Consider the following 121,896-nt stretch of genomic DNA (forward strand, 5'->3'; position numbering starts at 1 on the left):
TGCATTATTCGACCATACGAACAGCCTACACTATGTTATTTCTCGGGTGTATTTTTTTTTTTTATTTTGTAGCACAGTGTAATTAATGGTATTTCGTGCGATTTCAATCACATGAAAATTTACTGCTTTCTAAGGATTTATTATATGTTCAACTAGTTTTTGTTAAAAATTTATTTATTTCCGTTCTAAAAATGTATGTATTTCTTTATTATTCTGACCCAATCAAAATCTTTTAATGGTTTCCTATCGATTTAGTAAGAGTTTTTTTTTTTTTTTTTTTGACTGAAATTGCATGCCTATGTTAATTTATCTAACAAAATTTTCTGATCAGTTTCTTTGCTCTCCTAGATAAGTCCATTGCAAACTGTTAACGATTAGAAGCTCCAGATGTCGAAAATTAGAAAAGTTTTCGTAATTTTTGTATGTTTGTTTTTTTTATTTTACACTGGACACTGGATTAAATTTTAGCTTAAACTAGATTAAACTTTCCAATTGAAATTCGTTTGCAATGCTAAAGAAATAAATAATGTAGTCAATTCAGCAATATGAAATCAGTCATGGTATTTTGCAGCGACCATTTCTTTCAAAGAAAGTTGGACTGATTGATTAACTATTTGAACGAATAATTTTATAGTTAAAAACAATTCATAAAATTGTTTTACTTAAACGTAACAATTTTTGAACGGACCTATCAAATCATCTTAGCAATCGCTTTTATTTTTTCACTGAAACGTTATTTTTGTCCATAAAATGAAGGTGCTTCTGTTAAACAAAAGTTAAAAAATAAAAATTTTCTTCTTTTTGACGACAAGAAAATTTAAATTTTGCTTAGCATCTCAAATCAACAATATTCCCAAAAAATCTTATTTCCCGCACATTTCAAAAACAAATTTTTAAAGTACACAACAGTCGAAAATTAGTTTTTCACCTTTTCACATGCAAATAGTTAAATGATGTAAATGTATTGGTTGTATTAAAATGCAAAATATTTTTTATATACAAAAAAATAGAAGATGTAGATTTTCTCGAAAAAAAAGGGCGATACCATACCTCCGTTATACGAATTAAATAAATATTATTCAAACTAATGAACTCATTCGATGTGAAACTGGACGCACAGGTTTATTGATGAAGCACAAAATCATTGATCGGTGCACAATGGAACGAATATATGAGAAAAAACAGCATTTTACTGCAGCAAGCGAAATTGGAATTGCTTAAACAAAAGAGCTGAGAAGCGAACTTCATTTTATTTTTATTTTATTTATTTATTTTTTTTTAATTCTTTTAACTTTTCACTTTAAAATATTTGTTCAGTGAGTTCAAAAGTATGATTATTGAAAATGTCAAATAAAAATGTTATAATCTGCAAAATAAATTAACAGGTAGGTATCTCCATCAAATAAAGTAAAAAACAAGGGACAATTAATTGTATGCAATTTTTTATACAATTCTATGAAGTGGTCTTCAAACACAATTTTCACTGTACTGTCGTATCTACATCGTATCTATTGCTCAACATGTAATGAAAATTAGTCATACCTTACTCAAAAGAATTTTTGGTCAGAAAAATTACTCCATTCTCAATGAATAAATTAGACTGAGAAATTACTGTTGAAATAAACCGACATCCTAACACCACCTGGTCATCCATTGTCAACCTGTCATTCGTTCAAAATGCGACGTGTGTCCATTTTGACACACCACAGCTCACATTCACAACTCACAAGCTCATATCAAACTCTTACAACACATACATATTTATATCACAAAACGACATCCTGACCTTCTTTGTTCTTTGCCGTCCGTCATACGTCAGTCATCCTAATGGACACAAAATGTTAGAAATAAAAACACACATATAACCGTAAGTAGGAATAGGAAAGTATTACACCATTATGGATAAGGAAAGGAGTTTGGTTGCGTGGTCAAGCGTATGTAATATGCCTGCATGACATTTTTGTCCAATGCCCATGTCCAGTGTTGGAAACATATTTACTACATAAAAATACCTAATGAACACAGCAAGTGGCCATCACGACCCTTTTGAAGTAAATGATTTATTAATGACGTTATTTTTACGAGTTAAAACAAAAAAAAAATGGCCGAAAGTTATAAAACAAAAAAACAACCCTTTGAGTTGCCTCGAAATTGGCCTTTTTACCGCTTAATTGAATCGAAGAACCTTAGACCAACCCATTTCAACACAAACGCAAATGGGATTTCACTTAAAGTCTAATCTCAAGTTCAGAATACGAACGTTTCGTTTAAGCTAAACTGCTAACTGGGCCATTAAACAAGCCATAATGCTGGAATCAGGGATCCCCCTTTTTTTGTGATGGGTATGTTGAAGGTGGGTGGCGGTGGTTAAGGCGCCCAGGTGGATTGTCTATAGTGTAAATTAAAAGACCACCCTTTTCTCGTCGTATCAGAGAACAGAGATCTCTCAAAGGGTTGCGTAAACATTTAAGTAAACTTGGGTTCTTCTCATTAAAAATCCTTAATAAAAATTTATTTTACGATGCAGAAACATACCCATCAGCAAGATGTAGAAGCAGAGGGTTTTCTGGAATGAGAGATGATGTCCTGGAAATAAAGCTCTGACCTAATTGAGATTTATTTGCCTATTTCTCAGGTTACATTTTTTTGAAATCCTCAATTACTCATGGTCTTTTCCAGGGGCGGATCCAGGATTTTTTTCTGGGGGGGGGGGGGGGGGCACAAGGGACGGATTGGCAAAAAAAAAACAGCAATAACAGTTAGAAATAAAGTGAAGTACCATACGACTGACTAACAAGCAGAAAATTTTAACGACCCACAGTGGTCTAAAACCTGGCCAAAAACATTTAGGCACATTTCCCACATCAAATAGGTACCAAATGACCAAAAAGTTATTCGGAAGGAAAAATTTTCATTTTCTTGTTACAGTAAAAGCCACTTAAGTGCTAACATTCTTACTCTTGGATTAGCCGGAAGAAAAAAAATATAAAAAATCAGAAAATGCACATACAATTCTGTGCTATATTAAAGTTAGTAATCTATTTTTTATTTAATTTTTTGACTTAAGTTGTTTCACCAAATAGTTTTTGAGAAATTATGTTTTAAAGATGAAATTTTGAAAAAAAAAAATGTTTACGTTTTTTAATTGATTTTGTATAAAATTTTGCAATATTATGGACATAATTATACCATTAGTTAATGACCTAGTAGTTTTTAGTCAAATACTAAAGACTTCATTCTAATAAATATTAAAGTTCCTAAGAATAACAAACAAAACTGAATCATACTTTTTTGCCGGGAAACCCAGTTTTGTTTTTTTTTATTTGCGCATTAACCTTTTGTAACCCAAGGTCGTAAATTTAAAAATTAATAAGTCAATCGATTGGCCTTTATCTTTAATAAAACACGTATTTTTTAAAAATTCAATAAAGTCATTATTTACTTAGTTATTTCGATATTTTGGGAGCAAAAAAAAAAAAGTTTAAATAATTTATTTTTATATAAAAATGCAAAAATTCAAGCAAAAAATTATCTAATATTAATTTTTAGGCACTTTCCTAAAATCCAAAAATAAAACCCCGTGGGGTTTACTAACAAAAACTATTTTTTTTTCTGAATTTCGTAGTTTTTACACAAATTTGCTTATTTTCAAAAAAAGCCCAACTTTCAACATTAACTGTTGGTGCTATTTATTAGAAATTTGAAGTACTATTTCGATAAAGCAATACTTAAAGATTATAATATTAGAAGCTTCAAAAGGAAAAAAAAAATAGTTTGTAGAGCTTTTATGCAATCTTTTTCGGTTTGTTACAGAAATGTCACATGGGGCTACAAGGGGTTAAATTGTTTTATACCTCAAGAATATTGTGTTCAAATTGTAGGTCTCTTGGAGCCAAATTGACCAAGTTATGAGTATTTTAATACTTCCCTTAGGAACGTTTTAGTCTTTTAGTCCAGAGTTCAAAACTTTAAATCGTTTTCCCCACAACTAATGTTTTCAACGCCGGTGCTCCTCATAACTTCAAAACTACTGCACCGATTCTTTTGAAATTTGGAACACTATTTTTTTTACATATTTTTAGAGAGAAATTTTCTCAATAAAATAATATTTATAAAAATCTATAAGTAAGGGTCGCTTTTGAGGAGTTTTTTTTTCAATTGGTCTTTATTTTCGGGGTGCAAACTTGGGCAAACTTCTGAAATGCAAGTTTGTTCTACATATCCAGCAGTTCTATAATATATAGTTTATGCAATTTTGTGACGTGTTCCGCTATTTTAAAAACACTAATGTTAAAAAAAAAAACAACGAAAAAAGTGCAAATTTTTTAACCCCTCTGTATAAAAAAATAGAGTTGCATATACAATTTATTTTTTTTATATCATTCAATGTCATTCGATGTCCATATCAAAATTTTTCACCAAAATCACTTTGAAAATTCACTTTTTTTTAAATCGAAAAAAAAAAAATTCGTGTGTACCCAACAAATAGCCGTTTATTTATTTGTGAGGTGGAGCTTTTCATGGGAAAGGGATGCAACAATCAACAAAATTCGCATTTTCAGCCAGAAATAGACAAGAGTTTCACTCAAGTTCTTTCTGTTATTATTCATATATTTTTAAAACTCATATAGTTTGATTTCCTTTAAATATGAACTTTAAGTTCTGGGGGGGGGGGGGGCACGTGCCCCCGTGCCCCCCCCTGGATCCGCCTATGGTCTTTTCGGTCCGAAAGGTGGCGTGGGTAGGAACTCGGAATGCTACCAATGTTGGCTCAATCAGTCAAAGTCTTTAAATAAACACAAATGGCTGCTAGCGAGTCCATCGCTCTGCATGCAGGGAGACAGGTCGTCGTCCTTATACACACGTTGGAGAAGTAATTATTATATTGCCTTCGAGTGGCTTCCGCACACATGCAAATAGATCAGGTTACAATTACCCAATGATTAAGTATCTCCTTCGAAAACACATATTCATGCCACCACTATTGCCACCAGACGAGGACATACATAGAATGTCCTGTATGTCCTTATTGCGCAGCCAACATTGGTAAAATGTGAATAAAACAAAGTCGACATGAGTAGAACAACCTGTTCGTGTGCTTCTACATTCCCGCTTCCGTGTCCCGCCCGCACGTTGTCGTTCGTCCTGTTGTTGAGGGTGACTACGCCCCCTTTTTGACTAAATCACACATAAGTCAAACACTTCAAAGTCAATGCGAAGAGACACATTCGTAGATACGTGACGAACTCTATAGTCCTTTCCCAGAGGATGGTTGTGTTTACATAAACACAACAGGACCACGACCAAGAGCAAGCTTGTGGGTGATGTGGGTGGGTTGCAGGGAAAGGGAAGAAAATCAAATAGAAACCGGAAGCACACTGCAAATATTAGATGGGCTTAGGAGAGTTTGCTGTACTGGGGGGACTGAAGTATAGGAATAAAACCTATAGAAAACAGATAGATTTTCCCAATGCCCATTAAATGTATCGTTTATTGATATCTGTAAGAGCAAAAGCTGGACGACTGGCTGCTGCGTGGCGTTCGTCGTCCTTACCGACCCCTGAGGTTTATCCTGGAAGTAATAACAGCAGGAATGAAGAGTCTGGCTGTTTCATCGCTAAAGACCAACTCGAGAAGCTCTCCACAGAGACGTCAGCAAAAAAAAGAAATAACTTCAATATATGTACAGATTTTTTTGTTTTAACAGGGTGAATTTTGTCAGGAGTTTAATAAGAACGTAAAATTATCTTTTATATTGTGATTGTAAGTTTGACACCAGTTTCTAACACCTAGATGAAATTTGAAGATAAACAGTTGTTTCTAATAACAACACAAGTAAATAACTGTAATTTCTACCGTCACGTACACACAATTATGTCGTAAAGTACAGGCATTGTTGGTAAGGCAAAAACATTATTGTTTGGTGGTTAGGAATTTGGGTTTAAGTTTAGTTTATAAAAGTAGTTATTGTCAAAAACTTCGAAGAAATATCAAAAATACTCACAAAAGTAGAAAGTATTCGGGTTTTATCTTGAACAATATAGGAATAAAATAACTAGCACCTGAAAAGTGGATATTCAAACATTGAAGTGCAATTTAAAAAAAATCGATATTTTAAAGAAAATTTTTGACAAAAAAAATTTCTTACCGAAATAAAAATTCAAAGTCTATAGAATACTCGCACTTTAAAATTTTGTGTGTGTAGTTCACTATCTAGCAAAGATAACAATAAACTTTTCTTCAAAATCTATGGATAAGTTTAAAAGATATGGTCATTTTTATAACGATCAAAATTTTCGATTTTTTTTGTTACTTTCCGTGTTTTCGCCTATAAGTTAAAAAGCAAGCCGAAATTGAAAATTTTCATTAAGTAACTTTTTGTAGATAATTAAATTTTCTAATTTTTATCCATATGGATCCCTTTCAGAATTTTTAAAATTAAAGTTGTTTACAAAACATAAGAAAAACTATCAAAATAAAATGCACGACTGGGGTCGCACGTACTTGCTCTTATGGTAAAAGTAACTCTTATGTTAAAACTTTTTACCAAAACAAATAACAAAAAATCTAAAATTTGTTATTTTTAAGGAATTTCATAAGGACCTAGTGCATAAAAATAAAATCTGTTTTTATACTTCATTAAACAACGATTTAAAGGAACTTTAACACAAACCAAATATGCAGTTTGATTTCTTGCATAAAAAGGAATTTTTAGAAAAAAAAATTTCGAAAATCGTTAGAGCCGGTTTTTAAAAAAATATTTATTTTAAGGTATATAGAAATTTTTAGGAAAATATTATTCAACGCATAAAAACAAAAATTCGATGAAATTCATCAACCCGTTTTCAAAAAAAAATTTAGAAATATTTTTTAAAAATTCAAAAATGAGTTTTTTGAAAATTTTTTAAAGTTTTAAAATAACGTTTGTTTTAACGTTTTTGCATAAAAATTTTGGTTGTGGTTTACGAGATATTCATAAATCAAAAAAAAAACTTTCTATGACAGGTACCGTTCATTTTGGTCCTAAAAAAAATTTCAATTTGTCCTGTAGGAAATCACCCAAAACTATTAACTACCAAGTTTAAAGAAAATCGCTTCAGTAGTTTAGGCTGTAGCTCGAGGTTCTTACAGACAGACAGACAGACAGAATTGCCGGACCCACTTTTTTGGTATTCTCCATCTCCAAAAAATCGAACTCGAGATAACAATTTTACATGCCATTACGATCATGTAAAATTGTTATCTCGAGTTCGATTTTTTTACTAATCCTAAACGTACCTATGTCGCAAGTAAAAAGAAAAGAAACGAGATTTTTTATGTTTTTACTAATAAGTCTATTTTTATGCTTTGAAAAACAAAAATTGAATACCTACGGCTCAAATTAGAAAAAATATGGATTTTCAAAATCTATAATGTTTTTCTGGTCTTTTTGAACCATTTTTCTTTGTTCAGATTGGTCAGTTATTACTCAAGATATAGACCGATTTTTAAGTAACCTTGGAAAAACGACGACAGATGCTTTGAAAAAATCATATCTCGAAAACGTATCCATTGTAATTTTTTAAATGTAATTTCCGAGTCCCTGAGGTCAAAGAACATACGAAACAAAATAATGGTTTTGAGTGTCCATTTTGGCTGTAAACCATTGTAATTTATCAAAAATTTTCTTATTACCCTTACAGAAATACGAAAAAACACATTTATTGAGTTTGATTGTTTACCTTGTTTACTCCCGATTACTTGAAGTTGTTGCATGTTGTTTTTCTCCTGAACTTAGTTTTTTTTTTTAAATCATGAATGAAGCCATACTGGTGAAATTCCTATAAATTCAATTCTGTATTATGATATGATGTCCTTTAGCACAGAGAAGCAATCACAAATCGCGCGACGTATGTTTCAATATTCGTTCAAAAGGATCGACCACCACTACAGATCATCGTCCTTTTTAGATTGAATCTCTTCTGTTTACACATGTCCGAGTCCCCATTGGGTTTCGAATATCGTTACTATTGCTGCTATATTGAAAGTGGTGTCCAGATAAGTGTATATATGGTGGAGACAAGGCGAGATGTGATACAAGAGAAAAAAAGCAGTCAGTTTATAAGTTAAAAAATACAACAAAAAAAGAACTTCCAACGAGAATGACTCCCTGTGTCCCTGGCCTGTGAGCTTGGGTAAACAAGGGATTCTTGCAAAACACAATAGATACACCACTGGCAACTAAAGGATAAATCATTTTTGTTGCTCATTTCGGATGAGAGCCGCACTTAGGGGATGCTGTATGCTTTTTTTTCATTCGTTTTTTGTCGATTGGAATCTTCTTCAGATAGGAAAAGTGATTTTAATGGCGATTTTAATGTTAGGATTGTGCGGTCACATCGTTTTTTATGTTTTTCGTCTTCTCTCCCAGCCCCCGGATATATTCTTGTATTTATATGAGAATTGAGGTTCGTCCTGTTTTGGATTGCCAAAGGGATATTATCTTATGGCCTGTATTTTTTTTTTCTTCTATTTTGTTTGCCTTTTTTATGTTTGGGGCGCGTACGTAACGTATAGAGTTGTGTTTTGTTTGGTTATTTATTTTAAGAATGGGATATTGGTTGAAGGCTGACACATAGAAAAAAGAATAAAATAAACGGAATATGAATTCAAATTACATAAACGAGAAGACGTGTAACGGATTTAAAGGAACATGAATTTGATTTGTAGTCTTTCTTAAAGGTATATTATTTCTTGATTTAATGTGTGCTCTTCTTCCTTAAGGCATTGTGATGCCATTTAATTTATGAACTGTCGGTTCTATGTTGAAAAAGAATGTTTTATATTTATAATGGGATTTTGAATTTAAAGGACAAAAACATCCTTGATATATTATTCATACAAATGAAATTATAAAAGGATACAAAAAATGGTTGAAAATAATGTAAAATCTAATAGAGATACTGTTTTATGGTAAAAAGGAGTTACGCTTTCAATTTTTTGTTAAAGGGAAAACGAATTGACTCGGTTTTTATAAAATTTGGATAGGGTAAAGTCGGGTGATATGGCACCACGGGTGATATGGCACCCTTTCAATATCTCCCACTTAATGGCTTCTTTTCAAAGCAAAAAGAGCAAAATAGAATTCAGTCTGACGTAAACTTTCAGTGGATGCATTCGGATCCGCAGTAACCATTGCCACTTAAATTTAAAAAATGGACAAACAAAAAAGTGAGCTTAATTTGAGCGAAAAGTTTTTTTGTGTAAAATTGTTGTACGGGTGGTTCCAAAAGTATTTGACGCCGAGCGTTCATTTTAACACAAAACGAACGGTAACGGTTGTATTTTTATGTTTCCTCATTGCAATAACTAAGCAAACGTGATTATTCGTGTCATTTGAAGAAAACAGAAGTGTAGTCAAATGGGGGATATGGCACCCAAAAACTTCGGGATATATGGCACCGGTGCCATTTCCCCCGCATCTACTTTTCAACCTATTTATTTTTGAACTGACAATTGTATTTACAAAAAACTTCAGCAAACCAGGCCAAGTGGGCTAAAACCCAGCTCACAGCATTTTGCGATTTCCCTCACACTTAACTACATTAAAAATTCTTCTTAAATGACCAGAACCTAAAAGTTTGCCAAATAGCTTTCAGATTGGCTGAAAAGTGCGGAATAAGGCAGTAATCATAATGTCACTTTTGGTCTCATGATTCGAGTACGTCTTTCAACAACACATGCAACAAGTGTCACAAAAAATATCAAGAAGACATAGGGTGCCATATCACCCTCCATTTTTTCAATCATGTTTTTTTTAATGTTTTTTATTTTTGCAAAAAATAACAAGAAATTATCTTTCAATTAAACTTATGTAACTATTTTGTATTTAAGAAATAGTTTTAAAATAAATCTGCTTTTGTTTGAAATAGAAATCTTCTTTATTTCTCAAGTAATAACGAAAAACGAAAATGGGTGCCATATCCCCCGACTTTACCCTAAGTCATTTCCTAGACTTTTTTTTTTAATTTTTAACATGCTTCTCGTGCTGAGCTTAAGGTAAAGCTTCAAATTCGGTACATAACTGCAAGAATCCCGAGCGGTTTTGATAACGTCCGATTTGTTTTTGCTCGACTGCTTAACCAAATTCTAAAAACGAATCGACCCGTTTTGTATAAAGTTACAGATTGTTGTATTGACTCGTTCATTCCGTACTACCTTCAACTACTTTTACCTTGCCGGATTTTTTCCGGGTTCACACGTTGATTTTGCCAGGTTTGCCCGTTGACATGCTATGTTCATCTATTCAACTGTCGGGTTTGCCCGTTGATTTGCAAGATTTATTTTTTTATACACCGCATTAGTTTTGCTGATTTACCGAGTTGAACTGTTTATGTATGTACCAGGTCGGCTGTTTAATTTCCTAATTCTTCTTTTGATATCCGGAATTCAACTACTAGTTGAAGGATTTGCAACTTGATTTTCCAAAGTTCCCTGTTAATTTGATATGTTGACATGTTGATTTGCCGGGATCCACTGATTAATTTTACAATGTCATCCGTTCAATTGCTAAGTTTATCTATTGATGTGACAGAATGGTTCGTTGATTTGGACTTTGGACTTGGCGAGTTGGACTTGCAGATCAGAGTGACGTCAGAGTGATATATAGATTAAGAGGCCATGTGTTGATCCTTAGGCAACTCCAACTCTTATGCACTTTATTGTAAATTTGATTTATTTAATCCGTTAATTGTTTAACGTTAGAACTTAAAACTAATTACAAATGTACATACAATTTTAATAATGAAATTTTACCTAAAAAATATATAATAACTATGACATGTTAAAAAAGTTTTCTTTAAATGTTTTGCTTTTGACATTGTCGTTTACAGATGAGATCAAAAAGTAATATTTTTTGAAGACTGAACTCAATTGATTTAATGGGCTATTCATACCATAGTTTTTTCTGCTGAAAATCGGACATAAGGGACATAAAGGCAATTGTCTTCTTATGCTAGTTTGACTATAGCTGAAATATAGACGACACAGAGTTGATGGACATATTATTGAACCATTTATTTTTTTCTAGTAGAAGTTCCGAGAAAAAATAAAATAAAAAATTGTTCTAATTAATGCTAAGGAAATGCCTAGTTAATAAAGTTTATGAATAAGAGCTTCTATCCATACTCTATTGAATGATTTCTTAATACTGTAACGCTGCCCTTTTACACCGGAATTTCGAGATTCGAGAATGTCTTCGGAGGTTCTCGTCTTTGCTTCTCGAAACATCCTTTCCAGGAGGGGGCGCTTCATACTTCCAGTCTAGTGGTATATTTTGGGATGTGTTCAGAGGGTAGGTAGTTTCTTAATTATTAAAGATGAGTTCACATTTCTACCTTTGGTGTAGTGGGTAGTGTGTTCAGACATTTATCTTAAAAGTACCTAGTTCAGTATAATTCATCGTTACAATACCTTGATGGTAACTTTATGATTTTTTAAAGCTGAGCTGATTTCTTGATGAAACTTCATCAGCGAATGCATTGTGAACTCCTTCTCCCAAAAGCCGCATGTCTGAATGTCTGGTAGAATTTTAAGGCGATAACATGATGATTGATTGATTTGACTCATCATAGCTCTAAGAAAGTTTTAGTATAGTAGGTAATTGAACGAGAGGCATTCACACCTCGTCTTTTTAATCATTTAAGCAGCAAGTTGAACAAACTCTGTCAATACTGAGACTATATCTGTCTCAATTTTGACTCACAATCAAAACATGCCGCATGTTTCAAGTAATCTTTCTTAATAATGAAAGTAGACATGGGCATGCACATCTGAATTTTTGTATAATTGTTTCCACAATAGCAGTCATGTTGAATATATGTTTTCAATTAACTGGATGGAGAAAAAACACCACCTAAAAACAAGCGGATTCCGTTTTAAACTAATCGGATTTCTGCATGTTTTTTGCCATCTTAAATTAAGCGGACAAATCTTCTTAATTTCTTGAATGTGCAAATTAAAAAGAAATGCACTTAATTCAAGCGGAAAATCATCTTATTTTAATGTCGATCTTACAACTGTTGGGTCACTAGGCGAGTACCTAGTATCTCACTGTTAGAAATGAAGTTTGACGATCATTTTTAAATTTTAATATTTTTTTTCGGTTTTTTAAGATGCAAATTCATATTAAAATGAAATGAAATTCACCTTAAATTTAACAGAGTAGAATTTAAGTATATTCCACTTATTTTGAGTTTTATGAGGTTGGGTTTTTATGGTGGGCATCATCTTATTTAAAAGTGCCTTATTTTTTCCGTGTGGGCTTTTTGTCTTGATGAAGCTAATATGTAAAAGATTTCGTTAAATTCATTTCGAACGAGTCCAAGGAATTTTCAAAAAGACAATCTTAAGTTTTTTCTGCGTTGTAATTTCTGATTGATACCTGCAGAATTTGATTACAAAACAGAAACAAATAACTATAAAACTATGGTTATATTTCTTGATATACAAATCCCCAATACTCAATTTATTTATTTATTATGTTAACTTAAGTGAATAATTTCACTTTTCAATTACAAGTTTATCAACCTCTTCCACTCTAAATAATTATTTATCAATGAATTGCTTTTATATCAAGATAAACTTCTTCCTGAGGCCTTCCGTTCATAATTTTCAATCAGAAATCTTTCAAAAGAAAAGGGATGAGTGGAACCCGCTGACTTGAATCGTGTGGCTATCATTAAAATTGCTGACGGAATCAATAAATAACCAATTAAGGGCAAAAGCATGTGTTCCCGGAGGCACCACTGTTTTTTTTTTTTTTTTTCTTGTCTATCAAGAATAAAGATCTTTGTCGGGGTCGGCATCGACAGTTTGCTTCCACTCTTTGTTTTTCGTAGAATATGGTGTGAAAAAATGTCACCTGAAGGAGTTTTTTTTTTCTTTCTTAACACGCAGGCGTGTATAGTGGCGGCAGCAGTGGCAGTGGTCACCGTGGGTAAACGTTAACGCAGATATTTGGAGCTGTAAGGGCTAATTTTCAGTTTATTTTTTTTTTTTCTCAAAGCCAGATGTTTCTTAGGCCTCTGTTATGGATGATACAAGAAGGATATTGGGATAATACAACGAAATTCGTGTTAAGTCCTGGTAAAGAATGGCGAAAGAATTCACTAATGGTGATAAGGTGCAGACTAACAAACGATGGTGCAATATTAAACTAATTGGCAAAGCGATAAATCTATCAAATATTTCTTTTGTCTTAGTGTTGTTACGGGTGCAGGTGAAATTTTTGTTTTTGCTTACTTTTGGGTAAAGAATGCTTATTATGGTAGCACGCACTAAATAAAATTTAAGTGCATGCTAACAGTAAATTACTTTTGGTTAGATCAAAAAAGATAGTTGTTAGGATAGGCACTTTAGTAATTTGTTTTGTGAATAACTGAAAATCATTAATTAATTACTTCAACAATGTTATGGTCTTTTCAAATCATTCAATTATACTTTTCTAATCAAAATCCATTTACCGAACAAGTTTTATATTTTGACAAAATGTGGAACGCAACCATGTTTTCTTTTTTGTTTTATTTCATAAATCAATTTTTTGATAAACAGAAATTAGAATTTTCGTTTAGCTCATTAACAAAATCCGTACTTCTACACATAACTCATTCAATTCATTAGCTATCCTGTTATATCCTGTAACCGAAGTGACACCCCAGTAATAATCAAACACACGCACAAATTCATAAATTTAGATTTTGCATTAAAAGATTATTAAGAATTATAATTTTTTTGTTGTTGTAGAAAAAAAAATCTCATCGCTCACTTCTCATAATGGTGCTTCGAAGGAAGCGAATGCCAACGATTCATTACGCTAATACCGCCACGTGTCATCTTGATAAATTGAGAAGTTTGATTAAAAACTTGGGCGTTATGCATCCAACACTGGATCTGGTTTTAAAATAAAATTTTCTTTAAAAAAAAGGATAACAACTAAGGGTGTGTTTAGGTAAGGGAGGATGTTTCAAGTTCCATAACGTCGCGTTTCATTATTTCCGGGGTTGGTAATTTTCTTTTACACTTCTTTTAATTTTTGAAAAAAAAAATCAAGTTAAACAATGTTAACAGCTTTGGTGCTATATTTCGCACCCCCAGCTTCTTCGCACTTTATGAGGAGAAGTTCATATTACTTTTATGTTTCTTTAATCAACAAGTTTAGCTTTAATGTAAAGTAACCAAATGACGGGTGATTACTCATATTAATGTGTTTGGTCCTTGAGTTTTGATGAATGGTATTTTTTTTTTTGTAGGTATGTTATTTTGTCAGATGATAAACAGAAAAAAAATCTTGTTTTGCCGGAAGTCTAATTAGAATTATGTTTGTCATAAAGAAATTCGTTTCAGTATTAACGAAGGAATGTTTCCATTGTTGGTAATGATGAATTGTTCATTTTTGTAGAAATATGTGTACATAATATCGATACCTTCTCGTAAGAATGTATTAAGCGACATTTTTTTCGAAAATGGCTTTTTGATGTGGAAATATACTATAAGTTGAGCGTTACGTTTTGCTACCATTTTGGTTGTTCTATCATGTATACAAATGAAACTAGAGAGAAAATAAAATTGTGCAGCCCATACATTTCCTCAGAGAATAATTTTGTTTTTTGCGTTTCCTGAGCAATTTTAGAAATGTCGCTTAATACATTCTTACGGGAAGGTATTTATAATAACATTTCTAAAAGCATGCATTAGAGATGAGTCCTTATAGATTAAAACTGTGAAAATTGTTAATAGAAATTTTAATATAGGTATCCACGCCTGCAGTTTAACTATACATACATATGCAGATAATAAAACAAATAAATTTTTGGTATTGGCACAACAATCCATGAAGGCGCAAAGAGCCTTGTGACTTACATCTGCCATTCCATTCTTGTAGTTTATTTGCAAGAATGAAAGGGAACTACAATTTACTGCCGAGTCCAACTGGCTAAGCAGAGATGAACTTTTTCATGACAATGGTATACCAAATAAAAGTCATTTCATTATTTTTTTTTTTCTGTATCGTTCCGAGAGGGTTAGAAAATGAATTTATGAATATTTGTAATTGGTGAAATTTTACTCTCCAATAACAGGTCTTAAATACCCAACAAAAATCCACTCTACACTGATTTTACTTGTGATATTGGTGATATTGGATTCGTAAAAAACCGAACTCGAGATAACAAGCGACAAAAATGAGCCCAACAATTCTATCTATTTTGAACTAAGTATAAATCACTTCACACTTAATAATAACACTGGTCCGCAAAAAACAAAAAATAAGTCATGAGTAAGAACCATGTAAGGTGATTTTTAAAAGTGTGCTGAATTTAAGACTGTTTACAGATTATTTATTCCAACACGTCAAGTTTTTCAGCTATGCTCATCACTATTTTCGCTATAAACTCCCAAAAACTAATTTTGAATGAAATGTTTTTTGACGTTTGATCTAAAATATATATTTTTCCGTAATATTTTGCGTTTTTTTTCCAAATCAATAGTCGAAAACTGTAATTTACTTCAAATCTGTTTAAAAAAAACCATATGTTACCTTAACCACCAGGATTTTGAGATATCACACACTTCTATATCAAATATCTTTTAGAAAAAAATAATTAAAAAAAAAAATTAACATATTTAAAAGGATAAAATATGGCTTTTGGAGATTGCATATAGATGTAGATAGTAGTTTTGCAAACAAAATTTAACGGTGATTAAATTAAACGCCAAAAGCAGTACCTATGTACATTTAAAAAAAAAATATGTGTAGGTGCTTTCGCAGATAAGATTATACAGGGTGTCCCAAAAGTAATGGATCAAACGAAGTATGCTGATAGGCCAACTTTAGGCCTCTCAGAATTTGGTAGCTTGTTTATCCCAAATCTTTACGGTTTTCGATTTAATGCAAGTTTTGTGAAATAGCGATAAATCCCGACTTTGCAACAGTATTTTGCTTCCTCCGCTCATAATTGATTTTGGTCTTTTACAATTCTTTCACTAAAACATTGCCTAATAATAAGGAATAAATAATTAATCAAAATATTTTTTATTTCATTCGCCATTTTGCTGCAAATTATTTAACAGTACCATGATTTATAAAAACTCAATTTCTCACTTTTATTTCAGAGCAACACCCTGAACAAAATTTTTATGGTGTGACCCTGGTTTATTATTTTGAAAACTTGCAGTGTTATTGCAGTTTTCAAAAATGTTTAAAAGTTTCCAAAGATGAAATTAGAACGAAAGATATTACAATTTGAATGCAAAAAAACAGAAGTTTTCAGAGCAAAATAACAAACAAAAATCGAGGCTTTTATTCAAAAGGAAATAAACAAACAACCGTCGAGAAAATTTGTTTATTTTCCTTTGTTATTTTTCTCTGAAAGACCCTGTTTTGTTGCTTTTAAATTGTAATATCTTTAGTTCTAACTTCAACTTTTTAATCTTTTATACATTTTTGAAAACTGCAATAACACGGCAAGTTTTCAAAATAATAAACCAGGATCACACCATAAAAATTTTGTTCAGGGTGTTGCTCTGAAATAAAAGTGAGAAATTGAGTTTTTATAAATCATGGAACTGTTAAATAATTTGCAGCAAAATGGCGAATGAAATAAAAAATATTTTGATTAATTATTTATTCCTTATTTTAAGGCAATGTTTTAGTGAAAGAATTGTAAAAGACCAAAATCAATTATGAGCGGAGGAAGCAAAATACTGTTGCAAAGTCGGGATTTATCGCTATTTCACAAAACTTGCATTAAATCGAAAACCGTAAAGATTTGGGATAAACAAGCTACCAAATTCTGAGAGGCCTAAAGTTGGCCTATCAGCATACTTCGTTTGATCCATTACTTTTGGGACACCCTGTATACTTTAAAATAAAAAATATTTTTGAGCCATGATGAGGATGTACTGACCTACTGGCAAGTAGGTTACAGTAGAACAGTTTTCTTGATTTCTGATTTTTTTCGTAAATGATTCAAATGATTTGAATCAAAATTTTTATACGAAAGGGTTTGAGTATAGATTGCATATTTCTGGATTTAAAATAACTTTATATCCATGCTCATTTCATCCAAATGAGATGAATTTAACTGATTTTAAACTTTAAAACCGTTTGGGTAACTACTTAACTATGCCATTTGGCTTTTCGAAACTGGTTATAAGTTAAGTTTATCTATTTTAGTTGTTCTTTTTTCTGAAGTTTTGAAACTCCTTTTTTTTATTTTCTAAATTCAGCGCTACACGGTACTCATCTGCATTCAAAACAAAAAGTAATTAAAATATTCGGTCAGTTTTCTAGCAAGTTAACATTCTTCTGTTGAGGTGAGTCTCTCTCTCTATGCCAACATATTGTGAGAGAAAATGTAAGAATGAGTTGTTTGAATATCGGCTATCAAATTACAATTTCAGTTGAGAATAGATTCTTTTAATAGCGTGATTTCATAAAATTCAGGTTAGTGTCATTACTTTTTCATCATAGCTTAAAAAACAAATAAATTGACTCATTTCTACTAAAGACTTATTTTTTTTAATGCAATATGAAGAAGTTAAGAATGCACAAGAAACAACAATTTTTTTAATCAGAAAAAGCATTTTTCCAGTTTTTAGCACCAGATGACCAAAAAAATCTTATCTTTACTACATATTGAAAATTTCACATACAATAAATAACTACACCCATATGTACAAGCATTATGTTAGATTAAATTAAAACACAAATAAAAATAAGCATTTCAGCTCTGTTTTCTTTTATTAACTTTGTGTGTATAAGCAAAGTTATCTATTGATCAACTAATTAAATTCATTTTATCTCGGCTAAACAATTAATTTAATCAAAACATTCTTCACGAGTGGCAATGTATGTATCTTTTGTGTATTGAAACAAAAACAAATGAATCATTTTCTTCTTTCCAATCCCATCAGCCAGCGCCCCACCAGAGTAATATAAATACAGAAAGGATAACTAAATGAAATTGCGTTCGGAAACTCTGTCATATATAACTTATATGATTACATATGTTTGTATGTGTATTATTGTACCAGAACTTTGGTGTTGCTGGAACGCTGATAGATACCCGTCAATTAAATAACAAACCCCGTCTGTCTCCAAGCTCTTGCTGAACTCACAATATAATTGTATTTGGATCGATAATACATAAATCAACAGATCTGATAAAACAAATCGTAAAAATCCCCCATTAAAAAGAATGATAGTATAACTAAATTAAGGCCTGGTCCCCATTCTATACTATATGATATTGCCGTCGTCGTCGGTCGTTGCAATACCGGAAATCGAAGTCAATATAATACTTTGAATCCATATGAGTCTCCTTGGCTCTTCCCTGCCCTGCCCATCCCCAATCACACTCGAACCAATTATTACATTATCCTTGTTTATAGATAAGCGCTTAATGAAAGCTGCTATAAGCGTTAAACTATGTGCGGAGCTAATTAACAAGTGTGTGTACACAATGAGCGAAAATTCATGTAGATATACATTGCAGATATCTGACTGACGGATGTGTACATTAAACGCTTACGCTTCAGGCTTTGTTCAAAGAAGAGCTGTTGCAGTGTAAACAAGACCTCAAAATCGAAATTTATGTGTGACGGATTTATGTTGGGAGCTTTGACTGGGCCTAATTGTTTTGATGATGGCAACAACAGAAAGCGTAATATGGTTATGCTGTTTATAAACAATTCAATGCGATAATTACGAGATAAGGCATGACAGTTGTTATAATATTGTTTTCTGAATATGATCTTATTTGTTTTAGCTACATACTTTTTTTAATGTTTGAACAAAATTAAAACATAAAACACGATGGTGATATTATCCTTGAGCTAGAAATCTCTATTTGTTTGATACTTGTCGAAATTATAAAAATAATTTAAAAAAATTAAATCTAGGTCAGAAATTATACTTTTATAGAAAATGAGAAAGAAGATTGAGTAATTCATAGATATCGAAGACTTTTTGAGAATTGACCTATTTACTTTTACGATGAGTAGGGAATGCTCCAGCTCATCTGTCGAAATTGGTCTAAAGAAAGCAAACCCACAGAATGGAACTTTAATATTGCCCCAAGAGTAATGTCATTAGTCTTATTATTCTTTTGTATTTTTGTGAAAAGTGGGCATTGTAGGTAATAAGTTTTTTTTTTCTTGGCACATTTCTTTTTAAGGAAGAAACCAACAACTAGCTTTTCGAAAAACCAGTTTGTTTGTGAACAATTTCAAACATTTTTATTTTTAAAATAAACATACATATCGACGGTTAAACTTCATAACCTCGTAAGTCGTTTTTGCAAGTTTTTCAGAAATCAAAAAACAATATGTTGTGTTTCTTGTTTTTGTATGGGATATATCAATACGAGCTTTTGAATTTCGTCATTCCTGAAAAATGTTCAAAACAACATTGTTGAACTGAATATACCAAAAGATAGCTCTGAATTTTCTGAATTGTTTGCATTAATAATATTTTTTTCGAATTTTTCGACCTACGAAGTTATGAAGTTTAACCGTCGATTTGTAAATAGAAAGAAAACGATTTATAATTAAACAAAAAACAACTTTAAAAAGCATTTTATTTTCACTCATGTCGTTTTCGATTGGCTCTCCGGAAGCGTCCCGAATCATTCAGAAGCCTTCTGAAAGCGTTTTATTCGCACGAATATGACAAGCAGAACGCTTCTCAGAAGAGAAATTCTCTTCTCGATTTAAAATCGGAATTCACTCGAGAAGCACTAATACACGAATATTTAAAAGTCAAATTAATCACTCAATCAATATATTTTTTATTTTTTGAAATAAATTAATTTTTTTCCGAAACAACATTTTTAATTCATTTTCAAACTTACTAAAAATATTTTGGAAACCAAATTCCCTATTAATTTCTTGAACATTTAGTACAGGAAAGTTAGTAAAAAAACAGGCATATTGTGGAACGAAATATAGGACGGCTGAATTTTTCAAATCTGAAAGAGGGGTATTAGAAAAGCTTAAGTCCTGGTTTTCGGGACGCCACCCCCCTGGCGAAATCCGCCATTTTGGAAAACGCGAATCGCTCTATATCTCCAAAACTATTTGTTCTAGAGAAATGGTTATCAGACCAAAATTCTTGGAAATTTAATTATCTTTTTCTTTGTAATACATTATTATTCTGAGCGGGCAATAGTTTTGAGGTTATGTTGTTTTAATTTTTTTTTTTCCGTTTTTTTAAGATTTTATCATTTACGAGAATAGTAACATAATTTTTTAAACAGTACAAGTTATAGACCATCAAATTTCCAATAATTTGGTATATTTTTGAAAGTCATGCGATGTATGAGTCGAAAGTTATTGATCATAAAACTATAGTCTAAGTACAGGAAAGTTAGTAAATAAAAAAGGCATTTTGTGAAACGAAATATAGGGAGGCTTATTTTTTAAAATCTGAAATAAAGGTATTAGAAAAGCTTAAGTCCTGGTTCTCGGGACGCCAATCCCATGGCGAAATCCGCCATTTTGAAAAACGCGAATTGGTCTATATCTACTAAACTATTGGCTTGACTAAATAAGTTACTCAACCAAAGTTGTAGGTAATATAAATATCTTTTCTTGTGCATTCACTGTTTTTCAAGGAGGACAACACTTTTGAGGTTATGTTGTTTTATTTTTTCGGTTTTTTAGCTTGAATAAAGTTGTAGAACATCAAATTTATATTAATTTAGTACAATCTTGAAGATTATATGACTTTTCAAACGAAAGATACGGAATTTTAAGAGCAATCCCTTTCAATATTTTCAAAAAATATACTAATATGTTTTTGCATAAGATATGAAAAAAAGGCCAAATCTTTTGTAAATGTAAAAACAAGAAACATATGATATGAGAGGGAGTTATTTAGGTGGGTAATGGTAAACTTAGAATATTGTGGTACACATATTTTGCTTTAAGTCAAACATCCAACTTTTATGATGCTAAACATTATGTTTCTATCTTAGAGTCTAAGAAAAATTAAAAACCGAAAAAATAAAAAATAAAACAACATAACCTCAAAAGTGTTGTCCTCGCTGAAAAACAGTGCATGTACAAGAAAAGATATTTATATTGCCTGCAAATTTGGTTGAGTAACTTATTCGGTCAAGTCAATAGTTTAGCAGATATAGACCAATTCACATTTTTCAAAATGGCGGATTTTGCCATGGGATTGGCGTCCCGAGAACCAGGAATTAAGCTTTTCTAATACCCTTCTTTCAGATTTGAAAAAAATCAGCCTCCCAATATTTCGTTCCACAAAATGCCTGTTTTTTTTACTAACTTTCCTGTACTTAGACTATAGTTTTATGATCAATAACTTTCGACACATACATCGCATGATTTTCAAAAATATACCAAATTATTGGAAATTTGATGGTCTATAACTTTAACTGTTTAAAAAACTATGTAGCTAATACCGGGAATGTTTAAATCTTAAAAAAACCGAAAAAAAATAAATTAAAACAACATAACCTCAAAACTATTGCTCGCTCAGAATAATATTGTATTAGTTTCAGTTTCAGTTTCAGTTTATTTAAAATATCTAGAGCTGTACATTAAGAACTTAATCTTTTATAGTACAAATATTTACATGTGTTTACATTTTAATGATAATATAAAAAAACTATAACAATAACAAAAAAAAGAGTGTGTGTACATGTACACGCGACTGAAGTTATACTTCTCATTCAGTATATATAAATGAATTTCATTTGATATTTTTAATTTCTATTATTAAATTAATTAATCCACACTTCGTTTTTTACATTTTTATCAAGTGAACAATAAATTAATTCTTTCATCCTCCTTGCGTCCATGTAGTTTTCAATATAATCTGTGAAATTTACTCATGTTGTGCGGTTCAGAACGTACGGTATATGCTTAACGAAAGTAAACAAATTGCGCATAAAATATGCTATATGGTAATTTTATGAGGATTGTGTGTGCTTCAGCACTAGTAGTAGCAATATGCAACTTGCAGGGTTGCTAAAAAGCTCAAAAGTGAGCTCAGCTCAGCTCGCAGCTCAGCTCAAATTTTGAGCTAGCTCACTTTTGAGCTATGTACCATAGCTCAGCTCATTTGAGCTAAGCTGAAAGTGAGCTGAGCTGATGGTTGAGCTGAGCTGTTGGGTGAGCTGAGCTGTTGGGTGAGCTAAGGTAAAGTGAGCTGAGCTGTGATGGGTGATAGGATACATTGCTTTTTATTTGGAAAGTATAATGAAATATGAAGATATTTTAAACTTTTATAAAACACCATAGCTTAAGATGTTTGGTTCTAGTTATTAATGGAATTATTTTAACACATAGATATTTTTATAAATAAGACAGATAATTTTTCGTGATCTTTTCTCTTGGTGTTTTTGATAGTAAATATATTTCTATTTTTTTAGTAAAATATTTCTATTTTTATCATAAAAAAAAAAATTCCGGTACAATCCGGTTTTTCGACTTTTTTCAAAATTCCGAGAAAATCGGTTTTGAAAGTTGGGGTAAATTTTTTTTTTCGAAAAATCCCCGAATCTTTAAACGCTCCTAGAAGCTAAACCGCTTGAGAGCAATTTTTGGGAGTGATGCCAAATGATAGCTTGTGTCATGGGCCTACGCTTTGCACATTGTCAGATTTTTAAAAAATCGCCTTCCATGTTAAACCGCCACATCATGCCTATTTTTTCAGAATCGTGCCTATTTTTTTTTTTACTTTTAAGTTCTCCCGGTTTGAGAACGCGTGGACCTACAGGGATGGGAATTGTACCCAAATGTAGGTTAAAGTCCCCGCTACCTTTTCTCATCAAAAAATTTTATTTTCATTTTCTTCAAAATTCCGCTATATAGGCGTTGGAACGCTTTGATCTAGAGACAGGGCAGTGGTACCATATGAAAGCTTATATTCTCAGCTAGCCGATAGTGGTATAATCCGGTTTTTCGATTTTTTTCAAAATTCCGAGAAAATCGCCTTTGAAAGTTGGGGCAAAATTTTTTTTCGAAAAATCCCCGAATCTTTGAACGCTCCTAGAAGCTAAACCGCTTGAGAGTAATTTTTAGGAGTGATGCCAAATGATAGCTTGTGTCATGGGCCTACGCTTTGCACATTATCAGATTTTTAAAAAATCGCCTTCCATGTTAAACCGCCACATCATGTCTATTTTTTCAGAATCGTGCCTATTTTTTTTTTTTACTTTTAAGTTCTCCCGGTTTGAGAACGCGTGGACCTACAGGGATGGGAATTGTACCCAAATGTAGGTTAAAGTTACCGCTACCTTTTCTCATCAAAAAATTTTATTTTCATTTTCTTCAAAATTCCGCTATATAGGCGTTGGAAGGCTTTGATCTAGAGACAGGGGAGTGGTACCATATGAAAGCTTATATTCTCAGCTAGCCGATAGTGGTATAATCCGGTTTTTCGATTTTTTTCAAAATTCCGAGAAAATCGCCTTTGAAAGTTGGGGCAAAATTTTTTTTCGAAAAATCCCCGAATCTTTGAACGCTCCTAGAAGCTAAACCGCTTGAGAGTAATTTTTAGGAGTGATGCCAAATGATAGCTTGTGTCATGGGCCTACGCTTTGCACATTATCAGATTTTTAAAAAATCGTCTTCCATGTTAAACCGCCACATCATGCCTATTTTATCAGAATCGTGCCTAATTTTTTTTTTACTTTTAAGTTCTCCCGGTTTGAGAACGCGTGAACCTACAGGGATGAGAGTTGTACCCAAATGTAGGTTAGAGTCCCCGCTACCTTTTGGCATCAAAAAAATTTTTTTCATTTTCTTCAAAATTCCGAGATATAGGCGTTGGAAGTTGGGGCGCTCATTTTCAGCTCAGCTCACTTTCAGCTCAGCTCAAATGAGTTAAGCTAGCTCAAATTTGAGCTGAGCTGTCAGCTGAGCTGAAATGTGAGCTTTTTGCAACCCTGGCAACTCACCACATAGAAATTACCACATGCAACTTGCCACATGCAACTTGCCACATGTAACTTGCCACATGCAACTTCCCACACGCAACTTGCCACATGCAACTTGCCACACGCAACTTGCCGCATGCAACTTGCCACATACAACTTGCCACATGCAACTTGCCACATGAACTTGCCGTACTGCGGCGTACTGCATTTTTAAATACTAAAGTACTGCCTACTCTAAAGGTGAAACGACAGCCCTGCTACCCAGGGTGATCGCGTCATAATCCCTTTGACATTCTTGTCAAAAAGTAAATTTTCATACCCACCCTCCCATAAGAAGTATAACTTCAAAAAATTATTTTGAGCTCAACAATAATAGTTATAACCAAGATAAGTTAAAAATTAATGTATATAATTCAAATTAATGTAATTCAAAAAGAAAATTTTAAAATAAAAATGCAAAAAGAAAAATCATATTTTATATTAATGCTGCGTAGAAAAGTGTTTCATTATTTCTTTTCGAAAATTTTCAATATTTATTAGTTTTCTAATTGCAATGGGTAAACTATTCCATAGTTTAACAGCATGAATGAAAAACAATCGGGAAGAAATTAAATATCTGAACTTAGGCAGAAGAAGGCTTTGAGATCTTAATGATCGCGGGAAATTCAAATTATTGTATAGATAAAAAGGTGATCTGGTTTGCATAATGGAATGGAGAAATATACAGTTTCGAGCCTTGGAATAATTTGACAATGAGCATCCGATAATGTTACTAGTGTATGCTGATATATGTTCATGTCGTCGGATTCCATACACGTAACGCACTGCATCATTAAAAGCAACTTCAAGTTTGTGACTCGATAATGAGTCGAGTTTACTATATACAACTTCTGAATATGTGATGATAGGTAAAATTAAAGTTTTAACTAACATTCGCCGTGTATCAACAGGAGTAAAGCTTGCAGCTACCCAAAGCTTTCTTAAGCAACCATATATTTTGCCAATAACAGAATTTATGTGGTTGCTACAAGACAATTTTTCATTTATATGAATTCCTAGACTCTTCACTGAATCAACAAAAGAAAGTTTAGTACTAGACAGCATTATATCATCTAACACATTTTTGTTGAAGTTTTTGTGTGAAATTGCAATGACTTGTGACTTTTTAGCATTTAAAAGAAGACCATTTCTGACTGACCATTCATGAATTCTATTTATATCTTCATTTAAAAGAGAAACTAGTTCAGTTTGGGATGTAAAAGGTCGTGCAATATGTAGCTGCACGTCATCAGCATACATATGAACAAAGGAATGCAAGCATTCTTTTTGTAGGTCAGCCTCCCAATATTTCGTTCCACAAAATGCCTGTTTTTTTACTTACTTTCCTGTACTTAGACTATAGTTTTCAGATCAATAACTTTCGACTCATACATCGCATGACTTTCAAAAATATACCAAATTATTGGAAATTTGATGGTCCATAACTTAATTTAATTTTTAAAAAACTATGTAACTAACACGGGGAATGATATAATCTTAAAAAAACTGAAAAAAAATAAATTAAAACAACATAACCTCAAAACTATTGCCCGCTGAGAAAAATAATGTATCACAAAGAAAAAGATAATTAAATTTTCAAGAACTTTGGTCTGACAACTATTTCTATAGGACCCATAGTTTTGGAGATATAGAGCGATTCGCGTTTTTCAAAATGGGGGGTGGCGCACAGTGCAGCACTCCTTGGACAAAAAGAAAAAAAAAATATGTGCGATGTTTACAAAAGTAACGGTTACATTATATAGTCTAATAACCAAACCATTGTAAAACAAAACTTTTTTCTCATTGGGCAGAATAGTTTTTCGGCAAAGTCTGTTGCAACTATGCATTGGCAACAAGAAAAATTTATTTTAGTCAGTCTGGTTTGGTAAGTCCGAACGATTATTTTTCTTAATAAGTACGGTTAACAGTTAAACAAAAATTTTTTTTTTGGGTTATCAAGAAGGTATAATGTTTTATTATATAAAAAATTTTGGAAATCAATTGGAGGTTTTAAAATTTTTTTTTTTAATTTTGAAAATAATCATTTAATTTCCTTTTTTTGGAAAAGTTCAGAAACTTTGAATAGACGTAAAAAATTAGCGGCTCAAAATATCCTCTAATTTGTACAGAAACTCATACACTATATGTTTGGCTATGTGCTACTGTATAAATTTACTGCTACAAACTGCTACACTATTTTTAATGATTTTTTAAAAGCGTAGATCAAACCATAAAAAACATTTTTGTGTAAATAAAAGTTTTTTAAATTTTTGTTTTATTTTAATTTTTGGACATCTGTCCCGTATAAGATAAGAACAATTTAAGGAGTGATTCTTGGGTTTATTCTAAGAAAAAAATTGTTTTACAGTAACGCTCTATCTGCAAAGTTGCTACCACGTTACGATGATTAAAGAAAACGATTACTTTTATATACCTTTACTCATATTAATGATGATTTCTCTGTTAAAACAATTGGTATAAGCAAAGTTAACATTTTTAGAAAATATGTTATTTATTTTAACTGCGTTTAAGAAATTTTGATATCTTTTTTGATTGCTCGGATATTAATTTTTAAAGTCTGTTCATTTTTTCTTGCCCATGATAATTTTTGACTGAGGCCAATATTCTTCGAGAAATGTGTTTTTAACAAAGCGTTTGATTTATTTATTTTTATGTAGGAAGCAATAATAAACAAAAATGTTATACACAAGTTTACCAAAAAACTTATATGTACATTTTATGATACTTAGGAAAACCTGCACCAGGAAAAATCTTATTTTTTTATTTAGTCTTAAAATGTTAAGAAAAAAATGTTTTTTTGTTGTTTGAGATAATTTTTATTTAAAGTGCAGTTACAAAAAATATTTAAAGTCCCTTCCTTGATTTGGTAAAAGTTAGGTCAAAGCATTGCATTTGAATCGTTTATTTCAGAAACAGCATAAGTCCATTTTTTTGGAGATTTATCATTTATGTATAGTTATTCATCTTCTGGAAAAAAATTAAGTATGTCAGACCCCCCCAAATACGAAAACTGAAATAAAAGGGTTCAAAATATGTGGAAATATTTCACCGGTGACAACATTTTTGACTGCTAAATACATGACTTTTTACCAGTTTTAAGTTATTTTAGCAGCAATCTTTTGTTTAACATCTATAAAAAGGTAATGAAATACTCTATCTATATCTATAAAATTCATTAAAATTGAACTCAGGGTTCAAAAGTTATAGCCAGATTTCTCGCGGTGGTAGCGTTTTTAATATATATAACATTTTATCAGTTTTTAATTATTTTGGCAGTAATCATGACACGCAAGCTTAAAAATTATACATCAATGAAGTACAATCTATCTACTGCTATTATATTCATTAAAATCAGAAGCATGGTTCAAAAGCTATAGCTATATAAAAAAAAAAAAGTTTTACCAACAAAAATTCGTTTATTTCAGAAACAACATAAGTCCAGCTACTTTAAAGGCTTAAAAACCCGCTAAGACTTGAAAAAAGGTTTATATTTTTAAGAATTTTAAATGCGTGTTTAGCTAGATTATAACTTGGCATACTCTAAATTTGAAGTGTTGTGGAGTTTTAACATAAAAAAAAAGTTTTTTGTTGCTCCTGAAAAGTTAGTGCTCATGGACTTATGCTGTTTCTGAAATAAACGATTCATTTATAAGTTTCCATGAGAGTTTTCAAATTCTGAGAGCCTTATTTATAACTACTCTTTGAACATAATACTTCAGGGTAAAAGCATAGACTATATAACCACATGAGTTTTGCGGTAAATATGCAGCATTATGTTATTCTATATTGCAAAAACTTGAGTCAGTATAAATTTTTAAAGATATTCAATAAAGCAAGGAACATGATTTTTTTGCCGCATCCCTTGTACAAAAGTAGCGGCCTTTTTGCTCTAGCAATCAAACCAAAAAAGAAAAAAAAAAAAACTTTTTAGCAAACGGTACGGGCACAAAATCAACTGCAACTGCATAAGCCAAACATAAGGAAAATAATAACTTAGATTATCCCTCATCAGAGAAGAATTTCCGTATTTTAAAAATATTTATGAAATCAAAATTTGTGTTTTATCTTAAGAAATTCTATGTTAAGCTAATTTTGTACAAATAAATAGTGAAATGTACCTATAAATTGAAGAAAATGATTTTTGTCCAATTTTTCTTCAAAAGGCCGCACTGTGTGGCGTCCCGAAAACCAGGACTTAAGCTTTTCTAATACCCCTCTTTCAGATTTGAAAAATTCAGCCGTCCTATATCTCGTTCCACGAAAAAGTCTATCTTTCCTGTACTAATTACCAATTTTTAAAAAATTTAAAACATTTCATTTGAAAGAAAAATAAATTAATATAAATATTTGACATTTGAAATTTAAAAGAAAAACACACAAACACAAAAAAAAAACAGAATTGAGTGGAAGCGATTTGACCTGTTCCATTCGATTTTAAAATGAGTGAATCCTTGAGTGAAACCAATCGAAAACGACATTAGGTACATTCATTATGTCGTTTTCGATTGGTTTCACTCAAGGATTCACTCATTCTGAAATTCTATAAAACAGTCTGAATAGTCAATAGTTTCCACTCAATTCTTAAATTTTATATCTGTGTTGGTGAATTATCAAATACAAAATTTTTGCTTTTCTACTAGGAAATATGGTTTGACGTTTAATTATTTATGTCGTTTTCGATTGGTTTCACTCAAGGATTCACTCATTCTGAAATCGAATGGAACAGATCAAATGTCTTCCACTCAATTCTGTTTTTTTTTTTGTGTGTTTGTGTGTTTTTCTTTTAAATTTCAAATGTCAAATATTTATATTAATTTATTTTTCTTTCAAATGAAATGTTTTAAATTTTTTAAAAACTGGTAATGTTGAAGAAATTAATAGGGAAGTTGGTTTCCAAAATATTTTAGGTAAGTTTGAAAATTAATTAAAAAATTTATTTTGGAAAAAAAATTAATTTATTTCAAAAAATAAAAAAAATATTGATTGAGTGATTAATTTGACTTTTAAATATTCGTGTATTAGTGCTTTTCGAGTTGATTCCGATTTTAAATCGAGAAGAGAATTTCTCTTTTGAGAAGCGTTCTGCCTGTCATATTCGTGCAAATAAAAAGCTTTCAGGAGGCTTCTGAATGATTCTGGACGCTTACGGAGAGCCAATCGAAAACGACATTAAATATTAGTGATTTTGTTCTGTTTTGAAATCAAGAAGAGAATTTGTATTCTCAGAAGCGTTCTGTCTGCTTCCGGACGCTTCTGGACGTCGAATCGAAAACGACATTAAAAACCTCAAACGTTTTTCTCAAACGAGATCCACAATTTTGACAGAGATATTTGTACATACAAAACCTCTCCGAACATTAGAGTCAATATGGTTTGTCTTAAAAAAAATTGTATCTTGAGTTTTATTAATCGGATTCTAAAAATTCAAAGGTTGATGGAAAATTCGCATTTTTACACAAAGGATTTTAAGACCCACATTACTTAGCTTAGCTATGTTACATCTATTGTTTATCAAAAGTCAGTGATGATTTTTTGTCACTAGATTTTTTGTCACTAGGTAAAAGACAGTTAATTTTCAAAAGAAGTCAATTTATTTAGTCAGTTATTAAATTAGAGAATTTATGGGGTCACTGGGGTGTATGTGTATTTTTTTCTTATTGACAAATCTTCATTGAAACTACTCTTTTCTTGAGTAGGTATTCAGAATTTGTTGAAATTCAACGGTTTGCAAATGAGATGCAGAACTAAAAGAGTACTCTAGAGTTTAGAGTTCATAAAAAAGTTTCATTTTTATTAAGAAAAACGATACCTATCTGCGATTGATCTAGATTATTTTTTTTTCGTTTTTGACGGTTATGTGTTTGCGGGTGTAAGTTTGGTATTTTTTTTAAAATAGAAATATGTTTTTAGGTAGCTTAAAAAAAAGAATTTCAGAAAAACTGTTATCTAACCTCAGAATTGGAATACTGCCTACCTACTCTTAACGACAAAAACCTATTTTGAATTGATGACAACTTTTTAAAGTGTCTCCAGCAAATTTCAATAAATTTCTTGCACTTTGTTCGTTTTATTTATTAATAGTCGATAACTTTAACAATTCGGATTCAAAAATTTGATACTTAAAAAAAAGAGTATTATTTTAAGATTTGGCAGGGGCACTTATAATCGTGAAGAAGTCGAAAAAAGAGTCGAAAAAAAATGTCGGCTCTTGCTAAAGTAAACGAGAATGTATTTGTCTACTTTTTCCTCAAAAAATTTTGGTTTTGTTTGTTTGTTTTTGGTTATGTTTTTTTAAATAATTTTATTTGACGTTTTTTTTTGTCAATTAAGCATTTTAATCAGTCTTTTTTTTACTTTTAAGGATCTGTTCTACTTCAGTGAATTTATAAGCAGACCAATTTGTTAATAATCTTTCTCTCTTCTTTAAAATATTGATAAAGTATTCACTGGTCGTTCAAAAATATTAAACAATATTTTTTTTTCTCTTTTGTTCTTGATAAGAACAGAAAAATAATCTAAATTTGCTACTAACCGCATTAAAATAAGTAATTTACCTACCTAACCTACCTATCAACCTATACAAAACATAAAAATACTTATGCATTGAAATGTATTTCCCATCCGCATTAACCTTGGGCTAAAACATGTTCCATTCTATGTTCATGGCTGGTGTTTATTTTAATGAAGCAACAAAATCATGCAAACAAACGCAAAATTACATAGTCCTTGCCTCAGGGGGATGCGTCGAACAAATTCATGAACAAACTTAACAAACATGCATATAACATCATCATCACAGGCGAATACATCTACCGCCATGCCACCTCACCAATATGGTCGAGCATGTCATTTATATTAAAACAAAAACCATTACAATACAAAGTTGATACACCATCACCATTCACCACCCATAAACTGGCACTGATGCCACTTCTACAACAATCCTCATCATCAAGTTATTGAGTTTTGCACGCACCGTATAGGTACACCTATTGTAACGCTTCCGGCCATCCAGCAAAACTACACAGGATACACACACAGGATCCTCTCTGATTCTGTGTTTTCCGGTCGCAGCTGAGTACACATAGCGGCGACGGTGGCCGGCGGTGGCAGCGGTAGAGGTGGTAGACTGAAAGCATTATAGATAGTTGTTGCCGTGCGTCGGCATTGCCAATCTAGATGGGTGGCGACTGGCGATGCTGCAAAAACATCATGTTACATCTATTTATCATGTTCCAGTCCCATAATTGTTGAATTTATAATTAAAATTTCATTGAGGTCCTTTCAGCCTACCATAGCGATAACATATCACTATCACAACAACCACCAACCGCATCCAACTATACTTTGATAGAAAACTACATAATTATCTTGTCGTCTCGCCTCGGCTCGACTCGCTTGGTGTTGTGTGCGTAGAGGCGTGAAATCAACTGTGGTCCTGGGTCCTGGCTTTAGTGAGTGGCCACCTAAAAAAAAGGAAGCGTTGAAGTGGTATTAAAATTGTGTTTGCCTATGGGAGTGTTAATGGTGTTAACATTGCTTAAATATGTATCTTTTTTATTCTTTGGTTATTATACCAACGTTGCGAATAGTTTTTTGGGGCGTTTAAAAGATGGTCAACGTCAGATTTAAATTTTTAAAAAATTAAAATGATTAGCCCCATGCATTAGAGTGCCACCACTAGCCCACGCAGACAAAGACTTTGAGTATTTGAAATCATCAAATCTTTTTGATTCTATAAGATTTTTACTTTTCTTTTGAGTTTCTCATTTAATTTAATTTGTATTTTTAAAAAAATTATATCTTTGTTCTGTTTAAATATTTATGTTTATATTTGAGGTCAATTTGTGAAATTATTGCTGGGAAATAGCCCATCACTGTCTTTTCATTGAATTATTTGAACAATGTTTTGATGTCATTCAATTTACGAATTTTAAACAAATTTAAAAAATAGTATTTTTGTTCATAAAAATCTTAGTTAACATTTATTTGATTTTATATTAAAAATCAATGCGGAAACAGTGGCAATTCGTAACCCGTAAAGGTCAGTGTATTTTAAACCCATATTCCAAACTAATTTGCTTTAATTACTCTACTAGGACTTTTTTTTACCAAAATTTAAATTAAAATTTTCCGTTTTCTGATCCTTTTTTAAATATTTATTAATATTTTCGTTCAAATAAAAAAAATTTCAATATTTAAAAAAAATGTGTGTTATAATTTTTTTTAGCATTTGTTTGTATTAAAGTTTAAAGTGCAACAAAATTGGTTACTTTAAAAAAAGTTATGACGGTTTTACCTTTTATAATTGTTTAAACACAGTAATAAATCATAACTAACTTGTGTAAACATCGAACTTCCGGTTTTTATATAACTGAAAAAAAAAATTCAGGAATGCGATTTTACATATAATAATTTTAAAACCATCTCTTGGAATATCATTTGAAACATCGAAAAGAAAAAAAACATAAATCGATTGTTTCGATTTATTGGCCAGCGATTAAAATATTAAAAAGTATATTTCAGTTTTTCCATACAAAAAAATAGTACGCATACACCACAGTGTCCCATTTGAAAATAAATAGATCTGACTTAGATAACTTTTAATAGCTTATACAACATATACAAATACAATTATTAATCAATATAATTTATTCCAATTACATACATAGACATAATAAGGGTTATCCTTAACATAAAATCAATGAAGACATCCGCTCAATCGTCTCCAAATAAATAAAAAAAAAAAAAATAAAAAAAAAAACAATTTAAATTTATAAGGCAATTAAAATACTTACATATGAAAAATTTTAGTATTCAACATTATTTAAACATTGCATATAAAGTGTTGACAAAATTTGCAATAAATTGGTTAAAACGTCAAAATAACAACACAATATTTTGTCAGGCTCAATTCTCAACAGTTAAAATATCGTTAGTGAGTTACTCTCATGGAATAAAGACTTACAGCCTTATTGCGATTTGCAACTATCAATCGATAGTTGATCAAAATTAAATTTCGATATCTTATTACTGAATTCAGAATAGTTTTGAAAGCAGAGAATTGTCCTAACCGTTATTTAATGAAATCTAATTACAAAATTCCATTGAAAAGTTGAACAGTTTTCCTATAAATTAGGTTTAAAAATCCCAAATTTCAGTATTTATCAACTATCGATTGATAGTTCTTTGGCGCCGGGTACAAAGGGGTTAAGTCAGCAAAGGTAGTTTTGAGAAAAATGAAATTGAAGTTTCAATTTTTGTTTGTAAATCTGAATATTATTATTTAGAAAAAGTAATGATGCAGAAACATCATCTATAAGATCTTTTTTAAATTCCATATATGCTGTTGACCAGAAAATGAACGTTCTTAAAAAAAAAATGTGTTGACTTAACACTTTAGAGCCATTTAGTCATCAAAAATTAACTTGATACAAAAGAGTTAAGTCAAGAAAAATCTTTGTTTACATTGATAACAAAGTTTAATTTGTAAAAGAAAGTTGGAAATATCAATGTGATTATTTACCAAATTTGAGAATTCTTTTTGAGCTAATATAATACTGTACAAAAATGAGTTTTTGTTTTCTGTATTCTCCCAATTAGGCCTTAGGACCAATTTTTACCTGCGATATAGGTACTATAGGGCAAGTTTAGGATTCGTAAAAAAAATCGAACTCGAGATAACAATTTTACATGACATTACGATGATGGAGAATGCCAAAAAAGTGGGTCCGGCAATTCTGTCTGTCTGTCTGTCTGTCTGTCTGTCTGTCTGTCTGTGTGTCTGTCTCTATCTGGAGCTGCAGCCTAAACGAGTGAAGTGATTTTCTTCAAACTTGGTAGTTAGCAGTTTTTGGTGATTCCCTAGAGGGGAAATTGAATTTTTTTTTTATGACCAAAACTAACGGAAATAGAAAAGTTAATTTTTTTCAAAAACGGCTCTAACGATTTTGTTTAAAATTTTTGTGTGTAGTACTACACATAAGGGCCAACTTTTTAAATAAAAAAAATATTTTTTGTACCGTTATTAACAGTACCTGTCATAGAACGGTTTTTTTCGTTTCTGAATATCTCGTACAAAATTAACCCGATTTAAATGAAAATTTTTATACAAACGTGTGTAAGTGTAAGATAATATTAAAAATTTAGAAAATTTTCAAAAAACGCATTTTTGGATTTTTAAAAAATATTTCAAAATTTTTTTTTGAAAAATCAATTTTTTGAAAACGGATCAATGAAAAATTTTGAAATTTAGTTTTTATGTGTAAATTAATTATTTCTTCAAAATGGCATACCAACTTTTTTTTTGAAAAATGTTAAAAAATTTTTATACATAAAAAATTATTTTTTTAAAAAACGGCTCCTACAATTTTCGAAAATTTTTTTCTAAAAATACCTTTTTATACAAGAAATAAAATGGCATATTTGTTTTTTTTTTTTTAAGATAATTTAAAACGGAGTTTAATTAATTATAAAAACAGATTTAATTTTTTTATACTACTTATGAAATTTAATAACGAAGAAAAAAAAAATAACAAAAATAATAAAAATTATTTAAATTACTTCTATTTTAAGTGGAGCGATTGAATATAATTCAATTTTAAAGTTCAAGTGACCTCAACTCCAAATTTATAAAGCGTTTCGCCCAGGTACGACAGTGGGCTCATCAGTTAGATCTGTCGTACCCTTACTAAGACGCCTTATTTTGGTCGATGTTTACCGACACTATATAAAACTCACAGCATGAATATACTGTGAATTCTAATATTCAAAGGGAATTTGTTTAAATTCAGACCTTAGAAAAATGTATGCCCGTGGTCAGGCTGATGAGCCCACTGTCGTACCTGGGCGAAACGCTTTATAAATTTGGAGTTGAGGTCACTTGAACTTTAAAATTGACTTATGAAATTTCTTCAAAATATCAAATTTTAAATTTCTTGAATAAAAAGCTTTAACATTATAGTTACTTTAAGCATAAGAGCAAGTACGTGCGACCCCAGTCGTGCAATTTATTTTATTTTAAAATTAAAAATTAATGCAAAAACAAAGGAGTTAAGTCAACTTACGCCCTTAGTACCAAAAATTTTTAAAATTTTTTTACTTAAACCCTTTGTACCGAATCATTTCTAAAGGAAGGAGGTACACTAGAGCTATGGCGATAGGACCAAACGAAAGAGAAAACAAAACTGACTAAAGTCCAATAAAAATCCGAAAATCGATTTTTTTGACTTAACCCCTTTGTACCCGGCAGCAAAGAGTTGTAAATCACATTAAGGCTGTTAGTTATTTTTTCGCAATTCTTTTTTGATGTAACTGCAAATATTTCTTATGAATTTTAATTCTTGGCATACCCTCCGTCCGTCTGTGCGTCCATCTGTACACATTTCCACAGCCTAAACGAGCAGACAGATTTTCTTCAAATTTGGTACAGAAGATTGTGATAAAATTCTGAAAGTTGTTTTTTTTTTGTTTTTTTTTTATATCTTTCCCAACATCAACAAAATTTCTTTAAAATTTATACAGAGACAGCTCTTAAAATCTACAAGTAATAAAAGTGGTTTAAACTGCAAGAGCAAGTACGTGCGACCTAGTCGTGCATTTTATTTTTTTTTCGCTAAGGACCACCCTTTAGACCAGTGCCAATAATTTTTGAAAATAAAAAAATTATTAGCAGCATATGGGTGGTGGGAAAATTTAGGATAAATGGTATATGAAAGGGGAAAAATAAATTGCCCACAAAAAAATTGGGGGAAAGGGGGTGGGTGGGCGAAAAAGTGGGGTGGGTGTCAAAAATCACGGTTTTTTACGATTTCTGTCAAAACTAGACGTCCTAGCGAAAAAAGTCAAATGCAAAAGTTGTAGGTAGTATAAATGTCTACAACTTTTACTCGAACAATTTTTTTCTATAACCTCAAAAATATTGGAAAAAATTCAAAAATACGATTTTTTTATTTTTTATTTTTATCTTTTACAAAAATGGTTGGATTTTAACAAAATTTGATTAAAAATTACTTTGTTATGTTTTCAATCTATTAAAAATGTTTTTTGAGCAAAAAGTGAATTTTTGGATTTTTGACGAATTTAATTTGAAAAAATAGCCTATTTTTCATTCAAAAAAGTTACCGAAAAAATTTTTGATTTTTGAAAAGTTTGAAATGAAATTATTTAGATAAAACCCTATTATTCAAGATTGTGTGGAAAAACTATACTTTTGTTTTAGAAAATATTGAGAAAAATTGAAAAAAAACAAAAAAAAAACGATTTTTAAGCTCGATTTTTCCGGAAATGACAGTAATATTGGCGAGAAATAATTTTCCATAGAAACTAAATTATACTTTTTTAATAGCCCTCTGACCTTCTTAATTTGAATCTAGCATTAGAATAGCTCTAACGTGAAAAGTTTTTGAGATATTGAATTTTGAACGTCTAAAACACTATTTTTTTGAAGTTTTGCATGGTAATATCTCAAAAACGTGATGTGATAGAATTTTTCTGACTTCGGATTCGAGCTCAGCGCATAAAAAACCATTAGAAAAATATACTTTGATTTCTATAAAAAAAACTTTTTGACTAGTGAATTCGAACAAGGCATTCGATTTTTTCTTCCCTGTTCGAATTCACTAGTCAAAAAGTTTTTTTTATAGAAATCAAAGTATATTTTTCTAATGGTTTTTTGTGCGCTGAGCTTGAATCTGAAGTCAAGAAAATTCTATCGCATCACGTTTTTGACATATTACCTTGCCAAAAATTAGAAAAATAGTGTTTGGGACGTTCAAAATTCAATATCTCACAAACTTTTTACGTTAGAGCTATTCTAATGCTAGATTCAAATTAAGAAGGTCAGAGGGCAATTAGAAAAGTATAATTTAGTTTCTATAGAAAATTATTTCTCGCCAATATTACTGCCATTTACGGAAAAATCGATCTTAAAAATCTTTTTTTTGTTTTTTTCAATTTTTCTCAATATTTTCTAAAACAAAAGTATAGTTTTTCCACACAATCTTAAATAATAGGTTTTAATCTAAATAATTTCATTTCAAACTTTTCAAAAATCAAAAATTTTTTCGGTAACTTTTTTGATTAAAAAATAGGCTATTTTTTCAAATTAAATTCGTCAAAAATCCAAAAATTCACTTTTTGCTCAAAAAACATTTTTAATAGATTGAAAACATAACAAAGTAGTTTTTAATCAAATTTTGTTAAAATCCAACCATTTTTGTAAAAGATAAAAATAAAAAATAAAAAAATCATATTTTTGCATTTTTTCCAATACTTTTGAGGTTATAGAAAAAAATTGTTTGAGTAAAAGTTGTAGACATTTATACTACCTACAACTTTTGCATTTGACTTTTTTCGCTAGGACGTCTAGTTTTGACAGAAATCGTAAAAAACCATGATTTTTGACACCCACCCAACTTTTTCGCCCACCCACCCCCTTTCCCCCAATTTTTTTGTGGGCAATTTATTTTTCCCCTTTCATACACCATTTATCCTAAATTTTCCCACCACCCTTATGCTGCTAATAATTTGTTCAACTTTTGCCCTCTGAAAACCGGATTGGCACTGGTCTACTTACAAACATTATTATCTAAAAGGAAGTTTCCAACATTTTGAAAGTTTTTTTTTTCCGTGATATAAACCAAAAGTTGTATTAAATTAGGAAGTAGAAAAGAAACCGAACTTATTAAATAATAAAAAAAAAAAAACTCTGTAGATTCAATTCATTAGTATCTCCACTAAATAAATGAAAAAGGACATATTCAAGAGGCTAATGATTTTTGTATATTTATTTCAAATTAGATGTTTGAGTTGCTTAAGGACATCAATTATAATTATATACAAAACATTGAATTCTTTTTTCAACCCTTTTAATGTAGGTAAACCTTTTTTTTTGGCAAATGATGAAAAATCTCCATTAATTAGCTACAAAATGCCCGTTTTCTATTTAATATAATTAGTTACATAGATCGTTTTGAGAACAGTGAAAGCTGTCAATCAATTAATTTCTCTTTTTGACCCTAAAGTGCCTTCAATGGTTTTGAGGTACTTTAGAAAGAAATTAATGAAATTATGCCTGCAAGAAATTTCTTTTCGATTTTCATTATTTTATCTCTTGCATAAGCATGGCATTCTCACATGGGCAGCCCGAAATTGACATAAAACTATCGAAATGGATGGCAATCACGCAATGAGGCTGAGAGAGTTTCCTATATATTTATCTTAAATATATATATTCAAGGTATATTCAATTTGAAAGCTTTTAATCTAAAATCTATGTTGGCTGTCATGTTGTTCGACACATCAAGGATTATTGCTTCCAAAATGACTGCACTTAATTAGTGTTATGTGGTGGATGTGGTCACTTAACTATCTACATATACTCGTATATGTGTGCTGTGGATGTGGATAATCCTAAGGATTTGTCCATCATTTGCTGCCCTCACACGAAAATTGGTAAATCAACTTCTAATTATACCTACTTTGATTGCATACTCAAGTGCTGTTGGCATGTTGACAGATTCTTAATAAATAGTAATTAAATCACTTGGGGGTCTTAATAAATAGTTCTAAGAAATAAATGTATTTTACAAAATATGCATTTAAGTACATAGCTTTAAAAATTAATTAGATCTAACGGAAAATGAATCAAACTTCCGATTTAAACTTGGTCTTTTATTAATTTAATGATAATTGTGTATTTTTGTAGGAATTTAAAACCTAGACATTGAAGAAAAATGCCTTAAATTTAAGATTCAACTGTATAATTCCTTAAATTACAAAAAAACCTTTCCAAAATAGATACTACCTATTTGTTCGGTATCGGTATAAATTTGTGTGGCCTTTGTCATTGTGAATTTCATAATTCGGATTGGGACCAAAATTCTGTTGAAATCAAAATTCTTTTCTCAAAATTCTGCTTCCAAAATTCTGTTTTTCAAAATTCTGCTTTTCAAAATTCTGCTTTCAAAATTCTGCTTTTCAAAATTCTGCTTTTCGAAATTCTGCTTTTCATAATTCTGTTTTACAAAATTCTGCAAAAAATTAAAAAATGGTATGGAAAATTTTAGAAAGCGCTTGGTGAAATCATCTTCTCGCAACATTTGCTGCGTAATTAATAACTTACTTACTTTGTCAATTATTTTAATATTATTAATTTTTTTTTTTTGATTAATCAATAAGTTTGAAAATACTAAGAAAAGGTTTTTAACCCTAGAAAGCTAACCTTCGTCGATTTGACGAACACCAATTTTATTTTTTCTGTTTTTTCGGAAAAAGGGGCTTCCGATTGCATTCTCAATTCGTGTAACCCGTGTTTAAAAAAATAATTTTTTTGCTTTTTCTTTTAAAAAAATAACTACTTAACATGAATTATTTAACTTCACAGAAATTAGTTAATAACTTTTTCTTAACAGCGCAGTTAAAAATCACTTCGTCGTTTCGACGAATGGTTAGCTTAAACGTACTACAAAATAAGGTTAGCTTTTTAGGGTTAATGTTAATTTAAAAAAAAATAATACATTAAGTGCCTTTTGCTGAATCGAAACTTAAGCATTTAAGTTCTACATAAATCCTTATGTGACAGTTCACGCAGAGGAAAAGTAGGGAATAAGAGTTTATGTTCAACATAAATTATTGAAGTTTCGATTCAGCAAATGGCCCTAATAAAGTTTTTTAAATAAAAATTATAAATTTATAAAAACTTATTATTTTTAAATAAAAATCTATTTCAAAAAAATTGAATAAATAAGGTCTATTTGGAATGACGCAACATCGTTTCTAATTAGTGAATACAGTGGATAGATGTGAGTTGTAAGAAAATTAGTCTATGCATTTTGAAAAATGGTGAGAATTTTTGAAAGGCAGAATCTTAAAAATCAGAATTTTGAAAGACAGAAAAAAAATCAGAATTTTGAAATACCTACAAAATTTTCTTTAAAAAATCAGAATTTTGAAATACCTACAAAATTTTCTTTAAAAATTAGAATTTTGACGCGCTTCCTTTTTTAAGCCTCATTATATAAACTACTAAACCTTATACATAAAATAGTTTTTTTAACTTAAGGTATCTAATATCTGTGAGCGTCTGAGCGACGTCGCTCAGCCGCTCAGGTCTGTTCTATTTTTTTTTAATCCTGATCGGCGAACTACATTATATTCTAAATTAAAACGAATATTTTAGTTTGTGGCCTAAATTATGGTTTGTTGTGAAGAAAAATTTTCAAGATTCTGTAAAAAGTCAAACTGAAAACTCGCGACTCTTTTTCTTCTTATTTAACTTCTTCTTGGTAAAATGGGAATTGAGTTAACATTCAGAGGGAATGAAAACCACACGTTTTTTTCCGGAATTAGATTCCCACCTAGCATTGGAACTTACTCCACTTTACTAAAGTGGGTTTCGTTCCCACTGAGTGGGAACTAACTACCTCAAAGGACTTAGTTCACGTGGAATTAGTTCCCCGCACCGCACAGAGGAGTATTCGACCTCAAAATCCGGTCAAAAATATTTGTAATGTTTTTCTTATTAGAATTGGCCTAAAGTATTGTTTTATATCTTATAATGTATTAAAAAGTCACACTGAAAAAAATTTTCGGGTTAATTAAAAAAAAAAATTTAATTAAGTAATTTTTTTTTTTCAATTTTATTTAATTCATATTATTAATTTTTACATGAAATTTTTAAATATTGTTAATATTTCAGGTTAAAGAAAACAAAAATTTGAAAATAAGTAGTTTTTTTAAGCAACAAAAGCCAATTTTACTAAAAATACCTCGAGACTTAAAAAACGCCATTAAAAAAAAGGTGGAAATATGTGGAAATTTTTTTTATGTGCATGAGATGACAAAGATGTACAAACAATTATATAAGACAAATTTTTGCTCGATCGTACCCGAGACTACAACAAAAACACTTTTTTTTTCTACCGAAAATTTCATTAATTTTCACGTTTTTCTATGCACTCTTGTCATCTCGATTTTTAATATATTTTCAATGAAATATATGGAAATTTCTGTATTAACATAAAGTATATACCTTGACCTTGGACATACATATGAAAAATTTCACAATTATCACAAATCACAATAAAAAAATCAGACTGAAGTTTTAATGATTAGAAAATAAAATAAGCTTTTGTGACGTGAGCTTATAAAATCGACTAGATTTAGACTAAGATCTTGGGAATTAGGGGGTCAACAGTTATTATTTGAAACCGGTTTTAGTTAGCATGGGTATTGAGGAATGCGAAAAGCAAAAAATAACGGGTCGAATGCGATTTTTATTTTTTTCACTTATGACCGGATTTTGGGGTCGAATACTCCTCTGTGCACCGGTTGTAACTACAAGTTTTCAAGTATAGCGCTTATAGTTATATGAAATAGGCCTTAGGATTTAAAACGAGAAAGTACGCTTTTCGAAAAATTGAAGTGCACCTTGTTACCAGAGCAAACGCATAAGTAATCAATAACCATTTGTAGCAACTTTGATTGAAGGAAAATCAAACATAAAAGAGATTAAGGAAGCTATAAGAACTCATATGGTTTGTCTGCAAAACTCTTCAAAACTATTCATAGTATTTATCGACTTCTAATCTTCGATTTCGTGGCTTCTCTCATCGATGCAACCTACGGGTCTTTTACAGCTTATATCTTGCAATGATAAACATAGGTTAAACCATCATTTCGAGCAAACATATTATGCTAAATCACGGGGCCATACAAAAATTGAATAAAATATTGCCCAATAGAATTACCAGCAAAGCCAATGGTCTATGGCTCGAAATAATGTAACTTAAATGAAATCCCTTCGATATCTTGGTATCACAATGCATATATTTGGTTTTTTTTTCGAATGACAATAAATGTCATTTACAATCCATTTAAAAGTTATTAAGTAGAAACCGTTTTTAATCTTATCCTCAGCTTAGATGGTTAGATCCTTTAATTATACCTACACTTTGCACGAAAAATATAACAAAATCGTTTTTTTCCAAATTAATTTTATTCTTCTTCTATCAACATGGAAGCTATAACACGCTGCATTCTGACATTTATAATAAGAACAAAGCCTCTATCTTTCTAAAATAATAATAAATGACAAACTAGACAGTAACAACTTTTAACCTTTGCCATAACTATACAGCTCCCTTATTCTTATTCGCAAAAACCTAGGGAAAATCTCAACAAAAACCTTTAACATTCAACCAACACATGTAACTAGAATCCTTTTAGACTTTGGAGGATCAAAATTCATCTAACAATAGGTACTGTGCATCTTCTGTGGGCAAAAGATATCTATACAACAACTCGAAGATCGTGTAGTCAGCGCACAGTAGCTAATAATCATATCCATTGAATGCGCCAATATGCCACCCACGTCAATATAAGACCATCCTTGCTTAGCCCGCTACTCGATCCGCTACAGAACTGGCACACTCAGAGCTTCCATACTCTATGCACTCTCAGCTATTATTGCTTTATTGTTATGGATGATGCTCAATTGTATCGCACAATGTCAGATAGCGCTGCTTCCGCTCTTGAGGAAGAACCCAACAGAATGAGATATCCTACCTACCTACCCTTCATCCGCACTCCCTCACCCCCATCCCCACTCTTTGCCAAATGTCAGGCCCGATAATGCGATTTTACATAATCCCGTACGTGCTCGCACGACTTCATTGTTCGGAAATTTGTTTTTTCTCGATCGAAATGGATTTGGTTTTGTGTTTTTTTTGTGTTGTACGATGCTCAAAAATACTGTTGTAAAGACACACAGGCTATTGTGAATTGTGATCGCTGGTCCAGCTCCCAGCACCCAGTGTACACAGAGACTACAGCTACCACCGGAATCGTTACACGAGTACACCATAGTACACCGCTTAATGCCACCCATTACGACGACCGACGACGGCGATAGACGTAGATTGAATTGTGCACCAGGGTCGTTGCAAGCTCCCTCCGCTCCAAGTGGCTGGGATGCTGGAGTTGGAGTCTCTCATGGCAACAACTAATGACCATTGCCATTTGTTTGGCGGATATAGACGCCGAACACTGCGCGCGTATTATTCCGCCTTGAGATTTTGACGATAGTACAGAATATGATACTTTATTGTGATTTCGTGTGCACTGGGCCTGAGTGAATGGATTCTAGTGCTGGTGCTAGTGTGCTGATGCTGAGGCTGGACCAGGTCGTCCACACAGAGTTGATGCCTTTTCATATTTTTCTCAAATGCAATTCATTTTACTGCCCCAAGTACACACACTCGAATTGACTGGAGTCGACTCGACTAAACTCGACTCGGATAATGCGCCGACAAATGTTTTAATAAACCAGCGACCACCCACAATGTCACAATTCGTTCGCTTAAACGTTCGGAAATCGTATCCAATATTTCTTCCTTGTTTGGTTGCATTTGGATTGTGAATTGTGGTGTTGTGGACCAGGGCGTCGCGGTCGCAGTCGCGATTGCTGCCACAGTGGAACCGAAAGACGAATGCAATCATCTAACGAGGTGTTTAGCAAGAAATGATATGATAATAATTCTAGTCGCGATTTCGTCGTTTTTGTTTGTTGTTGCACCGACCGACAGACCTCCAGCGGAGAATATTGTGTAGACGTTGGTTGTCGTAGAATATGAGTGGCCCAAGAACTGCCTCTTGCTGCACGCCTCACCTCGCTTCCACTTCTATCTGAGTGCTCAGCACTTGTTGGTGTGATTTTAAGTTTATCAATGGGGAAAGCCATAGTGCAGCCAGCAGAAAAAAGGATCGTGGTAATTCAAGGACTGGACTTTGGTCGTGGAGCACATGGCTCATTGATTAATTCGTAAACCTAGCACGGTAGTGGCGCGGTGTCTTATTTTGCCACCACACTGCCGCCGCCGCCACAGGAAGTGGCAAGAATAGTTGAAATTGTTAGCCGCGTTGATTGATTGGCATCGCGATTGGTTTATAATAATCGCGTCGTCGAGTGTTGAAATTGGAGTAAGCTATTTATAATATTCGACCATAAGAAGTTTCTTTTTTTATTATTTTTGTTTTGTTTTTGAAATAATTTATTGATTTATGGATGTCGCGTAGGGCGCAACCATTTGATATGACTGTCACGTTAATTCCCGATAAATGCATTTTAATTGCCGCACCTGGACGATTAGTGATGGGTGCTTGATTAGCGAGTAGAGTGTGGTTGCATTATTATGGTATACATCATGATGCAAATTGCGTTATTTTGAGTGTAGGACGATGCAGCAATTGCTGATTTGGACATTGGACATATCCGATTTATTCATTGGTGGTCGGTTTATAATTAAAATAGATGCGTGAGCAGTTTTATATGGCTTTTTGTAATTTTTGTTTTTTTATTATTTATATGAAAGATTGATATCATTTACTTGGAAATAGATGAGAGAGGGTATTGCAAATTATAACTCATAACAAAGGATATTTACAATTATGTGGGGAAAATAGTGTATAGTGTTGTCTGGAGAATTAATTTTGTATTATTGTGTTTTTTTTACCCAACGACAATGAGTAGAGTATTGATTAAATTTTCTGATTAAAAATGTTCCATCAGTTTTTATATTGAAAAATAATTTCTTCTTCTTGAGCAATTGCATCGCTGGGTATAACACGCATCTATTTGTTAGGCCCAAAATCTGGATTTGAGGCAAAAACATTGAGCCAATGCAAAAATTATGCCATAGTATTTCGATTTTTACAGGATTTTACTTTTTGTACTTATTTATTTTAATTTATTTTTTAGCCAAGCATAGTGATGTATTTCTTTGGATTTGGACATTAGTACATTTATTTTTAAAATATTAAAAATAAGATGTTTTAGTTCATGTATGTCCCTAAGTACACATTTAAAAAAGAATCAAAATTTGTAGTTCCTCGTTCCCCTATATTCAACAAGCCTTGCAAAACGTATTTACTAGGTTCAGTGAAAAGTATTATATTCCTTGTAAAAAAAACTCAGTAGGTATAATAAGAGTTAAGGAATTCCAAATCTTTCGTACAGTAAACAAAAACGTTGAATTGTGGCCTGTTACACTGAACCAAATCCTTACGTAAATACAACGAACAAATTCGTTGAGCCAACGAAAATTTAATTAATTTTCAGCTGGTGAAAAATTTAATTGGCTCAACGAAATGGCTTTCATACGTTAATGAAGAATTTCATCAACTAACGAAAACGGTCGTATTTTAATGAAATTCTTTCATAAAAATTTTTGATCGAGAATTAATGAATTTTTACATCACTTTACGAAACTTTTTCATCAATTAACGTAAAATTTTATTAAACACGGTGATATTTTTCGTTGGTCAATGAAATTTTTGATTAATTTATGCAAGGAACTTTCGTAAGCTAACGAATTTTTTCGTAAATTTAATGAATATTTTAATAAAATAACGAAAAAATATTCATTAGCTAACGAAACTTTTTGTTGTATTAATTATTCTTTAGTAGATTATACTTACTTTATTTTCGTAAGCCTTCGAATTTTTTCGTAAGCCTACGAAATTTTTCGTCCATTTTTCTTCCCTAAAATTTGAAATAAAAACCTGAAATTCAAAAAAAGTAGAGCGGAGCGAAAATTTTTGACCATTAAAAACAAAAACATTTGTTATTTTTGAACTTGAATTTTTGAATTTTTAATCATGAAATAAAAAATTAAATTAAATACACAGACAAATTTGAATAATATATATACAATATACATATCTTCTTCTTCGAAGAATTCCTTTATTGTCCTTTGGGTCGGTATTAAGTACCCATCCATAAGGTACATTAGGATGACATCTTTAAAATATGAAAGGAAACAGAAATAGAAAAACAAAACAAAAAATTTAGAATATTAAAAAAAAAAAATATGTTTTATAGGAATCAATTAAATCGAGTTTTACTTACTTTCCTATAACTCATCGTTCATCAACTCCTCCAAGATTTAAATTTGCTCGTGGTCGGACTTTGAAGAGATATTGAAGAATGTCGGTTTTCAAAATTCAATAACTGGCCTTTTTCGATATAAATTCCGCTTTTCAGGTGAAGGTGTTCCTTTTCCATAATTTTGAGAACACCTTTTGTTCCTTTTGAAAAGATGAAACATAATCAAAATTATTGCGAGCTAGTTTACAATAATTATAATAATTATTATTATTGTAAATAATTTATTTACAATAATAATATTATCTTACCTTTCCTATTTAGGTACTTTAAAATTTTTCAGCACACAATTTTTTTTATTTATTTCGCACGATGGGTCTTCTTACTTTCGGAGTTGAATTATCTATGAGAAGTGACCTCGACTACCAGAAATGCGCACAAGAAACGAAAATAAAGCATGGTCTGTATGCATTTTTTCGTAAAACAACGATTTATTTTCGTTAACTGATGTATTTTTTCATAAGCCGATGTAAAATTTCATTAGTCTATGAAGAATTTTCATAAGCCAATTATTTATATTCATAAACTGATGAAGATTTTCGTAAGTTAATGTTGAACTTCATAAGTTGATGAATTTTTTCGTTACTCAATTAAAATTGTGATCAAGTAAGGATCGAATTCATTTTTGTATTCTCTAAAATGAGTATGAAATTTTTCGTTAAATGATGAATATTTTCATTAAAATGGATTTTTCGACTCTAAAAGGGGAGAAAAAGTGTATGAAACGTTTTCATTAATTGATGAAGGTTTTCATATTACGAACAATTACATATTTTCGTTGAGCCAACGAAAGTTTCGTTGGGCCAACGAAAATGTAGTGTATGAAACGATTTTCGTAATTTTACGAAATTTATTATTATCAGTGTATCAAGATGTTTAGTTTAATATGAAAATACCTTGCGTTTTTTCTCAAATTGTTACATGAAACGAAAGTTTTTATTAAATTTCAGTAGAATGTATACTTACAAAGTATAATTTGCTTAAGCCTTCATCTTTGCAACATCTTTGTTTTGAACATGAAAGAAAAAATGTCCATCGTCATCATGGCCCCGTGAGTACAAAATCGAGTTCGTGAAATATTTTCAAAATTATTTAAGGGAAAGTCGAGATATTTGAGGTTAAAGTTGCTGATCTCAAAATCAAGATATCAACTGTTTTGTTAAAGGTTGAAATTACTGATCTTAAAATCAAGTAGATACCTACCTAGTTAAAGCATTCTTTCAGCTTTTTTCAAACAAATGATCGTAGTAAAAAACGTTCCAAAATAAGATTGGCATCAAATGAAAGGTACTTTCTTTGTCTAAAAAAGTGTTTGAAACATATTTTTTATGGTGAACCAAATTAAAGATATTAGATCATTCTCAAATGGTGATATGTGATATGAAAAAAAAAGTACTTTTCATTCGATACCAATATGATTTTTGTACGATATTTAGTACGCATTCTACGATCGGTTATTTGAGAAAAAAGCTGAAATCTTGATTTTGAGATTAGCAACTTCAACCTTAAATATCTTGACTTTTATATGCATGATTTTGAAAAAATTTCACTTCGACACACATTTTTTACAATCTAACATATGCCCATTAGTAAAATTTGTGGATAGTAACCATTTTGTTTATTCTTACATACTCACTTGTTCTAATGGCAAAAAAAAAAAAATTAAATTAAAAAAATATACCTTTAAACGGGATATTTCAATGTGCAATTGCAGACATGAATAGACTGTCGTAGATTTCTTTATGCATCCGGTTGAGTGAGATGATACTGTACCAATGCAGATTTTCAAAAAGGAATTCCTGCACACAAATTAATTAAATAATGAATCGGAAGACTTGTCATGCGTTACGATAATTACCCTCAATTAAAATAAAAGAAGAATAATAAAGCATTCTTCTGCCACAACGTTATGCTTTTCCTTCTTAAATCATTTCAATCCTTGACATTTTCCTTACAAACGAGAAAAAAATGCATACTTTTGTTTATGTTTTCACGGAATTCTTCTTCTTTATTAAAAAAAAAAAAAAAAGAAAAGCCATGCCTGTTTAGAAAAACATAAGTTGAATCTTGAATGTATTTAGGAGTAAATGGACTGCTGTAGTAAGATTAACCTACATTCCTACATATATCTATAGGTACACCGAAAAAAAAATTTGATAATAACAGCTATCAAATTAACATTTTTCAGTGACAAAAGTCGTCCAACAATTAAAATATCAATTTTGATATTTTATCATATCATTTTGACATTTTTTAATTTCAGGTGGGACAGTGAAAATTTCACTTTGACAATTAAAATATCATTTTGACATTTTTTTAAATTTAAGTGGATAGGCAAAATTTCACTTTGACAATTAAAATATTAATTTTGACTAGATTTTACGTTTTAGTTTGTTATAATTAAACCTATTTCTTTTCTTTTTTATTATTTTTATTATTTTAAGAATTTTCTTTCTTTTTTCAAAACATTACTGAAAGGGAATATTCTTTACAAAATAGTGGTGATATTATTTTTTCTATTATAGGTGATATACCTAATTGTTTTGTTATTTTCTCCCAAACTATGTGAAGTAAAATCTTAGTGCCGATCAAATTTTCTCAGTAAATCATACATTTTACTTCGAAAAAACACAAAGCGCCCTTAAATTAGTACACATTAAGAATTTTTTATTTAATATTTTTCAATAATTTGGAATGAGAAATTGATATGAAAAAATGATAATAAAATATCAAAAAAAAATTCCAAAATGTGACATTTAAATATCATCCTGATAATTAAAATGTTGTTTTAACATTTTAAATATCATAAAACACATTTTATAAAGCATTTTTGGCTGATATTTAAGAAATGTTAATTTGATATTCAAAAAATGTTAAATTGATATTGGTTTTTTTTTCGGTGTAATAATAATAAAACACAGGATGCGGTAAACCGTAATATAATTTTTTTTATTCGAAAACCTCTTTCAATTGTAATAATGCTTAATTTTAAAACATTCAAATTTTACTCTTGAAATTATAATTTTAACATCTTTTAATTAATACGTGAAAGAGTAGAAGGAAAATATGCCCAATTGGATGCCAGGTAGATAATTGCTTGGATTGTTAAATTTTTTGTTTATTTTACAATACAATACAAACAAATGTTTAAAGTGAAGAGGACCTTCAAATATTAAGATGCCCTCCTTAAATCCCACATTCTTAAAACAATACGATATCCGCTTAAAATAAGTGGAATCCACTTTAATTTTAAAGTGAACTTCATTTCATAGATACTTATTTCCAACAGTTAGGCTAAGTGACCAAACAGTTGTTGGTTCGATCCTCATGAGTGGCAGGCAGTTTATTTTTTTTTATTAAAACGTTTCAACATAAACATATGATAATTTCCCGTTTAAATTAAGCAGATATCTTTTAAATTTGCTCATCTTGGCAAAAAAAAAAAACTATGCAGATATCCACTTAATTTAATGTAAAATCCGCTTGTTTTTAGGAGGTCTTTTTTCTCGGTGAAATAATATATTTATCATTTTCAATACAAAACGCTTTTGACGATTTCAAAGTTGCTGGTTTTCGAATATCCTTTCTATTATTTACTTAAGACAAATGTTCACAACAAATTCTTTAAAACTTATATGAAAATATTTGCGTACGTAAGAACTAGAAAATGTTTTCCATTTTTGAGAAAAAACTTCTTACAAAAACAAAACGAAGCACACCTCCTATAAAGGGGTTAGGCAGTCTACAACAACGACACGTCTAAAATCAAAGCCAAAAAAACTTTGTCATGTGTGTTGTCGTCAGTTTTTCATTGTTCTAAGCCAACACCAAAAATTCACAGCAACTCTCGGAGTAGCGGAAGCATCAGCGGAGAATAACAACACCAACGACGATGACGACGACACATATCGCCCATGCCATTGTTCACAATACAATCTACGAACTCCAGAATTCCTTTCTTCCATGAAACAAATAAGGTGCCTAATTGTGTGGTATATACATTGTTCCCGAGTTATTTCTTTCAGTTCGCATTTCCCAACCCCAGCTTCCCATGTTGTTGAGATTTTAAACATTTGAAATTATTATCAAACTTCTGCATACACACACATTCGTTTGAGTTTTGTCTTGGATTATAGACATGAGCTGAGCACAGTCGCGTCCTCGTACGCTGCTGGTAATGTATTCGGGGTTGGGAATAGTCCTGTATCGTCAATAGCCCAGTCGGGATGTACAAAAAATTAAGCTGAAATGGAAATAATTAGATCGTGCAATTTTTTTTCATAGGACGGTAGAGGGGATCACTGAGAGCTTAAAACCAGTTTTTCGGGAAAATCGACCTTGTGCTTAAGCCGCCATCTTGGATTAAAGGTAAAACACGTTTTAGTGAATAACTCGGCCATTTTTGATTTTTGACAAAAACTATATTTGTAAAACTTGTAGAAAATTTTATTTTCTATAACTTTTGTCTTAATAAATTTTTCTATATGACCCATATTTTTCGAGTTAATTTGAAAAAACTATACCCCTACTCAGCTTAAACTTTATACCCGCTTTGATTATAGATTTTAAGATCAACGCAATATGGGAGTGTTTTTATATGTTTTTGGGGATGATAAATCTAGCTGCAATGTTAGTTTTTGCAAATTCATGAAATTTTATAAACAAAAGGAACTATCTCAAAATCGGTAAGTGTCGTTTTAAACAAAATTAGTAAATATTATAATTGATGTCTAACAAGACAAGCAAGTCTTTGAATTTTTCAAATCGGTTCATTAATGCCTGAGATATGACCAATTGTTTATAACTCACTCTCTTCTTTTAAGCTTTTATTATAAACAATTGGTCATATCTCAGGCATTAATGAACCGATTTGAAAAATTCAAAGACTTGCTTGTCTTGTTAGACATCAATTATAATATTTACTAATTTTGTTTAAAACGACACTTACCGATTTTGAGATAGTTCCTTTTGTTTATAAAATTTCATGAATTTGCAAAAACTAACATTGCAGCTAGATTTATCATCCCCAAAAACATATAAAAACACTCCCATATTGCGTTGATCTTAAAATCTATAATCAAAGCGGGTATAAAGTTTAAGCTGAGTAGGGGTATAGTTTTTTCAAATTAACTCGAAAAATATGGGTCATATAGAAAAATTTATTAAGACAAAAGTTATAGAAAATAAAATTTTCTACAAGTTTTACATATATAGTTTTTGTCAAAAATCAAAAATGGCCGAGTTATTCACTAAAACGTGTTTTACCTTTAATCCAAGATGGCGGCTTAAGCACAAGGTCGATTTTCCCGAAAAACTGGTTTTAAGCTCTCAGTGATCCCCTCTACCGTCCTATGAAAAAAAATTGCACGATCTAATTTTTTCCATTTGAAATGTTTAATTCTCCTGGGCTACAAGGCCGTATACAAACTTATGATTTTTTTTTTATGACACAAGTTCCGGTATTTTTAATATTTACCTTACCTTAAATAAATGTTTTGGGGAAAGGGTACCCCCACTTAAAAATTTAGCTTGCTCAAATAATTATTTCTGGGACAGGGTACCCCAAAACAAATTTACGAAATATTTTTCATTTTTTTATAAACTTCTAGGAAATTAGAAACTATGATGATACTTGGAACTCCAAAAAACATATTCCTCTCGACGAACAACCCCTCGGAAAATATTTTCTAGATACGACCTTGTGTCTCATAGATATGTACGTAATATACTCGCATTAACACCCTCCAACAAAAAGCGATACGAAAAAATCTATTTAACGAAATATTTCATTTTGGTTCGTTGCTGTTTTTGAATTTTAAAAAGGAAAAAGGAACTCCAATTGAATTTCCCGCCCTAACCTTACCTTCACTTATTACATATAATTAAGTCCTGATGCTGATGCTCGAGCATCGAGCTCGAGCTACTCGGATGAGCTGGGAGGTATTTTTCTGAACAGGACCTTTGTGCAAATTTTAATAAAATACTAAAATTGTGTATTATCTGTGAATGCAAGGGAAAAACTTTTGCTCACTGCAAAGTTAACCAAACAAAACATAGCTCCAAATAATTTCGTTTAATTTATTTTTATTTTTATTTTTTTTTTTTTTTCATTTTGGTTGAGGGAAGGGATAGATGGTGTTTGGAATTTTTTGGGAGGGTAATGTCTCCTACATGTGTGTGCATTTCGTTTGTTTTGTCATTACATTTGTCCCCCAGCCACTTTAAATTATTTTACTTCCATTAGCATGGTTGGGTAAGGACATTGTTTTAGGTATGAAAATGTATGTGTAGGTGGATATAATATTTTGAAGGATGTTCTTTTGTGTTACTCGAACAAAGAATAGTGAGAATACAAAACAGTATTGTTGATGATGTTATAGAGAATTTCGGAGGACGCATTGCGGCTAAATGCATATGAGAGTATTTTAATTTATAATTAGGTTTATTTATGTGCATTGATAAGTTTATTTTTCCTAGACTGCAAAAAAAATCCTTTATGTTGGTTTCCTATGAGTGAATTTATATATTTTTAATTTTGTATTTAGTTTGTTTCTGCGTTAGGGTTATATTCATTTAAAAAAAAATTAAGTTAAAATTTCTAGATTGGGTTGTCTATTCATATAAATTATTTTAGGAAAGGACTACTGAAGCATTATATTTAGGAACAAAAAAGTGCCATATCTCTATTTCGTTTATTTATAGAAAGGATAATTCATGTCGCATAAATTAAACATGTGAAAAATACTTCCGTTTTTTATCTCCGTCTGAATAACAGTAAACGTGTAATGTGTACATATATTAAATAATCTTCAAGCCGGATATAAGAGAGTAATGACCAGCAATTTTTAATTTTATTTACCTATTATAAAATATTCTTCGTTGATGATCATCCTGCTCTTAGACCTGCTTTTGAGAATAAAATTGTGAGTTTTTGAGCATTACGCAATTAAATATTTAAACATTACGTACTTTTTAAATATTTATTTGCCGCATGTTAATTTCTTATATGCACAAAAATTTTAAAAAAGGTATTTAATGACAACTATTTAAGCCTATAGAAAAAATGTTACTCATACGACACATTCACCCTCCAATCATACATAACTATTATGGCAAAATTCTAAAGATATAAATATATAAATTCAGTAGGACTTTCTGTGAATTCCCACAGAAAACTATGACATACCAAATAGTTTTACCAATAAAATACTAGAAGCCGGTTTTGAGAAGAATGAGTTTTTCCGAAATTGATATGTGGTAAGTACCGTTATTTTTGATCCCGAAAAACTAATTTCAAATACGGAATACCAACGTAAAATAGTAAATAAAATGCACAACTGCGTCGCACGTACTTGCTAACTTCTACGGACAACCTTTTCTCTTCAATTTTGCATCAAAACCATTTTTTTTTTCGTTTCTTAAGTTGTTTTTTTTTTTCACTTTGATATCATTTTATTCAAAAAGCCCATAATACAGTCAAATAAGGTGAAATAAGAGGTAAACCTCGGAATGAATGCTAATAGAAATTTCTTTTGCTCAATATCTTCGTTTTGGAATTCTATAACTTACCTCAAAAGTCTAGAAAAATCTCATGTCCGCAAGTCGCGATTTTCAGGGTCAAAGCGCGAAATGGAGATTTTCAAATTAGCAATAATGGACAGTGGTATTATATGCACATACACTCCGCTTCAACTGAATAAGCACACAAATTTTCAAAGGTATTTGTCCATTTTTTCCTAAGATTGATCTTTCATGTAACATTTGATGATGTTTACAGTTAGCTTACGATGTTGAGAAACCAAATCAGAAAGAATAATTCTCAAAGTACCGCTATTTTTTTCGTGTTCTCTTACAAAGCGCCCCATATGGAAAAATGCAGTTTTTTTTTGCGTCAACTGAATAGACACACGGTCTTTCAAGGTCAATATCTTCGCTGTTTATGAGAGTTTTGTGGTGTTTGGCATACCAAATCAAAGGTTGAAATGTTCTCAGTGAGATTTTGTCATTTAATTAAAATTTAAAAAAAGTAGTAGATTAAAAGCTTTGAATACTGTCGACAGAGCTAAAATTAATTTGTTAACGGAACAAGTAATGACCGGGTCTGCTATAGCTACCAAAATTGATCGGAGTTTTAGTGTGTTGCCTATTCGTACCTCAAAAATAAAACTTCGTACAGGAAAAATATGAATTAAGGTAAAAAACGGCAAAAATAGCAGTTAATCGACGAGAAATTTTGAGATCTGCCTCCAATTCATTTGACTCTGGGGCAAAAATCAAACAAAAAGCTGGTGTTTCTGCAAGTGTTTCAATACTCCGCAGAGTAATTAACAGCACGGATCATTTTAGCCCATTAAAAGTCCAAAAGAAACCAACTTTAAACAAGCAACAAAAAGGTATTCGCTATTTTTGCCGTTTTTTACCTTAATTCATATTTTTCCTGTACGAAGTTTTATTTTTGAGGTACGGATAGGCAACACACTAAAACTCCGATCAATTTTGGTAGCTATAGCAGACCCGGTCAGTTCTTGTTCCGTTAACAAATTAATTTTAGCTCTGTCGACAGTATTCAAAGCTTTTAATCTACTACTTTTTTTTAAATTTTAATTAAATGACAAAATCTCACTGAGAACATTTCAACCTTTGATTTGGTATGCCAAACACCACAAAACTCTCATAAACAGCGAAGATATTGACCTTGAAAGACCGTGTGTCTATTCAGTTGACGCAAAAAAAACTGCATTTTTCCATATGGGACGCTTTGTAAGCGAACACGAAAAAAAATAGCGGTACTTTGAGAATTATTCTTTCCGATTTGGTTTCTCAACATCGTAAGCGAACTGTAAACATCATCAAATGTTACATGAAAGATCAATCTTAGGAAAAAATGGACAAAATAGCTTTGAAAATTTGTGTGCTTATTCAGTTGAAGCGGAGTGTATGATACATGATTTCAAGGTATTTTTTAATGCTGATTCCACTAAAAACATCCTCGTACAGCCTGGGAATTGGTGCTAATAGGCCATTTTTTGGTTTTTATCTTTGTTTGGATATTCTTCAACATATGTCGAAAATCTAAAAAAATCTCATGTCCGCAAGTCCCAATTTTCCTGCTTTGAAGATTAGGTGCAAATTTAAAAAAAAAATGAAAAACAACACTTCAGATTGTGTCAGATCAACATGAATAAGGTGCATTGCTTTTCAAGGACGTTCAGATTGACTTTTTTGTGAATTGTGTTGGAATAAGTGTTAAAAAATACCTTTAAATCATGTGGGTTACGTTGGTATACATATAAAAATCCAAAGTTTTCTTATTATTTTTTTAATCTGCACCTAACTTAGTTTAACCTACAAAATTAGGACTTGCAGACATAAGATTTTTTTAGATTTTTGACATATTTTAAAGAATATCCAAACAATGATAGAAACCAAAAAAATGGCCTATTAGCACCAATTCCCAGGCTGTACGAGGATGTTTTTAGTGCATATTCTAAAATTTCTCCCTTTCTCAAAAAATACCATTTTTTATAGATATATATAATGTTTTTTTCATTCCATTGTTTTGATTCTTAATGATAATTGGTATGAAAACCTTCATGCACAATTTGGTTTCTCTACCATAACTTTTAAGGGTTTTTCGTTACAAGTTTGCAACTGTTATAATAATATGGGTTGACAGATGAAAAACTGGTATAACTTTTTTGAAAGACGTCAGATTGCCTTGGTTTTAGATTTTTTGGAATCAGCATTAAAAAATACCTTGAAATCATGTATCATATGTGCATATAATACCACTGTCCATTATTGCTAATTTGAAAATCTCCATTTCGCGCTTTGACCTTGAAAATCGCGACTTGACTTTTGAGGTAAGTTATAGAATGCCAAAACGAACATATTGAGCAAAAAAAAATTTCTATTAGCATTCATTCCGAGGTTAAACCCTTATTTGACTGGATTACCAGTTTATTTTCGTAAAAAAATATTATTTTTTCAGAAAAAAGAACACTGAAAGTAAATAAAAAAAAAACTGATTTGAATTCAAGAAAAGAAAAATTAAATTAAAAGTTGTCTTCTTTATGGATGTAAGTTGTTCAAATATTACGCAATTCTGCTCAATTCACTCTATACAGAAAATGACCCCAGAAATCCATGCTATTCATTTAGGGGGATGACTGTAGGACACCCTGTGTATAAAATTATCGTGTCACGGTGTATCGTGTAAATTGCCAAATTTCAAATTTGTATTTGTTTATATTTTTCAGCATGATTTATAATCGCGATTTTAATATTACATATTTTGTTATGTAAATCGATAGAACCGCAATAGAGTTGCGAGATGATGTCATTAGATTCTTTTCTATTTCAAGTAATTTTTTTATAAATTTCAAAATCGGCTCCTTTCCTCTAAAATATTCTGGCAACACTGAAGGAACGTGATCAAAACAGATTGAGAGCCATGGTGTTTATCGCCCTGAAAAAACTTTTCTACAAAACATAATCATTTTTATTTTTTTTTTTTTTTCAAAAAACTAAACCGACTTCCATGGCTAAAACTGGGTCTTATGGTTTTTCTAATAGTTTCTATGGCTATAACTGAACGAAATTGAAATGGGACCACATTGCAGCCACCAGCTATCCAATACAATTATCAAAATTGGTTCACTCAGTCCAAAGTTATGAGGTAACAAACAAAAAAAAAAAAAAAAAAAAACACAGCCGAATTAAATACCTCCTCCTTTTGGAAGTCGGTAAAAATAGTGAAATTAGGTGTTCGTTTTTCAATAAATGTGCATTTTTTTTTAATGCAAAATACGCAAAATTCGAAATGCAGAACACATTTTCTTGTAAGTTAGTCTCGCTCAAACTCCAGAACGGCTTCACAGAGTTTCCTAATTTTTCTACTTCTCACATGGACGATTGTATGTAACTACCAGTTTTTGTATAAATTTCATAAAAATCGAAATAGTTTCTCAAAAAAGATATTTCAATGCAAGATTCAAAGAACATAGGCACTGTTTCTACAATTATATAAATTAATAGAATTAACCTCCAGTACAGATAACTTATTGATATTTTTTATAAAAGTAGAAAACAATGTGATAATATTTAAAAAAATGTTAATCTCATATGTAAAATCTAATTATTGTTAATTAGTATTTAAGTTTTTTCTTTATATTAGTTTTTTAACAAAATATTGTAAATAATAGCTAAAGCTAAATAAAGAATCAAATCAAAAAAAAAAAAAATCATGTGTGCAATTCACACGTGGTAGAAGTGAAACCTTAAAAAATCATTTTTCTTGCAAAAAAAAAAAAAAAATAGAAAAAATATACCTAATTTTATTCTATCACCTTCAAATCCATGTTTTTTATATGACAACCTATATAAATTTTATATCATCTGAAAGCTTATTGTCTAAGCTCAAAATATATATATCGATCAGGTCTATGAGACATCTACAAAAAGAGCTAGAATTTTTTGAACTCGATCAATTTCCATCAAAAAAAGCTAAAAATACACGTATTTTTGTCTTCTCACGCTATTAAATCCATTTTTTCCCTAACAACCTATAAAACCTATATACCTAATTTTATTCTATCACCTTCAAATCCATGTTTTTTATATGACAACCTATATAAATTTTATACCATCTGAAAGCTTATTGTCCAAGCTCAAAATATATATATCGATTAGGTCTATGAGACATCTACAAAAAGAGCTAGAATTTTTTAAACTCGATGAAATTTCATCAAAAAAAGCAAAAAAACAATTATTTTTATGTTCTCATGCTATTAATTCAATTTTTTTGTTTGACAACCTATACAAAATTTTATACCATGTGAAAGCTTATTGTTTCACCTTGTATAATGATGCATAAATCTTATTTCAAAGATGTCTACAAGAGAAGTTAGAATTTTTTAAAGTCAACCATGTCGAATTTCCAGACTGAGATTACGGTACTTCCTACACTGGTAGCTGGTCATCGCCAACAGATCTCCACAGGTGTTTTGAGGTATGTTTCAATTTTTTCAATTTAAGATTGTGTCACTTGTAGAGCACGTACCGTTATGTGTGATATATCAAATAAAAGGTTATGTTATCAGCATGCGTATTAAAGTTAAATCAAATTTGTATGTGCACTAGATCAAAAGATATAACGTGTGTTGGAAAAGAACATCTTTTTACCGTTATCTCCGAATTTTGAATATGAAATTAATTGAAAATTTGTACAATTATAATCTATTTAATTACCTATCTACAGTACAAATTTCATTCATCTATCTATCAAAACAAAAAAGTTATAACAAGTTGAAGTCGTGTCGCGTTTTCGTTTCATCTTGTTTCAAATCACTACGATACTAAAGAAGTTTTCACTTCAAAAAAAAAAAATCTGCATAAGTGATAAGTTATTCCAAACAGCACACATATAATAATAAATTTGTCGCGAAAATAGTTAAATTCAAAATATTCGTCTTAGTAAGTTCTGATACGAAACTGAACGAAATCAAGATATGTAAAGGGGAGACAAATATTTTTAAATTAGAGTTTAAATGAGCGTAAGAAAGAACAAGCCACTTAATGTTAACAAGCTAAAACTAAACAACAAAAAAAATCATGTGTGCAATTCACACGTGGTAGAAGTGAAACCTTAAAAAATCATTTTTCTTCCAAACAAAATCGGAAAAGTCTACCTTTTTTTATTCTATCACCTTTAAATCCACAGACATATAATAAATTTTATATCACCCGAAAGCTTATTATTTCAGCTCAAAATATTTATATCGACCATGTCTATACAACATCTACAAAAAGGGGTAGAATTTTTTGAAAGCAATCAATTTTTTCATCAAAAAAGTACAAAAATCAATCTTTTTTCTCTCATTAAATCTATTTTTTTAAATGACAACCTATGATAAATTTTATATCATCTGAAAGCTTATTTCACTTGTTATATGACGTATCAATCATATTTCTACCATGCGTACAAAAAAAGTAAGAATTTTTTAAGCCAACTATGTCGAAATTTGAAACTGAGATTACGGTACTTCCTACACTGGGGGCTGGTCATCGGCAACAGATCTCCACAGGTGTTTAGAGGTATTTTTCAATTTAAGGCTGTGTAACTTATAGAGCACGTACCGTAATGTGTGATATATCAAATAAAAGGTTATGTTATCAGCATGCGTATTAAAGTTAAATCAAATTCGTATGTGCACTAGATCAAAAGATATAACGTTTGTAGAAAAAGAACATCTTTGTACCATTATCTCAGAATTTTGAATATGAAATTAATTAAATTGTAATTATAGTTTATTTAATTACCTATCTACAGTACAAGTTTCATTCATCTATCTATTAAAACAAAAAAGTTATAACAAGTTGAATGTTCGTGTAGCGTTTTCGTTTCATCTTGTTTCAAATCACTACGATACTAAAGAAGTTTTCACTTCAAAAACAAAACTAACCGCAGTTGTGACCCGTTTTAAGTATTGGTATTGCACTACAGCAGGCATGTCAAACTCAATGGTTACTAGGGGCCAAAACAGCGAGATGTTAATTTTTATGGGCCGCAAAAAAAAAGTTAAACCAAATTTTTTATAAAACAGATTTATAAAAATAAGAAGAATGGTAACATTAATGTTTTCTTCCTGAATACCTGGAATCTCTTCTCTACTACCATTTTTTCTTAAAACCAAAGTGTAAGTTAGGCTGGATCTAAGTGACTTATTCCTCTTCATACATAATCAAAACATGTGCTCGCAGGACAGGACATCATATTTCGGCTCTTGGAATTTTTCGTAGACCCTCAAAATTTCAAGTTATCGTCAAAAAAACAGTTTTTCAATGTTTTCAGATTTCAACGATTTTTTACTCAGCCATTTTTCGGTCAATTTCAGATTGTTTTACAGTTCTAAACAGAAGAGTACTTGTTCTGTTTGAAAATATTTTTGTATTATGCTCAAGCACCTAATTGGGTGTAGATTTTATGGGCTGAATCTAAAAGCACAACATTTTTTCACAGTTTTTTAGAGTTCGGAGACCGTTTTAAGCTCCATTTTTTGTTTTGGAAAACATGTGCTCGCATCCACAGGTTCTGCGAAAGTTGCAAACGATTTTATATGGCAGTTTTAAATTGTCCCAAATCTGACTGAAAAATACTTATAAAATTCGGTCATATCCACTTCACAGAAATTTTGAAATTACTTCAGATTCACACTAGAAATCGCATTCCTCCATTTCCATATCATTCGCCATTATTCTATTTTAGTGGAAAAAATCAAAGAAAATGAAGGGCACTTGCCTTTCTGGTATCCCATAAAGCTGAGTTGCATTTATTTGCCGGCATTTATGATTCAACCTATCGTTGTGTTAAATCCAGAGCATTCACTTCCTAAATCACTTTAAGAAATCACTGAACTTCCTTTCATGATTTAAGCCATAAGATTTTATATTTAATATTTATTATTTTCATATTTATATTTATTTGTTCATTAAAAAAATATGTGAATGTGCGTTCAACAGAAAATATAAATCATAACCTTAAGCTCAAAATTATTAAAAATGTCGAGGGCCGCAAAGTTATTCGTTGTGGGCCGCATGCGGCCCGCGGACCGCGAGTTTGACATGCCTGCACTACAGAGTCAAAAATTTGAAATAAATATCAGAAAAGACGGAACGAAGTCCGCCGGGTCAGCTTGTTATTAATATAAAAAAGCTTTAAAATTTTCAAAATAAAAGTAGGTACGTGCGACCAAGTTGTGAATTATCTCCCAAAAAACCTACAAAGAGTAAAAACAAAAATGCAATTCAAAACCAAAAATAGGCCTGCTTTTAGCAATTTCTACACTACTGTTATGCACTAACGCCACCTATGTTCAAGAAAATGAAACTCATAAGAACCACAGACACAAACCTAACCATCTATACTGCCATCGTGTGTCAGTATTTTAAAACACATCTTATCCAAACCATATTCGAATAGTTAATTTTAGAATCAAGTGCATTCGATAGTTGACCTTGACTGTAAAATGTGCGTGAATTCCATTTAATCACAAATACAGTTATGAAATAAAAACATCGAATTTTTCATTGATAAAAAAATCATTGCGCAAAATCACCCCTTCTTCTGGCATCTCGCCTCTCATGAAAATTATTCCGGGCGAGTCTTTGGTTTGAGTGGTGGTGGTGTATTTGTTTATTATTTCATCGTCTCCCATTTCAGTTTTATCATTCTTTTCTAAAAATAAAAATGTAAACACACGACAAAGCAACGTCTCGAAGATAAGAAATAAAAAATGCAAAGAAAAAAATTCTACACATATAGAAGATGAAGTTGTTTGTTTTGGGAAACTGTTTTATCAGTATTTTGCGTAGCTCAAATCAGAAGGAAGTGTGTCGTGTCTCTGTTTGCGGTTGAAGTTGTGAAGTTCTTTTATTCCATTATATCTTAAGCCATATCGGTAAAAAAGTTAAAATAGATAATTGAACTCAAAACCTCTGTTATCAGTCATTCGAGAAGTAGCAAAACAAACACGTTGGCTCGCAGTGCTCTAGTTCATCTGCCAAAGTGGCACTTTGTCTGCCGTCGAATCGAGCAGTCATACATCTTTTCAGAACGACGATTCAGTTCACAGTGCAGTGGCGGTAAAGTGTGTCCAGTTATTTAGCTGAAGTTGTGTTTTTTTATTCCCAGGTTATTTGCATTTTTTCATTCTCTTGAGCTCATTGTAGTGCTTTAAAGTTCTGGTAGTTTAAAGAGTGATATTTCAAGCCGGTTTTATAGTTATTGAGTGTATAATTTGTAGTGTTTTTATTTCGATTCAATAGTTTGACAGCTAATAAACGTCAATAATTATGAGTGGAAATACTGCCACCTGTGTGCCAGTAAAGGAATTGTCCGAATCGCATGGTTGTTATTCTCGACTGCAAGAACTACGGAAATTCTATGTAAAAGAATTTGACGAAGAACCAAGGTTCTATGTTCGAGTTCCAGGGAGGTAAATTTAAAAATCTAACAGGATAATAACGGAATTTTGAAAATTCTTCGTCCGTTTTGTAGAGTTAACATAATTGGAGAGCATGTAGATTACTGCGGATATCCGGTTTTACCGATGGCAATCGAGCAATCTATACTTCTCGCAGTTGGCTATACCAGAGCGAATAACTTTTTGTACTTGCGAAACATTGATGTAAATTTTGATAACTACAAATGTGACCTAAAATCATTCAGGTAAATTTAAATATTGTAAAAAATTTAATAAAAATGAGTATCCAAAAGCGGTTAAACTTGAAATGTGAATACTATAACGTATCTATAAATATCTTAACCATCTTCTGTGAATGAACATTAATAGTGTTTGAACTAATTTCATTATTGTCTATAGGCGTGGCATGATAGCTGATTTTCTAATATTCATTGTATTTTTGTTTTATATTTCGATAAGAACAGCAAATATTGTTAAACAATACTCAAATGAAAATAATTAATAAATTAATTTATTGGCTATTAATTTATATGAAGGATCAAATTGAAACACATTTCAAAGTGTGGGAAATATTGCGAAAAACAAACAAGATCCATATTTCCCTAGAAGGAACTAACAACGGAGCCTTTTTATTTTATGAGTTATGATTCACAGTTAGTATCAAAATGTATAACTTTTATTTAAATTTCAGTTTTGCATTCGTATATCTACCTATTACTTTTTTAGGTACATTTAAAAAGATCAAGACTAATTGATTACATTTTAATTCACCCCTTGAAATGTTCTTACCTATTTCCTTAAAAAAAAAAAACATTATTTTTGTACCATAAATGTTTTTTGTTTCAATTCTTAAAGATAACGATTTTGAAGAACACATCTAAAATGCCCATTAGAGAAATTTTGGTGTGTGTCTTCTTTGAAAATTTAAAAAAAAAAATATTTTTGAAAAAAAAAATAAATATGTAAACAAAACTTTTTTTTTAAATCAAAACTAAATCATTTCCTGGGGATTGTCGAAAAAGTTACAGGGTAGTTAAAAAATCATTTTTTCGGTGGTAGTGTCCTTTTAGTTACCATTTAAAAGAGGGACCTTAAACAGCCTCTTCTAACTAAAGCTCACGGTGCTGGTTTTGTGGCTTAGGGAATCTTATACCTGGAGGTCACCTCAACCATTTAATTTAATAACTCAGCCTACAGGATACTTTACATTAATACTCTTTTTCGTGAATTTCAAAATGTGCATTATCTCATACATAAAAAAAATTTGAAAAAAATACATATATTATGATTCCAATACATACCCCAAAAAAAAAATTATGTTTCTTAAATTTTGCTCTACTTCAGAAAATAATATGTATTTTTTTTTTTTTTTTCATTTCCTAAACATTTCCTTTTCGAAATAAATTCAAAAAATTTGTTAAAAGAAAGGATTCGAAATAAAAAAAAAATAAAGTCCATATACGTAGGTACTAGGTACTATAATCTATAATACGTAGGTACTACATTGTTCTTATGGTCCTTGTGCAGTGCAACTTATTAAAGAATTTACTCCGCCTTATTGTTAAATTTCATAATAGGGAACTATTATTCCTACTTAGTTTACTTGTGATAAATGTGTAGGTACTCTGTATAGGGCAAGTTTAGGATTCAGAAATAAAATCGAACAAAATGTTTCCCGCAATTCTGTCTGTCTGTCTGTCTCCTTAAGCTACAGCCTAAATTACTGGAGCTATTTTCTTTAAACTTGGTAGTAAATAGTTGTGGGTGATTCCCTGGAGGACAAATTGAAATTTTTTTGGACGAAACTAACGATATGTGTCATTTAACGGAAATAGTAAAGTTTTTTTTCAAAAACGACTCTAAGATTTTGATAAACAAATTTTTGTGTAGTTCTACATAATTTTTGAAATAATACATTTTTTTTGTACCATTATAAGCGGTACCTGCGCTGCCATTGAATGTTTTTTTTTTTTTGTTCTATGAATTACATAGATCAACCGAAATTTTTATGCAGAAACGTTTAAATAATCGTTATTGTATAAAAATTTTACAAAATTTTTAAGAAAAAAACTTTTGGGTTTAAAAAATATAGGTATTTCAAACATATAACTCTTAAAATTTAAATATATTTTTATGATCTAGAAACATGTTATAAACTTAAAGCTCATAAATGTTTTTATCGGTTCATAATATTTTTATATTTTATTTTAGAATTGATATCCCTGAAAAAGGTGGTCCAGAATGGTATAAATACTTCTTATGTGGAGTAAAGGGTATTTTTGAAAATATCAATGAACAAGACCAAGGCTGCATTGCTATGACAGTTGCATTAAGTGGGAACATTCCCCATGGCTCAGGACTCTCAAGCTCAAGTGCACTCGTAAGTTCTGCTACTCTTGCAACTTCTTTCGCATACAAAGCCTCCTTGGACCGTAAAACGCTTGCATCTATATCAGCAAGTTGCGAACGTTATATTGGAACTCAAGGTGGAGGAATGGATCAGGCAATTGCATTCCTTGCTGAAGCTGGTTGTGCACAATTCATTGAATTTTATCCTGAATTAAAAACGTCATCAATACAATTGCCAGAAAATGCGTGTTTTGTTGTTGCCAACAGTCTTGCCGAAATCAATAAAGCTGCTTCATCGGATTTCAATGAGAGGGTCGTAGAGTGTCGTTTGAGTTGTCGCATCATAGCCAAACGAATGGATTTCAAAAACTGGAAGAATATGCTAAGATTTGCCGAACTACAAAGTTCACTTAATTGCCATTTGAATGAGCTCGAAACTATGGCTTCGAAGATATTGACCAAAGATATTTATTCAAGAGAAGATGTTTTAAATGAACTCGAAATTTCTGAAGACGAATTCGAAAATGATTGCCTCACTCCAAATACACGAAAGATGAGTCTCTTTAAATTACGTCAGAGGGCGCTTCATGTTATACAAGGTATATCTAATTTATTGTTTGTTTTATTGAGACATTTTTAATCTCTAGCAAGCATTTTCATTTTCTAGAATCACTCAGAGTGCAAATTTTCCGTTCAACTTGTGAGTCCACAATGACGTGGGGTAAAATAGACACACTTTCGAAACTTATGCAACAGTCACATGGTAGTTTGAAAAATCTTTATGAATGCTCCCATCCGGATTTGGACAGATTGATTGATATTTCAGAGGAAGCTGGAGTCGGAGCTCGATTGACTGGAGCAGGGTAAGTATCCCTTACAAATAAATATTAAAAGATCCTAATCAACTATCTTCAATTTAATTTTGCTCACAGTTGGGGCGGATGCATTGTAGCTTTATGTGACTCTGTTCAGTCTTCCAATAAGTACATAGAACTACTTAAGTTGAAATATTATTCAAAATTGTCGAAAGTTCAACAAAGCAATTTGGAAAATGTTATTTTCGCTACTTTCCCACAAAATGGAGCTGAGATATTAATGGCAGGTTCCAATGATATTCCCTCGAAAATATAGATTTTAAAACTAATTATTGTAAAGATATTAAAAATGGTATTATAATATTTTGAAAATTTGTATTTAAGAAAAAATGGTAAAGCTTACCTACACTTTTAAGTTTGTTCGATCCATTTGAAATCTTAAAGATTAAAGAAAGTTATTTGTTTTCACCACCGTACTGTTTTTTTTTTTTCTTTTAAACACAGAAAACCATAATAATGTAAACCAAACTTAAAATAATAAAAATTTTAAATACTTCGCCTCTAAAAAAAAACACAAGCTTATGTGTATTGTGTAGTATTTTAGTTACGTTTTACAAGTACATTATTTATATATGTACAAATGTACATATTGTTTCAGTTTTTCTTTTCAGCCAAATCATAATCGAGGTATCCGTTCGCAAAAATTTTTTTCCGATTTGTTCGAAATCGGAGAATTTTCTATCGAGGTATCCGTTCCGATTGGCATATCGGAGAATCTTCCGATGAAACATGGCGCCCATCAACGCATTGCGATGAAGTGTGCTCAACAAAGACTTTTTGACAGTTGTGCGTTTTATTTCATCGGAAATTCTGCGGAATATTTTAAGAAAATTGGAGTTTTGCAGAATAAAATATAAAAATGTAAATAATAATTTTGGTTTTTTTTAGTGCAGATTAAAAAGCAAAACTAATTAAAATAAAAAGAAAATTGACGACTCGTTAGCACGGACTTCCTTAAAGCACTTATATAGGTATAGTAAGCTTACCATTGAAAGTGTAAACTTTTGGGTAAGTTTTCAGAAGTAAAATGGAAAAGATGAATAGTTTCCTTTAGTTTGATAAAAATATGTGTCCGTAAATTTTGAATAAAATAGCTCCTTGTTTTTACAAAATAAAAAATTTAATTTTGGTGTTCAGTTTACTTACACGTTTTTGTACAAACTGACATGAAAGTCAGACATGAAAAAACTGTTCTATAACTACCATTAATATCAGTCGGAAAATTTTTATTTTTTTTGTTTTAAAAGTAGGACCTTATTTTTGCAAAGTAGTGTCGGTACATGTATTTTTCGATAACGTTTTAACTCCGGCCGTATACACGAAACGGCACACAGTGGTAAAAATTATCCATCTAGGTGGACATTTGGTTGAAATTTGAATGCAATTAAGAGACAAACTGGACTTTTCACAGTTATAAGGAATGATTGACAACTATGAAACCACCCAATTTATTTCATTTGAGAAAATTTCTCCAGCTTAACAGAGCAGTCTTTTCAAAGCAAAAGATGATTCCAGGACTTTGCACATAATGCAATTTTTTTTAAGATTACGTGTTTTAGCTCTGTTTGTTTTCAACCGAGTTTATTTTTTTTGAGAATTGTCAACAGTTGTCAGCACTATATGTGTATATGCAACACTTAAAGAATTTTTTGTTAACAATACCCAATAAACACTGGAGAACCATTTGATACAATTAAGAGTCTATACAATTTTTGAAGTTCTGTAACTTTTTTTGCCCACCTTTGCCCACCTTCCGGTTTTCGTTGTCCGGACTAGTAATTCATATAGATTACACAACGGTAATATTTGAAGCCATACACAACCATAAGCGTGCTATATTGGAAATTTTCTTTGAAAATTTAATTTTTACTGAATGATTTAATTAAAATCTGGAACAAACCGCTCAAGAAAAGGATTTTGATGTTCCCAACTATGTGAATGAACAGATTATTTTTAAAAGTTTTGATAATGAGAACTTTTCAGTTTTTTTTGAGAAATGGGTTATATGACTTTTAAGCCCAAAGAAGAAAAAAAAAAAAAAATTCAGACCAGTTTTATGCTGTAGTTCCCCATGAGTGTGATTTAATTTTAGTGACACAAGTAACGGCGCATGAGCTCAAATGGATTTAGGTTATTCAAAAATATGTAGTTTTGATCATAATTATTAAGACTAATTAGAAATACATAACTTTTGGTATGTAACCTAATTTTTCTCAAATCAATATTGCTTTCAAGCATTCAAAATGATTTCAAAAAGCACGATTTTGACTTTACTTCGACATTGAAAATAAAACTACAGATTCGTCAATTTTTAACCAATTTATAATTTTTTATCTATTTAAGAAATATAGGTACCTACATAATGTATATTTTATGGTTAATGATAAAAATCGAAAGCCAGTTGAAGTTGGATTGTGTGCACAATAGGTGTCAGAAATCAATTAAAATTAAATGAAAAAAGAAAATCCGATTAAAATAGATTTTTCGATCAATTTTGTTAATTTTTTATCGAAAACTATTCGAAGCTATTTCAGCTGATATCGAAGCAGAAGTAAAGTAAAGAGTTTACTTTCAGGAATAGTTTTTTTTTATTAGTTATAACTTCGAAAATAAATAAAATCAATAATATAATTTTCAAACACATGTTTCAATTCTATTTCGAGTAAATGTGAAATGTAGAAACTAGCTAATAATTATTAAAATCTGCAGAAAATAATCCTCTACAGTTAATAAACATATACTCAGCACTTGTACTAGATAATTTACAATTTTAATGCAGTTTATGAGTAATGTCCACCTAAAAAGTCCCTTTTTACCAGTGTGCGGCATGATTCATTCCCCGGTCTACGTGCCGTTAGCAGTGAGTTATAGATAGACAGATTGCAGTGTCATGCTAAAGGTCACGTCATATGACGCCAAGTCCAACATAAGACATACACTTAGGTACACGGAGAAAAAAAATGGGGCCCTTTAAAATAAAATGATTCTCACCTATTAGGCTAGGCGCACACATGCGATTTTAGTCCAGCGATTATTCAGTCGCAAAAATGGATCACAAGGATTTCAATGACTGTGAACACACATGCGTCTCGCGATTAAAAATTTGAAAATTGTGTCTACAGTCATTGAAATTCTTGTCATCTAATTTGCGACTGAATAATCGCGCGATCAAAATCGCATGTGTGCGTCTAGCCTAAAACAAGTGGAATCCGCTTGAATTCTGTTATATTTAAAGTAAACTTTATCTCATTTTAATTTTCGTCTTAAAAAAAGTTAATTTAAGACGGAAAGTCATCCAGTCACAAGCAGATATCCTATTAATTCAAAACAGAAGCCGAGTTTGTTTTTAGGTGTCCGTGTTTAGTCAGCAGCCCAGAGTATAAAACTATTGAACGATTTTCATCAGAGGTCTGGGGTTCAAATCCTAAGACAGTCCAGTACTTAACAAAAAAAATTAGTTTGCTTACAAATAAGTTTTAAATCATTTTATTTTTATGTAAAGCATACAACCTGTTTTATTATGACGTTTTCACGTAAAATTATCTTCCGTAAACCAATAATTTCGGTCCTATACAAATTCAATTAAGCAAAATTCTTAACTAAGAAAAGTTTGAAGTAAATCGCTTTACTGGTTTAGGCTGCAGCTGGTAGCTGGATAGAGACAGATAGATGGACGGACAGAAATGCCAGACGCACTTTTTTCTCATTCTCTTTAATCGTTATGTCATAACCTGTACGAATCCTAAACTTGCCCTATAGCATAGGCTATAGTACCTATATCGAAAATAAAAATAGCCTTGCCATCATGTCTACTATATATTCGTTCACCAACTCATAAATGATTTCAAGTGTAAAATTAAAATTTTAAATATGAAGATTTGTATAACTTCTCTAAATGTATGTAGGTATACTCGCAATGTAGGTACCGTTTTCGAAAAGTTGATTTTCAAAATAAAAACCATTAAGAAAGTAAAACATAATCATCTAAATGTAAGGCCGATTCTTGAATACGGATGTATAGTGTGGGCACCTTACTATATGATTCATATAAACAGAATTGAAAGTGTTCAGAGAAGGTTCATGAGATTTTCGTTACGTTTTCTTTCATGGTCCGATAGAATTGTCCTACCTCCATACTCGGATAGACTTAAACTTATTAATTTACCATCACTTTCAGTTCACAGGGAGTATTTGCAATTATGTTTTATAATTGGGATAATAAGAGGCTCAATATCTTCCTCAGTGTTGGATCGACTGAATTTTAATATTGGGCGTGCTGGTTTAAGAAATAGGTTACCAATTTGTGTGTTTTTTAGTAGATCTAACGTCAATAGCTCTATGAATCAACTAATTAATATTTTTAACAAAAACTTTCATATAATCGATTCTATTAATGATAATGTTAAATCCCATAAATTCAAAAACAGCTTCTTTAATCAATTTAATTTGCGTTGTGCAAATGTGCCCAATTGGGCCATTTGGCCCAAGAATTTATATTTTGGCCCCGTGCCCAGGGCCAACAGCAAATGGCCCCATTTAATGAAATTCTTTAATTAATACAGGCATTTTTACAAAATAAATTAGTTGTATTAACAATTTGATGATTTTTTAAGTAGTTATCGACTAAAGATCGATTGTCAAAATATTTTGCGAATGCATTCACTGAAGAGAAAGGACGACAAATGATATTTCTTTTCCTTTATCTTTATATCTAGTTTAAACCTGATTGATAAAGGCTTCTGAAGTATTCAGTATTTTTATTTCATTGGGAAAAAGACTAAAATGATTTTAAAAAGTTTATGGCCAAAAAAAAAACAAAAACATTTAATAAAATCCAAAATAAATTAAATATATTAGATTGTTAAGAACCAATTTTCCTGGCCTAGTTCGGTAGTTCGGAAGCCCCGGTTGTTCGATCTTCATGAAAACAAATTTGGGGACTTTATTTATAAAGTTATATCTAACATAGAAGAAACAGTTTGGATCAAATAACTTATTCGGTCAAACCAATAGGCTGCGAGTTATAGATCAATTACAGTTTTCCAACATTGCGGAATTCGCCATTTGGTGATGAAATGATCCAAAGACCAGGGCTTAAGTTTTTTTAAGTTTTTCTATTACCTTCCTTTTATTAGACTATTATTATTTAGTGACCCTTTTTTGCGACCGTTTTGAGTTTCCCAGCGGCAACACTGCTCAGCGTTACCGCTAAGCGACTTTAGTAAGCGACCTTTTTGAAGCCTTAGCGACCAAGCGACGACTTTTCACCAATTTCATAATAGCGACTTTTTTTCTAGAAATTGTATTTCTTTTTACCTCTGAATATTTAGAGCTTCAATTTCTTTTTTCGTTACGAAAGTATTCTGAACTTGTTCAGAGCGCGAATAAAATAACTGAGCAGACCGAGTTGAATGCTGAACACAAGCATTTAGCAAGTGATATTGAAAAAAAGAATTTCAAACAAATAAAATAATGGTGCAAAAGTGCAGTAGTCGGTCTAGTTTTTTTTTTATTTTAATTTAAGTTCTAAATTTAATTTCTTGTTTCTGTAAAAGAAAATTTAAGGTAAATAGACAAATGTTCAGAGGCTATTCAGAGCGTGCTCCGAATGTTCTGGTTCTGTTCAGAGCTTTTTTCTGAATTGAAAAAGAAAAACGCCTACCCATAAACTCATCCATTTTACCTACCCACAACTTCAATTCAAACTCAAAGAACAAAAAGATGGAATTTTCAGTGAAATTGGAAAGGGAATAAAATATATTGGGAAACTTGAAAGTCTTTTTTCATTTAATATTTTATCATTGTTCAAATTAAATGTTTCATACTTCAAGACTGTTTTTTTTTTTGTTTCTAATTTTGTTATTTTTTTGTTGTTAATAAAAACTTTGTTTCAAGACAACTTGAGTTTATTTTTCTATGTAAAAACATATGAAAACCGTTTAGTGACCTTCTTTTTTAAATAGCGAATTCTTCGACAAAAAAGCTACTTTTTTTCAATTTTTTAGATTAGCGACTTTTAAAAATATAAACGGTAACGCTGACACTGCTTACTTGTATCTATAGACTATAGTACCTACTTATGTATGTATATATTTAGTTTGTGTTTAACTTATTAGAAAAAATAATTAAATAAACAAAATATACCTGGTTTACGTGTTTTGATATGTGTTTTAAAAAAAAATTTGTACATGAAAAATGAAATGGCCCCTAAAATGTTGAAATGGCCCCGAAAGTGGCCCCTTATATTTATTTTCCAAGAACAACGCTGTAGCAGAATGTTGTTTTTTCTGTTTTTATATATATTAGTACATTTATTTTCAATGTTATTATATGTATTAGAGCGGGCGGCGGCTGCAGAAACGCTCAACTCATCGAGCTAAAGAAAAATTCACTTTTGTAGTAAAAGATGACTCTGAGTAACTTCGAAAACCAGAGGTCTTCCCGTCCGCATCCTGGCAGGATTGGCGTAGCAGGGTGAAATAGGGTGCATTTTTTAGGCACCCTTCAACTCATCGAGCTAAAGAAAAAAATTTCCATGGTGGTCTTAGACTCAATTAGTGTATCAAAAAACCACAGGTCTTCCTTTCGGTAACCTGGCAGGAGTGGCGGTAGGGCGCATCAAAGTGGTCGATTTTTAGGGCCCTCCTAACTCATCGAGCTAAAAGATGAAATTGGTGTCAAATGAAAGGTAGCAATGTCTTCTTTAATAATTCAGAGGTCTTCCTGGCCAAATCTTGGCAGTTTCTGTACGCGAACAGCTTTAAGGTTGGAAACGATGAAAATGAGTTTTTTGTTAAAGTCTTGGTTTTTGTTGTGTTGACCAGTGATTTAAGAAATTGTTTTGTTACCAAATCAAAGATAACAACATGAATTTACTAAATCCATAAAAAAAATTAGGAATAGATTATAAATTTCTAAAAATAGACCATTAGAATTTCAAAAAATACCTATATTTCTAAGCAATTCATCAAAAAGTATGCTCTGCATTTTTATAGTTATCAAACTGAAGTATGAAAAAGATGCCAAATCGAAGGTTGGAATGTCTACTTTTATATTTCAGAGGTCTTCCAAGTCAAAGCTTGACAATTTCGTCACTTAGACCATGTTAAGACCCGATACTACTAACCCAATTTGATTTTTTTTTTTCTGTGTTGACCGACTGTGGACCCTGGACTTGTCGAGCTAAGGGATGAAATTGGTAAAAAACGAAAGGATGCATCTTCTTCTTATATTATTTAGAGGTCTGCAAAACCAAAAATTGGTAGTTTGGCCACGCAGTCTATATTAAGGTATACTCGGTTTTCTTTTTTTTTTGTGCTGCCCTTTTTGTGCACGCGTCGAACCATCCAGATAGTTAAAAGACGAAATTGGTACCAAACGAAAGATAAGAACGTCCTCTTTCGTGATTCAGAGGTCTTCCAAGCCAAAACTTGGCAGTTTGGTCTTACGGGCAATTCTAAGGTTGAAACATTTGTTTGCTCTTTTTTTTCTATGTTGACAATTGGTTTCAAGGCATAGTGGCATAAGTCGGAATTTGCTAATATTCAGGAGAGACATTTAAAGTTTTTTTGAATCATTAAAAAATGATTTTCGTTGTCAATAAAAGCAAAACTCAAAAGTTATATACACTGAAAATTGCATTTTTTATTTGCTATGAGATGGTATACTACGTAATATTTAAAAAAATAAAATGGAGTTATGCCGTTTTTCGAAAAAATAGAATTATTTTCTACATTGTTTTTGTCTGACCCTATGAAGAAAGTGCCGTTTTGCACGTTATTAAAGGACAAAACTAAAAATATAAAAATATTATATTATTTTAACTCAATTTTATTTATTTAATAACGAAAAAGATACAAAAAATGCGCTTATTCTAAATTATACGAAAAACATAAACAAAAACTTATTTATTCATCTTTTTAACTCAGAAAAAAATGCCGAAATGAAGAAAACATCTTAACGGATTGCTCTTTTACTATTTCAAATTTTCTTGATTTTGCCGTTTTTATCGAAAACACAAAAGCAATCCTATCGACGATAACAGCATATGTAACTAAAGAAATGCCATTAATGTATACAAAATAACAGAAATTTTTGTAAAAATTAACAGCCGCACTTTTTCACAACGTGGAAACTAGAAGAAGTAGGAAAGCGCTACACAGAAAAATTAGTTCTGTGCTTTAAACTAAAAAAATGGCAAATGTCGACTTATGCCACTTTGCTTTGAAAGCGAAGAAATATTATCAGGTATATTCAATTTTGACTGCTCTTAAATGGAAAAAAATCTGAGGCTGCTGGAACGATTTTATTTAGAAAAAAAACCTATATTACTTATTTTCTAAAACAATAGCTTAAAAATAAAAACAACTTAGTTGTTCGAAAATAAAATTTGAACCCATTTTTTGGGCACAATTGAACACAATTTTATTTTATTTTCTACTTTAAAACGTCATTTAACCAATATCGTCTAAAAGAACAAGAACAGTCGGAAATATTTCAAAATAATATTCTATCCGAAAACTTGCCAATTTTTTACGATATTTTGCAATACATACATTTAAAAAAAAAAAAACAAAAAGCGCCAAAGATATTTGAATTTTCGAAAAAAAATTACATCTTTTGGTGTTTATGTTTATTTTTTTATGATTATGCGCATAACAATTTGCTTCGAAAAATTTCAAATAATCCTGATTGTATGTTTTCAAGCTACAAGCTATATTCAGTTCTTATTGCAAGTTCGACAATGGAAGTCCTTTTCATAACATAGCGCTCAAATTATTGTAACGTATTTTGATTTGTATAAGAAAAAATTGTTTACAAAATTACAACATAAAGTTGAAGTTAATTATAACTTATGTATAACATACTCTGAGCATAGTTCGATGTTAGTGTTTCTAAGTTCGAACTCATATGAATATAAAAAGAATAAAACAATTCCTTAAGGAATCTTAAATAAACCTCTATCGTGTATGTGCAATGAAACTATCGGATTTAATGTTATTTCCATTTCCGTATCTATTAGTGAACTATATTTCCGAATCCATGAAACAATTACGTTGACAACTACTACGACTAAGTAAAGTATATACATATCCTGTCCTGCAAGTTAGCTTATTTGCTGCACCTGTGTCTTCTCCCTTGGATTGCATTCTATTTTATTGCATTGGACACGTAATTGCATTGATATGGCCATCCTGCACTCCTGCTGCTTCTGGAAGACTGTTCGCAAAGGAAGTTATGCGAGTGCAATTTATACATTGGTAAGCTAATGGAAATAATGCCATGGGGATGAGGATAGTATCTGAGAATGTTAACATAAATACAAAGGATGAATGAGTTAATTTTGATGTTTCGCTATATTAATGTATTCGGTTTACTTGGGAGTTGGGGAGTATTTTTTTACTGAGCCTTTTTTTGATAAATCGAAAAAAATGAGATATTCGAAATAATGTACAAGTACATATGTATGTACCTACCTGAAGCTGTACAGTTGAAGGAAATTTGAGTTTGAACAACCATGCATGAATTTTATTTTGAATATAAATGTTTATGCACTCGGAATTGATTTCTGAGACAATAGTTTAGCGTAGCTTCCACCTGAGTGCATTTATATTTTTTGTTTCCTGTGATGATAAAGTATATTGGGCTCATTTGGGAATTTGATAGCTATGCTGTGTTTATCAGAGTGGAAAAGTTTTATTGTTTTTCAAGCATAATCTAGAGGTAATTTAAGAAATGAAAGTGTTTCAAAATTTTATTTTATTAGCTACATTTACAAATAGAAAAAGGAAAAAAGTGATCACTGTGGCGTATGAGTACTTTTTTGTGAATTTAAATGTGATAGATGATAGTTAATAAATAAGGTCAAGAATTTTATATGTTATTTACCATAAATGTGAGTAAGGGGTCTTAATAAATAATATATGATACATGAATAACTACTTTATAATACAAGCTTTAGAAATATTCCATTATAAACAAATTAAAATATATTTCAGATTTATTTTGGGGGCTCAAGTCTTATGCTATTGCAATATATCATAGAGGAACAAGAATATCTTACAGGAAAAACTGAAAAGCCAACTGGAGAAAGTATTTTAGAACAAGGTGATATTTCCCCAAGTAAGTTTAACATTTCTTGAAGTAACTTGTACGAAAAGAAAGGATTTTTGTATATAAATTATTAAAACAAAAAATCGTTAGGTGACTTACAAAAATTAAGTTGTTCAAATATATTCCTTGTGAACTTTTTTTAGAAATACCTAAACATTATTTCAAACCTTTTTATAAGTCATTATATGTAATAGAAATTTTTTTTGCAAAGGAATTTCGTTCAATTTGCCTTCATTATACTTGTTGTTTTTTTTTTTAATTATGTGTATTAATGTGTATTTATTCATTCCTGCAGCAACTGTTATATTTAACATACTCTTTCTGATATGCTCTTTATGTATGGTATTTTCTTCAATATTGGTACTCATTGGCCTATGGAAAGTAAGTTGAGCAAATTCAGGTTTTACTTTTTATATTTTGTTTAAACCAAAAATAGTAAATGAAATAATTTTATTTTTCAGGACAAAAGTTCGTTTCTTTTGCCATGGACGTTTTTTATGTTTGCCGATATATTTATTGAATTTTTCCATTTGGTTTATCTTGTTAAGCTTAAAAGACTCATGTTTGCACCATTGGTCAGTGTGGTATTGACTCTTGATTTCTTCATCCTGTGTCTTAATGTAAATATTGGTATTATTTGTAAACTCCGATAAATTTAATATTTGTTTTTGTTACAGGTTTATTGTTTACTTTGTGTAGTATCCCAGTACCAGGAATTGAAAAGCGGGAGATTGAATGTAAGAATTTAGACCGAGAGCCCACAGCAGATTTTGGGAGTGGAGCGTGGACGAGGTATACCTAACCGAAAATGGGTCATATGTATGTGTAGGTAATAGCGTCCTGATCATGAACACGAAAGTCTGGCAGGTTTATTTCACGGCATTCTATGGTTTATGGGAAGTTGAAAAATGAATTTTTTTCGATTATTGTGTCGAGTATATAACCACTTAAATTCATATAGAGCCTTTAGAGGGCGATACCTTGAATGCAAAAAGTTCGGTCCCAGACGTTTTATTCGCTGCATTACCCTTGCCAAACGTTTCCTAAAATGGTAAAAAAATCAGTTTTTAATGTCGGAGGTATAACCACAAGTATGATATATCTAAAAATCAGAAAAAATACCACGATTACGAAAATCTGGGTCCCAGACCTTTTATTTACGGCATTCACCCTACCAGACGTCATTGAAATTCTAAAATGCATTTTCAGAAAAGAGTAAAGCAAAATTTCTTTGCCGTTAAATATAACTATCTGGTGGTACCTCTTAAAAAATTATAACTACCCCTTGATAAAAAATAAATTAGTGCCAGACGTTTTAACCACGGCATTACCCCCACCAGACGTCCTTAAAGAGTCCGGGAATTGATTTTTACTTTTTAAGAGTTACCACCAGACGGTTATACATTTAGCAAAAAATAATATTCTGACTTTTGTATGAAAATCGCTACTTCTAAAAGAAAATATGCTTTACTCTTTTCTGAAAATGCATTTCAGAATTTCAATTACGTCTGGTAGGGTGAATGCCGTAAATAAAACGTCTGGGACCCAGATTTTTGTATTTGTGGTATTTTTCCTGATTTTTTGATATATCATACTTGTGGTTATACCTCCGACATATAAAATTGATTTGTTTACCATTTTCGGGAACGTCTGGCAAGGGTTATGCCGCGAATAAAACGTCTGGGACCGAACTTATTGCATTCAAGGTATCGCCCTCTATCGGCTCTATATGCTCCAATAAACCATAGAATGCCGTGAAATAAACCTGCCAGACTTTCGTATTCTTGATCAGGACGATATTACCTTCACATACATGACCCATATTTGGTTATACCTCCACTCCCAAAATCTGCTGTGGGCTCTTAGACTAATTGTAATGGAATTGATGTTTAATTATAACATTAAATGTTTAAACAAAAATTGTATAGTCCATTTACCATGTCGATACTTTAGATACCTTAATGAATTTCCAATAATTGTTTAATTAATTAAATTTACTAATTAAAGTCTTAAGTGTTGGCTTTACGTTTTTTTTTTTTAAATGACGTATTAATGTCTGTGCCCTTAAATTTAATTGCTGATTCTAAAGCTAAGTATACACGATTGCAAGATCTTCCAACATTGGCCGAATTTTTCCAACAAATTTTCACGAATTTTCCATAAACCATGTAAACATCCAATTTTATCTGTCAAAAGTGACAGCATAAAAATTTGCAGCCAATCTTTTGACAATTTTCTATAAAAAAAAATTGGCCGACTTCTTGCAATCGTATGAACTCGTCTTAAGTCATTAAGTTCAAATTATGTAGATAAGTTTTTTTGATTATTTATTAATTATAAGGTATTTAGTAACCAATCGAAGAAGTTAACTTTTGAATAAGTTTAGTGCTTGGTTCTAGTTATTTGAATCTTAATGCTCAAAAAATCCGATATTTTGTCATATTAAGGGAACCTTTCCAGGCCTATACTATTACAGTCATACTTTTTCAATATTTTCAATTTCTTAATTTTGCATATACAGGGTGTCCCACAGTCACCGCCCCAAATGAAAACCATGGATTCCTGAGGTCATTTTAAGTCGAAAAACTTAAGAGGTAATTTTCTCGTTTTCGTCCCGTTTTCGAGTTACCACGGTTTTTATGATTTTTCCTCTTCTGTCTTTTAACTGGCCTTATCTTTGCCAAACTACGTTTGATTTGAAAGATTTTTTTTGCAACCAATCAAGAATTTATTGCAGTTTAAGTTTGTCTCAAAACTTTTTTTTCTAGGGACAACCGTTTCTCCACAATTTTGCATCAAACACAACTTTCTTCGTTTTTTAAGTTGTTTTTTACACTTTCATATTATTTAAGTCAAAAAAACACGTTAATGAGTATTAATTTTTTGTGCTTTTTATTAAACCCCAATTTATTTTCATAAAAAAAATAGGTTTTATTTCATAAAAAAGGCTACTGAAAGTAATTAAAAAAAAGTAAACAAACTGAGTGAATTAAAAAAAAAAATAATTTTTCAATACAAAATTAATTTAAATGAAATAAAACTTTTTCTGAGCTTTATCTATTTGTTCTTTTCTTAACCACAATTGCTCAGAAAAAGTTTTTAATTCATTTAAATTAATTTTTTATTTAAAAATTATTTTTTTTTTTCATTCACTCAGTTTGTTTATTTTTTTTAATTACTTTCAGTAGCCTTTTTTATGAAATAAAACTTATTTTTTTTTATGAAAATAAACTGAGCTTTAATAAAATGCACAAAAAATTTATACTCACTAACGTGTTTTTTTGACTTAAATGATATGAAAGTGTAAAAAACAACTTAAAATACGAAAAAAGTTGTGTTTGATGCAAAATTGTGGAGAAACGGTTGTCCGCAGAAAAAAAAGTTTTGAGACAAACTTAAACTGCAATAAATTCTTGATTGGTTGCAAAAAAAATCTTTCAAATCAAACGTAGTTTGGCAAAGATAAGGCCAGTTAAAGGACAAAAGAGAAAAAATCATAAAAACCGTGGTAATTTGAAAACGGGACGAAAACGAGAAAATTACCTCTTAAGTTTTTCGACTTAAAATGACCTCAGGAATCCATGGTTTTCATTTGGGGCGGTGACTGTGGGACACCCTGTATTCGCAGAGTAAGTCTTTCAGAAAGGAACATACTATAGTACTTGTACATATTATTAGATGTAAAGTTGTTTGGAAAATGTAGATAGTTTGGATTTCAGATTTGAATAACTCAAATAAAGTTCACCGCATCAAATAAGAATGTTCAGTTCTTCGCAAATGGGACACTACATTTGTTTCGTCAAAAATGTTTACAACTATTAGATTAGTATGAAATACCCCGGAGAAACTACTTTTCCGGCTTCTTAAAAAAAAAATGTTTACAAAACATTTTTTTTGGAAATTTGAATATTGTATTATATTACTAAAGACTTTCATATTGAATTTGTTTTATTTATAAAAATAACCATTTAAAAAACCACTTCCAATTTTCAAAAACAAAAATCTAAAAAGTCTTTGTTATGAAAGAAAATAAATTCCATATTTCATATGCAAAAATATAGCAATCCAAACTGATTTCAAGGAATTGTCAAAAAAGGACTAAGAAGCTCAATTTTTGAATTTTCTAAATATATATATCAATTTGATATGGTCTTTATACTTTTTGAAAAAATGAAATTTTGTCTGCGCTCTCCGCAATATGTTTTGGTGCCAATTTTTTGTTTTGCAGTTTTTATCTTTTCAGGGCACACAGAATACTACAACTCAATAACACAATTGACGAGCAACTTAAATTAGTTTGAACAGTATTCGTTTTGCTTGCTTAACAACACCTGTGTGCGTACGAGACTGGTGGGGCGTTTTGTAAGCTGGGGCGTATTGTATAGTTTTACCCTATTTCAAATCAAACAAGAATTATTCTATACATATTTTTTAATTTTTCATTATGTAAGACATTTTTTTCATTTTGTTTAAGAAGAAAAATAAATATTATTAATAGATTTATTTTTACAATTTGTTTATGATGCATCTTTACATTTAAATTTTTTTTCAGAGTGATGTTATTTATTGCATTGGTCCAAATGATATCAGTTCTCACAGCAGTAACCGCAATGTGATTCAACAATTTCAGTTGGCAGTTAGTCCTTATCCATATCAGCATACAAACTTCTCTACTATTCCTGAAGAATCACAATCAAGTCAAAGTTTACATAGAGAAGGAGTTTGATTTGTTACTGAATTCTATAGTTCCGTTGTATTGTATATACATATTTAAAAAAATGTATTTGATTCATGAATCTGGGGTATAAGAGTAGTTTATGGAATGTTGTACATAGATTAACTACATTATATTTAAAATTTTTGTTCATACATAAACGATGTCGTTCTGTCGTCCTTAACTTGAGAATAAATCTCGTTTAAATCTAATCTATGTAACGGCCCTATTCTGCAATTCGATTCACGTGAAAGTCTAAAATAAGAAGCATTTAAATGTAGGCTAAAATTAAACTTAAATACATTTTTTTTCTTTAAAACTTCTAAAACAGACGGAAACAACGTTTTGCTCTCGAAAGTTAGAGGTTTTTCAAAGCCAGTTTTACGTGATAAAGGAAGGAAATTTTTCGATTCACGTGAATCGAATAGCAGAATAGGGCTGTAAATCTTCTTCTTTTAAAGCCTTGTTTTATTGGTATCTGAGTACTAAGTGCAGTAAATTTTCGCAAGGGAAACAACAACATAATGATTGCTAAGGATAAACAAAAGTAATAATGAAAATTATTTTTATTTTTAGTGGAGTGATTGAATATAATTCAATTGAGGTCAGTCGAATATTAAAATTGAATTAAGTATAAACAAAAGTTTGTATTTGTTGGTTTACAAAGAAATTTTTATTTTATTTTAACTTTTCTATTTGAACATAAGTCTTCCCCTAAAAAATGAATAAATTCGATTGAATGTACAAACGAACATTTATGGATTATTTTCACGAGGCGAAGCTTTTCGGCTCGTGTGAACGTCAGTCGCAGGCGACTGAAGTGACATTCCCCATAGAAAAATCCTAGTCGACAGACATATCGTGCGGCTAAAATCGACTCGTGAAAAGTCGGCATTAGATTTTATTATATAGATAAATAAAAGAAGATGAAAAGGATGCTAGAAACTTAACCCACTGTGAACGAACTAGCACTTAAGGCTTGGCCACACTGGAGGGTATGCGGTAGCGGTACGGGTAGCGGTGAGGGTACTTGTATGAAAAAAATTCCAAACTGACACATCAACGTTCAGGTGTGGAATTTTTTAGTACAAATATCGTTACCGCTATACCGCATACCCTCCGGTGTGGCCAAGCATTTAAGGTAGTAGAAAGAAGCATGTTTACACGGCTTAAAATTGCAAATTAGTAGGTTTTGTTTTATCAAAAAAATATTGAAATTCCAATCTGAGTTTAGAAGGTCTATCAAAATGAATCTTCGTATAATTATTCTATACTAATGAAAACAACATTTAAAATATACTGTCTTAAGCCTAGTACGCTGCTAATGCGAAACCAAATTTTTCGTTGGTCTCCACCAGGACAAAAAAAATGCTTGCTTATACAAAGTATAAATAATATAATAAAAGCAAACACACATCTCAAAAAGGCATAAAATGACAAAATGAACAAAAAAAAAAAAAAATTATTCAAATGGGCCATTCCATTCGCATCGTTGAAGAAACAATATTTTTTCTTGAAACTTGGTGGGCCTTAAGGGCTCATGATAAGAGTTAAAGTTCTAGAAGTTTCACGAAAAAGTAATTCAAAATAGCTAATTTATTAACAGACAAAGACGATAACGGAGATAACGGGTCTCCTCCTTTACCGCTTTATCTGTGAATAATTATTTGGCTACCTTTAATTAGTTTTTTGTGAAACTTTTAGAACATTAACTTTATCATGAGCTCTTAAAACCCTACAAGCTTCAAGAAAAAATATTGCTTCTTCAACGAGATTAACTGGAAACAAGGTCAAAAATGTCTTCTCCGTTACTTTGGAATAGCCGAAATGTCATTTTTCCACACCAATTGATATCCCCGGCAATTTTTCTGTGTGCGAAAAGTGGTGGATACATTTCAATTGTTTTCAGCAAACGTTTACGACTTCGTTTTTCTATTTAAGTATTAAGGTATTTTTCATTTTGCATCAGCAGTGCACTTGGCTTTAAAAAAAAACTTGCTTGCAAATTGCCTCCACTAATACCTAGTTGGTACAATTTTTTTTCAATTTAAGTTTATTGAGACTTTCTTTTTTTTTTAACATTTGATTTATAAAAGTAGTAAAACTTATACTAGGTTTTTTTTTTTCATTTTGCATCAGCAGCGCACTTGGCTTTAAAAAAAAAACTTGCTTGCAAATTGCCTCCACTAATACCTAGTTGGTACAAAGCCTTATTTTTTTGACTGAACGCATTCATTTAAATTGCGACCTCTGTTTGTGAAAAATATAAGCTACATCAATCACATTTTGACATTGACGTTTGCAACAAAAAAAAAAAAACTGAAAAAGAAAATTCCTGGTTGAGAAAAGTATTTTTTTGAAAAAAAAAAGTATTTTTTAAAAAAGCAAAAGCAAAACTAAACTCCATTTAATCACCACTATCTACATAATTCAAGCAACAAGAAATTAAAACATTTCAACTTAAAAATGGTAGACTACAGCAAATGGAAAGATATTGAAGTAAGTTGCTTGTTCTTTTCATTTCGAGAAATTTCTTTTAATAATTTCTTTTTATAAATAAAAAAAAAAATTAAGAAAACGCACATCAATACCGATTACTAAGCAAAATCATCTGCATATTTGTTTGATCAAATAAATTTAATTTACAGAAATCTTTTATATTTATCATGCGTCATAAAGGTTGCTTGCTACACCCAAACATAATCCCCGGAAAAATCACGAACAGGCCAAAATATTCTTCGCCCATCACGGCTCACGGGTGTTGCATATAAAATTATTTTTTTTTTATTTTGTACTTGGTTTTCAATAGGGAAAGCCATCCCGTTTGGATTAATTCCAATAACAAAATGTTTGAGAAAAAGTAACAACTCTAACTTGAATTGATTCTTGGGATTAGTCATCAAATACTAGAGAAACTTTTCTTTACTGAAGTTAAAATCTTTTTGAAGTTTCTGCAGAATTTGAAAGTTTGGCTGTTTCCTTTTATTAGCCACCCTAAACTAAAACCTATTATACATTTACATGAAGCTGGGATCCGGTACATCTAATGCTAAGTATAATTCGGGTTGTACCTATTCAACTTGTTTTCTTCTATAGAAAATGTATTTGTATGCATTCAAAAGTACTTTGCATTAGATACTGGAGCCCAGAGAAATACAGCTTTTGATGTATTTTATTGTTTGGAGTATTCCAAGTAATGTGCTTAGACCGAGAGCCCACAGTAAATTTTGGGAGTGGAGGTATAACCAAAATGTGAGTATGCAGTTTTATAGCCTTATGTCTTCTAATGACGTATTCAAAAGTCTGGCAGCTTTAAATCACGGCTTTATATGGTTTTCGGAGGGTTCAACAACGCGAGTTTTCCAATTAATGTGAGTAGGCTAAGTAAGCAAAAAATCACATTCTGAATATAAAGAATGATGCTCTGTCATTTCCCCTAAGCCTCAATACCTCAATCTCGGTGATACGACAAATAGAAATCAAGATATAAGCTTTTTTAGCTAACTATATCAACTCTCTTCTTGGAGAGTTTTGAGTTCAAAATAACAAACAAAAAATTAAACAGAAAAGTCTCCAAAATAAAGCCGCTTAAAAAGCTTATATCTTGAGTTCTATTAATCGCATCATCAAGATTGATGTCTACAGGCTTAGGGAAAATGATAGAGCATCAGTTGCTTTATAAAGAATATGAAATAGTGTGAATTTAGCCTTCTTATATGAATTGGAAAACTCACATTTTTCAACCCCTTGAAAACAATAGAAAGCCGCGATTCAAAGCTGCCAGACTTTTGAATTCGTTACTCACATTTTGGTTATACCTCCACTCCCAAAATTTGCTGTGGGCTCTTAGACTATCTGTGTACACGAAAAAACGTTTAAATTGCCTTAAGAACAAGGCAGAGAAAAACTTACTCTTGCGGAATAGGGCCCCTGAACTCCAACATGTTCATTGACCCAGTCTTCGAGTGTTCAATTTGTTACCTTGCCAAGTTCGTTTAGCTTCCTCACACACTCTCACAAGTTTAAAATTATTATTTGCTTTAAGGGTTTATACCTAGTTGTAATTTTGAAAAAATCAAATATTTTTTGTGCATAATTTGAATGTACATATGTATAGGTATACAGGGTGTCCCAAAAGTAATGGATCAAACGAAATATGGTGATAGGCCTCCTTAAGGGCTCTCAGAATTTGGTAACTTGTTCATCCCAAATCCTTACGGTTTTCTATTTAATGCAATTCTTGTGAAATTTCGAAAAATCCCTACTTGGCAACAGTATTTTGCTTCCTGCGCCCATTATTGATTTTTGTTTTCTAAAATTCTTTTACAAAAACATTGCCAAATAATAAGGAACAATTAATTAATCAAAATATTTTTTATTCCATACGCCATTTCGCTGCAAATTAACTAACAGTTTCAAGTTTGATAAAAAATCAATTTTTAACTTTTATTTGAGAGCAACACGGCGACAAAAATTTCTACGGTGTGAGAATGGTTTATTATTTTAAAAAGTTGCCCTGCTATTGTAGTTTTCAAAAATGTATAAAAGTTTCCAAAGTTGCAGTTAGATCAGAAAATATTACAATTTGAATTCAACAAAACAGGGTTTTTCAGAACAAAAAACAACCAAAAATAAACACATTTCTCGAACTGTTATTTGTTTATTTTTCTTTGAACAAAAGCGTCTATTTTTGTTTGTATTTTTACTGTGAAAACCCCTGTTTTGTTGAATTCAAATTGTAATATTTTCTGATCTAACTGCAACTTTGGAAACTTTTATACATTTTTGAAAACTACAATAGCAGGGCAACTTTTTAAAATAATAAACCATTCTCACACCGTAGAAATTTTTGTCGCCGTGTTGCTCTCAAATAAAAGTTAAAAATTGATTTTTTATCAAACTTGAAACTGTTAGTTAATTTGCAGCGAAATGGCGTATGGAATAAAAAATATTTTGATTAATTAATTGTTCCTTATTATTTGGCAATGTTTTTGTAAAAGAATTTTAGAAAACAAAAATCAATAATGGGCGCAGGAAGCAAAATACTGTTGCCAAGTAGGGATTTTTCGAAATTTCACAAGAATTGCATTAAATCGAAAACCGTAAGGATTTGGGATGAACAAGTTACCAAATTCTGAGAGCCCTTAAGATCCCCTATCAGCATACTTCGTTTGATCCATTACTTATGGGACACCCTGTATAATAATGTTGTCCGAAAATTTCACATTTATACAGCAATTATTTTCACAGCTTTCTAAGATACTTTTGTCAGGTAATGAACGAAGGGATAAGGTTTTTTACAATTATTCGATTTTTTAAGCCACTTTAAAGTGTAAAATTTCGTGAATAAAAAAACGATTTTTTTCTAAATACACAGCGAATTCTTTTAATACATAAAATTTTATGCCTCTTCACAAAAAATCCAAAAAAAAGAACGTTTTTTCGCACTTACAACTAGATATAGCCCCTTAAGTACGGTTGGTTTTCTGACACGATGGCATTTTTAAGGTTTTTGTATTTTCTTGCGACATTTTGCTTTCATTTCTGCGTCCTTTTGATGACGCTTGGATTGAGAGTAGCTAGCTACCAACTTTGCCTTGCTACTTAACTTAGTTTTTAAAGTTAATATCTTGGGATGTCAAGAATGTTTTTAACTGTGGTTGTTCGATGTTGAGCCCCTCTCTGAGAATTAAACTTTTGCCTGTATAAGTTACCTCCTTGGTGATTCTAATGGTTCATTTATTTTCTCAGACCAACCCAAACATGTCGGCCTTTTTTGAATAAAAAATTAAACTAAAAAATCAATATACAATGCAAAAAAAAAAAATAAGGGAAGTCACAATAGTAAAAATAAACGGAAACGAAAATTGAAAACTGTTGTTCTGATTTCCATTCGACTTTTTTGTTGGAGAATATTGTTTTCCGGTAGCAAATTGCTACCCGGATTGAAGACGGCAAAATTTTGTCGGATTGTAGATCCGTTAGTTTTTCAAAACACCTATAAATTCGCAAAATTTGTTAGAATACGGAATTCGGAGCAACAAAAATTCGAAAAAGGGAAAAAATAGAATTCGAACGGAAATCAGAACAGCCGTGTTTGACTTGCAAATCACTAGACACATTTCAATCGAATCAATGTTTTTAAGTCTATAGCAAGCGATTCGGAGTTTTAAAAAATTATATTTACACATTGTTTTCTGTATATTAGCTGCATTACAATGGAAACATCGTAGTTTTTAAATCGGAATACCACGGCATGAGAATTTGCGAAATCGTTCGACTTGAGTCAAACAGACCTATGGGCGACGAAACGAAAACGAAAAAAAATCGTTTTTTTTTTTTTTTATTTCGCAATTAAAAATGTGAGCAAAAAGTTTGATCTATCTCATCATTTTGCATATATATGGGCCAATGTCACATAATATAAATGCTGCGAGTCCTTGCTTGAGAAGACATCATATCGAGCCCTTCCAGCCAAATTATGGTAACCGACATGGTGCTTACGAGCTTATGATGTTTTTGTTTACAGAAAAATCTTTATATTCTTTTGTTTTTAGACTAATTGGAGACAAATTTGATGTGAATGTTTTCTTGAACAATTGTTGATTAGATTAACACAAAAAAAAGTTATATCTATTCGTGCTTAGTGTTGGAAAAATACAATTATTATGTTGTCCATAATTCATTCTAAAATTTTATTTTATTTTTTCATTCTATAAATTTATATATCTAATATTTTAAATAATTGCTGAATAGCTAATTGCATTATTTTGATAATGAACTTGATAAAAAAATTATTTTTCTATTACATATATGAAACAGTTTATAAACTAACAGTTTTTCGCCGATTCAGCAAGAAATTTTGTTTTGAGTTACTAAAGTCTTGTAATACTATACGATTTGTTTCGCCCTGATACAACTGTGATGCTGTTGTAGCCTTCTATGCAGAAAAATTGTTGTTCGAAGTTTACCGAATTACCAATGTTAATCTCGACTGGAACCACAGCCATCTCCAGGACCTTAGAAAACGTCAGCAAGTCTCGCGGTTTTTAATTGTTCTAGGCCTGAGACCAACTGAAAAGAGTTCTTTGTATTTGTGTTCCCCATGATTTTTTGGGCCTGTCTCTTTTTGGTGGTTGGAACGTCGAATCGTATGCTATTGGCTTTTGAACAAAGTGTCAGGGCTCCCTCTTTGTATATTGAAGTAAAAGCCTTACCAAGAGTGCTGCATATTTTTGGTTCTTCGGATTTTCTTTCCTCTTTTTCGACAAAGCTTTATCTCTCCTGCTGTCATGGAGAGCGTTTTCATCACTGCTATCGTCAATTCATTCTCATAAGTTTTGTAAATTTTGTATCACGCGAAACAAATTAGCACTATTCATCAGACAACCGTACAAATTTCCATAGGCAGCCATCCAAAACACACTCAACGAGCTTCATGCCTGATTTACAATATTTCGAGACGACGAGACGAGAGCGAGAAGAGATTTTTAATTGGTCATTTAAATCGAAATTAAATTAAATTGACAAATGTTTTGTGAATAAAAGTTATGAATATATTTTTTGTTTTGTTTAAATCTACAGATTTCCGATGATGAAGATGAAGTTCATCCAAACATCGATACACCTTCATTATTTAGATGGCGTCATCAGGCCCGTATAGAGCGTATGGAAGAAATGGATCGCGAAAAGACAGAATTCGAAAAACGTAAGAACTCACAAAAATCACGGCTCATAGAAGTGAAACAAAAGATCAAAGAAAAGGGTGATATGGAGGAATTAAGGGTAAAGTATTTTAAACAAATTTAAAAGACATGCACTAAAACTCAACGAATCTTTTGATATACAACTTCAGAAAGAGCTTGAAAAAATCGAAGAAGAAGGAAAAGAAATCGCCAGAATAGAAGATGATTTGAGGAAGAAGGAGAAGAAAACACCATGGAATGTTGACACCATTAGCAAACCGGGCTTCCAAAAAACTGTCATAAATAAAAAACCAACAAAAGCCGAATTGGAAGGTCTCTCAGAAGAAGAACGCGAAAACAGAATGAAGAATTTTGTCAAAGAAAACGAAAAACTTCTCAAGCAATTTGGAATGCTTCGCAAGTACGACGACTCGAAGAGATTCCTTCAAGAGCATCATCAACTGGTGTGCGAAGAAACTGGCAATTATTTGGTCATCTGGTCGATTAATTTAGAAATGGAAGAGAAGCACGAATTGATGTCTCATGTGGCACATCAATGCATTTGTATGCAATACATTTTGGAGTTGTCTAAGCAACTGGACGTTGATCCTCGTTCATGTGTTGGTTCGTTCTTCTCTAAAATTCAAGATTGTATACCCGAGTATCGTCAGCAGTTTGAGAGTGAAATCGAAGGTTTCAAAGAACGTGTTCGTAAAAGGGCACAAGAAAAAATTGCAGAAGCAGTTGCTGAGCAGGAAGAAGAAGACCGAAAGGCTCGTCTTGGACCAGGTGGATTGGATCCTGTAGAAGTATTTGAATCATTACCAGATGTAAGTTGGTTTTTATCGCAATAACAAAACAATTTTTATTATTTCATAAAAAAAAACCTTTCTTTGCAGGAACTGAAAGCTTGCTTTGAATCACGTGATATCGGCCTGCTGCAGGCGACAATTGCAAAAATGCCAGAAGATGAAGCACGATATCATATTAAAAGATGTGTTGATTCGGGACTTTGGTTACCAGAAGGTGGCAAAAAAGATGGTGAAACCGAGGAGTCAGAAGCAAAATTTGCGGAGGCCAAAGATAAACCCGAATCTGCCGATGAACCCACATACGCTGGAGTAAGTACTGATGATTTGGACTGATTTCGAAGCATGAATAACCGCCAACTTTTGCTTCTGAGATGATAATTATTGGAACTTCTTCAGATATCTGAAATTATTATGTTGCATCCCAGCAAAACTACTCAAACAAACAAAAAACAAACAGAACAAAAAGAAAAAAAAAAATAATTATCACGCAAAAAACTCTCGTTAAGTATATATTTTGTAATTTCTTCAGTTTATTTTTCGATTGTATATAGTAATAAGAAGCTTCTCTTAAAAGATTTAAAATAAATCATTATGTCCCATTTAAAATAAATTCAAAAATATCTTTAATTTGTAACTTATGTTGTTCTATATGACATAGGTGGTGGTGGTGGTGATATCGGTAAAATATTGTAAAACACCTTTTGAAACCATTGAACTGAACAAATACCTTGATTTTTTGTTCAGTTTTAATTAAAAAAAAAGTGAAACTAAGCAAAAAGTATAGAGAAGTAGTTTTTTAACGACATTTCTTGAATGGAGTTATAATCGGCCTTAGCGAGGTATCCTTCGGAGTGTAAATTTGTCCGATTTCATACGAATCGGAGGGTTTTTACCTGTCGAGAGGACACTTAGAAGCATGATTCGTATGAATTCGGAGGATTTTCCGCTCCGAAACTGAAAAATTTTGTCTTGCTTTCCTACTTTGATAGTATTTGAGTTCACGCTCCAAAAGTGGTAAATCTTAATTTATATGTAGTAAAATAATTCAATTTCATTATGTAGATGTCATATTTTTTGTAGTTTCAGACAATTTTCAAAATTAATATGCAAAAGCACAATTAGCCTATAAATTCATGAATCATAAAGCGGTAACTAAATTTGAGGGATTTAAAAAGAGTACAAATAAGTTTCCACCGTTTTGCAAAATATGTGGCTCCAACATAATTTAATGTTTAAATTGCTGGATGTCAAACGTTTTACGAATCGATATTTGTATTTTAAAGTGGAAATGCAAATTAAATTAAGTTCATGTTTAAATTAATTAATTTTATCTCATTATAAAAAAAATTCCAGTCAATAGCCGCACTTTTATGTATATTAACTAGAGATGCCGCGAACATTCGGCCACTATTCGGTATTCGGCTATTGTTCTGGTATTCGGCCGAATAGTTTAACTATTCGGCCGAATACCGAATACCAAATGGAGAAGAAAAAAGACATAAATTATTATACCAAAATATGTGTTTTATTAAAAAATTGTAATTTTAGTACTTATAATCTACGAAAGGCAAGTTGTGGTGAATAAAAACTATTTGTTCCGCATTTGTTGTATAGTAAACGCTTTCGTTTGTCTTTTTAGACTATTCCTGCTTCGAAAAATAGTCTTTCGCTGTAAACACTTGTCCCAGGAGAAGAAAGGTAGACTTTAGCAAATTTTGTTAAAATTGGAAATTTTGTGCTATGTGCTGACCACCACTTGTATGGGTCCGCTGTTCGATCTTGCCGAACAGACAGTGTCTACCTTTGCAGTATTAGGTAGTGTGTTCAGACATTTATCTTAAAAGTAGTTCAGTTATTCATCGTTTCAATATGATGTTGTTGGGAATTCTTTAAGCCACATCTATTCTTGAGACAAAGTATAAAATTTTTGAAATTACCAAGTTTTTTTTCTGAGTGTCCTTGGCCGAATATTCGGCGGCCGAATATTCGGCCAAATCAATGTTCGCGGCATCTCTAATATTAACCTCATGAAACCCAAGGTCAGATATACTTTCGAAGAATTTGAAAAGATGACTTCAAGAAAAAAAGAGGCCAAACGAAAATGGGTCTAAAAGTAATAAAGTTTTCTGCTTCTTCAATTCTTTATAATTTGGAGTTCACCATATAATGTACTCAGAAAATTAAAAACATATTTGAATTACTGTTGATTTGCTGTTTTTCACGTAAGAAATTGAGAATGTGAAATGTAACTTATTCTGATTTCCAATTTAACAACTGATACATTTGTTGTATATAATGTTTATTAATTTAATTTGCATAACATAACTGTCAATATTACATAGCTACTTTGCGAGATGTCTCGTTTTGCGCGTCCTATGGCAGAAACAAGAATTACGGTTTAAAATCGTTTTATTTTAAAGAAAGACCATATTAAGAACAACAATTGATCGTTTTCGTCGGAACCGTAGAAGCGCTTTTTAAGAAAACGGGTCTTTAGACATAATGGCGTAATAGTACTCCGATGAACTGTCCCCATTCAAATCCAGACTACAACACCTGGATTTTTCTTTTCGGGTCACTGCCTCAGCTCTCCCATAGTGGTCGTGAAAAAGTACATTTACCTCAACTGTTGATAAATTTAAATTCTTTCAAATTAATAATTTTATTTATTGGACTATTTAAAAATATACCTACATATACATGATTGCAAAGCTTAAACTACATATATCAAATTGAAACTGATGCTACAATCACCTATTGGATGACCCGATAACGCCCAATTAAAACTATGTGGCAATATTGCATACATTCTCGTTCAAACGAACAAAAACCGAAAAGATTCTGATCTATCTCAATCGATTTCTAGTGGGATATTTTTTTTTTAGAACGATTGTAAATGTTAATATGTAATCATTTCAAAGGTTAAAGTTCATTATTTATGTCAAGTTATATATCAATCTGTTTTAAAATTGAAAGAATCTTTCAAGCTTCACTTCATCGTCTACCTCACTTAGATCACAAAACCAAGGTCACTGCAAACAGACTAGACTAAAGAGATAACAGAGCAAATAACTCGAGGTAAACAACCCGAGAATCCATTAAAAAATATGTTCAGTTTGTTATTTATTTATTTTTTTTTTTTTCAATCTAGCAATGTTAAACTGATAAACCATAACACGTACACGTGCCAACATTTGTGTTTATAGAAATACATAACATCATAATAATCTGGTAGACTTAAATCAAACAAAATTATTTACATAATTTCACATAAATATTTGAGTTTTATTGTTATGTTTTTTACCCATTTCTAAGGTACTTAACAAATGTTTTTATTATTATTTTTTCTTTCTACAAATTTTGAAGGAATCTATAGCATTTTTTAATTTTCTTAAACTTAACAAACATTTTCTATAAAAACATGAATATTCTATGAGTATAGTAAAGCTGTAAATGAGATTTGTACTTTAAAAGTATAAATATGTATAAGGAACATGAATGAGATAGAATTCTATTTCTTGTCTTCAGTTGTCTTTGCATGCATTGCCTGAGCTCTACCAGATGGATCTTCCGGACATCCCCAATCTTGACGTGGCACCCATCGTTTAACAGTTTTTGCAGCATCATCACCAGGAAATAGTTCTTCGAAAATTTCTCTATAGTAAAATGCCTCTTTAGTAGTGGGTGTATTGATTGGAAACAATTCAGCTGCCTTGGCAAATTCATCATCGTTTATTTGAGAAGATGCATGTCCACGAATCGTATCGATCCAGTTATAACCAACTCCATCGGAGAATTGTTCTTTTTGACGCCAGAGAACCTCATCAGGCAAATAGCCTTCACCGAAAGCTTTGCGTAGAATATGCTTTTCAATTCGATGCGCTTGAACACCTTCGAAGGAGTTCAACTTGCCGGGTATTTTATCTTCCGGCCGAATAGACATGGCATAATTGACAAATTCGGTGTCCAAGAATGGAACTCGAAGTTCAACACCTTTGGCCAGGGATACCTTGTTTGCTCTCAAACAATCCGACATGCATAAATTCATTACTCGAGTCACGAGTTCTTGATGGAATTGCTCCTTATCAGGAGCATTGAAAAAGTATAAATACCCGCCAAAAATCTCATCGGCTCCTTCACCCGATAGAATCATCTTGATGCCAGTACTTTTGATGTAACGCGTCAGCAAGAGCATAGGAATACTACAACGTACTGTTGTCACGTCATATGTCTCGAGATGAAAAATGATGTCTCTAATACAATCAATACCTGTTGAATAAAGATGTTTTAGTTTAAATAGTCATAGAAATAATAGAATCGTTATCTTAAAAGTGTTTGAGACCAACTACTTGACTAAAATTGCTTTTTAAGTGGACACGTATCCACTACGGCTGCCTATTGTTTCGTTTTGTTTTACTTCGATTTCTGTTATTTCGTTATTCACACAATAATTTTTAATTAGTTCGCTATCTTTTATTTGGTCAACTATAACTTCGCCTTGTATTTTCTTGTTCTTTAGTAACTTAAACAAAATAAATTATTTGACTATTAATAAAAATGCGAAAAAATGAAAAACAAGAAAATACAAGGCGAAGTTATAGTTTCTTCGAAAATGAAATACTTTTTATTTTTTTCATAAACTGTAATACATATTGACCTTTACCTTAACCTTCTTTAATTTCAAACCATAATAAACATGGCCTAAAAAATTTGAAAAAGAAATGCATTTTATATTACGAAAAAGTTTTAAATACACGTTAAAATTTTTTCAATATTTTTTTTTTTCAAAAATTCAACCATTCTTTTGAAAAGCCCTTCATTTAATTTACTTAATTTTAATTTTAAAAATATAAATAAGCTTCTAGCTTTTAAAAAATGTATATTTAAATGTTGTAGGTGTTGCCGTTGTGTTCAAATATTTTTTTGTGTTAATAAGAAAATTGTATCTATCGCTTAAACGATAGAAGATTGTCCCTCACTCCAATATATTTTTTTTTTCTTTAATTTCCTGGACATCAATTAATTTTTTGTCAATTAAGTTTAAAAAATCAAAACGGTAGCACCGGCAATTTTTAATCTTTAGACTTTAAAGTATTTTTAATTACCAAAGTTTGAAATAAAAGATCATCAAAATCTAAGGTGTTCGGCCAGGTTCCCTAATAAACCCATTTTTTAAGCTTTAGTTACTCCAATATTTATCGAAATAAGAAAAAATGAAATAAATTAAAAACTAAACTAATTAATTACTCCTTTCACGACCTTTTTCAGTAAAATTTTGAAATTTTGATAAAACGAAAGTCTTTTTCAAGACTTCAATATTGTTGAAATTTTAAAATATTAAAAACAAAGGCAAAGAAGTTTAGAAACCTTAGTGGTTAACATATATTTAACACGAATATTAGTCCTGAAGAATGGTATAAGCATACTTGAAACGTTGACTAGTACGAATTAGAATATATTGAAGAAAGACCTATAGCCCACGAAACAAGTAAAATTTATTGAAAAACTAAACAACAAAATACCGAATCGAATAAGACGAAACAACCAAAAACCGATATAAGAAAAGCGAAACAAACCCATACGCATCCACTACGTACCTTGTTCAATTGTAAAGAAAACGTCAGTATGATCACTGTCTATATAATCTGCCACCATTCTACTATACTTGAAGTCAGGAGCACCCTCAAGTCCAACAGAGAATGTCTTCAATCGAAAACTGGGATCGGTTTCACGAATAATCTTCGTGGCAATCGATGCAACAAGACTAGAATCAACCCCACCCGACAGAAGAGCTCCATAGAGACAATCACAATGAAGATGACTTCTTACAGCCGAGATAAAAGTTTGTCGTAAAACTGACAAATCAGTGGGATCTCTTGGAATGCTTGTCTGCCAACTTTGTTGGAAGAACTTTTTATCTTTAAGAGCTCCGGCTTTGCCGAATCGCATAACCCCTGGAGGGAAGTTCTCAATCTTTCGACAAACCCCAACCAAACATTTCATTTCGCTCGAGACCCAAATGTTACCATATTCATCTTCTCCATAGTACATGGATATAATACCGAATGGGTCACGAGCTAAAAGAATGGTTTTTGTTTTGGTATCGTACAAAGCAATGGCAAACATTCCAGTAACGTATTCAAATAGATTTTCTCCGTATTCTTCGTAGAGTTCAATAATGACATTGCAATCACTCTTTGGCTGATAGGATCCTCGTTTCTTGGCAATTTCAGCCGCTTGCTCTAAATAATTGTAGATTTCGCCATTGGCAATCATGAAAACAGTTCCATCTTGGGATCTGAATGGTTGATGGCCGGTATGGACACCGACAATGCAGACTCTTTCATGGACCAAAGCAACGCCATGATCTTGAATGATTTCGACTCCGGTAAAATCGGGACCGCGATGGCGTTGTTTTTGACTTTGTCGAGTGGCAACTTGGCGCAGACTTTCAGGTCGAGTGTTGAATTTTCTTGGTAAAATGGGTTCTCCGTTTTTGGAGAATATAGCAAATATTCCACACATCGTTTGTTTTTTAAGTATTTTATAATAAATGGTTAAGTTGAATTCAATTTATACCGGTGTTTCTTTTTCCGCCTCTGTATAGTCGCGGACGAGGGCTTTTTGCGAATGATAATGATTTTATAAAAACAAGCTTTATAGGAATAACACCTGCCACGATGCAGATAATGGAAATTATTTGCACCAATTACATCAGCCAACTTTTAAAATTCTTGTTCTTGTTGAGTGTTCTTCCAGATGAAACGTCAAAAGTTTGTTATTTTTTCACATAGATCAAACATAAAGTAGATCGAAGGGAAAACAAAACATAGGATGCGTTCAAGAGTGTGACAAATGAGTAGAAAGTGGATTGTAAAAAAGTGGATTCTATACACAGTATAACAGTTTTAAGAACTATTTGAATTGAATATCTTGCAATTTATAAGAAGAATAAGATCTATATAGAATATAAGTAGAGCTCTTGATACCCGGATACCCGAGTACTCGCCCGAGTACCCGGGTACCCGAGTTTTCGGGTATTACTCGGGTAGCCGGGTACCCGGGTATTCGGGTACCCGAGTACCCGGGTACCCGGTTGTTTAGTTACCCGAATACCCGGGTACCCGGGTACTCGGGTATCAAAAGAAAAAAAAGTATTTGTTAGGGAAATTGTTGATACTGAGCATTTTAAACGGTAAATAACACACCATAGGTATAAGATTGAAGGCAAAAATAAATTCAAAGCAGTTCTCCAGTCAAAGCGAAGAATTGTCGTCAAAAAGAGTTTTAACTTGGTTTACTATCAAAAATCAAAAGATGCAATATCCGCATCGTCTCCATTTCTCTGGGTGGCCGAACTATGCCCACCGGAAAAGGTTCCTTGCCGTGTGCAAAGATACCTTTCATTTTGTTTATTTTGATTTTTAAAAATTTTCCAAAATATTAAGTAAAAAAAAAAAAGCGGAGAAAATGAGGTTTGAAAAAAGCTCTCATAGAAAAAAATAATCAAAAATTTGTTTGACATGGTTGTATTGAAATGTTAATATTTCGAGATATACGCAATGCATTTTTCAGATCAAAGTCTTAAATGGATAATGATAAGATTGTTGAACAAATATATATATAAAATTTCCAAAGTTTTTTCGAAAACTTAGAAATAAAAATAAAAAAGTTTCCACTTTTGATTTTTTAAAAATCGAAAAAAAAACCTTCAAACGCTTATAGCACAAGAACGACGCAACTAATGTTAATGGTTATGGGCTTAAAATATAGCTAAGAATATACCAATGATTTTTGGTTTTTTGTGAAAAAAAAATTTTGAATCCAACATGGATGCCATGGCCATACAAATGTTTTTTGTTTTTTTGTGAAATTTTTTTTGTTTCCAACATGGATGTAATGGCCTCCCCACTTCGGAGTTAAAATAAAAAAAAAAAAACAGCAGCAACATTTTTGACAGACAGCTGCCAAAGTGTATGTACAGTGGTGCCAAATGTTTTCATGGATTTCAAAAATCCCGATGTCGTTGTTTTGCACAAAATCTATATAGATAAACAAAAAAACACACCTAACTTTAGTGTTTACTGTCTTAAATTGAAGCTTAGAATATACCAATCATTTTTGGTTTTTGGTAAAAAAAAAATTTTCCACCCTTCATAGATCCCATGGCCCTAATACTCTTAAATCAAACGCTTCCAAATAAAACAAACAAATGGCTTTATTGTACCCGGGTACTCGGGTATTATAATACATGAAACTACCGGGTACCCGAACTACCCGGGTACCCGAATACCCGGGTACCCGGGTACTCGAGTAATACCCGAAAACTCGGGTACCCGAGTACCCGGGTATTTGTGAGGACGGGTACTACCCGGTCGAAATCAAGAGCTCTAAATATAAGCATTGACGTTTTGCTACAGAATTTAGTTTTTTATAAATATAGATAGCAAAGTAATGCCGACTTTTCACGAGTCGATTTTTGCCGTGCGGCGAAGCTTTTCGACTCGTGTGAGTGTAAGTCGCATGTGACTAAAGTGACAATCCCCATAGAAAAATCCTATTTGACTTAAGCCGTGCGACATAATATCGTGAGGCTAAAATCGACTAGTGAAAAATCGGCATTATACTAGACTACTAACAATTCCTCTATGAGAGTCAATGTTTTTGTATCATTTCACTATCCACTGTAGTAGCAGGGCTGCCACCTTACTCCTTTAGCAGTAGATCTACTGCGTTTTAGCCCAAATGAAAATCTACTGCGCAGCAAAACGAATCTACTCCCCTTTTAAAAATATTAATAGTACCTATTGTTGTCCATTTCAAAATTTTAAATACTGAGCCACGTTAACTCACTCTAAATGTATTCACTGAAAAATTCAAATGCAGCCCTATCGTGAGTTTTACGTGAACAAAACTCCAAACGAAAAATTGAATTTCACTTGTTACTTCTGAGTTGCGGGCGAAAAGTTGTTTATGTTCGGGAAACTAGCCGTATTTTTAACTCTTTTTCAGGTAATTCGAGAAGTTACCGACATCTTTTAGCTCAGTTTTATTTTGGCTACTGGTGAAAAGTGAAACTTGCAATACCTGTTAAGATTTCGGGCGAAAAAAATGATGTGAAATGACGTGGAACCGAAGATAAAGCTGTTTTTTTTTTTTTACTATTGAGCTAATTGTTTGATTTGTGTTGTAGTAAAATATATTTCTGTGATTTGAATGTTTTGTATATTTAAAAATCTACTGCGGTATATTGCAATCTACTGCGCTTTTTCATAAAATATACTGCGCTCAATTATCTTTGGGGTGGCAGCGCTGTGTAGTAGGTATAGACATCAGCAGGGTCAACAGTAGGTACATGTTTTGACGTTTGTGAACTCCTTAATTTGCAGATAACTTTAAAGTATTACATTGGCAATACGTTATCGTGTACTTGTTTTCGCATGAGAAGATTCAATGCTAATTATTTGTTTTCATTGACAATTTGTTATTGTTTGACTCCAATTGAAAATGACACTAGATGCACCAGAGACCATGCCATATTAGATACAATATCACATAAAGAACTGTTTTTTGACGATAACTTGAAATTTTGAGGGCCTACGAAAAGTCAAGTAACTTATTTTTTTCAAGTTTCACAGTCAGTGAAACATGAATTTAAAAGAAAATTTATATTGAACCTTATTTTTCCCCATTTAATTTAAAGGTCAAAAATTCCCCTTTTTAACCATTCAGAGGGCTTGGGGCACCTCAAAATGAAATTATTAAAAAATTTAAATTATACAGTTTTGTTCGTTTATAAAAACCACAACTTTTTATTATTATGCCAATCCGAAAATAAAAAATTTAAATAAAATCGCTCCACCTTAGTACTCAGTAAAACCTACAACCTCTGGTAGGTCACTTCCAAAGTAATTGACATGATTTTTATTTTGTAACACAGTGTAAACATTTCCTTTCTTTTTTATAATGCACGGGTTCACAATTAAGTACAACATTTGTCTATGGCAATAGAGATCAGTAATTCTGGCTAACTATTTCTGTTTATCCACAATCGCTCTCCGCGTTTGAAAACTCTCCATACAAAATACACGCAAGTTTGAGTGTATTTTTTTTTTTAATTTGTACAGCTCACCTGAATTTTATGCGAGTCAAAAAGAAAATAATTTAGAATTATTGACGCCTTGACGGACTCAATTTCCTACAAGTTAAAACATTAAATTTTCAAATTTTTAAGGAATGGTTGGGTATTCGTATTTTTAAAGAAAAGGACGTGGTACCCTAATAGTTATACGGTTTCAAAAAAAAAAAAAAACGTTTTAGTTCTGCATATAACTTCTCATGTATTGGAGAGAAGTATTGTATAGTCAAAGCATCAAACCTTAAACGGAGGTAGGCCTAAGTATGTTAAGTTAGTTAACATTTTATAGTGTATACAACAACAAACGATCGCTTTTATTTATTATTTTTATTATTAGAAATCGTTTGTTGTTACAAGATAAAACCTAGTATGCTGCTGAAATCTAAAAGAAACATTTCGATGTGCCTTTCATTTCACAGTATGCAGCAACCAAACTCATACCGGTACTATTAGAGCAGGTTGGAGATATTTAACTCATTTGTCACTCAAATTTTACTGTCCTTCCGGATTACTTTTTACTACTAGTAATTACTTTTTTTTATGCATATGCCTCAAATAGGTTTATAGTAAATACTAGTACCTACTACTAGTAGAAGCTGAAACTAATAGTATTTACTACATTCGGTATGCATAAACCTCAGTTTCTACTAGCTAGTATAAACTAGTAGTAAATACTGGATTCATCCAAGTAAATACTACTAGTTTATCTGAAAGTAATAGTATATACTAGATACCTACATAAATGATGTTGCTTTTTTTTGTTCTGTACTTTTAACGTTCTATAATTTTCTTCTTTTGTAACCAATTTTTTGTATTACAATTTGTTGATAATAACAACTGGTGTTTAAGGCGGTTAAGGAGTTTTATACGCTTGGGACAAATGCCGAAAAAAAGCATTTTAATATTAGTACACATAATTTACTTCACGTTGCTCCTACCCTTCTTTTAGATTAAGAACCTTGAGATTTTTTTTATTGTAAAAGGGATAAATAAATTTATCAGATTCAATTAAAAACGGTAGAGCATTTTAAAATTATTATTCGCGGGCGTTCTTCGCTGTTTATAATTTTTTTTCAGATCTTAAATTGAAAAAAGCTGCCATTTTAATATTCGAAATAAATCCTCTGCAAACCGGTTGCTCTGAAAGTAAAGTCGCGACTGATGATGTCGGCATTTAACATGAGAAAGTTTTTACTAGTAAATGTTCAAGTTGGTATTTAGAAACTTGAAAAATTAGCAGTAAATACTAGAAAGTAAAAGTTCGTACTAGGTTTTTATGCATACCAAAACCAGTATTTACTATAAAAATTCATCCAAAACTAGTAAATACTATTCTTCTAGTAAATACTACCTTTTCAGCATTTACTTTGTTTTTTATGCATATGGAAAGTAGTAAATACTATTAAAATTTACTAGTAAAAGCATATGCTACCTTTTATGCATACGGCTCATTGTTTTTCAAATTTTGTCAGTCTCTTCGCAATCGATTTATTTCTTCACTTTGCGATTGATTTAAGTCCAAACATGTAGGCCGATTAGTGGCAAACATTGTCCTTCAAGATGTGATTTTTGAAATTTTTCTTCAAATAAATGTTACCAGTACAGGTACAGACCGCACTTTAACCACTGAGGTCTTTAGACTTAGGGAACATGACAAAGCCTCATTTCGATATGTATGTACATATATAAAATGCAATTGCAATTTCTTTTGTTCTGCATAGACTTTTAGGAAAAGTCGCATTTTTTAACACCCTCTAATCAAGTCCCCCCCCCTAAATAAAAATAACTGCTTCGTTATAGCTTCAATTCAAACTAAAAATTAGCAGCCCGTACTTAGACCAGTCAGTTTACCATTATAAAAATAATTCTACCAGCCAAATCTTATATCAGAAAACAATAAAAGTCCACAAACAGAATCTATGAATTTGAAACAAATGTTTTCTAACATTACATTATTGCAAACATAATAAATGAATAGAGGACAATTCGAAAATAAAAGAAAAAGAGAACGAAACAAACCGCAATAAAAATGACAATATCTTTTACATTATTTCTGATTATTATCAATAAGGGTACACTTTTACAAAAAAGTGTATGCGTAATATTTTGTCACAGAAAAATAATCCAAAACATAACTAGGCAACAACCATTCCACCCGCAGTGACCCTTTCGAATCGCGTCCCATAATCTAACTCAAAGACGGTTCCACCAGAACGTCCAGAAACAATTGAAACTCAATTGAGGATGAAACCCAAATTGCTCTTGCCTTGACCGCATCTTATCTTTATGGCATCCACATTCAAATGACCAAAAGCATTTAGAAGCTCATTCATACTGATCCACATATAAAGAGACCCGAGGAATTGCGATTATAGAAAAATTATGCGAGAATATCCTGTCTTATTAAATCCTTGAGAGCTATTTCAAATTCAAAAGTATAGGACACAAGCTGGTAAATGTTACTGTGGTAGATGAGATGGAGGACTGTTTGAAAGAATGTATTGTATAGTTTGTTGTGTTCTTTCCATAAAGGGGTGCTTTTTTCAGGGCTAGAAGAAATTTGTTCCGGTTGAAATTCGATCAGGACTATTTGATTTTATGACTTTGCTTTATTATTGGAAACATGGTGGTGGTTAAGAGCCTCATGATGCGAAGGAAATCGTTAACTTGCTAAACTGAAACTATAGTCCTTATCGTAATGAATGCAGATTGGTATTTTATTTTGACGACTGTTTTGAAGGTGTCGCTGGGGATTTGCGACTGTGAAGGCTTCTATGTGTTTTCATTTTAATTTGAGATAAATTTGGATGTTAAATTAAAAGAGAATAAGAAGTCTTTGAAATTTTCGGGGATAGGTGTGTATTTATTAAATGCAACTACCGAAAACTTAAGACTATTTTGCTGGGACTTGCACATTTAAAAGAAACTTCTGTGTTAGTATTATAAAAACTTAATTCAAGAAAAATGGATATGTTTTTTTTTTATTTTTGAAGTTGTACCTACTTATTTCTTTCGTGGCGTTGGAGTATGAAAATTTACTTTTTGAAAAAGAAATGTCATTATGTCAAAGGGATTAGCAAGTAGCACCTTCTAGCTGGGTTGCACACTTGGCTTTGATAAAGTACACAAATCACAAATTCACTTTTACTAAATTCGATACAGTTTTGTCCCTCCGCTTAATCAATGTACTGTTTACTGTTCATAATAGGTAGGTACTCTGCATAATTTGTTTTATTCGATTCTTCTAAGATTTAGTTAAAACAGCAATATAAGTCAACCATACTCTTGGCTTGTACAGAATATTAAAGGGTGAATTTAAAATCTTTATTTAATTTTCTTCGAAGAAAACAAATTTGCTTTACGCCCTACCGTGAATCTACAGAGGAATTTGTTTCCCTCGGAATATTTCTTTTGCTCTGAATCAATCTGAATCATGATAATTATATTCCAGGAAAGGAAAAATAATTAAAACAAATTAAATTGAATAAAAGTTGAAAGAATCAAAAATCTCCCACGAAATCTATTTTCATTGAAGAAAATTTCATATGAAATGACAGTTAAATTCCCCTGGAAGTTTATTGCGTATAAAAATAAATTAAAAGGAAACTTTTCATGATCATTTTCGTTAACATGTATTTGAAACAAAGGGAATATTTCTAGAGAAATTTTTATTCATGATAGACCCCATTTTTTTCTTACATGTGAGGTTTTTCATGTTATTTTCATTTTTTGAAAAATTGACCTATGACCTCAGTTTAATAGCTTTTGCCGATTAGATTATAGGTGGAATTTTGGAATTTGCAATAAATCTGCAAATATACAGATTCACTCACCGAGCGCTTTTTCTCTTCAGGTAAATCAAACTATTGAGTTTTAATAAGACATCAGTGTTTTGCAGTTGTAAACGATTTACTTCTTTTCGCTGTACCACGCAAGAACAAAAATCAAAAATGTCCTCAAAAATGTTTCTTCCGAACTCATGGTTAGGTAATCATAAAGTTATTCGTTCATTAAAAATTATATTTTTTATATTATTCTTTTGAAATAATAAAAAGTGTAACAACACATTATTGTTGTTAGCATGCAGTACCACCTTTGCCTATTATTTTTATATTTTATTTTTATATAAATTTGAAATCAATGTCGCCTTTGACTATAATTTTAATTTTTTATAATTATTTATTTTTATTTTCTAAAATTCAAAGCCTCCTAATTACTCTTTCAATAGAAGTAGTACCAAACTTTGTTATTTTATTCATCCTCGATTGTTCAATAAAACTACTATTTAAAATATCCTTTTGTGTCAGAGTTTTGCTTGGAAGATACCACAACACGACAACCGACTGAACAAGCTGTTACAAAAGTACAATTCGATACACTTTTTATTTCACTTTCGATACAATGCTGAAAGACGACTTTTCATCCCGGTGTCTAGTGCTCATAATTGTAAAATAGTTGGATTTTGGTATGATCCAACCAGCGTTACCACTTGCAGAAAAAAAGTCGAAGTAGATTTGAAGAAAAAATGGAAGTAGATTGAGAAAAATCGAAGTAGATTTCAAAATATCATTTTTTAATAAAAATCCATCTTAAAAGAAATTATTTTCTTAAATTTATTTAAGTTAAATAATTTAATTAGTAAAAACAACTAAAACCAAAAATTTGAATTCCTTCAAACTCTATATTTTCGGTATAAATATTATTTCAATACATTATTTTATAACAATTTTTAGTCAAATATTTGGTTTTCTGCAAAAAGAAATAGAATTGGCTTATATTTTGATAATTTGAAGCAGATTGTAACAGAGATTTTAAAATGAAGTAGAATTCGTTATTTTCGTGATGGTAGGAAGTAGATTTAATTTTTTTTTTTGAAAAAAAGAAGTAGATCTACTTCAATTGAAGTAAAGTGGTACCACTGGATCCAACTAAGTGAGTTCCTGTAAGTGAGAAAAATAACTTCAATAGTGGGTACATGTGTGTGTACACTAGGGTGTCCGTTATTTCCCAAAGTGATGTTTTCGGGGGTGACACCCCCCAGATCGAAAGTTTAGGGCCTAAATACGGGGAATTTAGCAAAAAAAAATTTTTTGGGGGTCATTAACCCGTGCCTCTAAGGTCATACTTTCCCCATACAAATTTGTATGGGAAATTTTTAACTCATACATAAAATTTTTTTTCTCTCGAGTTAAATCATCTATTTTTAAAATGTTTGTTGATTCTGGTTGGAAAATAGTTCCTTTAAAAGATTACATTCAAAATTTCCCGTTAAAAATTTTTTTTATATTTTATTTCGGTTTTTGAAATTATTAGCTGTTTTCGTAGTTTTTGCTTTCACCTATCACACAATTTTAAATGCAGTTTTATTGTTTTTTAATTCTTTTCAAATATTGCATGCACAAATTTGTGAATAAATAAAAAATTTCAATTTTTTGAATTTTTTTTTTTTTAGTTTTTGCAGTTTTTATAATAAATAAATATTATTAAATACTTTACCCTTCCTTGTTTGCAACTTTTTTGATGCAATTTTTTAGGTGAATAATTTTTAAATAAAATTCAATAAAAATATTGTAAACATATCTTTTGTAGTTCGAGAAAAATAAATTTAAACGTATAAAAACGGCAAAAATTTCAAAAAAAATAAAAAAAAATTAAAATTTTTGATTTATACACAAATTTTTGAATGCAATATTTGAAAAGAATTAAAAAACAATAAAACTGCATTTAAAATTGTGTGATAGGTGAAAGCAAAAACTACGAAAACAGCTAATAATTTCAAAAACCGAAATAAAATATAAAAAAAATTTTTAACGGGAAATATTGAATGTAATCTTTTAAAGGAACTATTTTCCAACCAGAATCAACAAACATTTTAAAAATAGATGATTTAACTCGAGAGAAAAAAAATTTTATGTATGAGTTAAAAATTTCCCATACAAATTTGTATGGGGAAAGTATGACCTTAGAGGCACGGGTTAATGACCCCCAAAAAAATTTTTTTTTCTAAATTCCCCGTATTTAGGGCTTAAACTTTCGATCTGGGGGGTGTCACCCCCGAAAACGTCACTTTGGGAAATAACGGACACCCTAGTGTACACGCACTTCTTTAATAAATTTTGAACATTAACAGATTTTAAAATTTTTCACAAAAAACAACGGCAACACTCAGTACTTCCCTTTATGGATTTCGGAGTGCAGTGTAGTTAAAACCCATTTAAAGATTACTTACGCTACATTTATTTAAAAACTGCTAAACTCAAAACCAATACTTGCTCTAAATTAAAATGTTTGGATTTATGTCTGTTTTAATAATAAGAATTTATTCTAGTGGTTCCAAATGGAAATTAATTAAAAAAAAACGCACAGTGACATTAACATAAAGTTTGAATATTTAAAATACTTCATCTCGCACTTTTATCTGATTTCAGAACAATTGAGATAGAATAAAAATATACAGCTTATTATTTTATAATTGGGTCACTGTGACGTATGTGTAATATTTTTTTGGCCGACAATTTTAATGGTTGAATTCTGTTTGTTATTCATTGTTATTTGAAACTACAGATCATGTTGGTGATTTGAAGCAAGTTACTAAAAGGTGACTAGTTCATCAATGCCATTGATAAAGCTAATAAGTTCCTGACATAAAAATACCCACCTTAAAAAATGTTTAAATTTCAGAAGACAAAAATTAGAAAATTATTCCATAAGCCATGTGACTAAATCCAAAATCTAACATAAGGTGATGTCAACAATCCTAAAACTATGTATTTCTCAGTTTCTTGTATTTAAATTTTTAAAACAGGTTAAAAGGTAATCCTTTTTTTGTAGTAAGCTAATGAAGAAATCTTTTTAAAAAAACAACAAATTACAAAAATTGTTTGCACTATATTGCCCAATTTTTTTTTTAAATTTTATTCGTAAAGCAAAAAAAGAACAAAACTTTATTTTTTGGTTGGGATGGGCCCAAAAATGTTTTTTTTTTATTTGATTTTGATTAAGAACTTGGACATATAAGTATGTCGCAATGTCGCTTAGGCATACAATCAACTCTTGCTTTATATACAAACTTAAAAACATACCTATTTACCTATTTATATTTCTTGATACCATTTAGATTTTGTCACAATTTTTCGAAATTTTTTATCGTCTTAAACAAAACTCAAAAACGGCGACATCAATCTAAAGATTAACATCCCTTGCAACTCCTAACAAAAGTAAAAATTCTCTTTTTCACATTTTTTTAACTCAACTTCTTCTTAATAAAAACAAATACAAAGAAAAAAAAAATATCAAAAGGGATTAAAAGTCTCCCAACAGCAATAAAACCAACAAGGTTTACAAATATTATTCTTATGAAAATGCTTATGCAAATGAGAAAAAAATTGCTGAAGTCGTTTATGTTGTCACCTTCTTTAAAGCACTCGAAATAAATGTATAGGTATTTTCAAGGTCCTATGATTAATTATCATTATCACGCACAAGGATTTTGTGTTTTGAAAATTTATTTTAATAGCTCCCCTGGCGGAAATCCATCGCGAAGAATGGAACAAATCTGGTAGATAAATCTTCATCCCCATTTTTTGCGCTCTCGCTAAGAAAACGTTGACTTTCATCCTTCCAAAGGATGTTTACTTACTTACTTATAACAGATTGTTCTTATAATGTATTTAATTTTGAGTAAAAAAATCGTAATTCAAATTGGATTTGATAAAAAACGGAACCATATCTTCACCAACAATATAAGCATCAGTTGGATGATTAATTATGGTCATCATTGATATGAGGAATCCCCGTAACGTGGACACATATGGGATACCTTTTTGGCTTCTGAATATAACAATTTTGAAGAAAATGCAAAATAATGACAAGATTGACCGCAACAAATGTGCTAAATTGGGTTTTTATGGGTGTTTTATGGAAATCGCTTCATCGAATGTCACTTTATTTGAGCCAATCGAGAATAAAGTCCTGGACATCATTTGTTCGGATTAAATAATAAAAAAAAAATTGTATCTATTTCATGCATGCGGTGCGTATGTGCAAAAAGATGTTTGAAGGATATGGAGGGTTAAGTCATTCTATGAGTGACATTTGTCATCTTGAACTTTATGGATATGATTTTGGTCTTAAAGTACCATTATAAAGAATGTATTACCTTTGATAAATGACTTTCCATTTTCCAAAGATAGAAGTTTTTGAATACAATTGGATTTCTACATCAGTTGATAAAAACGTTTTTAGATAATAGAGTTTTCTTTTGTATTTTTTTATTTTATAAATTATTACTCTTAGCCCTGATTTTTCAATCGTCAGTTAGACTATCAGAAGAATAAATGTCAATATAAAAAAAACTTTTATTCCTAGCCATAAGCTCTATCTGAGGTTTATCTGACTATTGAAAAATTGGCCCTTAAAAAAAAGTACATCGTATGTAAAAGTGATATGCTGTACCCGAAAAGATATAATCGCATGATAACTTCGAAAAAAGCAAATAGAAACCATCAAACGAACAATTTCATACTACCTCGAAATCCAAATATCTATCACCTTGTATAAATTTTGTGTAAATCTAATATTGGTTTGTACGAAGTATGAGTATCTATTTGTAATCATTTTGTTTTCATTACATTTACAAAAAAAAAAAAACCACGAACAAAAAATCTGGAGGATGTAAAAAGAATAATTTGCATAATTTTATATTCATTTCATAATATTTCCATTATGCTATAGGTACTACAACCATTTCTTTTCAAATTTCTTTGGCACAAGGAGCAATGTCTTCAGCGTGAATAAGGACTATAGAAAAAAAGTATAGCTAATGGCTTCTAATTTTTAAACCACACTCTTTTGTCCTTTTCACCATTCCTTTTTTTTTTATTCTTCGTTTTACTTTCCATCGACATTATCATCATCGTGCCTATCTCTGAATGGGAGAGTCTCATCAAATTGCAATATCTGAATATCGAGAATGAAGTTATTCTGTCTGCGGCTACATCTTATTAACTCACCCTCTGTATCGTCCTCTGGTGGTAGAGCTGTGTAAAAGAGGTCCTTTCTTTTCCTTGTTTTACTTATCATTTATGATTTATTTTTATACAACAATATGTTGTAACATTAATATGTGCGGGTGCATGGCATTTGGGGGGGCGATGCAATCGATTTGAATAATTTTCCAATATATTACACCGATAGGACTAATTTTTCTTTGACGCTCTGATTGGAAACTTATTTTGGGGTTCCTTCTATGTCGTCATTGTAAATGGGTAGCTCATGGAGTGTATACCTTAATATTATGAAATATTTGTAGGTATAGCAAAATAAAGTTCCCTTCTTTATTTTGCTGTTTTACTTGAAATTAATCAAAAGTGTACGACTATTCGATTGATGATAAATGCATGGCTCCCATATGTTTGCATATTTAGATATACCACTACCTTCATCCTTTCATCGGCATCGTTTCAATAACGAACTTATGGCATTAACAACTCATATGTTTTCTGCAACCAGACTTGACTTGTTAAGCTTTTATTGCAAAGTCTGCAATTATAGTAGTTTGTTAAAATATATGTAGGGACTAACGATTGACTGTCATATTAAATTAAAAAAAAAAAATGCATTTGCATAGAAATTTTAGCCCGAGTTATGATTAAACTAAGTTGTTTTTTCAAAGTTTAATATTCAAAATAGAGTTAAAACTGATTTTTTCAACTTGTTACGTTATTTGGCATATATATAACAATAAATACCAATTTTTCTCTAAAAATACATTTTTTGAGAATTTTTAATCCATGCAATGTTTTTTTTTTTTATTCAAAATTTTGAGTTTAAAAATTGAACCATTTGTATGTAAGTTTAATCATAATTTTTTAATATATTTTTTTGGTTTTAAAGCCCATCGATTACAAAAACAACCCACTAGGAACCAAAATTCACAATGGTGCAGAACTTTCACTTTTTTAATTCGCTTCGCTGGCTTTCTTAAAATATTAGTACAAAAAAATACACAAAACGGACATAAAAGTATATATAGCTAAAAAATTCTCATGAATTTATGAAAATAATAATAAAAAATAGTTTTTAAAAATAAAAAAAAAAACATGTAAATTTTTGTAAGTTTTAAAAAAATCGCGTCAATTTTTGAAAAATATAGGTATGTTAAAATTTCAAAAATTAAAAACGCTTAAACTTTCGAAAGTTTCGAAAAATTAATAAAGTAATTTTCTAAAACTCAATTATTTCATTAAGTTTTATAAATTAAAAAAAAATATTTATTGCAAATAAAAATATTTGACTATTTGGCTTTACATATTCAATATTATAGGTAAAATAGCTAATGTACATATGTTAAATAGCCAAAACTGTAAGAAATTCGACGAATATAAAAATAAAAAAAAAATAAACATTTAATGCATTTTTTTCTTCAATGCAGAAAATTTTTTATTTGCAATCTTTTTTTTTATTGCAAAAAATTTTTTTTTGCAATCAAAATTATATTTTCAATGCAAATATTTTTCAGTTGCAATTCATTTTTTTTATGCAACATTTTTTTACTTGCAATACATTTTTTTTTTATTGCAAACATTTTTCAGTTGTAATAAATATTTTTTTTACTGCAAAAATTTTGTATTTGCAATAAATATTTTTTTTATTTGTATTGGAAAACAAATTCATAGAAAAAATTATTTTTGCAACCCTGGTTTTGACACATTTGAGTGGATTGTGAGTCCATAATTGATTTGTGGAGTTACAACCCACCCAATAAGGCCAATAGTTCATTATGGACATTATGATCCAGCACCAGAAAACTTATTAAATTGAACTGTTTTTTAAGTTTCATTACTTTGAACTTCAAAATCGTATGATCTACAAAAAATTACCTGCAAACTATATTCCCGTTATTCCGCTTTCAACACAGATCTTAGGCCCATTTGCTGAAACGAAACTTAAATATTTAAGTGAATCGTAAAGCCCTAAGTTCTACATTACGATTTGCACGAACTTCAAACTAGGTCATAAATTCCTCTAAGTTAAACATAACTTAGGGGGAAGAAATAGTAGATCATAAGTAGTTTACGTTCTACTTAAGCATATTTATTTGAGAAAAAAGAGAGAATATAGCTAAAAAAATGATGCGTTGGTACCAAAATGGACAAAAATTAAGTATAGCAATATGAGTTGACTTACTTTTATAAATCCTAACCATCTGCAAACGCAAAAAATTCTCTGAAAAATTTTTTGAGAGAATGTTCACCCTTTTGTTGTTTTTTTTTCGACACTTATTTTGACACACACATACGTTCACAAAACACAAACACATTCACTAAAATTATTCCATTTATTAATTAAAACGCAAGTTTTACTGGGCTTTCACTATTTTTACCTTTTTCCATTAATTTAAAGGCGTTCTTAACAATTTGTATATTGCTAAAATTTCTCAAAAACAAATAAAAACTAACTGACGTTTATATCGATTTGACAAATTAATTTGAAGTTCTCAGGGATTTCTCGCATGAAAGTCAATCAGTGCTAGGTTGAACATAAAATTTTTTTAGAAACTTAGAATAAACTAAGTAAAACATAAGAGCTACACCGAAAAAAAAATTTGATAATAACAGCTATCAAATAACATTTTTCAGTGACAAAAGTCGTCCAACAATTAAAATATCAATTTTGATATTTTATCATATCATTTTGACATTTTTTAATTTCAGGTGGGATAGTGAAAATTTTACTTTGACAATTAAAATATCATTTTGACATTTTTTTTAGTTTAAGTGGATAGTGAAAATTTCACTTTGACAATTAAAATATCAATATTGACTAGATTTTACGTTTTAGTTTATTATAATGAAACCTATTTCTTTCCTTTTCATTTTTATTATTTTTATTATTTTAAGAATTTTTCTCTCTTTTTTCAAAACATTACTGAAAGGAAATATTCTTTACAAAATAATGGTGATATTATTTTTTCTATTATAGGTGATATAATTGTTTTGTTATTTTCTCCCAAACTATGAGAAGTAAAATCTTAGTGCCGATCAAATTTTTTCAGTAAATCATACATTTTACTTAGAAAAAACACAAAGCGACTTTAAATTAGTACACATTAAGAATTTTTTATTTAATATTTTTCAATAATTTGGAATGAGAAATTGATATGAAAAAATGATAATAAAATATCAAAAAAAATTTCCAAAATGTGACATTTAAATATCATCCTGATAATAAAAATGTTGTTTTAACATTTTAAATATCATAAAACACATTTTATAGAGCATTTTTGGCTGATATTTAAAAAATGTTAATTTGATATTTAAAAAATGTTAAATTGATATTGGTTTTTTTTTCGGTGTATGTTCGGCCTAGCTAAGATCAAAATTTACGACTAGTTTCAGCAAATGGGCCTTAATGGTTAGGATCTGCTCCGCACCAGAAAGAGAAAACACAAAAAGAATAATTTTTTCTAATAATTTAAGTTTTTTCTATACTTTAAGAGAAAGTGAGTGGAAAGGTTTATACGGGCTGATTTATTTCATTGGGATAATAAGTTAAAAAAGTGAATTTCTAAAAAGTTTTGAGTTATTATAAAAAAATTCCTTCAATGTGAACTGTATACTTACTTTATATAACAAAAAAAAAACGTTAACAATTAGTCATCAGTATATAAAAATTATGTTCCCCTCCATTAAAGAATAAAGTTGATTTTATTAAGTAAGTAACACAAAGTAAAGTACCTTAACAATTTGGACGAATTTAAGTCAAGCATCTCGAGAAAGAAAAAAAAATTATTGCACGCATAAATTATCCTTTTTTTTCGCAGCACTCAATAAGACCTAAAGAATAAACGCAAAAGAACGCAAATAATGTTATTCAATCCAATTGTACCTTTGCACTAAGCCCACTCTCCTCTGATTCGGATGGCAAGTATTATGGTGTTTATATAGAACGAAGAAACCCGAAGACCTTTTTTTCTGTCTTTATTTGTAGTTATATGAAGACGGTCCATGGTATGTATTAAATTGAAGAGAAATTCCCTTTCAATTCCTGTCAATTTAAGATACAATCCCTAAGGGATGCATGGTCAAGTGAGTCTTATGCAATGCCAAATAAGATTTTCACACATTGAAAGTAATACTCTTCCCTTACTTTAGATAGATATGGTGTATACGGGGATACACAACGTTTTCTTTTTTACAAAACACAAAGTCACCCGGGGGCTTTTGCCGGAAACAGTTCTTTGCTTTTCATTCATTTTGGTCAATTTAAACATACGAACCCGAGACATACAATATTGTATATTTTTTTTTGGAATGTGTGAATTTCAATCGACAAGTGAATCCTTAATTGATTTGGGAGTTGCATCATTAGTCAAAAAGGAAGTGTTTACATTACGACCCCCTCACATGGGCAATATTAGGCAAAGGATCTCATATTTCATATGAGCCTAATAAATGTTTCTATTCATTGCAATCCCGGGAAAGATGAATTGTAGTATCAAAAAATAAATTCTTAAAGTTTTGGGTTTTTTTTTCAAGGTTATAAGAACCCCTGGGTCCCCACGTTTCACTTCTGTTTGGTCACGAAAAAAAAATAGACAGAGCAATAGAGGAGAAAGATGGAAGCATATCAAACTTAAATTAACAAGTTTACGTAAACAAATTTTCGAAAACTTGTTTGTGACACACTCTCGAGCCAAACAAAACTCAAGCCCTTCACAAAGAATTCTAAATCACTCTGATTTCTAAACCATTTCCTAACCAATCTCAAACGACCAAAACCACTTTAAAACCATTCAAGAAATTTGACATTATTTATAATATGTACATATATAAACTGTAAGCTAGACACAAACAAATATAAACATATATAGGTCAATTCTAAAACTTATATTTGCAAAAAATCAATGAATATTTTTATGTAAATTTTATTAAACGTTTTTTTTTTTTTCGTGAAACCTACCTAAACCAACAAAAAAACTATCCATCTACCCTATTTCGCTTCAAAAGCCAATAATACGGTTCAAAGATTAATCGACTGAAATGTAATTTCTTTTTGTTAGGAAATGAAAAACGATGTTAAACACCAAATGCACCAAGTAGGTAAAAAATAAGAAACAAAAAAACAACTTGTCAGGTAGGTGAAACAATAAAAACTTCAATTACCATAAAAAACAGATTTGTTCTACTTTTTTTTCTAAGAAATGTTTTCCTTACAAGTTTGCAGGTTGGGAGAGTTTGCATAGTGACCTAAACTTTGAAATAGGGTGGCTTTTAAGAAAAAAAAAAGTCAAAGAAACAAAAAAAAAAAATACAAGAAAAACTTCAAACAATTAATTTCGAATTTGTAATGAGTTCGTTTTAATATCTTGGCATACTTTTGAAATTAATCCTGTTCGATGGGAATTAAGAGGGTGATGCTTCTTGTGGCGTACGACTTTCATTTTCATATACTCATAAGCTCACTTGAAAGATTTATGATCTTTTAATTTTGGGCCACCCCTTGGTAGTCTTATGCCAATACAAGATGTCCTGTGTTATAAAAAAATAAAAAAAAGTGACAGGTTACACAAAAAAGTCCTTTGCAAAAGCCATAAACACTTTTTAATCTTTATTCGTCCTTTTGATTCCGTCGTTTTTTTTTTTTTTTTTTTTTTGTTCATTTTTCTATAGAAAAGTCTAACAATAGAAAAAAAGCGTTGACTTCTTTTACTGAATTTGATTTGAGTTTTATTGGAAATTTAACAATGTCCCAGTGATGAAGTGTGAATTTTTATTTGAGTTGAATATGTGTGGGGGTGATAATGAAAGTTGTTTATTTCAAGTAAAAGAGTCGGTCGTTAAACCTATACCTGGAGGATTTGTTGTGTTAGAAAATAAGCTTTAATTTATGAAGTGAAGCATTCAACTTATACCTACATATGATTTGGGGGCTGTTTTGTAACGAAGCTGATGGTGGATGTTTGAGTTTATGAATAAGAAAGAAAGGCAAGAAATTATGTTTTTAGATGCAAATTTTAATAAGCCGATTACTTGTTGCCTAATTTTGGAAGTAAGCTTAACTTTGAGGTTATTAAAATTTGTTATTCTTTAATCTTCAAAATCCAAAATATAAGTTTGGTTGGATTTTACGATGTTTATGTTTAAAATTTTTAAATTTTAACAAATATATTACTATTTTGAATAAAAAAGGGGAAATCGAATATCGGCCCCGGTATGCCATAGGTACCTGTAGAGGAGCAAGAAGGGGTAATTACTCTCCCTCTTGTGGATGAATGAATTACTGCCGACTGTGACTTATATTTGTAACGTTTTGATTTTCATCGTCAGTGTCTTCGAACTGGCTCAACTTCTTTGCAGCGTCTGAGGCTGCTTCATAATAATCGAAAACTCCTTTTAGTCGCAACATGCGACATGGTTCCCATTCATTTGGGTCGGTTAAATTTGTAGGGAAATCTAATTGGCACTATTTTTTTTTTTTATTTTTCTTGGATATTTGCCAATAAACATAATTGTCCTGAAACCAATTATATGGTACAGCTTCCACGAATTGTGAGCTATCTTTTTCTTCACAAACAACACAAATAAATTTTCCGTAAATATTAGTTTCACTAGCCATCTTTAAGGCAAACAATTTATTAAAAATCAACTAGAAACTAAATAATGCTTACACGATAACTGACTTAAAATAATTTGCGCGTATTTCACTTGAAGTAGGTAGGGGAAGTACGTAAAATATGACATACCATAAGCTTTTTCGTCAATAAAATAATACCCGTAGTGTGTATAACACAATCTTTGCATTTTTTATTCATTCTTTATAACATTAGGAACATTTTGTAGTACTTTTTGTATTAAAAAAATAAATAAATTTAAATAAATTAAAACTATTAAAAAAAAAGTATCGAAATTCATTTTGTACATATCGTATGGACAAAATGACATAGGTCATATGGACAAAACGACATATGACATTTTACCTATATGAAAAAATACAAAAATTAGTTTGCAAGTGTAGATTTTCAAAGGAAAGCTTACTTGAATCCACCTAATCCCTTGTATAGGACTTAAAAAACTTGTTGGTGTCCAGTATGCTTCACCTTAATGTAGCTTGCCGGACACCAAATGTTTTTGATGTTGCAAGCCAGTCTATTTTGTTTTCATTAGCAGCTTCAATGGCCCCCGCATCGCCTGAACCATGATTGGCGGTCGGAAGTTCGCTTATACCCCATTGACATATTTAAAGTTAAAATAAAAAAAAAACAACAAAAATTTCTATGAAGTTGAAGGTATGTCATTTTGGCCATAGGTAGGGTATGTCATTTATCGTAGTTTTGACACGATAAAAAATATTAATAAGTTTTTAACTTTAAATTGTAAACTGTCGTTATACTCAATAAAATATTCAAAAAAGCTACAACTCCCAAAATATCAAAATTAGTCCAACACCATAAAAAATGAAATAGCTCCTATAAACACACTTTACTTTTATTATTGGTTTGGGGCTGTCAATTGAGTTGTTATTTTGACAGAATTTAAAATTTCATTGGTTTCACCTACTGAGATAGGAGGTAGGTGGTAGGGTAACATGTGGTACACATTTCAAGTTAAGGCTGGTATGTCATATTGGCCGTGTATGTCATTTTGGACGTATTTCCCCTACACTGAACTCGTTGTGGTGAATTTTATACTAAAAAGCGTATTAAAAACACCGAACGCTGTGTGTGGTGTATTCAATGGTGCAAATATTATCGAGTGGTGTACTAAAAACACCGAACTCTCAGTGTGGTGTATTAAATGCATGTGTGAATTTTTTTTAACAAAAAACGAATTTACTGTGAAAAAAATATACAATGGACGCGATATTTTTTCAATACAATTTATATTTCAAACAAATTTTTCTGAGGGAACAAACTACACAAGTAGTTTCAATAATAACAAATATTTGAAATGGCTAAATGTGAATAAAATTTATAACAATTTATAAAGTGTGGATTAAAGGGAAAAAGACGCCTTTTTTTACATTTGATATGCTCTACAGGATATTCTTTCACGATCCCGAACACGATATCAGCAGAATAAATATTCAAATGACGAGACGAGAATGGAATGGTATTAAAATCGTCTAATCGAAGAATATTCCTTCCATGTATCTTTATTGTGTTGCCATTCGATGTAGCATGTATCATTTCAACGACCTCACTGTTTTTGGTCAAAAACCACTTATTTTTTTGATCATTTGACAACATGAATGTTGAAAACTTTACAGCGTACTTTCAAATGGAGATGCAGACATATTTCGCAACGATCCAAAATTCAGAACGTCATCATCAACATGTATCAAATTATGTGCATTTGAGCTGATAGAGTCACTTCCATATAGAATTATAAATTCTTCCACATAATCATTCATCAAATCTCTAGCAACGTTAAGAATTGTAGGAACTTCTATATATACTTCGCACGAATATATCGTCGTCGTTGCCAAAACTAAATACCAAAAATGGTTATAAAACGCATATGGCAAAAAATGTTTCATTATAACTGGCCCAAGGTACAATAAAAATGTTCGGTATTTTATAGATTTCCAGAACGATAATGTGTCGAGACCTCGAGCCTGTCTTGTGATTTCAGATGGTAGCCAGTCGTTGCCAATTTTGAGCCATGTTGATATAGAATTCGTTTCATGGGCTGGCAGCTTAGTTCGGAAGTTGTATGATCCATTAACCCATCCATTTAAACAGCGTTTTGTAATACCTGAAATATAATGTTAGTTGAAAACATACTGTATTTTTGTCAACATACGTATTATACTAGAATTTTCAAACCTAGTTCAATTAAATGCATCGAATCAGCTATAGGGAAGTTTTTGATCATGTCAATGCCTTGAATTTCCTCAAGAGGGGTGTGGTAGTATTGCATCGTTCTGGAATCCCATAAGTGATGATCTTCATCGGTTTTGCTTATAAAATCCAAATGAGTTCTTCGTGGACAATCTAATCTAGGAAAGCTCATATGTTTTCCTGATCGATCAAATTCTCCAATAACATTACACTTTATGCAACTATGGTATGCGGTGTGTGTCTTGACGCCTGTAAAGTAAAACAATATTAATTTAATTGAATTTTAACCGGATTTTTTACTTACATTTGATAAATGCCCGAGCTGGGGTGTCTGCAATATACGCATTGACCTTGATCAATATTTGTGATCCGTTTGCTAAATCTATTCCATTCAAAATTAGAACATTAATTTCATTAACATGTTGTCTCAAAAACTCTTCGCTAGATGGTGGCTTAGCATCGCCGAAATAAATTGCTACAGCCATTGGTCTAATTTCAGGTATATTGGCTATAATCATTAAAATTGGCCAAAATTGGAATTTACTACTTCGAAAGAGAGGTAATCCGTCAAGATTGAAATTTAGAAGAGCATGCATTGTTTGATTTAATTGACGAAATGCAATGCGCAAACAGTTTTCAATGCCATAGTTCCAGCATGAACCGGATCCCATTGTAAATTTAATAGCCCAATCAGCCAATTTAGACATGAAATCAATGTGTGCGTCCACATCATCAATGACACAATCTTCCGAAGACAGTTCTACTTCCCGATATCTATTTTCCACTACTTCGTCATGATCATCAAAACCATCATTCGAAACTGAGTTCGTTAATATTTCATTTGGCTGTGATATAATATTAGGTTCATTTATAATAAAATTTTTTTTTTCAGATAATGAACCGTTTCTTGAGTTTTTTGGCCGAATATAAAAGTTAATGTTTGCCCAATTTCCGAATAAGTTTCGATGATTTTGCTGGATGTTATTAACTGGTTGGCCAATATTTTTTAATTTTTTTAAAAAGTTTTTCCTTCTACAATAACACTTCAAATAGTTATTTAATTTCGAGGTACTCATTTTAGTTGATTTAAACACGCAGTGTGCTCAAAACGTATTTGGCAATTAAAAATGGTGTAATTTATCTACAATATATAGTGTACAAAATATGCTATGTTGGATTGGATGGTTGCAGAATCGAGTAATTTTATATACCATTAATGGTACCTATGTATATTATAAAAAAATCTGAGCACAGGTTAATTTGTTGCACCAAATTTCAAAAGAAATGTTGAAATTTTGTACAGAAAATAAAATGGTGTAATTTGTATACCGGTATTTTTGACAAATACACCAAAATCTTATTTTTTTTTTAGTTTTCTCAATCATACACCAAAATTAATGAATTTACACCAATTTATGCACAAGTGTGCTACTTGAGCAGCTATTGGTTCGCAAATAAATAAATGATCCGATCCGGACCACGAAGAAAATAATACACAGCTAATATAATTTTTATCAAACAAAAACCAAAACCGACTTCTATGGATCGAATCAATCGATTTATGGTTTTTTGATGGATTCTATAGTTAAAACAGGGACTAACTTTTTAGTACAAAATTATCAAAATTGGTTCACCCAGTCAAAAATTATGAGGTAACAAACATAAAAAACAATCTTGAATGTTGAGTGTCCCTTCATCGTTGATGCCTGATGGTGTTGCAGTCAACACAGTTGCCCATATGTGCTCCTGTTGACGGTTTGGCTAAGGTTTTGGAGCTTATACAATAATTTGCCAAGTAGTTGTGCTGTATGCTCTGCCTTGCCTCTTTTGAAAGTCCTATAGTTGAGAAACTCAATGTTGTGGTTCTGAGTGACGTTTGCTTCGCGTTCTGCTTTTTTTTTACCAATAGGTTCAAAGCTGTCTCTATTTTCAGGATATATAAGGAGGCTATATATAAGTCATTTTGTGCAGTTGTTTTGAAAACCCATATTCTTCTTCGCTGGGTTTTTATTAAAAAGGCTCTAGAAATTTCCAGTGTGATATTTTCTTAAAATTACTTGCTGAAATTAGTTTTTGTTACATGTGTAGTAGTTGCGTTAAACTAAAGTCCTTCTTTGAGAAGAACAATAACATCTTCAATTCTTTCAAATAAAACAAAAATATCACGCACTCTGCTAATTTTAACATCAGGGAATTCTATCTGGCACTGCTATTGTTTGAAGAAATCGCACCCACTTGTGCAATACAGTGTACCCCATCCATATACCCGTCATGTCATGTCATATTACCTAATCACACCCCGAATTTATTGCCCTCTCCCATATGTGAAAATGTGTTCTATAAGTATTAATGTTCCAAAAGGACATCCCGGCCTTCGCAAAAAGAATTCAACAAGGGAAACGCCAAGATGTCGTCTATAAATCATATTACCTAGTAGGTTTTTTTTGTCCATCCATATAACCCCCAACATTCTGTTGTGACGGTATGAGTTATCCGAAAATATTTGTTAAATAAAGCCCGGAAGGAGTTTTTCTTAGTTTTTTTTTGTCTTCCTTTGCTATCAGTTTCACATTTTATGGAAAAGAAATAGAAAGAAATTAATTTGAAGCTTTAATTCGATAGGGATCCGAATTTCCTCAACTACAACTACCTAATTATAAAAGTTGCTTTTCTCTGCTCTGGTGAGTCCTTTAAAAATTGCTTCTTTTTTTGGTTTATTAAAACAAATTACATTGAAATCCCAGTAGATGGAAAATTTGCATAAGCAAATTGGCTTAAAGGTGCATTGTCGCAAGGAGAGGACTTCTAATGACAATGACAATACTCACCTAAATAAATACAAATCGAAACAATTAACAAACGAATTGAAACTCTCTTCGTTGGCTCTGTCTTTGGTGGCAGCAAATTCAAACCCAGCCAGCAATATGATGTCCTTAATTCAATTTAAAATGCAATATAAATATCCTTGGATTACTTACGACCACAAAATACAAATATATACACACTTTGATGAAATGGAATCGAAACGCGCGCACAGTTAATTTAAATTCAGGACTTGTGCGAGTTTTGTTAATTTCCTTTGACATTGTTTGGGGGATTTTAATATACAGACACACATACATTATACAGACATTGACTTGCTGAAAGCAATACAAAGTCTGCTGGATCTTCTTCGCTATTTATATATCCACATGTCATGTACCAACATACTCTTAATACTATTCAAAGATTGTGGTGTGGGTAAATGAGGTCCTGGTTCTCTGGGTCGGATTGTGGGCCGTGATGAGAAATTCTTTCATGCTGTAAATCATGATTACACTTAATTTAGACGTCAGCCAAAGAGGGTAGAATATAAGTTGTTCTGCTGTTGTTGGTTCATTAAGATGCCAAGAATGCCTCATTTACTATCATTCCATCATCAATTTCTATTCTTGTGATTCTGCATTTGATGAAGTTGCAGATTATTGGATTGCAGTCAGTTATTAGTGATACTGCTGAGGGTGGTCATTTAAGATTGCAACTTAATATGCATAGGTGTTAAGCAGTAATTTTTTTTTCCTTATAATAAAAGTAATAAATACCAGCAATTTTATTAAAGAAATGCTAATGATAGGAAGTAATGAAATATTTTCAAATGACAAAATGACATTTAGACAAGCACTTAATAAAACTGACTTTTATACGCCTACACATTACAACATACATATTTATGTATTAAGGCATTAGTAATAAGCAGGTTATATAAACTCAAAAAATAATTTATTGATTTTACGAACAAGAAAGGAAAGACAAAATCAGCGGAGAGTTTTGTTTAAAGGGAAAACGATTCAATTTTCTGTATTTTATGAAAAAATTTTTTTTTTAATTTTCGATTATCAAGTTATAAACGGAAATGTATAACTTTTTTGTATTCTTGATCAAATCAAACGGCGTACTTCGACACAAAATTGCAGAGGAGGCCACTTTCCGCATGTATAGGTACATATACAGGGTGTTCATCTTAGAATGGATAAGCCTGAAATGGCTGAAAGTTTTACTTATGGTTGTTTTGAAAAGCAAAAGAGAAAAGTTCTATCGCAACCAGTTCATAAAACAATAGCTTTTTTCGTTCAGTGTATTTCTTACTTTTGGAGCACCACAACCACGAGTGATTGAATTTTATCAATTTATTTTTTTTTTATATTTTTTTTTACAATAATCGACTCACTACATAAGTTGTTCACAGTGTTCATAACTGTTGCACCTTTTCTTAAAAAAAAAAAATGAAATTGTTTTTAGATTGAAAATGTAAACAATAAATATTTAATACTTTTAAACAACTGTGGTAAAAAAAATCTATTGGAACATTCAAAATGGTAATAGTTTTCATCTTATCTAGACAAATAAGGGCGTTGTTGGTACTAATATGCTAAAAAAGCGTATTAATATAATAAATTAGTTTTACTGTATTATCTTAATTTACTTAAAATTACTGCCAAAAATGAATGAATTCCATCGGCTTTTTCTGAATTCATATTAGGTATATAATATAATTTTTCTAAAAAATTAACATTAAAAAATGATATAACTACTGTTAAAACTTGGTTATACAAAAATATTTTTAACATTTTTTCAGTAAAAAAAACAATTTTTTTAAGTATTATGTGCAATTTGATTTATCCATAAGAAAAACGATAAAATTAATTTGCATTGGGTGTCGGTCTTTTGCTTTTAGTGGAAAATAAATTCAAACGATTTTTAAACAAACTCACTTTGTATGCAGTAGCCTTAAGCATTGATTTTTCATGCCTCTGGTTTAAGGCCCATGTTATTAAGCCTAATCTAAGATACTTGGTAAGAAACATTACACATTTTGGAGTAAAACATTAATGTTTTGGACCTAGAGAGCTGAGGTTGTTATGATTATTGCATTTTTGGTCTATTTAACTTTTACGCACCTTTCAGAACTTATAAGCAAAAACTACTGCAAGATCTATAATCATGTTTTTTTGTCCGAGTAAATAAGAAACTACGTTGAATGGAAAATCATTTGTGGTTTAAGTTCTTATGAGTAGTTTATGACCTCGCAATAAATGGGGCTATTTAAACAGATCGATGGCTCAATTCTGTTTGCATTAGCCTAAAGGCTAAATTTTTACTGCTGCAATTCCAGAGGTGTAAGAGGTTATTTAAAAAAAAAATTAGGTTTGTAAGAATCGTTTTTCAAAGTTCCGAAAAACCACGCGCTGGACATTATAATACATATAACAGTACAAGACTTAAGAGTAACTTGAATTTTAATTAGTGTCTTTGTAACTGACAAAGTGAGCCTTTACCTACACACATACTAATACCTATAGCTGAATTCGGTTATGAAATGGCTGGATCCGAATAAGCTCATTTTTGGTTTATTTCCCTTTATATTTTTGACTTTATTTACTCCAAAGTTGCTGCT

General features: G+C 31.1%; 5 protein-coding genes across 5 annotated transcripts; 3 read left to right on the forward strand and 2 right to left on the reverse strand.

Moving 5' to 3' along the window:
* The first annotated feature begins 61,070 nt into the window (after positions 1 to 61,070).
* On the forward strand, positions 61,071 to 65,569 carry LOC129911969 (N-acetylgalactosamine kinase). The gene is made up of 6 exons (XM_055990012.1): positions 61,071 to 61,642; positions 61,777 to 61,946; positions 62,009 to 62,179; positions 64,146 to 64,882; positions 64,951 to 65,146; positions 65,216 to 65,569. Exons 2-6 carry the CDS (start codon positions 61,804 to 61,806, stop codon positions 65,412 to 65,414), a joined length of 1,446 nt encoding a protein of 481 aa, XP_055845987.1. The 5' UTR covers positions 61,071 to 61,642; positions 61,777 to 61,803; the 3' UTR covers positions 65,415 to 65,569.
* Positions 65,570 to 73,908: 8,339 nt separating this feature from the next.
* Positions 73,909 to 80,153, forward strand: LOC129911077 (uncharacterized). The gene is made up of 6 exons (XM_055988737.1): positions 73,909 to 74,418; positions 75,157 to 75,280; positions 75,567 to 75,652; positions 75,733 to 75,891; positions 75,949 to 76,008; positions 79,824 to 80,153. The coding sequence occupies exons 1-6, from the start codon at positions 74,344 to 74,346 to the stop codon at positions 79,995 to 79,997; spliced, it is 678 nt and encodes a 225-aa protein (XP_055844712.1). The 5' UTR covers positions 73,909 to 74,343; the 3' UTR covers positions 79,998 to 80,153.
* Positions 80,154 to 82,279: 2,126 nt separating this feature from the next.
* LOC129910611 (hsp90 co-chaperone Cdc37) lies at positions 82,280 to 89,107 on the forward strand. The gene is made up of 4 exons (XM_055988045.1): positions 82,280 to 82,484; positions 87,570 to 87,770; positions 87,841 to 88,500; positions 88,570 to 89,107. Exons 1-4 carry the CDS (start codon positions 82,452 to 82,454, stop codon positions 88,813 to 88,815), a joined length of 1,140 nt encoding a protein of 379 aa, XP_055844020.1. The 5' UTR covers positions 82,280 to 82,451; the 3' UTR covers positions 88,816 to 89,107.
* A 2,636-nt stretch (positions 89,108 to 91,743) lies between these two features.
* LOC129910711 (uncharacterized) lies at positions 91,744 to 95,237 on the reverse strand. The gene is made up of 2 exons (XM_055988200.1): positions 94,080 to 95,237; positions 91,744 to 92,751 (listed from the first exon to the last, which is right to left on the reverse strand). The coding sequence occupies exons 1-2, from the start codon at positions 95,005 to 95,007 to the stop codon at positions 91,994 to 91,996; spliced, it is 1,686 nt and encodes a 561-aa protein (XP_055844175.1). The 5' UTR covers positions 95,008 to 95,237; the 3' UTR covers positions 91,744 to 91,993.
* A 20,480-nt stretch (positions 95,238 to 115,717) lies between these two features.
* Positions 115,718 to 117,486, reverse strand: LOC129912270 (uncharacterized). The gene is made up of 3 exons (XM_055990452.1): positions 116,767 to 117,486; positions 116,448 to 116,711; positions 115,718 to 116,376 (listed from the first exon to the last, which is right to left on the reverse strand). Exons 1-3 carry the CDS (start codon positions 117,167 to 117,169, stop codon positions 115,883 to 115,885), a joined length of 1,161 nt encoding a protein of 386 aa, XP_055846427.1. The 5' UTR covers positions 117,170 to 117,486; the 3' UTR covers positions 115,718 to 115,882.
* Positions 117,487 to 121,896: the final 4,410 nt, after the last annotated feature.

The sequence above is a fragment of the Episyrphus balteatus genome, chromosome 2 (assembly GCF_945859705.1).
Source record: "Episyrphus balteatus chromosome 2, idEpiBalt1.1, whole genome shotgun sequence".
Classification (NCBI taxonomy): domain Eukaryota; kingdom Metazoa; phylum Arthropoda; class Insecta; order Diptera; family Syrphidae; genus Episyrphus; species Episyrphus balteatus.

Bases quoted from the DNA above. Each gene is read 5' to 3' on its own strand.
- LOC129911969 (XM_055990012.1), top strand. From the start codon at position 61,804: ATGAGTGGAAATACTGCCACCTGTGTGCCAGTAAAGGAATTGTCCGAA. The intron at 62,180-64,145 runs GTAAATTTAAAT...ATTTTATTTTAG, and splicing joins TGTGACCTAAAATCATTCAG to AATTGATATCCCTGAAAAAG. The intron at 65,147-65,215 runs GTAAGTATCCCT...TTTTGCTCACAG, and splicing joins GCTCGATTGACTGGAGCAGG to TTGGGGCGGATGCATTGTAG.
- LOC129911077 (XM_055988737.1), top strand. From the start codon at position 74,344: ATGGCCATCCTGCACTCCTGCTGCTTCTGGAAGACTGTTCGCAAAGGA. The intron at 74,419-75,156 runs GTAAGCTAATGG...AATATATTTCAG, and splicing joins CGAGTGCAATTTATACATTG to ATTTATTTTGGGGGCTCAAG. The intron at 75,653-75,732 runs GTAAGTTGAGCA...TTTATTTTTCAG, and splicing joins TACTCATTGGCCTATGGAAA to GACAAAAGTTCGTTTCTTTT.
- LOC129910611 (XM_055988045.1), top strand. From the start codon at position 82,452: ATGGTAGACTACAGCAAATGGAAAGATATTGAA. The intron at 82,485-87,569 runs GTAAGTTGCTTG...TTAAATCTACAG, and splicing joins GCAAATGGAAAGATATTGAA to ATTTCCGATGATGAAGATGA. The intron at 87,771-87,840 runs GTAAAGTATTTT...ATACAACTTCAG, and splicing joins GTGATATGGAGGAATTAAGG to AAAGAGCTTGAAAAAATCGA.
- LOC129910711 (XM_055988200.1), bottom strand. From the start codon at position 95,007: ATGTGTGGAATATTTGCTATATTCTCCAAAAACGGAGAACCCATTTTA. The intron at 92,752-94,079 runs GTACGTAGTGGA...TTTATTCAACAG, and splicing joins TTTCTTTACAATTGAACAAG to GTATTGATTGTATTAGAGAC.
- LOC129912270 (XM_055990452.1), bottom strand. From the start codon at position 117,169: ATGTCTAAATTGGCTGATTGGGCTATTAAATTTACAATGGGATCCGGT. The intron at 116,712-116,766 runs GTAAGTAAAAAA...TTTACTTTACAG, and splicing joins AGCTCGGGCATTTATCAAAT to GCGTCAAGACACACACCGCA. The intron at 116,377-116,447 runs GTTTGAAAATTC...ATTATATTTCAG, and splicing joins GATGCATTTAATTGAACTAG to GTATTACAAAACGCTGTTTA.